Raw genomic sequence first — 144,179 nt, 5'->3', positions numbered from 1 at the left:
AAACCTGAGACTTGAGGAAAGAAAACAGACTCCTCTGGGACTCAGTCATCCTATCTGTGTAATGGGCATAATCACCCTTCCATCCTGCAGTTCCGGGCCTGTCATCTAAGACAGTCGTAATCGAGTGTCCCCAGCACAGACGGGTGGCCCAGAACTGCTTCTTTTCCTTCCAGATTTTTTTTATAACCCAACACTAATCCTTCCACCAAGAAAATGAGCCTCACACACAGTTTTGGTTGTTTTGGGCTTTGGGATTCTTTTGTTTTTTGGTTTTTGGAGGCTTTTTGGGGGAGGTAATCTGGGAAAGTGTTCATTCAAAGGCCAATTCTGAGTACAGACTGTGTGCTTAGCACTGGACCAAAGCAGCTTGGAAGATGATAAAGAAACCTCAGAGATGTCTGCTGCCTTGTCAGAGCTTACAATTTGCTTGAGGATGTAAAAGCGAGTATTTGCCAGTGATGAGTGTTCCATCAAGGCAGCTTTTACTCAGAAGCCCTGGGAACAGAGTCCAGCGCTGCCTACCACCAGCTGTGTCACGTGGCTGATGACAACCGCGCCGTGCCTGGTCCTGTATCTGTAGAGCAGGCATTTTAACACCCACCCTCTTGGATTGTCGTGTGACTTTTAAAAAGCATCCATAATGGCCGGGCATGGTGGCTCAAGCCTGTAATCCCAGCACTTTGGGAGGCCGAGGCGGGCAGATCACGAGGTTAAGAGATCGAGACCATCCTGGCCAAGATGGTGAAACCCCATCTCTACTGAAAATACTATATATATATATATATATATATATATATATACCTAGGAGGCTGAGGCAGGAGAATTGCTTGAACCTGGGAGGTAGAGGTTGCAGTGAGCCGAAATCGCGCCACTGCACTACTCCAGCCTGGTGCCTGGCAACAGAGCGAGACTCGAGACTTTGTCTCAAAAAAAAAAAAAAAAAAAGCATCCGTAAAATGATCTTGGGGAAACATTTAATAATGTGCTGGGCATGGGGGCAAACACACAGCAGACATTTTTTGAAATGTATGACCAAACAATCAGGGAATAATTATGCACCACCGCAGTCAACATACAGTGGAGCCATGCCGGAGGGAAGCGAATGTGAAATTCTGAGAAACCTGGCTGCTGCTGCCCCCTCCTCATGTCTTGATTCTCCTCGGCTTTTCTAGCTGTCCTAGATTCCTCCACGACCAGGAGGCAGGGAGCGTAGTTAGGCTGAGGGAGGTCTTCAGGGAACTAGAGACATTTGGGTCCTAAATCCAGTTTCACAAGTAGCCTGTGGTGTGACCTTGGCTGGTGGCCGACTTTCTCCATCTCTATACTTTCCTTGCCTATAAAACGCCAATAATGACAGTCCCTTCCTCACAGGGTGGTGACAAGGATGAAATCATGTAGGATACATGAGATTGGAATGCAATGGGCGTCCAGAAATGGGAGCTGATTTCATCAGGAGAGCTCCAGTTCCAGCCACATGGTGAGAATGCAGTTCCATTCCTCCTTAGAAATGGGAGATCCCTGGGGTGCTGGGGAGGGGCAGGGAAAAGAGGCAGGGGAGGGAAGGAAGCAAGCCAGATGAGAGATGCTCACACCTGCAGTGTGAAGGAGTCTTGGCATGGGAATCAGCATCACACTAAGAAGAGGAAGAAGAGAAACAAGGTCCGGGAGCATCCCAGAAATCCCTCAGTCCCCAGCAAGCTGGAAAAGACAGTCACTCCAAAGGCACAGTTGCAGTAGCAGCAATGGCACACGGAGCAGCTGGGCACCGCCAAGAGGACAACGCAGGAGAAGCAAGGGGAGCATCAGAGGGTCCTGGAGAAAAGAGCAAAGTCCCAAGAAAAGCGTTTCACAGATCCTGAGCCATTACTCACAGAGAAGTTCAAGGCAGATTATAGATGAGCCATGGTACCCAGCTAAAGTTTGAGTTTTTCCACTTTCAGAGACTGTAACTTCCTAAACCGAGGAAAGCAGTTACAGTTACGATGATAGCTAACATTTCTAAGCACTTTACTTCTGTAAAACACTGACAGCTTTTATCTTATTTAAGGCTCACAGCAATCTTATGGTAGAGGTACAATGTCTGTGCCTATTCCACATATTAGGAACCTGAGGTTTACAGAGGTCAGCTCACTTCCCCAGATAACCAGGAGCAATGGAAGAGCTCAGCAGCTGGTTATGTCCCAGGTTCCCCTCTTTATGTCCAAGAGGGGTGTGTCCCACCTGAAGATCAGTCTTTTGGCCAAAGAAGGGGAAGAAAATGCTGGGGAGAGCAACACCCAATCCACACCCCCAGGGTACCTCTAGATACATGCTGTAATCAAACACTTGCCTTTAGCATCAGCTGCATTCAGTGAAATCCAATCTAAAATTAAGCCTTCTCTAAATCTTTTCTCATTTTGGTTATAGAGTCTTTAAATGCAAAAACCCTTCTAGATGCAGAGTCATTGGCCCTACACTCCCTATGCCTCAGCTCCCAAAGGCATGTTTTACATTTCACATTTTCCCCAGTGCTGCTAAAAGAGCCATTTCTGACCATTGGTAAAGAACTCCCTTTCAACTCAGGAAACCAATTTTTTCTTTCTATCTCTGAGAAAATGGGGTGTGTAATTATAAGAACCTAATTATCAACTCTTTCAAAAGAGTCGGGATGCTTGGGCTATGTTTGTGGTGTTGGACCCAACAGCAGTGAAAACTCTGTTGCACAATATTATAATTATTGTCATCAATCATGCTACCCTCGTGGTACTAAATGGTGACCTTTTTTCTGGAAGGAAAACAAAGTGAACCCCTTTTCTTTTTTATTTTATTTTATTTTTTAAGTTCTGGGGTACATGTGCAGGATGTGCAGGTTTATTACGTAGGTAAACGTATGCCATGACAGTTTGCTGCGCCTATCAACCCATCACCTGGGGATTAAGCCCCGCATGCATTAGCTCTTTTTCCTATGTTTCCTCCCACCCAACAGGCCTCCCCAGTGTGCTGTCCCTCACCCTGTGTCCACGTGTTCTCATTGGTGAACCCCTTGTCAGTGACCGATAAGTCACAGGATGACAGCCAGTCAATTTAGCAGTCTGAGTCATACAGATGAGAGTTCCCAGTTCTGCCTGACTAGCTGTGTATCCTTGGGAAAGTCACTTAACATTTCAGAGTCTCAGTTTTCTCATCTGTAAAATGGGGTTAAAATGATTTCCCTCGCATGGCCATGTGACGTTAGCAAAGTAACGCATGTCAAGGCAAGTACCATGGTGTCTGACACAAAATAAGCACTCACTAAATGGTAGCGATATTCGTGTTTAATGTATTTAGATTATTATTTTATTAAATGAGGATAATGGATTGAGAATGCTCTTAGTAAATTGTAAGCTCCTCTCCTTAGGTTATAACTCATTGTCCAACTAAGAATTTCACTTCTTAGACTTGAGGAAGCCACCTCCCCTTCCCCTTTCCTCCTGGGAGAAGCCCAGATTGTAAAGCTCAGAGACATGAAAAGGCCATCAGCCTGACTTCCTGAGCCTCAGTTTCTCAGCTATGTAACTGGCTGATCTCTACCTCACTGGCTTGTTGTGATTATCAGTTTAGGGATGTAAAATATCCTCTTCTGTGCCCAGCACATAGTTGTTGCTCCACAAATGACAGTTTTCTTCCTTTTGGTGCCTGCTGTATCATGCATTGCTCTCCACCCTACTAGGAGGGAGCATAGCAAGAATCCTCTCCTTGTTGGAGCAGAGGCGAGCTGACCTCTATGAGGTCACTCTGCTGGATAAAGCTGGAATGTAAAAATCCGTCTCTGTCTCCACTCCTGTGCTCTTTCTAATGCTGCACAGACATCTCATTCATTCACTCAATGAAAAATCTACTGAGTGCTTCCCACATGCCAAGCTGTGGGCTGGACTACTGCAATGGTCCAGGCTTGACTTAATGAGGGCCTGACCAAGGCCAGTGGCATCAGAAAAAGCTAAAGAGACAGCTTCTGTCTCTTCTTTCTGTGCCTCCTCTCCCCTCTTCTCTGCTTATTCTCCCTCTCATTTTTCTCCTCTAGGGCTTCACCACCCACCCACACAGCCAGCCACATTCAGATGAAGTTAATAATCAGGTTGTCAGCTTTAAATATAAGTTAGCTCCAGGGGGAGAGAGCCAACCTACTTCCCCCCCAAAAAAAAACTAACAAGAGGAATATTCCAATTGAGTTAATGCATTACCACAATCCATGACACAGTTGTGCAGCACCTATTCATCTGCTGGTTCTTGGAAGAAGTATTTATGAACATCTGTTAGGTGTTAGATTGTTCTTTCTCTGTAAATGACAAGAGACTGAATATGTGAGGCTTGAGAGCTATACATATTCTATTGCAACTACTCAAGACTGCTCTTGTGACATAAACAACATGGAAACAAGTGGGGTGGCTGTGTTCCAGCTGTGTTTTGTGATTTACAAAAACAGAAGGTGGGCTGCAGCTTGCCCACCCCTCTCTAAACTCCAGGACACGAAAGAAAACAGGGCCCAGGCCCTTCCTCATGGAGGCCAGAGTCTGGAAACTAAGGCAGACAAGGAGCATGCACCGGCATCAGAGAAGAAAAAGGCACAATGATAACCACAATTACTAGTTTGTGACATATCAAGCACCTACTCTACACCAGACCCTGTACCTAAGTCGCTTCGTGTATCTTTCCAATAACACTTCGAAGATGATATTCTTTATCATCCTTTACAGATGAGAAAAATCAGAGTGACATGACCTCCCTGAACCAAATGGCAGTGATCAGCGTTCACACAGATTTGAACAGACGTGTCTGACTCCAAAGCTCACGTTCTGAAATGCTGCCTCTCTATGGAGGTGCAAAGGAGGGAGGTCTCAAACCAGGTCCCTTGGCTGGAGCAGGTCACTAACCAAGGTGGTGATTCTTAAACTGGAACTTCAAGCTCTTGAACTTTCCCAGGCAGAAGGGGAGAGGTGAGACAGCTTTCAGAGGCTGGGGAGGGATAGCAGGCAGGGGAGCCCCCCACCCTCAACCTCCCTTCTAGCCCCTTGGACAAAGCTGGTGTTGACAGGAGGAGGCCCTGCTACACTGGGAGAGCCTGAGGGCAGGGCTTGGGTTTTGTCTACTTCATCTCCCTGGTACCCTGGAAAAGGTTCTAGAAAGCCTGCTGAGTTGCTAGCCAGTTGCCCCAACAAAGGACACCGGGGGTGTGCGACTACATGGGGCAGGGCTCTTCAAATCCTTGTCCCCGCCCTGCCCCTCCCACCCTCCTAAGAGCATCTCAGCCTGGACACTCACCCTCACTGGAATCCTCCACTTTTCAGCCCATGCTCCGCTCCCAGCTGCCACCCAGTCTCTTGGTCACTGAGGACCCAGGACAGGGAGCCCGCCACAAACCAGAAAGCCCCGTTCTGCACAGTTCATGGGCAGAGGACATTAGCATTCCTGGGGTCATGTGACCAAGGACAATTCCTCTCCAGGGCACTCCCACTCCAGGAGACAAGTTTTGAGGGAGGCAACAGTCCCTGGGGCCAGTACAACCTCACTAAATAAACAGCTGCCCTGTTGGTTAGCCCAGGCCTGGAGCTGGACCTGGACAACATTGCATGGGGAACTGCAGTCCCTGTGTTGAACCTTCACGCCCATCTGGCTGCTGCCACCATCTCCACTCTGGGACCCACCCTCCTGCCCTGCTCTGGCTCTTAAGACAGAGAACTTGTCACCACCTGACATACTATATTTTTATTTGTTCATCATGTGTTCCTCAAGAAGAACATGAGCTCCACAAGGGAAGAAATTTCATTTTATTCTCTGCTATATTCTTTAAATAGTGCCTGGTACGTGGTAGGTATTCACAAAATATTTGTTGAATGAAGGATGGATGGATGGATGGACGGATGGATGGATGGATGGATGAATGGAGTGTGATGGAGCTGCTTTAAACCCTGACTCCACACCAGATTTACTATGTGACAGTGAGTGAGGCAGTTCACCTCTGAATCACCTCAATTATCAGACTTAGTGGATAATAGCATTTAGCTCCCTCACAGCACTGGAGATAAAAACTTCCCAGCTCATTTTCAGTAGGGTCTTCCACTAATCTGAACAGCTATTGGGCTGATCGGAACTGGCCCTGGGTAGACCAGCCGAGTGCAAGTGTTGCTCACAGCTAAGACCATCCACATAAGGTGTTAGCACCCTTTCCATTGCATGGCAAGTACACAGTAAAATGCATCTGTAACATGATCATGCCCGGCACATATATTATTCAAAGGGTAAAACTGTGTTCACTCATATTATTTGTTGTATGGAACTCTCCCATTCTATATAGCAACATAACTCGTATTTCCATAACAACTTGTGAGGTAGGTGTCGCTAATCCTGTTTTATTCTTTTAAACTTTTATTTTAGCTTTGGGGGTACATGTGAAGGTTTGTCACATAGGTAAACTCATGTCACAAGGGTTTGTTGTATAGATATTTCGTCACCCAGGTATTAAGCCCAGTGCCCAATAGTTCTTTTCTTCTCCTCTCTTTTCTCCTACCCTCCACCCTCAACCTTCAAGTAGACTTCAATCTCTGTTGTTCCCTTCTTTGTATCTATGTCTTGTCATCATTTAGCTACCACTTATAAGTGAGAACATGTCATATTTGTTTTCTCTTCCTGCATTAGTTTCCTGAGGATAACATCCTCCAGCTCCATCCATGTTCCTGCAAAAGACATCATCTCATTCTTTTTCATAGCTGCATAGTATTTCATGGTGTATATATACCACATTTTCTTTATCCAGTCTGTCACTGATGGGCATTTTGGTTGATTTCATGTCTTTTCTATTGTGAATAGTGCTGCAATATACATTTGCATGCAAGTGTCTTTATCACAGAATAATTTGTATTCTTGTGGGTGTTTACCTAGTAATGGGATTGCTGGGTTGAATGGTAGCTCTCCCGTTAGCTCTTTGAGAAATTGCCATACTGCTTTCCACAATGGTGTAATTAATTTACACTGTTCCCATTTTAAAGTTGAGGAAACTGAGACTAAGTGCAATCAAGACACATGGCAAACCACACTTTATTCATTCATTCAACAAATTTTTTGAATGCTTGCCATGTACCAGGCACTGTTCAAAAGGCAAGGGATACAGCAGTGAATAAAGTAAAGTGCCCATTCTCAGGGAGCTGTCATTCCTGTGGAGAGGGACACACCATGAACAAACAAAAATATAAAATGCCAGGAGGTACCCAGAGGCAAATATATCTGGGAAAGACAGGGACTGTGGCCACAGAGGACTTCTCTAAGGAGCCAACAGTAGATGGAAGGAAATAAGGGAGTGAGACCTGTGGTCCAGGCAGTGAAAACAGCACATGCAAAGGTCCTGAGGTGGAGGTGTGTTTGGGTGATGTAGAAGCAACAGTAGTGACAGGAGAAGAGCTCCAGAAGGTCACTGGGATCCAGAGTGTGAAAGGGCCCAAGTGTCCTGTCCAAGGACCTGCTGGCTCAGATGGGCACAGCTGAGAATGAGAGCAGCCCCAGCATCCCCATGCTCATCCCTCCACAGCCCACAGGGTGGGCTTTCCTGAGTGGAGCAACCTCCACAGCAGCCCAAAGCAGAGGAAAGGCAGGGCTCAGTGCCCCACCCTCAGGACTAGAGACCACATCGTCCTTCCCACTGAAGGAGCAGGGGCAAATGCAGAGCTTCTCACCCATACAGGCCACTACAGCCTCAGTATTAGCTGTCACAAAAAGAGGTTAAAGAGGGAAAATACCTTCCTTTAAAAGAAACAACTCACAAAGGAACGTTTATTTCCTGGTAAATCCTAATTGGTAAAAGCACTATCAGGCAATGCTTCCATAAATAAAACATCATATTCATCTTTTGTGAATCCATTCTGATTTCACTCTTTGCCAATACTATGGGTAGATGTGTGTAGAGAGGAAAAAACCATCTAGTTTTACTTATTCTTTTATTTTTTTTAAGTGAGCATAAATAGTAGTTGCGTTTTTGCCCATTAAAAATGTAGTTTTCAGAAATTACTTTAACTAACATCAGAAAAAATAATGCATGGGTCTGATGGAATACGTTATCTTGTATTTCTTTTCACTCCACAATGGCACATTTATGAGCTTCCTAGGAATCAAACATAGTAGCCTTTGATCACATTGTACAGAGTTCCAGCCCACAGCATTGATGCATGTGTAGATTGCTTTCCTGACACAGGTGCCGTGCTGGGGTGGGCAAAGAGATGAGCAGAAGAGGGGTCCAAAGTGGCACACATTCTAAATCGTTGATATTGAGCTTGCTGCCAATCTGTTTCTAGATAAATTTACGGATGTGTCACAAAAATCTGCAAGGCATTTTAAAGAGATAGGAAAAGATTTGTTTCTTTTGACAATATCCAGATACTAGAAATAAGTTTCCTGACCTCGTCTCAAACAATGGGTCCAAAGTCTGTCATTGCCCTTCAGGGCTTCTGGCTGAGGGGCTGTGTGGAAGACAACATGGGCGGTAGGATTTGGTCTATATTCAGAAAGATGAATTTAAAGCACTCATTATCTCAGTTCTTTCTCTCAAGGGGAAAAGGCAGGCTGTAGAGATGCCAGAAACTGTAGCTGTATCTGTTTGCAAGCCTTTTCTCTTGTATATTTATTTGAAGGAAAGATATCCTAAGAGAAGGCTGAGCTAATCACATTGTGTCCTATCTTCATGCCTTTGTCATGCTGATCATTTTGCCTTGGATGCCCTTGCCCACAATTTCTGCAAAAATAAGTACTTTTTCTTTAAGAATGATCTTGGAATTCTGCTTACAGTATGATGAGTTAAGTCCCAGCAGACATCAATCCTCTCAGAAATAACGACTATAAACTATGGACAAAATGTAAACAGCAACTACATTAAAGACTCTAGAGAGTGATTAAAAACAGGCAAATTTTGGAGGGAAGTCAGAATGTTGAAAGGACTGGCATCGGGTGAGTTCCCAGTTTTGCAGCTTTGTCTGAGGGAGGGCTGTACCCTCAGAGTGGTGTAAGGCAGCTGAAGCTCTGAAAGAAAACCCATCATCTTTCTGTGGTAAAAGAGGACAGAGGTTAGTGTGGCCACAGCCCCAAGAAACTGAGGAAGGGACTAAGGATCCAGGAGAGGAAAGATCTAGAGATGAGGAGACCCGGGTTTGGTGTATAAACTTTGTCCAGTTATCTGGCCAGGCCCCTGAACCATGCATGCATGGGACACACTCAAGTAGCCCAAATAAGGATTAAATCCAGACCTGGGAATTGAGCTGCCATCCATTCCAGGCAAACAAGAGCTCATAGTTGGAATCTAGCTAACTGTCTGCTAAAACAAAAATATTAACATTCTTGGGGGGAATAAAACAGAAACCTAGAGTTTCTGTTATATTCCAGAATTTATTATTCCATAATAATCAAAATGTTCAGGATTAAATCAATATAACTCAACATATGAAGAACTAGGAAAATTTGACTCATTTGCAATAGAAAGGAAAAATCAACAATGGTAAACCGCAAGGGAACTCTGATGTTTGAATTATTTTTTAAAATTCTAATTTTTTTCAATGAGGTAAAAAAAAACCAATAAATAAAAAAATAGGGAACACCATCAGAGAAATAGAATATGTGTGTATGTGTGTGTTTACCAAATAGAAAATCAAGTACTGAAAAATAGCATGTCTGAAATCTAAAATACACTTGCTAGATAATGATGAACTTACAGCTTTAGCTTAGAATTCATAAAGCTGGAAAGAGCATTTCTCTCACCTTTATAAAAACCAAAATTTTAGGCAACCTGAAAAAAATAAAAACTTTTTCTTGAGTTTATCACATCCAGACACTGGCCATATTACTTTCAAACTGCTGAAAAGAAAAAGACAATATATATTCTGAGAAAAACCTGAATAACCAAATTAAATGGGCAAACAAAACAAAACAAATGAACAAGAAAAAGACAATATATTTAAGGTAACCAGGGAGGAAACAGATAAGAATAACTCACTGCAGACTTCTCAGCAGAAACTCTGCAATCCAGAAGATAATGGAGTGCTGTTAATAAGAGCTAAAATAAAAATGCTGTCAACACAGAATTTTATACCCAGCAAATATATTTTTCAAAAATGAAAGAGAAATAAGGTTTTTCAGATAAACAAAAGGAGAGGGAACTCACAGCTGGGTGGCTTGCATTACCAAAAATAGTTAGAAGAACTTTATCGGGCAGAAGAAATATGATACCAGACAGAAACTTGGAGCTACGACAAAACAAAGCAAACACTGAAGGTAGAAACAAAGATAAATATAAAATCAGTTTTTCTTATTGTTACCTGCATCAAATGACAACTAACTAGAGCAACAAGAGTAGCAATGTATTGTGTGTTTATAATATGTATAAAAGTAAAATTTATGGCAACAGTAGCACAAAGGATGGGAGAGAAGAATTGGCAGTATACTGTTGTAAGGTCCTGCTACTACAAACAATTTAATATTGAGCAACATAATGTTGGAAATTAGATACTTCTACTCCTTAAATACTATTAAAAGAATTAAAATACAAGCCACAAACTGGAAGAAATTATTTGCAGATCACATATCTGATAAGAAACTTGTATTCAGAATATCTAAACAACTCTCAAAATTCAATGATAATAAAATAAATAATCCAAGAAAAAGCATATAAGAATTTACATAAGGGAAATGCAAATTAAAGCCAAAATGAGATATCACTGCATACCTATTAAAATGAATAACATTAAAAATGTTGTAAACTTACAATAATACTAAATATTGATGTGGATGAGGAACAACTGGAACTCTTATGTATTACTGATAAGAATGTGAAATGGCACAGTCGTTGAAAATAGGTTGGTAGCTTCCTACAAAGTCAAACCTACACTTATCACAGGACTCAGCAAGTTTATTTCCAGGCATTTACCTAAGTGAGATGAAATGTGTGTGTAAATGGTGGTTTTATTGGAAATCAACAAAATCTAGATACAACCCTAAATATTCCTCAACTGGTAAGTGAATGAACAAACTCTGGAACATCCACACAATGATATACTACTCAAAAACTTAAGAAAAGCCTGGGTGCGGTGGTTCACACCTGTAATCCCAGCACTTTGGGAGGCCGAGGTGGGCGGATAATGAGGTCAAGAGATCGAGACCATCCTGGCCATGGTGAAACCCCATCTCTACTGAAAATACAAAAATTAGCCAGGTGTGGTAGCATGCGCCTGTGGTCCCAGCTACTCGGGAGGCTGAGGCAGAAGAATTGCTTGAACCCAGGAAGTGGAGGTTGTAGTGAGCCGTGACTGCGCCACTGTACTCCATCCTGGCGACAAAGCAAGACTCCGTCTCAAAAAAAAAAAAAAAAAAAAAGAAAAGAGCTAACTGTTGATAGATGGTTGAGACTCCACAGCATGAATGAATCTTAAATTCGTAATGCTAACTGAAAGAAGCTAGACTCATAAGGCTATACAGTGCATAATTCCATTTAAACACAAAACCTGTAAGGATAGAAAGCGCATTCACGGTTTTCAGGGGCTGAGAGTGGGACACAGATTGACTACAAGAAGCATGGAGGAATTTGAGGAGTGATTAATGGAACTATTCTATATCTTGATTGTCTGTCTTGATAATCTTAGCAGCATTATTTAGTTATATACATTTGTTAAAATTTGCAGAACCATGTACTACAACAGGTGAATGTTACTCTATGTGTATTATACCTTAAACTTTTTAAAAAAATCAGTATGCTAGTGGAAGATAGCCATACACAATCTGCATAATTTCATTTATATAAAAGTCAAGGAAAGCAAATTATTAAATAGTAATAAAAATCAGATCAACAGCAGCCTGGGACTTTTGTATAGGTGAAGGTAGGGCGTGTAAAGGAGTATGAAGAATCTTTTTGTAATTATGGAAATAATCCTGTATATTGATTGTGACATTGGTTTCATGGCTGTATACTTCTGTCAAAATTGATTGAATTTTACATTTTTTAAATGGATGTAATGTATCAGACATAAATTATAACTCACTAAAGTTTTTTTGTAATCCAGCTCAAATTTTGTGTCTTCTGGAAAGCCCTCCAAGATTCCCCCTGACGTCATGAATCTTTCCTTCTCTGAACTCTATTGGTATATCATAACAGCTTCCTTTTATGGTACTGGCTGTGTGGTTCTGAAACCATTTGTCTCTCTTCCTAAGCCTGTCATGTCTCATTTTTCTCCAACTCTCCCATAGGGCCTGGAATCCATTCATTCAACAAATATGTTATCTGCACTTATTATGGGCTAGTCAATAGCTTTGCCTTCATGAAGATTATAGTAAAGTTGGAAAAAAGAAGAATAATCTCATAAACAAACGAATAAAGGTAAGTTCTCAGAACCTCATTTCTTCCTCTATAAAATGGAGATGATAATAACCATCAGGTTGTTATAAGGTCTACATGGAGCAACAGAACAGTGTCTGACACACAGCAAGCACTCAATAAGCGTTAACTCATATTGTTATTACTGAATGTTAAATTATTAAACTTAATTGTTGCTGTGACAAAATCTGGGGAAAAAGTTAACCTGATTCAATGATAGAAATAATGAGAAAGAACCTACTTTAGAAAGGGTAACCGGGGTGACCTCTCAAAGTGGACACAGAAGCTGGAACCTGAAATAGGAGAAGGCATCAGTCAGATGAAGTGTACTTCCGGCAGGTGGCACAGCCTAGATGAAGTCTCAGACAGAGAATTGAGGGGCCCCTTGGAGGAACTGGAAAGAAGCTGGACAGCTTTATCCCAGAGGAAAGGGGTGAGTGGGGGAGATGAGAGAGAAACAGAGGCCCCTTAACCAACAGTTTATAGGCACTGGCATGGCTTTGGTTAATGTTGGATGGATGGAGGATGGATGGATGGATGGATGGATGGATGAATGGATGGGCAGATGGATGGATGGATGGATGGATGGATGGATGGATGGACATACAAGTGGACGGACACATGGATAGATGGATGGATGATCATGCAGTTCAGAAGCCACACAGATATGGGTGTGAACCCTCTTTGTCTCTTAGCAGCTGTGTGATTTTAGACAAATAGTTTTTCCTAGCACAGTTTCAGCTTCCACATCTGTTAGTAAAATCAGTGTTAATAATAGTGGCAACACCACATGATTGTTGTAAGAATCTAGTAAGATCATGTATAGAGTGTACCACTTAGTAAATAATCTCACTTTTCTCTCTCCTCACCGTATGCATGCATGTGTGTATTTCTCTCCCTCATTCCCGTGTGTGTACACATGTGTATGTGGGTGCACGTGTGTATCTCCCTCCATGCTTGGTGTAACCACCATGGTCAAGAGCTATGCCTCAGCTTGGCCAGACCAGAAATACAACTTGTTGAGGGCCCCTGGAGTTGACTGCGCTCAGAATCTGTCAGACTTGCCAGAGATGGATGCATGAACCAGAAGTCACATTTTGTCATTCCCTGAAACAGAGAGAGGCTGGATCAGTTGGTGAGGGCACTCTTGGGATTCATCAGCAGCTGACTGAAGGCAGAGCAGGGCAGGAAATGGAGTGATTTCAGCAGCAGAGCAAGGGGAGATAGACAAGAAGAATGGTGAATGTGCATTGAGTTCTTCTTATGGAAGAAACATTTGGCATCGATTTTTCTCATTTTATCACCACCACAACTGTAGGAGAATAGTGCCATTTTTATCATCTTTTCCATTACACAGATAAGAAAATTGAGGCTCACAGAGGTTATGTTATACTTCCCCACAAGGTGCTCCTATGGGATGAGGTGTGTGCTGAGATAGTCTTGATGCCCTCAGCATTGGACATAGTCCCTGACTACGAGCAAACTCATCTGATTTCTCTAGGATGACAAATAAATTTGGTCATTTGCTGTATGTGCCTTGACAAATGGTGGGACACATCAGGACACTCAATTCACTCAAGAGCCCCCATTAGTCAATAGTGGAGGGGATTCAAGTCCTGGCAGTCAGGCTCCCAAGCCCACTCTCCATGGTAGGGAAAGCCTGCTGTACACCCACCCTGGGACTGAGCTCTAGCTCTGCCCCTTCCTGTCCTTCTCTCCCATGGCAGGCTGCAGTCAGCCATGACCCTAATTAACCTTCTCACAGATCTGACGGGGAGGATGATTACATCCACTGTACGGGTGCAAAAATGGGAGCGTCCCTCATCCACTCTTCACCTTTGTTAAGCCTTATTCAGACTGTGCCATCTCTGCCTGCCCAGGGCAAGCAAGGGCATTGAGCTGGGGTAGATGGCACTTGGGATGGGGTCTGTTCTGTTTGCAGAACTGAACACTAAAAGGTCTGTTGGAAAACTGCCCTTCCAGAGCCTCAGAGCAGGTTCTGAGCCTTCCTGAGGCCCTTGGTCAATAGTTCTTTCATAGGCTTTGTGATCACTTCCTCAGCCAGCCTTCTAGGCTCAGCTCCAATGTCACCCTTTTGTCCCAGACCAGAAAGAGCTAGTGGTTCTCTCCTCCTCTTACCCACAGCTCCCTTACAGTAGCACCCTCACCCCCCACCACTGTGGAATTACAACTAGCTGTGTGTGCACTGTGTCACATGCTGGAATGAACCTTGTGGGTAGATAGACCTGGAAAGTGGAGGACTGTGCACAGGGCTGGGATTTATGGGGAAACAGAATTAATAGAACTTGTTGATCAGGTGGATGTGGGAAATACACTGGATGAAGGAGGTATGGATACTCCCAGCTCTCAGTTATAAGCAAAGGGGTAAAATGGTGCCATTTGCTGACACGGACGGAGGAAGGCAGCCAGGGCATCTGTGAAGGGGATGACTAAAAATCTCATTGGGGAGGAATCTCACAGGACAGCAATCTTGACATGCAGTTAAAACCTTTGGAGGCTGGGTCTTCCAAGTGCCCCCTTTCTCTCAAGCCACTGACATTTATTTAGATGATGGAAGGATCTAGAAAAACTGGGTCCATTTTTGTATTTCTTTTAGTTCACCAGAAATTTTCAGGTTGACTGAGTTCAACAGGGCTCAGGTTGCTGGAAAATCACCCTCCCTGTCAATTCCATCCGATGTCTAATGAATGTCTCCTTTGGTCGTCGGGGTGAGAGAGAAGAAAGTCAAAATCATCCAGGGTCCTGGGCTAAGAAAAGGGTCAGGAGGCCTGGGTTACGGCCCCAGGGACACTTCCGATGATGGCCTCGGGCGTGGAGATCAATTCTCCAGGCCCACCCTCTGAGATGCCCCAGCTTACCTGGGAACTCTTCCTGCTTCTGTTTCCAGGTCATTTTCTGTGACGCTTGTCCCTCTCTGAGCAGAGCAAAATATCCTCCTCTCCCCTCCTCCGCATCCAGTTCATTCCTCAATTACAACAGCTGCCATATTTAACTACCATCATTCCTGGCTAGTGCCATGAAGTGGAAAGAACTTGAGACTCAGATGATTTCGTGTCCCTATCCCAGGGTCTGACTCTCCATAGGTGTGACTCTGGGAAAGCCGCTTTTCCTCTTTGAGCCTCTATCCCCAATTGTTGTGAGATTTTAAATACAACAAGAAAAAATGCACATAACTTTGTCATCATGACAGGCACATGCTAAGCGCACAATAAATGCTAGAGCCTTGCCCCAAGAAGACAGAGCACTCCGTGGGACAGGGAGCATGCATCTCTGAGGACCCGGACTCTGCAACCAGATTGAAGTGTGTCTGTGTCCTGGCTCTGCCCCTTACCATGTGGGTAAGCTTAAGGCAGATCATTTTATTTCTTTGAGCCTCAGTGTCATATTCTGTAAAATGTTATAATCTGTAAAATGATGGATTTTGTTAGGAAAAATGTGAATTGTATGACAGTATCTGGCACTTACTATTATAAAAGGCTCAAATTGTTGAGCTAAGCCCTTGAAACTTCTGTGAGATCAGGAACTGTTTCAATCTTGCTCACAACTGTATCCTCGGGTCTGCCATGTACAGCTACACAAGTTGTGCACTGCACTATTACAGAGCGTCCCTCATACAGACTTTGATATGAATTGTGCCCCCGGGAGTTTGCAGTGTATCAGCCTTGCCAGCACAGTGCCTGGCATTGTTCCAGGTGCCATAAACAGGACTAATTTCTGCTTTCATAGAGATTATAGTATCATAGAGAGGGAAAAATAATACACAGGAAAATAAATGTTACCAATTAATAAAATAGGGTGATGTGACAGAGAGTGACTAGGAGAGGGATGATCCCCACATAGAGAGTGACATGAGCTGAGGATTGAATGTCAGCCATGCAAAGATGGAGAACATAAAGGACACAAAAGCAATGGGCTTGGGGCAGGTACAAGGGTGGAGAGGGGTGGGCAGAGGGCAATTCATCTCAGGCAGGCAGTATCGAGTAGGAAAAGCACGTCCTTCAAAGTCCTTCGGGAAGCCATGAAGATTTCCATCAGGAGCTGGACGTGATCCAATGTGTGATTTGTAAAGGGGAGAAGGGAGCAAGGGAACAATCAGGACTAATGCCCACACCCTGGCACAGAAGGGCCCACTGAGACCAGGGAGGGGGTGTTGGAGTTGGGAAGAAGTGAAGCTAGTCTGACCATATGTCAGAAGTGGAGGAAGCAGGAAGGCACGGAAGTGTAGGATGTGGAAGAGAAGAGAGAAGGGCTGTCCTCATGTGTGGACAGGGAGTTACCGAGGGAGATGGGAAGGCCGGGAGAGGAAGAGGTTAGGGAGGTTAGGCATCTAAGTGGAGAGGCCTAGTGCTTAACTGGTGCTCAATAAAACCTGTTAGATGAATGAATAAATGAATGAATGAGACTCCAGGTCCTCTGTCATGTGGAGGTAATAAGCCTCACTTTTGTGAAAAGAAAATGAGATTGCAGACATCATGGACGGAGGAAGTTGCTCTGTGGCTGCCCTGGAGAAGGAGAAGTGGTCCCCTCTGCCTGCCCCTGAGCTGTCCCCGAGCGCCCTGCCCTGCCCCAAAGCCTGCTCCCACCCATACTTCACTGCACGTGTCCAGAGCAATCTGACTTCCTTCTCCAAGTGTCTCCTGCCCTTCTCTCTGAGAAGACCTACTGCAGTCCAGGGGTAGCCATAGTCCCTCTCAGCCTAGGGAGACCCTGCCCAGCTCCTTGGTGCAGAGGGTCAGAGTGGCCAGGCTGCTGAGGGTGCAAAGATGAAGGCAGTGATGCCAGTTCCTTGACCTATGAAGGAGCAATGCATTTCGGTTGGGGCTTGGCTTGCGTCCTGCTGAGCGTGGTCGTGGGAGGAGGAGGCTCCTGGTGTCCTGGGCAGAGGCCAGACCCATGCTGGGTAGGGCTACAGCTCACTCTCCTCACTTTTCCCATAACCCCTCTACCCTGTGGTTCCCCACACACCCCTGCACCCACCGTCTCATTTGGTTGGCCTTTTCATTCTCTGACAGGTGTTATCTTCAAACTGAAGGTGCCTGCAAACGCTGTGGAAACTTGAAAATGTCAGGGCTCTTATTTCTGCACAGCTTCATTTTAACTGCCCTTCAGAGAGAACTGGGGCTTCCTAGCAGAGCCATGGCACCAGGTGGACTCGGGCTTGGATCGTGGCATGGTGATCACAAGCTGTGCCACCTTGAGCAAGTCACTTCCCATCTCTGAGCCTCAGGTTTCTCACCTGCAGAACAGGCTGTTTGCATGGTGTAAGTGCTTATTTGGTAACATGCACTAGACCCTCAGCTAAATGCCTGGCCCCGAATAGAGACAGAGAAATATCAATGAGCTTCTTCCTCCCAAATCAGTGTTAGACCAAAGAACCCAGGAAACTCACTTCCCAAATTCTGACATTCACTTTTTAGATGCTTATTTATTCAAAAAGTGCTAAACGTATGAAAAAATGCTCATTATCACTGGTCGCTCATAGGCAGGTGTTGAGCAATGAGAACACATGGACACAGGGAGGGGAGCACTACACACTGGGGACTGTTGGGGGGAAATAGGGGAGGGACAGCGGGGGTTGGGGAATTGGGGAGAGATAGCATGGGGAGAAATGCCAGATAGAGGTGATGGGGAGGAAGGCAGCAAATCACACTGCCACGTGTGTACCTATGCAACAATCTTGCATGTTCTTCACATGTACCCCAAAACCTAAAATGCAATTTAAAAATGATTTTCAGGCCAAAAAGTACTAAATGGCCTCCCCCCTCTCTGTGCCAGGTCCTGGGCCAGGTGTTGGGGTAGATAAAGGGGTGAACAAGACTGGAGCCTCAGCACCTGATAGAAGAGAACCCTGTGAATGGCAGAGCGTGGTGGATGGGGTCCTGGGAGCAGAAAGACCCCACAGTTTCAGGGTAGGAGGGTAAGCTGCAGGGATGAGGGGCATCTGAGCTAAAACCTGAAGGAGGGAGAGGAACTACCAAGGTCAAGGCGAGGAAGTCACCTGCTCTGAGGCAAGAAGATCATGACACTCAGAGAAAAGGATGGAGAAACAGCAAAGAAGGGGTGAGGGCATGGAGAGAGAAGGAGCGTGATGCCCAAGGGCGGGCCATGGCTGGAGTATAACATGATCTGCTTCGTGTTTTCCAAACAAACCCCTGGTTGTGTTGCAGAGAATGTGCTGCTCCAATGTGCTCGACAATGGATCGAGCAGGGAAGAAATCGAAATCGAATTCCTCATCTTTCTGGAGGCCTGGAATCGAACAGGCCTAGGCTTACCTCTCAGCCCTACCACTTCATGTTTAAGTGGACTTGGATAAGCCCCCTTTCCCCTCTAAGTCCTGGGTTTCTTGTCTGTAAAATGGGACGAGTTTACAACATGCATCCTGAGGCTGTTACACAAAATGAAATGATTTAATCCATGCAGTGACGGGCACAGAACAAGCCCTCGGGACGTGGAAGTTGCTATTGTTGCTGCCTTTCTCTCCCCATCACACACATATACGCTCCTTGCCCTAATATACCTGTGGATTTTCATAAGAACCTCTCCAATTTTTCCAGCCCCTTCGAAGTCAACCACTGTCGGCAGCTCTGGGTTGGGGGTGAGCGGAACAGAGGCCTCTCGGGATTCATGCTGTAGCTCAGTTGCCTAGCAACAGCATCAGCATCTGCATCATTGCAGAGCCAGGCTGCATCAGGCACTAGTCAAAACAAAGGCAGAAGAAATGAGTCACAGCTAGGCTCTGGGAACTGATGGGAGCAAAGCCTTGTTTTTGGCAAGAATCAGATACACCCAGAATCTAGCTCTGGAGGGAAGCCCCTCAATTCTAACTTCCTCTGCTTCCCTAGGGGGACCCGCATCCCTCCCAATTCCCTGGGTCTTCGGGTATGAGGAGGAGATGTAGAGTGGATCTAAGTGCGAACTGCATGCTACAGCCCTCTGCATACACTATACATTCATGGTTCTCAGAACAATGTTTATCCCCAACTTACAGTTGAGAAAGATGAGGCTCAGAGGAGATTTGAAGTTCAAGTCCCTCTTTCTTCATAGACCATGCTCAGTTCCCTAGACCACAAGGGTACCAATGCCTTCCCAACCTTCCACATACACACACACAAGCAATGGGACCCCTCACCCTTCACTCCTGAAACTCTGAGTGACTGCACTCCTCAGTGCTCTCTGACAACAGGTGAGCAGAGGACAGCTGATAACCTTAGCCCCTGAGGCCCCTCTCTCATTCACCAGTTTTCCAATAAAAACACGTCTTAAGTTCTAGGTCAGGTGCAGCTCATCCCTGATTCTGGATGCTCAAGGCACACTCAGATGATGCCTGTTTACACCTGAGATGGACCAACAATGGCACATCACTCCTGAGGGTGTAAGTTGGCCTGTCAAGGCAGCAGGAGGACCCTAGGCTTCTGGACCAAGGTGACTTAGATTTGAATGTGAGACTAAGTTCATAACTACAGTGGTTTTAAAATGCATTCTTTAACACTTTCTTCAAAAGTTAAAACTTACTTCTCCTTTTCTGGGGGTGTCTGCTGGACTTGGTGATCCACTTCTAGCAAACAGGATAAATTGGAAATGATGGCATGTGACTCCCAAGACTAGGTCAGAGCTTGGTCTTTGCTTTCTGTCTTGGATCACTCACACTGGGGAAGGAGAGCTGCCATGTCATGAGGATGCTCAAGCAACCCCAAGGAGAGGATCCTGTCGACAGATAGCAAAGCCCTGAGGCCTCTTGCCAGCAGTCATGTGAGTGAGCCATCCTGGGTGTAGGTCTTCAGCTCCACCAAGCTTCCAGATGCCTGCAGCACCTGCCAACCTTCTGATGACAGCCTCATAAGAGCCCCTGGCCCAGAGCCACCCAGCAACCACACTCTCTAATTCCTGACCCCCAGAAACTATAAGATAATAAGTGTTTGTTGTTGTAAGTTGCTAAATTGGGGTTAATTTTAATACACAGCAACAGAGGACTAAACAATATCCTAGAGCATATCACTCGGCCTCACCAGGCCTCCATTTCCTCACCTGTAAAACAGAGCGCATAAGAACATGTGCATACTGGTTTTGAAAAGATTAAAAGAATTAGTCATTAGGAAGCACTTAGCACAGTGCCCAGCACATATTAAACTTTCAAAGAATATCAGCCTTCATTTTGTTTACTATTATTTATTATAAAGGATTTATTGTTTGTTTCCAAAGACTCTCAGTAACACCAAACTCAAGAGGCTGGTCTTCTACCCAAAAAGATGTCCCCAGCTTATTGAATCTTCCCCCAGAAGCCTAGATACTGATACTGTGATCACTGCAAGCCATTGCCATTCTTTCTTTCTCGCTGTTGCCCAGGCTGGAGTGCAGTGGCGTCATCTCGGCTCACTGCAACGTCCACCTCCTGGGTTCCAGCAATTCTCCTGCCTCAGCCTCCTGAGTAGCTAGAATTACCAGCACCCACCACCAAGCCCAGCTAATTTTTGTATTTTTAGTAAACACGGGTTTTCACCATGTTGGCTAGGTTGGTCTCGAACTCCTGACCTCAGGTGATCTACCCGCCTCAGCCCCCCAAAGTGCTGAGATTACAGGTGTGAGACACCATGCCCAGCCCATTACTTCTTTGAGAAAGAATTTTAGCCTAATGAGTGATACTTGCCTCAGTAACAATAACAATACTCGTAACAAAATAGGTAGCTGCTATCACATACCAAGCTCTTCCTCTAAGTGTCTTATATATAAAAATTCTCCCATGTAGAAATATCAGGTCCAGTGACAGATGAGGGAATTGAAGCACAGAGGACAGAGGGCTATGTCGAAGGTCCCGCAGTGAGTAAGCCACAGACCCAGGACCCAAACCTGCTCTGTCTGACCTCAAAGCCACTGCTAAGAGAAACTTCGACAGCGGACCCTATTCTTATCTCCAGCCTCAGGAGCTTCCAGAAAGGCAAGTGTTGGCTGTGGCAGGAACTGAATGCCAGCTCTGAATTCAAAGGTACTGGTTTTTGGAGAGGCCACACTTTCTGAACACCCTCCTGCCTGCACTCCAGGGATTCGGAGCCTTCGGGGGCTTTCAGAAGCCCGTGGCCATGTTTTGCTGTGGGGAGCAATCTCCTCAACCTGCTCTCCATCTGAGGCCCCATTTCCCTGCTGAAGCCTCCAGAGCTGAGCAAGCCCAAAGCCCTGGAGAGAGTGAAGTCACCTCCAGGTCTTCTGGTGCTCCACTCCCTTAGGCATCACAAAGGCCCCTGGCACAAGAAAGTGCTTCCTATGCAGAGCACTGCCATAAACACCCTCCAAAACATGCCTGCCTGTTTGGCCAGTTCCAGCTTCACTTCCCCACCCAGGAACCCCCCTAGAGGGGGCTGTCTGTGCCTAGGGACCAAATAGTGACCCTTCAAATGGTTATCAAAAACTCCATCATCTTTTACAGTGGTGAGTCCTAGGTCTTATTGGTGCAGGGATGATGGAACATGGAGGAAAGGCTCGGGTACCCATGTAAGGCTCAGCACGTGAGATTTTAAAGTTCACACAGCAAACTGTGAGCCAGCTTTCACACAGCTTTGAACTTGGCAAGCAGGCTTGAAGAGCTCTCAATGAGAAAAAGGCAGAGGGCAGGCTTGCTTTCTTGCTAATGTGAAGGAAGTGAAAAATGAAAGGCCTCCATGTACCTAAAAATGCCTTGTTCCCATGATCTTACAGTGAGAAGTCCAGAACCTGAGAAGGGACAGCAGAGCCCCACATCCTCCCCACTGTCCCTCAGTCCTGTCTGTCTCCTTGCAGGGGGACAGGGGGTGCTCAGCCTCTCCTCACCTACCTGCTAGAGCTTACTGCTTCCCAAGACAACCCCCTCTGGAACCTAGATTTGGGAATGAGCACCCTGGGTTAGATATTGGGTTCAGCTGTGTGACCCCAGAAAGCCACTGTGCTCTGTGGGTTCCAGCGGCCCTTTCTACAGACAGTGCCCATGATCTTACAGTGCTGCAGCGACTCAAATACGGCATTGGCTACAAACATACTTTAGATACAGCAAAAGGTAAAGCAGAGAAAGGGAGGGTGAAGGTTATTTTTGTCATAATTACTGTTATTATGAGGATGTCACATGGCACTCATTGTTCCAGAGCTTCCCCTGATGCTGAACCCACATTTGCTCCCCTCTGGCAGCTACTCACCAGGTCTCTCCACCCATAGGATAATTGCAGTACTTGTGGTGAGAAAGATAAGCATCTGTCGGCTTTGTTAAGATGAATCCAATCTGAGAATGGCCATTCTGGAAAACATAAACCCAGGGACACTCACTTATGACCTTTCCACCAGTCACAAGGCTACATGCATCAAAGAGAGGGAAGTACACCCATTAGTCCTCCCCCTTCACCTTTCTGTTGACAAGCATTCTAGTGTCTCCCATGTCAGATGCAGAGAGGCCTCCTCAGACCACCCAAAATGCACCCAGCACACACCCCCAGCAGCCTGTCCCTGCTGATTTCCTTCTTTTCATAGCACTCATCACCAGTAGATAGTTTCTCATTCATCTATTTGTTTCCTGTCTTTACTGTCCTGGTAGAGTGTGAGTCCCTTCCAAGCCGAGACCTTGACTGTCTTGTTCTCCACTGAGTTGCTGATGCCTGCCGGGAGCCTGGCAAAAGAGATCCTGAATACATGCCTGTAGAATTAATTTATAAATAAAGTACAACAGGGCATAGCCTCTGCACCCAGAGAACCTCTGTGTGGTGTGGAACAACTGACAAGCACACAGACAATATGGATTCAGTAAGATTAATGCCACAAGAACAGCTGAATAAGGAAAAATAGAGAGAAAACAAGACAAGGGAAGAACTCTGTTTCAGCAGTGGCCAAGAAGGCTTCCCTCAGGAGAGACTTAAGCTGGGCTTTGAGGGATGAGTAGGAGTTAGCCAGGCGGAGCAGGACGTTGTGCCTGCAAAGAGCCCGGGGATCAAACAAGGAGATGTGTTTGCATTTCGACATATCATTCCTTATGGCTGGAGCATAGGGCTTACCAGGAATCTGCTGAGTGAGGGCTAGCCCTGAAATGCAAGGTCAGGATGTGTGGGCCTCATCTCAAGGGCAGCAGGAAGTTCTGAGAACTTCTGAGCAGGAATGTGCTGAGGTCAAATTTAAGGTTGGGAAGATCACTCTGGGGTAGTGGGGAGGAGAGAGGGAAAGAGAATGCAGGCAGGAGAACAGGGAGGGGTGGGCCAGGAGAGGGATGGAGTGTCTTAAACCAGGGCCTGGGAGGAAGCTAAGGAGATCTAGAAGTGAGGAGGCAGGAATGAGCTTCTGGAGTCAAGGTGAGAATGAAATTAGGAAAAAGAAGACCTAAGAAAAATTTTAATGAAAAACTTGACTGCTTTATGATATTAGCACAGACCTAGATTCCCAAGGAAAGCAGGAGAGGAGGACACAACCACATGTGGATACCTACTATGTGCCAGATGGTTCACATCCACTGCCTCACTCAGTCCATGAGCGGGGTATTCCTACCTCCATTTTACAGATGAAGAAACTGAGGCTCAGAGAGGCTGAAAACTCTATTCACGTTTTCACATGTAGGAAAGGGGAGAGCCAGAAATCAAATCTGGTTCCTTCAGACATCAACACCCAAATTCCTTACGTTATACCACCTACCTCCCAGAAAACTCAAGGGGACAAGTGTCAGAGGAAAGGGAAGAGAGGAACGTGGCAGGGAACAAAGCCATGCTGCCTTGGAGCTCGGCCTCCGTGGAATTCTTCCTTTCCTGTTGCCAAGCTCAGTCTTGTCTAAATGTCAACAGTAAAGAGAACAAGTTGCCCTTTTTTCTTCCATGCTAATTATGTTCACATTAACATTTTTTTAATCCTTCCCCATTCCTGGATTCAGGCACTATTTTCCTTTTTGTTTATGTAAAGTGAGATTGTGGAGGCCTAAACTCTGACCTGCTTTTCTCCCTCTTTTTTGGCACCAATTGTTGGCAAAGTTTGGCATCAAGGGTGAGAATTTCTGAACAGATAGTCTGAGCTCTTAAAAGGGAGGAGGAAGCTGTACACAGCGGCTCAAGCCTATAATCCTGGCAACTCGGAAGACTGAGGTGGGAGGATTGCTTGAGGCCAAGAGTTTGAGACCACCCTGGGCAGCACAGTGAGACCTCACTTCTGAAATAATTTTAAAATTAGCCAGGTGCATTGACACATGGGTTTAATCCCAGCTACTTGGGAGACTAAGGTGGGAAGTTCACTTGAGCCCAGAAGTTCTAAATTACAGTGACCTATGATTGTGCAACTGCACTTCAGCCTGAGCCACAGAGCGAGACCTGTCTCCGAAAAAAAAAAGTGGGGGATGGTGGAGTGGCGAGGGAAGAAAGAGCTCAGATATTAAAACCCAAGAAGTGGCTATTTGTCCAGGCACCTTCTGTGCAAGATTATTGAATCATGACATATCACCATTCCCATTTTACAGATGAGAAAACTAAGAGTCAGAGGTGAAATTATTCACACATGGTCACACTAGTAAGTGAAGACCAAGCCCATCACATTCATCATGAAATACGGGCCACATGGGCTTTTCATGTGGCAGGGCCTATGACCATTGAGCACAACATGGAGACTCAATAAATGTTGGCAAAATGCATGTGTCAGTAGATGGATGAGTGTAATCTTTTTCGCTCTGATGACTTTTTATTTGTATCTTGATTTACAAGTATAGCGCATATCCTAATGGATATTTCATCACAATTTGTTGGCAAGACTGACAGATCGTATTGTAATTGGTACAGAGGTGGAACAGTCCCACCCTGTATCCCAACATTACGCCCGTAAAAACAGGGCCATTCCAACCCTGCAGACCTCAATTGACAAAGGGTGGGTGTCATGAAGGTGGGCTGGCACAGAGCCATCATGGAGAAGATAGGCTGCTCACTCACTAAAGCCGTCTCTCTCTCCAGCGAGGCACGTGGGAAGGCCATTTGCACCCAGCTGGGACCACGTGCCTGGTAAAGGGAATGGCAAGGACAAAGTCCTTGAGGCAGAAATGATCAGGGTAAGCATTTGAGGAGTGATAAGAAGGATGTGGTGTATGAACACAGGGAAATATTATGCAGGTATAAAAAGGAAGGAAATCCTGCCATTTGCAACAATATGGATGAATCTGGAGGGCTCATCTTATTTCACTTACATTAAGTGAAACGTTTCATGAGTGAAATTTATTTCACTCATGTTAAATGGAATAAGCCAGACTCAGAAGGACAAACACTTTATAATTGCGCTTATGTCTGTATTGAAACTAGACAAACTCATAGACGTAGAGAATACCATAGTGGTTGCCAAGAGGTGAGGGGAGTGGAAACGGAGAGTTCTTCAATGGATTAAAAGATTCAGTGATGCAAGATGAACAAGTTCTAGAGACCTGCTGTGGAACGTCGTGCCTCTACTAACAATATGGTATTGGACCCTCCCAAATTTGTTCAGAGGGTGGATCACATGTTAATTTTTCTTACCACAAAACAAGAAAAGCAAACAGAAACAAAGCTACACATGGAAACTTTGGAAGGTGCTATGTCAGTCACCTTGATGGTGGCGATGGTATCACAGGTGTTTGAAGATGTCCAAATTCATGAAATCATACACATTAAATATGTGCAATGCTTTATCAAAAACACCCCAACAAAGCTATTTTTGAAAGGCATATTTTTGTGTTTTGGATCCAAAACAAACTCCTCCTTTTGCTTTTGGGGTGGGATAATCTTTGCAAATTATAACTGGTATTCTGCACCCATGTTACTTTTCCTGCTCTCTGTACTCCCTTACCCCTCCCCCTTGGGACTGTTCCGGAGCTTAAAGCAGAGAAAAGGGAAAAAACATAAATTCTTAGCAGAGGGGTACACACATAAAACACTTAGAAGAAAACATGAAGCTGTACAAATAAGACTCCCCCTCCCTCATAGCTTGCCATCCCTCAAGTCCGGTCAGATTTCTACAGACTTGGAGCAAAAAGTTATCAGAGGAGGATTAAGACACTTCAGGGGAGTCTTAGAGAAAGTGCTTTGATCTCTGCTCCAGACGGCCCCAGGAAGGGACAAAAATCCTCGAGAAGTGTGTGGGATCTCAGGGCAGAGACTTCACAAGAGTACAAGGAGGGTGAACGAAACCACAAAAGCCAGAGCATGGTGTGTCTTGGAAACATGGCCCCGGACAGGCTCACACAGATGTGCTGATGGCCCAGGGCTGCAGAAGCAATGGAACAGCATCCGAGCACGCAGCCAGCACCCAGCAGAGCCTGCACACCTGAGAGGGCAGCCTTGACCCATTCTCTCTGAAGAATCAGCAGGTACTGGGCTGGTCCTTCGAAACCTAAGTATAAGGGAGATGCCCTACTAGTGTTGCTCTTTCTACTTTTATGTTTCTCGCCATCCTCATAGCCTGGACCCAGGCACCACCTCTCCCCTGAATTGCCATGACGCCTCCTAACTTACCCCCACCCTCACCCTGTTACAGTTGTTTCTTCCCGCAGCAGTCAGAGTGATCCCTTCAAAACATAGGTTAGGTCATGACACTCCTCCTCTGCTCAAAATCCCCTAGCAACCCTGGGTCTCACTGAGCCCAAAAGGCCAGTTCCATCTGTGACCTACAAGGCCCTACCAGCCCACCCCTCAGGCCTTGTCTCCCAGTGGTGCCCCCCTTGCTCACTCAGTTCCAGCCAACCCGCCCTCTGGGCTGTCCCTCCAACACATGGAGCTTACACTGGGGCCCTTGCATGTGCCCTGGAGTGCTCCTAGGCCGAGCCGGGACTCACTCCTTCAATCCTTTCAGGTCTTGGCTTAAACGCCACCTTCACACCCTGTCCATCATCACCCCCACTCATTCACTCTCCACACTCTGACCATCCTAGCTCTTATCACCTGACAGATGCGCATTGGATTATTTTCTATCCTCCACCTTCACCCATATTAGAATGTAGCTCCAGGAGCATGATCTTGTCTGTTTCTTTCATATCTGTATCTCCAACACCTAGGACAGCACTTGATGCTTCAGAGGTGATTGATGACTTTTTATTGAATGAACAAATGACCCATGTTGACAGATAACCAAGGGCCAGTGGACTGGAATCTTGAGTCTTGAATAGATGTTACCAAAAACCAGAGGAGCCAGATCCTCAAGGTCTGTATGGTATTTGAGACCTCTAGATCATAGATGTCACCCTAGGAAAAAGTAGGGGAACATTTGATTGTGTCCACCACCCTAACATGGAGGCTGGAAATAGAAGTCGATAGAAAATGAGTATGTTTCTCGCACAGTCTGTGGGCTGGGATCCATAGCAAGTGCTCCTTCCTGGAAGCAGTGCTCCCAGCCAGTTGGCAGTGACCCGTCAACAGTCCTGATGGCCTTGCCCTTGGACTAGCTCACCTGTTTCCCTCCTTCCTGCACACTGGACACAGGGCTGAATCCTTCCTATGTGTTGGCGCCCAGGCTGGGTGGGCACTAGGTTACCATCAATAATAATGATTAGACTTTATTGAGCATTTACAGCTTCAGAAAGTGCACTAAAGACCTTTCTTAGATTATCACCTTTAATCTTCCCGACTACCTCGTAAGATTTGTAAGGCCTGCACTGTTGTTGGCCACACATTACAGATGGTCTCTGATCTAGGAGCACTCCAAGTTCTGTGGGGGAGACAAAGACGTGAATCCGCAATAACCACATGGCAGGAGCGCAAGCAGAAAGGAAGCACCATGCTGCAGGAACACAGATGGAAAGCTGATTAATTAGGGTGGGGTCAACAATTCTACATCCTGCAGTGACCCCAGCCCTCCCAGTTCCTTGCTTTTGGGGGCCTCCAAGCCTGCTGTTCCCTCTCTTGGAGACACTCTGCCCTTGGTTTTTCAAATGGCCAGCTCCTCCCCTTTCATCTCCAAACACCCTCTCACACCTCCACCAAAAGTAAGGCCCCTTCTCCCCATCTCCATTATGTCCTAGGACAATAGTTGGTCCGTTTCCTAATCTTGTTTGTGTGGTTCCCATCTCCTCCATTAGAATGTGAGCTCCCTAGGGGCAGAGACCCTGACTACCTTGTTCATCGCTGTAGCTCCAAAACCCAAATGAGTGATTGACACAACATTGGTGCTCAATAAAGATGTATTGAACAAAGGGCTGCATGAGTGTGTGAGCAAATTAAGTAAATGAAATTACGAGAGGCTCAGTAGGCTTGGAGAAGGCAGGGAGGGAAGAGAAGAACATTCCAGATAGAAGAGAATGCTTAGGCAAAGCTGGAGACAATTTGCCAGAACTCTGCAGAGTGGGAGTAAGGCCCTTCATAGGTATCCTCTACATCACTCCATTCGGGGAACCTCATGGTAAGTATCTCCTAACCCTCCCAGCAAATACGTCTTAGAAGAGTTTTTAAAACACTCTATATTCTCTGTGATGTGTGATGAATGAATGGGAATCATCCCAGCTGAGAAAATGAGTAGCTACATAGGGCTGTGCTGTCTCCAGGCATTACCATCTCAACAAACAGTCTCAGTAACTGGTTAGTTTATTCATTTTTTCAGTAGCCTGTTCACTGGAGGTTCTAATGTCAGGCAGACCTGGTTTGGAACCCCAGCCCTGCTACCATGGGCAAGGTGCTCAGCCCCTTAGCCCTTGTTTCTGTATCTGCAAATGGAGTTAACAATACCTGAATGGTTGCTGTGAGGATTAGGTGAAATGAGGTTTGTGAAGTCTTCTGAATAATGATTGGTACCGAATGAGGGCCTAATAAATAAAAGATGGATGGATGGATGGATGGATGGAAGGATGGTTGGATGGATTGATGGAGAATGGATGATGGATGGAAAATAGATGGAAAGATGAGTAAATGGATGATGAATGGATGGATGGATAGATGATGGTTTGATGGATGATGAATGGATGTATAGATGAATGAATGGAATGATGAATGGATGGATGGACTATGGATTAATAGATGATTAATGGATGATGGATATTGGATGAATGAATGATGATTGGATGGATAATGGATGGATGGATGATGGGTGAATGGATGGATAATAGGTGGATGGATGGATATATGATGAATGAATTGATGGACAGAAGATGTATGGATGGGTAAATAATAAATGAATAGTTATTTTTTATGAGATCTTGGGATTTAGCAAATTTAGGAGAGATGCAAGACAGGGTGCATATCCTCCTCCCCAAGCATCCTGAGAGGTAGTGCTTTTTAAAACCATAGATGTGAACTGAGAGGGAGCCTTACCCTCACACCTGACCTCTTGGCAGAACTAGAGCAGGGGTTTAGAGGGCACAGGGCAGGGATGTCCTGTCCTCACCCCAAAGAGGAAATAGCCAACACAGCCAGAGGGCTGCCTCTGCCCTTGGTTTTTCAAATGGCCAGGGGCAGGAGGCTTGAGGCTGACCCTCAGTTTGTTATACCTTTCCAGATATAGTTTAGCAGCTGAGAGAGTGGGCTCTGGAGCCTAATTGTCTGGGTTTGAAAGTCAACTCTGCTTCTTATTGAGTGTCCTTGAGCAAGTGGCATGACCCCTCACATTCCTTGGTTTCTGAATCTGTAAACTGAGAATAATAATAGCACCTGCCCTATTGGGTTGTTTTACAGATGAGTGAGTTCACACACAGAAAGCATGAGAATGATACCTGGCACATTGTAAATGCCCAAAAGATGTTGGCCAAGAATAAAAATAAAAAGATTTAGCTTTGACTGGGTGCAGTGGCTCACGCCTGTAATCCCAGCACTTTTGGAGGCCGAAGTGGGTGGATCAAATGATCAAGAGATCGAGACCATCCTGGCCAACATGGTGAAACCCCATCTCTACTGAAAAATACAAACATTAGCTGGGCATGGCGATGCATGCCTGTAGTCCCAGCTACTCGGGAGGCTGAAGCAGGAGCATCACTGGAACCCAGGAGGCAGAGGTTGCAATGAGCCGAAATCGCCCCTCTGCCCTCCAGCCTGATGACAGAGTGAGACTCCATCTCAAATAATAATAATAATAATAACAATAAGATGTGACATTATATACCTAGCCCTTACTTAGCATCCACTCTCTTCTAGGTCCTGAATGTGGGAGATAGAAAGATAACCAAGATGTGATTGTGGCCCCCATGTCGCTGTAGTATATTGAGGGAGGCAGCTGGTAAACAGACAGTGACCCCTCACAGGGGTGCCATAACGGGAGAACAATTAACAGGCTGTGAGCATCTACAGCAAGAGCCCTTCCTGGAGGTACAGGTATTGATCCACTTACCACCTATGCAACTTATGACCATTCGACTTTACGACCACAATCGCTAGCCACGACTGCTCCTCGTCTGGCAGCGCAAACGTTGCCCAGCTGGGCGTACAACAGTGCGGACCAGCTTCCGGCAGCACTACCGTCTCCACGCGCATATAGCCTACTCAACTTACGACCAAATTGTGTTACGACCGGTCTGTCGGAACTAATCGTGGTCCTAAGTCGAGCACTAGCTGTAGTGATGTACCTCAAATGGCAAGAGGGCTGAGCCAGGAAGAGGAGAGGGGAAAAGCATTCCGGACAAAGGCAATATATGTGCAACAGCCCAGAGGAAAGAGAGAACTTGGCACAGCCAGGACCTGGGAGGATGAGAAACATGCAGGCAAGTTGGGAAGTGATCATTGATAGGACTTTGCAGCCACACCCTGTGGAGTACAGGAAAAGCAGACAGCAGTTCTCAAGGAGCATACAGCATAGTAAAAGATGGAAACCTAGGTAAGCCATAATAATACCTGGGGGGCAATGGGAGGAGGCTGTGGCTGAGGCACACCCAGCAGCTGGAGGGAACCCTGGGTAAGCATGTGAGAAGAGTTTGGCATGAATTCTGAGAGGACACAATGACTGCAACGGTTTTCTGTCTTCCACCAAGAGGTAGCATCGAATGGCGGCATGGCAGTTAACAGTACTTGTTCTCAATTCAAACTCTGCCTCTTAGCAGCTGTATGACCTTGGCCAAGTCACTAAACCTCTCTGCATTTCTCATGCAATTGCGAAAAATATTTTTAAAACTTTAGCACCCTTAAAGGACTTAAACCAGGCCTAACACAATGCTCTATCTGTTATACGTGATTATCCATCTATTTGGCACACCTGCGTTAAGCTCTCCTGGGTGCCAGACCCAGTTCTGATCACTGGAGGCATCGTAATGACCCAAACAGACAAGATTCTTGCCTTCATGCACCTTATGTCCTAGTGAGGGAAGACAGGCAATGGGCACATAGACAAATAGATGAATATGGTAGATGATATGTTCTAGCAATAAGTGCCACGATAGAAATGGAATAGAGTGGCAGAATGCTGAGGGGCTCAGGAAGAGTGGCCTGGATAATGTGCACAGCAAAGGCCCTTTAGAGGTGACATCTGAACTCATTCCTCGAGGGTGAGGAGAAGCCAGCTGGGGACAGAGAGTTTTGAAGGTTGTTAATGGCAGGCACAGTGACCCTGGGCAGCACATGAAAACTCAGCTCAAGGCCTCCTGCAAGGGAGTCTTCCAAGACCCTCTCTAAGCGGGGAACCCACTTGGAAAACTCAAAGAGGAGAAAGAGGGTAAGGGTGGCTAGAGCAGAGCTCACATAGAAAACAAAGCAGGAGATGATGTTGAAGACAAAAGGTGTTTGAGCTTTATCCCATATGCAGTAGGAGCCATGAGAGGTTCTGCTTTGGAGAGTTCAAGTGGTCAGACACGATGTGTTAGAAAGACCACTCTCCCATAGAGCTGTTCAACTGAGTACTGAATAGGTTTCTAAGGCTGCTGTGTCAGAGCACCACAAACTCGGGGGCTTGAAATGACAAGAACATATTGCCTCACAGCACTAGAGGCCAGAAGTCGGCAATCGAGATGCCTGTAGGGCTGCAGGGAAATCCTTCTGAAACCTGCACGTAAATCCTTCCTGGGCTCTTCCAGCTCCTGGCTACTTGCTGGCAATCTTTGTTGTTCCGTGGCTTGTAGCTGCCACCCTTCAATCCTCGCCCCCCTTCAATCCTCGTCCCCCCATTCTCACATGGAGTTCTCTTCTACATCTGGGCTTCCCATAGCATTTTCCCCTTTTTATAAGGACACCAGCCCTATTGGATTAGGGCCTAATGACTTCATTTTAACTTGATCGGATGTAAAGACCCTCTTTCCAAATAAGATGATATTCATAGGTGCCAGGGACTAGGACCTCAGTAAATCTTTTCTGCCAGGATTAGGGGGATACAGTTCAACCTAAGACATGTGTGTCTAATGTCACAGTTGCTTTTGGCCTAATTTAGCAGGAATCTGTAGGCCAGAAGATAAAGCCTTGTTGCTGGCAGGGAGGAAAAGGTTAAGCCCTATGAGAGCTGCTTTTGACATACACTCAGCACAAGCATTCACCGTGAAGACCTTCTCAAAACGGTACCTAGTGGGATTTGTTGCCTGAATCCAAACAGCTGCCACCTTCCTGCCGATTCTCATGAACCAATGATCTTTTCTATGAAATCCCTGAGACCGTGCTTTCCTAGGTTGCCCCATGGTCCCAAACTGAGGGAGGGGTTTCATGGGATGTGGCACTTCAAGTGTTAAAACTGGGACAGTCCCAGGTAAGCTGAGACAACTGGTCACACTAATTTTTACCTGTGCAGTCTTAGGAATTGCTTTCTTTCTGAGCACTACTTCCTTCCCTTAGAAAGTGAGGCCCAGCCCTGTACGTGCTGCCTGCAGATTGCAAGGCAGGCTCCTTGGGACAGCCCGGCATCTTCCTGATCTGTTTCCCAACTACCTGACCAAAAGCTAATATGGGCATTCAAACACTACTTTTCTCTGAGCTGTATTATGGCAGCACATCTACTACATTTACTTCACACAGTTTAAAAATGGACCGGACAGGTTTACTTAAAACTTTTTATTTAAAGAGGAAAAAGCAAGGGATCCTAATGATGAGGCTCACAGCAATCAGGAGTGGGACATCTTTGGTAAAGAAAGCCACATGAGTGAGCCTGTCTGTTTTAGATCACGGTTGTAGAAAACAGAGGGGTGGGATGGAGCAGAGTGCTGGAATCAATAGGGAAAGAACTCAGAGACCCTATCATTGCACAGACTTATTTTATCAATGAAGCAACAGAAGAACCCAAAGGAGATACACGGAGGTGACTCACCCAAGGCCCCCCAGCTTGTCTGTGGCAGAACTGGAACCCAGGCTTTTAAAAATATATATATATATAGTATTTTATTGCACTTTAGGTTCTGGGATACATGTGCAGAACATGCAGGATTGTTGCATAGATACCTACATGGCAATGTGGTTTGCTGCCTCCATCCCCCCTTCACCTGTGTCTGGCATTTTTCCCCATGTTATCCCTCTGCTATCCCTCCCCTAGTCCCTCCCAACAGACCCCAGTGTGTGATGCTCCCCTCCCTGTGTCCATGTGTTCTCATTGTTCAACACCCACTTATGAGTGAGAACATGCGGTGTTTGATTTTCTGTTCTTGTGTCAGTTTGCTGAGAATGATGGTTTCCAGATTCATCCATGTCCCTACAAAGGACACAAACTCATCGTTTTTTATGGTTGCATAGTATTCCATGGTGTATATGTGCCATATTTTCCCTGTCCAGTCTATCACTGATGAGCATTTGGGTTGGTTCTAGGTCTTTGCTATTGTAAACAGTGCCGCAGTGAACATTCGTGTGCATGTGTCTTTAGGAACCCAGGCTTTTTAGCAGTGAGTTCAGTGACCTGCCCTACCTTTCATCTAATTTTCACTCTCTTCTGCTTGAACCTGTAATGAGACCTTGTGGAGTTCAGTATGACATCTAAAGATGAGTCTTACTCCTCTCTGAGCCTTTGTGTAGGCCAGAGACTGAGGCCAGCCCTCAGCCCTTGCAGTGGCCAACTGCTATGTGAATTGAGAGTTTGGATAATGAAATCTTTGTCGTTGTCATAAGTATTTTCTTCAATAAACTCTGGCATTGTATTATGAAAGCCCTGAAGTATTGATATTCATCACAATTTGGAGTCCACGGGGTATCAAATGCTTTGCACAAATCCCAGTTTATAACTTAGAGATTTAAAAATAAACTGCTGTATTTCAGTTCAACAAATGACAACCTTTTATTCAATCTTGGTCTGCCTGAGTCTGACCTTTGCTGAGATTTAAATATTATTTGCTTTCTTCTTGGGCCCAGAAATTCATTTCATGAAGTCATCGTAGCCATTTTGTAAAGGCTAATTTAGCATGGCAGCATGTGTAATATTAGGGAATCTGGTCAACTGTGTTACCCAAATGTTTATTTGAAGTAAAACATTCACACACTTCATCATGGGCACACCAATAATTTTATCCTGTATGGACAATCAAAAGTGAGCTCATTGTTTTCACACCAAATCTGGTGCTCCCCGTGGGTTCCGTGTCCCGGCAATGCCAGCACAGTCCACATAAGTGTGCAGAAACACAAGAAGTATTCTAGATGCAGCCCTCTCCTTCACCCTCCACATTCAATCCATCACCCGTCCCATCATTTCTGCCTCCTCTCATGTGTCTCTTAAATCTGTTGGAATCACTTTATTTCCAAAGTTAGTTCAAGTCTTACCTTTTTTCTTTTGTTTTGTTTTGTTTTAACAGGTCTCACTCCATCACCCAGGCTGGGTGCAGTGGTGCAATCTTGACTCACTGCAGCCTCCACCTTCTAGGCTCATGCAATCCTCCCACCTCAGGCTCCTGAGTAGCTGGGAGTACAGGCATATTCCACTAGGCTTGGCTAATTTTTTTTGTGTGTGTTTTATAGGTACAGGGTCTCACCATATTGCCCAGGCTAGTCTCAAACTCCTGAACCCAAGCGATCTGCCCACCTCAACCTCCAAAAGTGCTGGGATTACAGAGGTTAGCCACTTATCTTTCTTCACCCAGACTATTCTAGTAGCCTCTAACTGGGTTCTCTGTCCCAGTCCACTCCTGTCTCTGCTGTCTCTGATGTATGCACTACCTAGACTTTTGGTCAGATAGCCTCCAGGTGTCTGCCTAGATGCCCTGTTTCTTTATTCTAAATTTTTCTCCTTTCTGTCTTTGTTTTTTTTTGAGGTGGAGTCTCACACTGGTGCCCATGCTGGAGTGCAGTGACGCATACTCTTGGCTTACTACAACCTCCACCTCCTGGATTCAAGCAATTCTCCTGCCTTAGCCTCCTAAGAAGCAAACTGCATGTCAAGACTGTAAATAGAAAATTAGTGGAATTTGCTATACATACAGGTAATGACAAAAGTAAATATAACTAAAACAATGTAAATATTAGCTAGGTACCATTATACATTGAAGGTGGAGACACAGAGAAATGTACTAAAATAAAGTAGATCTAAATTGAGACTGTCTCTTTAATGTATCAAGACGTATAAAGATTTGAGAGAAGAATAACCTTTTCTTTGTGTGACTCAATATTACTTAATGCTTTTTCCCTAGCCTCCTAAGAGCATCTCCCTGCCTCAGGGGTACCTTTAAAAGCTAGTGTTCTCGTTGGGTGTAGTGGTTCATGCCTGTAATCCCAGCACTTTGGGAGGCCTAGGCGGGCAGATCACAAGGTCAAGAGTTCGAGACCATCCTGGCCAACATGGTGAAACCTCCTCTCCACTAAGAATACAAAAATTAGCTGGGCATGGTGGCAGCTATAGTCTCAGCTGCTGGGAGGGCTATAGTCCCATAGTCCCAGCTACTGGGGAAACTGAGGCAGGAGACGCTCTTGAACCTGGGAGGCGGAGGTTGCAGTGAGCAGTGATCTCTCCACTGTACTCCAGCCTGGAGACAGAGCAAGACTCCATGTCAAAAAAAAAAAAAAAAAAGAAACTAGTGTTCTAACAAGTCCCTGATCTCTTCCCGTGATAGCCTTTTATTTTCCTTCTCTTTGACCTGCCAAAAGGTTTCTGATCACCGCAATCAAAAATATGTCACAATGAAGTGATGTATCTGCAGTTAAATGGACCAAGTTTTCTGATCTATCATGAAGAATCAGGTTGATGGGAAAATAGCCTACACTTCCTCCCACACTCCATTGGCCAGAATTCAGTCATATGACCCCCTCTAGGAAGGTATGGGAAATATAGTCCAAAGCTCAACCACTTCTTTCTGCAATAATTCTCCCCCATAAAAGACATTCATGAATCTTTTGTGAACCATGTCTGCTACACGTTGTCACTAGCAGCTAGCACACATCCTATAGGACATGTTATAGGAGCTCAGGTAAGGGACAAAAGGAAGGAAGAGAGACCAAGGAAGAGAAGGTGTCCTATTCTTTCCCTTCAAGTGGGAACAATTATGCTATTCACCTTGAGTCTTCACTCTTTTAAATGAGCTTGAACTACTTTTTCCATAGACATCGTGATGTTAGCATAACTCAGTAAAAACATAATGGTTTAATGAACAGTCTCACTTTCAATCCCAGCATCTCTATGGCAGTGCATGACATATAGATAATTCCTGAAAGGTCACCTGGAAAATAGATTTGTATAAATTAAGCCCTGTCTTCTGACTATCAAAGTCACATTTCTCTGGGGACATATTTCCAACATGTCATATTGAAGAAATCAGCTAAACATTCTTAAGTATTTGTATGTGTGGATGGGAGATAGGTGTCAAAACAAGTCACAGTATAAAATGCCCTAGGACTAAGAATTACGTCAGTGTTGCATGATTTCCTAAGGCTGCCATAACAAAGTGTCACACGCTGGATGGCTTATACAACAGAAATGGATTGTCTGACAGTTCTGGAGTGTAGAAGTTCATGATCAAGATGTTAATGGGATTGGCTTCGTCTCTTGGCTGAGAAAGAATCTGTTCCATGCGTCTCCTCTAGCCTCTGCCAGTTTGCCAGCTTATAGATCCATCATCCCATCTCTGCCCTCCTGTCTATGTGGTATTCTCCTTATGTGCATGTCTATCTCTGTGTTCGAATCTCCTCCTTTTAGAAGAATGTCAGTCATATTGGATTAGGGCCCATTAACTTTATCGTTTTTATAGTTGCTACCTCCAAATAAGGTCATGTTCAAAGGTACAAGGAGTAAGGCCTTCACAATACGAATTTGGGGAGGATTCAACCCATAACAGTCATTGTCTCAAAATCAAAATGCTCCAAGGACAAACAGTTGGGGCCATGTAAGACAGTAAAGTGTGCAGTGCCAAAGTCAAGCAGCCTCTGTCACGTCTGTCACTGGAGAATAGCAGACATTTGATGGTGTCTCCAACCTTACCTTCCAAGATTTCAAATAACTACTGACCTCTAAAAGGGCAGGCTTTGATCTTGGTGAGATTATCCAAATTGGGTGTCAGAGGTGGACTTTCTGGGTTCTAATCCAGACTTAAGTCTAAACAGTGATGTGAACTTGCACATGTTATTTTAGCCCCCCTGAACCAGTGTTTTCTCATCTGTAACCCAGGGTGATACATACCTCATAAGATTAATAGAAAACCCTGTGAGCAAAATGCCTGATAAGTAGCTCACAGCAGGCATAATGCTAAACTCATAGTGCTATCGAGTGTTGTTTAAGACAGACCAAATACACTAGGCATAGGAGGGGCATACCTCAAAATAATAAAAGCTGTATGTGGCAAACCCACAACCAACATCATGATGGATGGGGAAAAGCTGAAAGCATTCTCTCTGGGAACTAGAACAAAAGAAAGATACCCACTTTCGCCACTTCTATTCAGCATGGTACTGGAAGCCCTAGCCAGCACAATCAAGCAAGAGAAGGAAATAAAAGGCATCCAAATTGGAAAAGAGGAAGTCAAACTATTGCGGTTCACTGATGATATGATCGTATGCCTAGAAAGCCCTGAAGAGTCCTCCTAAAGACTTTCAGATTTGATAAACAAAGTCAGTGAAGCCTTAGATTACAATCAATGCACATAAATTGGTAGCACTTCTATACACCAACAACGACCAAGCTGAGAATCAAATAAAGACTTTAATCCCCTTTCCACAGCTGCAAAAAAAGAAAATAAAATAAGATACCTTGGAGTATACTTAGCCAAGGAGGTGAAAGATCTCTATAAGGAGAACTACAAAACACTGCTGAAAGAAATCATAGATGACACAAACAAAGAGAAATACATCTCAGGCTCTTGGATTGAAGAATCGATATTATGAAAACGACCACGCTACCCAAAGCAATCTACAGATTCAACGCAATTCCTTTCAAAATACCAGCATCATTTTTTTTTACATAATAAGGAGAAACAATCCTAAAATTCATATGGACCCAAAAAAGGCCCAAATAGCCAGAGCAATCCTAAGAAAAAAGAACAAATCTGGAAGCATCACATTACCCAACTTCAAATTATACCACAAGGCTATAGTTACCAAAACAGCATGGTACTGGTATAAAAGTTGGCACATAGACCAATGGAACAGAATAGACAACCCAGAAACAAAGCCAAATACTTACAACCAACCGATCTTTATCAAAGCAAACAAAAGCATAAATTGGGGAAAAGACACTCTATTTAATAAATGGTGCTGGGAAAGCTAGATGATAGCCACACGTGGAAGAATAAAGCTGGATTCCCGAACTCTCACCTTATACAAAATCAGTTCAAGATGGATCAAAGGCTTAAATCTAAGAGCTGAAACCATAAAAATTCTAGAGGATAACCTAGGAAAAACTTTTCTGGACATTAGCCTAAGCAAATAATTTATGACTAAGACCCCAAAAACAAATGCAATAAAAACAAAAATACATAAATGGGACCTAATTAAATTAAAAGGCTTCTATACAGGATAAGAAATATCTGCAGAGTAAACAGTCTACAAAATGGAAGAAAATATGTGCATCTGACAAAGGACTAATATCCAAAATCTACAAGGAACTCAAATCAGCAAGAAAAAAATAATGATCCCATCAAAAAGTGGGCAAATGACATTATCAAAAGGATATATACAAGTGGCCAACAAACATATGGGAAAATGCTCAACATCACTAATGATTAAGGAAATGCAAATTAAAACCACAATGAGATACCATCTTACCCAGCAAGAATAGCCATTATTAAAAAGTCAAAAAACAATAGACGTTGATATGGATGTAGTGAAAAGGGAACACTTATACACTGCTGGTGGGAATGTCAATTAGTAGAAGTTCTATGGAAGTAGTATGGAGATTTCTTAAAGACCTAAAAGTAGATCTACAATTCCCTGCAGCATCCCACTACTGGCTATCTATCCAAAGAAAAATAAGTCATTATATCAAAAAAGACACCCGCACACACATGTTTACTGCAGCATAGTTCACTATTGCAAAGATATGGAACCAACCTCAGTGCCCATCGACCAATGAGTGGATAAAGGAAATGTGAGATATATACACCATGGAATACTACTCAGCCATAGAAACAAAATAATGTCTTTTGCAGTAACTTGGACAACGCTGGAGGCCGTTATTCTAAGTGAAATAATTCAGGAATGGAAAACCAAATACGGTATGTTCTCACTTATAAATGAAAGCCAAGCTGTGGATACACAGAGGCATACAGAGTGGTGTAATGGACTTTGGAGACTCAGAAGGAGGGAGGATGAAAGGAACGTGAGGGATAAAAACCACCTATTGGGTACAATGTAAACTACTTGGGCGATGGGTGCACTGAAATCTCAGGCTTAACCACTACACAACTCATTCAGGTAATCAGAAACCACTTGTACTTTAAAAGCTACTGAAATTTTTCAAATTAGTTTTTTAAAAAATAAGACAGCCCTACTTTAAAAGAATAGTGCTGTGAACAGCCATGCACCTACCACCTACATACTGTTAACATTTGGCTGCCTTTCTTTATCCCATGTCTTTCCATCTATGTGTCCCTTCTATCCATCCATTTCTCCCATGTCATTTTTCTGCATTTCAAAGTAAGTTACAGGCATTGAGCCACTTCCTCTTATACATTTCAGCAGGCATACCATTAGCCAGTGTTATTTGTTTACAGTGCCTTTTATATTTTGGGGCAAAATTTTATACAGTGAAATGCACAAGTCTTTGACAAATGACATCCCTGTAAAACACAAACACCTCTCAAGATACAGAACATTTCCATCACCCTAGAGCCTTCCCAGTTAATACCTCCCACCCGTCCACCCTCAGAGGCAGGCATTGTCCTGATTCCTATCATTCAAGACTAGTTTGGCTGTTACAAAATTTCATGTAAATGGAAGGAGACAGTATGTATTCTTTGGAGTAAGGATTCTTTCACTGAGCAGAATGTTTTTGTGAATCATCCGTCGTATTACGTAGATGGGGCTCGTTCCTTCTGTTGCTGAATAGTATTCCATTATAAGGATGTATCACAGTTCCTTTACCCATCCTCCCACTGATGGAGGGAGGCCTGGGCTTCTTCCACTGTTTTGGCTAGTGTGGAAACACTGTTATGGATATTCTTATACAAGTCTTTGTGCAGACATGTGCTTTTCTATTTCTTGGGAGTGCAAATGCTTGCTTATAGGCTAGGTATATGTTTGGTTCATACATATGTGTACAAACTTTCCAAAACGTTTTTCAAAGTAGCTGTATCATTCTATACTACCACCAACAACTTTCTAAGATTTTTAAAAAGGAAGATCATTCTGGCGCCCTCTGAGGAAGACAGACTTGAAAAAGAAGAGCCCAGCCAGGCTGGTGACTGGCTGGGAAGCTTTTGCAATATTGTGGAAGATAACAGAAGCTTCACAGGTACCTCTGAAGTCACAAAGACATTGTTCATCTTTTTAAAAGGTTGATAACACAGCACGATTATTTTCCCTCTGTGCGCTCCAAAAAATCCCAAACTACTACGAAGATACCAGACAGATTTTAGAGAGAGAAGAGCATTCACAATTTAGATGATAATTTGTTGGGACAAAAAGACCTATAAATGTAGAATATTTTAATATCCACACCACTGTATTGTTTTATTAACTCTAGAAAGGCTTGACCTATTTAATACCAGAGGGGAATCATCTGGGCTGAGAGAGATGAGGCTGTTTTCGTGCTGTTTCTCCGTTCTTTCACCCTGCCCTGTTGCAGGGAACACTGGTCTCCTTAGGAGGCCCCTCTGCAGCATGGATTTGGGCTCAGGAAGCTGAGCCTAAGAGTAGGTCCCAGCCGTCTCAATGAATCTGTGAACCTTTTAGCAAGCTTTCCTCATTCCCCTTTCCAGTTATGTATCTGAAAATCATCAAATGGGTGGAGCAGACCCCTGGGTAGCAAACAAAGACTTAGGTTTGTTTTAGGGAATCAGTTTTCAGATCTTCAGCTTCCAAAAGCCTGGCTTCTAACACAGGACCTCTTGCAATTTCCAAGGTCTGCCTGCCCTTTTTTCTTATGCCACCCCTGCTTCCCAGTCACCCTTCTCCCACTTAGCAAAAGTGAAAACTGCTTCTCAGTATTACGACAGTGCTTTGGCACAGAGGGCAAGGTCTCCAGGCCCCAAAAGAAGGAAAGATTTGAGAATGGACAGCTCCACAACAAAGCAGAACCAGGGAGTGAGGGATACTGAAGTAAGCTGCTAGCAGGGCTCCTGTCTGACTTTATTCAACCATCTATCTCTCTCTGTCTGTATGACTTAGAATGTGGAAAATGGGATGCTTGTCTCAAGGTCGAATGTATTTGAACTGGGAAATGAGGTCAGCTGTTTTCCAGCAGGCAGTTTGATTTGGCTAATGAATTAAATAGACAGCCTTGCCATTTGCACTACATGGCAGACATTTTTTAAAATTGAAAGAGCTAAATGTGCAGATTTGAGGTTTCAAAGAAAGTATATTTAAAGCACATATTTAAATGCAATAAATCACACATTGTATCTTTTACAACTCTTTAAACATGTGATTTTAAAACTTTACATATCATCCTAAAAATGTGTTAAGGGAAAACATAGTTTTTTTTTTTAATTATTGTTGTGTTAGGGGGACTTTGAGTAAAATTTTTTAAGACCATTGCCTGAGCTTATTCCCCTTCATCCAATTGGCTTCTCAAAGCATTTCTTCCAAATAAATACAGTGCTCTTCTCAGGAGGAAATCTGGTGAAATGAATTCTCCCCAGCTCATTGAGTGGGAGGAGGGGTGTGTAATAAAGCTGTCCCTTTGCTTTCAGGAAAGGAAATTCATTTGCAAAGAGTTCGATCAGCCACAATAAAGCTGTCTGATGGGCCTGGATGAAAGATAGGCATTTCAGGGCACCACAGAGTCACATGGTGTGCTTCTCAGCTGTACATATTTTCCAGGCCTCAGCTGAAAGGAGCTTTCTTCCCACAGCTGCAGGAAGAGACTACAGGCCGAAGCCCAAGCAGAAAGTATTGCTTGTTGCTTTTCAACAATGCAGAATCTGAAGCCCCTTTGCCCTCTTCACTTGGAAGGCAGTGCTCTCTCCAATGAGAAGGTGTCTGTCTACACCAGCAGCCGCCCCCTTGTTTACTAAAGGAACACCGCAGAGGATGTATGTGAATTTCAGGTTGCCTTGAGCCCAGCCGGACCAGCTTTCATCTGGGTTGCTGAGAGAAGAGTCAAAGAACCACAAATCAAAAGCACCAGTTCTCACACTGGAAAAAATACAATAATCTCTTTAAAAGACGTTCCTCTGTTTTTTTGTTCCAAATGCAATTAAATGCCAACGACCTTTGCTGATTTCCTGCTCAAATTGCTGATGCTATTTTATCTCACTCTCATGATTACAAAAAAAGGAGTTTGAGAACCACCAGCAAATATGTCAGAAAGAGAGGTTGTTTTCCAGCTCGTCAAGTCCAAACACAGTTTCTCTCCTCTTGTTTTTCTCCTGGCTGGCTAATGGTTGGGTAGCTGTTGTGGGTGAGACTGTCAGCACGATGTCATTATTGTCTGTGGACTGTCCTCTCTATCACCACACTGTGAAACCCCCAGCATTAGAGGCTGTGGTATACTTCCTTAACACGGTTCTCTTCAACCTTTTTGTAACCCTAAGTCCAGCCCCACCAGTGTTCACATGGGAACTTCATAAGGGCAGTGTCAGGCCCTTCCATCTTTTAAGTCCTTACCAGCTGATCCAGGCAACATGGGCACTGCCTGAATGGCTGTGGGACATTTATAAGAATGAAAGGACAGCATTTGGGGCTGTGTTTGGCATCTGTCACTATTGCCTTAAAGGGGGAGGGTCTGCATTTTGGTCATTGCTGGTTTCTCCATTCCTAGAGACCAGAATGGTTCTCTCATTCCTAAATAGCCAGAAATTCATCGTCTGACAGTTCTGGAGGCTGCAAGTATGAAATGAAGGTGTCAGTAGAGTTGTTTCTTCCTGAGGGCTCCAAGGAAGAATCTGTTCCATGCCTTGCCTCCCCAGCTTCTGGTGGTTTCCTGGCAATCTTTGGGGCCCTGGCTTGTAGATGCATCACCCCAATCTTCTGTCTTCGTGTATCTCTCTCTCTGGGTCTAATTTCCCAATGTCATAAGAACATCAGTCAGAATGGATCAGAGCCCTCTGCAGTGGCCTCATTGGAACTTGAGTATCTCTGTCAAGACCCTACCTCCAAATAAATTAACATTTTGAGGAACTGAGGGATGAAGGCTGGAGCGTATTTTTATGGGGGACATAATCAACCCATAACAGACTTAGTCAGCCCTAAGTCATATCACAACTCCATGAGTTTCTAGCAAGGTGACCATGTTTACTCCCATGTCCTCAGGAGGATATGAGGGCCACTTGTTTGTTTTGGTGCCATCAAATGTAAAGGAATATTCTTCCACTACTTCTACTGAATCTTAGAGTTTCAAAAACATCTGGATCCTTTCTCAAGGTATCCACAAGTTTGGTTCTTCCTGAGGGTTGCGAGGAAGCATCTTGGGATTCTTATCCTCATCGTGCAGATGAAGAAAGTGAAGCTGGAAGGGCGATATGACCTGACCCCAGTCTCACAGCCAGACAGCAGTGGAGCTGGGATTCAGACGCAGATCTGTGTGACTCAAGGCCCGGGATTTTCTACAGCATCTTCATTATCTCTTTCAAGAGCTCACTGGTCTAAATTGTGTTGTTTTTTTCCTTTTTAATTAGTTGGACAATTTGCATAGAAGGGAATAAATTACCAACATAGGAAGGCACATCCTCCTAATCAGATGTGTTTATTTAAGCAGCAGGGGGGGAAAGCCAGCCAGTGGAGACGTCAGTGATGCTGTAGTCCTGCAGGAGACTGAGACTGGGAGAGGGCTGCAAGGAGGCTGGAGGAGGGCAGGAGGGACACAAAGGGGCTCTACGCCAGGGTACAGGGGCATGTACCCAGCACTGGGCTGCATATCAGTTCACTACTCCCAGCGTGTAACCTCTCTGAGCCTCAATTTCTTCAATCTATTCAATGAAATAATAATGACACTCAGGTTTCCTCTCTGGAAATCCAAGTGGTTAGTGAAGTCATCATACAATTTAAGAAACACAGGAAATTAAGCAAATTTGAGGGAAATATGACAAAGGTTTTGGGGTACATGTTGAGTCTGAAGTGCCTGAGGATATTCAATTAGAAATAGCCAGCAGGAAGAGGTGTGTATGGGTATGAATCTCAACAGAAAGATCAGAGCTAGAGATAGACGTTTTGGAGTTATTGGCATAGAGATTATTTTTTCATCTATTGATTCAAACATCCATCTAGGAATTCACAGATAAAGAATTGGATGAAAAAAATAGGTTGTGGTAATTATGCAACAGAGGGATAAACAGGATTCAGGGAAACTACAGTGGAGGATCCGACCTAGTTTGAGATCAGGGATGACTTCATGGAAAAAGTGATTCCTGGCCTGAGTCCTGAAGTATGAACTGGAACGTGTTTGATGGATGAGAAAGCTTGGAGGCCAAGACGCTTTCTGGGGAGAGCCAGGTTGAGCATCATGAGCCCAGCCATAGTTATAATCCCAGGGATGCTGTCCAGAGAGAAAATGGGTTTCATTTGTGTATTGGTCAGGGTAATTCCACTGTAACAAATAAACCCCAAAATTTCACTAATAACACTGTAAAACTTACTTTTTACTCAGGCAGCAGCCCAATGTGGGCAGTTCCATGTGGCTCTCCTGCACACAGAGATTCAGGGATCCAGGCTCCTTCTAGCCTGAAGCGTCATTATATCCTAAGGCCTGAGAGGCCTCAGCTTCCAGATATTACAGAGTGGGAAGGGTTGGTGTAAAAGAGAGAATAGAGAAGCACCTACCACTTGCTTAAAAATGACATCCCAGAAGTGACATACATCACTTCCACTCACATGCAAGTGGTGATTCCTAGTATGTCATCAAGCTTGATGCAAGAGGGGCCAAGAAAGAAAATCTCCACTAGTTATGATCTTCCTGATAACAAATCATGACCCCGTTCACAGTGAAATTTCTGTCACCATCAGCATCAAAATGAGTACCAGAGAGAGCACAAAGAGCTGTACAGGGAACGATCACTTGGCTGCAACAGGGCTCAGTGGAAAAGAGTGATGTGACTGATTTGCAGAGCCTGCCATGGTGAAGACAGGAACAGGTATAGTGTGTGTCAAGCATGACGGTTACTCAGATTTGTCTTCAGTGCAGCCCCCGTCGAGTCGTGCATGGGTCCCACGTGGAGTAGGGCAAAGGTAGGGGTGCTGTGGGTAAAACAGAAAGAACAAAGAATCATTTTGGTTAAAACTCTGTTGGACGCTGGAGGCAAAAGCAGTCCTGCAGTGGACCCCTGATAATGGAATGAAGTTCAAAAGAAAAATACCTCCAAGAGCCAAGGTGGAAGGATCTCCTGAGCCTAGGAGCTCAAGGCTGCAATGAATGAACTATAATCATGCTGCTGCATCCCAGCCTGGGTGACAGAACAGGACCCTGTCTCTAAAACAAAATAAACTACATAAAATAAGAATGTCTTCCTCACTTGCTCCACTGGGTCCCTAGGCAGCTGGAAACTGCAAGAACTCCAGGGCATCTGTGGAGCTGTCCATCAGAATCTGAGAACATCTGGGGCATCCATGGGGCTCAGAGGAACAGCCAAGTCCAGCAGGTAAACACCTGCCGGAGCACATGTGACAGTCCCTGGAAGAGTGGGCTGGAAGAGTGGGCTGATGAGTGAGGTCTTTACAAGGGGGTCAGGATCCTGCATGAGCTGATGGGAGTAGTTATCTATAAGGTTTAAGGTATTGTTGTTCATAAGACCTCATTGTTACTCTAAGTGGTGAGGCCTTGGGAAACTCAGTTGAAATATAATACAACACGGCCGGGCGTGGTGGCTCACACCTGTAGTCCCAGCACTTTGGGAGGGCAAGGTGAGCAGATCACCTGAGGCTGGAAGTTCCAGACCAGCTTGACCAACATGGAGAAACCCTGTCTCTACTAAAAATACAAGATTAGCAGGGCGTGGTGGCGCATGCTAATCCCAGCTACTTGTGGGGCATAGGCAGGAGAATCCCTTGAACCTGGGAGGTGGAGATTGCATTGAGCTGAGATCACGCCATTGCACTCTAGCCTGGGCAACAAGAGTGAAACTCCATCTCAAAATAAATAAATAAATAAATAATACAACACACTGCCCTCTCCAAAAATGTTAGCCTTCAGAAAACATGAAGTGGCTTTATGTGAGTCCTTACCATTAAACACAAATGAAGATGCTATACTCTCAAACACAATGTTAGTGACTCAGAAAGTGTCTCTAGCAATGTTAGAAATTCTAAATGCAAAACAAAACAAAACCAGACAAACCATGTATCTGAAGTGACTTCACATGTACACTAGAGACGAATGAACCAGTAAATATAATGTAAATAATAGAGACATTATTTCCCACTGTCAGAGAAGGAAATCATAAGCAAGTAAAGAGGGAATCCTAGAAAAAAAAAATCCTAAGGTTTTGCCTTGGAGTAAGAGGATTAAAACACTCATGTTTGTGTGATTCGGATAGACAGACAGACAGACAGATTGTATACACAGGCTAGTATACATCCATAACTTCCTAGCTCGGTATACTAAGCAAGCATGGAAGCAATGAGACCCCGCAGCAGTGAGCACAGCTCACATCCAGAACTGGGTTTCTAGATGTCATTCCTCTGTCAAAGGAACCGGCGCTCCTTGGGGACACAATAGATTCCAGGACTGAAAGGGGGAAAACACAAGATGAGCCTGGAATATCTTGTGGTGTCAGAAAATTACTAACTGTTAAAAAACAAAAAAGAGATGTGTCAAAAAGAGGCATGAGCTAACCTGAAAGAGCACTCAGTGACAAAATCAGAAACAATTTGAGTAACAAAATAAATATTGTATTGGATTATAATCCAAAGAATAAATAATTTATGAGTCTACACTCATATAAATAAATGATTGAATAAATGTGGAGATGTGACAACTCTTCCTTATAAGGGAATTCCAGTTAATAGACGTATACGAAATGGGGGAAATATAAAGTTACTATTAGAACACTGTAATAGCAATTGCTGCAGATAAGATCCACTGATGAACACTAAAATTAATGTGTGAAAGAAGAAACAATATTTGCACTGTCCTTAAGGAACTTCCCTCAAATTTTTACTAATTCCAAAGAAAAAAATATGTAACTTGTAATAGAGAAACCTGGCAAATACCGCCTAAACCAAGGGGTCAAGGTTAACTTTGCTGGTAGTAAGACATATCAATAGCACATACCCCTGATATGATGCTCTAAGAAGGGCCATTGCCTGTGTGCGATTCTTCCTCCAAAACCCCTATCTTCAGTGTGATCGTGGAAGAACGTCAGGCGAATTTGAGAGATAAGCTGAAAGGTACCTGATCAGCACATCCAAAGTGTCAAGGTGGTGAAAGACTAGATAAGGCAGGAATTGTCGCAAACCTGAAAGGACTGAGGAGACAACCAAATGTAATTCAGGGGCTTGGATCAGATCCTGAAACAGAGAAAGGATTTTAGTGGAAAGACTGGTGAGATTTGAATAAGTCTGTAATCTTGGTGGGAGGGGGGTTGCTTGTTTTTGAATGCATGTAAAGAATTTAATCAAAATGGTTTTGGAAAATATGACAGAGATCTCATGTATCCCTCATAGCAACACTTTATTTTTAATCTTTAAAAATGACATATTTGTGCCCATCAGTAATAGATTGGGTAAAGAGAATGTGATGCAAAAACACCAGGGAATACTATGCAGCCATAAAAAGGAACAAGACCATGTCCTCTACAGGGACATGGATGGAGCTGGAAGCCATTATCCCCAGCAAACTAACACAGCTACAGAAAACCAAACAGTGTGGGTTCTTACTTATAAGTGGGAGCTGCACAACGAAAACCAGAGGACACAGGGAGGGGAGCAACACACACTGGGGCCTGTTGGGGGTGGGGCAGGGGGAGGGAGAGCATCAAGACAAATAGCTAATGTATGCTGGGATTAACACCTAAGTGATGGGTTGATAGGTGCAGCAAATCACCATGACACACGTTTACCTATTAAACAAATCTGCACATCTTGCACATGTATCCCGGAACGTAAAATAAAATGAAAAAATTTTAAAGATGATGTATTTGTGTAACTAAATGTAGCAATTAAAAACTGTGAGTAGACAGGAAGAAAATGGGGCAGCCTGTGGCTTTGTGTTGGGGAACATGCAGTAGATGACATGAGGCCACCCTGGGAGGAAAGGGACAGGGGCCTGGAAGCTTCCTGAGTGTGGACAGGAGGTAATCAATTTCTCTGTTATAGCTACGTCAAGCCCATAACCTTATTTTAACCCATAGCAATTCTATTGGTAGGGGCTATATTTACAAGTAATTTCAATTTACAAATAAGGAAACTGAAGCAGAGAGATTGATCCACAGTAGCTACAAGTTGTTCCTGCTGTAGGTAAATCTTTAAACACTATGTCATAGAATTCTCACAAAATGAGGTAGAGACAGTTCTTATCCCCATTTTAAAATAAGGAAGCTGCAGTGTGAAGAGAGGAAGGGAACTGGCAGAGGAGGAATCACGCCGGGTCCCAGGGCTGCCCGCTCTCCTCCTGGGACCTCCCTGTCCCCATGCCACCGGCCATCCCCCCCCACACCTGGCCCAAACCCAACAAGCAGCTCACCAAGGGCCTGGAATTGAAAAATAAATTACATAAGCTCAGTCCACAGCCTCTAGACACCATTCCCTTAGAAGGAAACAGTGAGGCAGAGACAGAAAAAGAGAGGAGACAACAAGGAGACAGAGGAGTGAGGAGTGTCCAGAGAGGAGCGTGGCCATCTTTGAGGTCAACTTTGACTAATGGAATTCTAGATCTGTGTTTCTAGAAACAGGTCTTTTCTGACAAAAGGGCAGACTCAGAGAAACAGCCTGCTGTGCTAGCCTGAGTCTGATCTATGGGAAACAGCATTGACGTTGCTGTGGAAACCAGTCCTTTCCTCTCCACTCTTCAGGAGTGCTGTTTTTTAAAGAGACGGTATTGTGTGCTTCCTGGAAAAATTACTGGGGATCTATTTCTTCTTCTTCCACATGACTCCCCATTTGAATTAGAACACATTGCAGGAGTTGAGAGAAGATAAATTGACCGATAGCAGCTCTGACAGGTGGTCTTTCAAGTCTCCAGAAAAAAATGTGTATCTCCCTAAATACCTTCTGATCCGTTCGACCACTGGGATTACACTGGGCACCATCACTGCTTCTCCCCAACATGCAGCTGTGGACTGCTCTTTCATCTCGCTCCTCCTCTCCCCCAGCCTGGACTTTGAGCCCAGGGGCAGAGAGTTGAATCTTTGCCTGTGGCACTGGCTTGGGGGAGACACCCCAGCAGCCTTGTGAGCAGAAGCCCTGGGCTTTCCCTCCTCCAAATCTTTACAGTGCTGTTCCCATGACCTGGGAGGTCTCTGTGGTGTCTTTCCTCCACCCTCCCGAATTCTTCCTGTCATAGTGCAACCCATCTTTCAAGGCCCAGTTCCAGGGCCAGGTCCTTCCAGAACCCAGGCTGACACCCACACAGACATGCCCTCCGACCTGCCTCAGAACTTCTTGCCAAAGGCGGGCCCAGCCCAGTCACCCTTTCTGTATAGCCTTTGTCCTGTCTTATCTTGCGGGCTTTCTAGGGAGGTTCCCAATGTTGGTGAGAAGATTAAAAAGCATGCAAAAAACACAAATAGAGCTTGATCTACAAACAGAGGTGCTGTTTTTAGGATCATTGCCTGGCTCCCCAGACCCTCCATTAACCAGCAGGGCTCTGTAGAACCCCATCGTGCTAAATTCAGAGATTTCCCTGACCAAACCACGTTTGGTTAAACTCTTCTAACTGATGCCGCATTCCTTGGATACATTCAGGGGAAGAGTTAGGTATCCTCCTTTATTGCACTAAGGATAGCACTTGGCCCCAGAATCACTCCTAAAACAGAAATATCTGCCCCTCTCTCCTGGCCCTCCCATTCTCCCTGGTTTCTACTCGTATACCCATAGCCTGTTCATTCCTGAGAAGTGATAGCTTCCTTACTTTTTGAGGCACTGGAGTGGCAAATCCACTTATGACAGAGTGTTTTACATGTGTTCATTAAGCCATTAGCTGATTCTGTGTAATTGAAAGCAATGTTGGGTGTTTCTGTGCTAGCTATGTGGATCAGCCAGGTTTTGTGGGTGAGATGCCAGCTCCGATCCCTGTGCTTTTCCCACTCACCATCTCCTAAAGCCAGGCTGGAAACTCCAGGCTGTATGGGAGGGGGTAGGTTTGTCTGAGGCCCTGTGCTCAGCAGCCTGTGCAGCCCCAGCTGGGAGGTTCCGTGTCGTTTCCCTTCTTTCTCCCATCCACCATGCATGTTCAGCCCCAACCCCTAACACAGCAACCCAGAGTTGGGAGCCTCAGCTTCCAACTCTGCCCAAAGTCAATCCTGGTCTCTTCCTCAGACGGCCTGCCACCCACGTTAGAGAAGATGTGTGAGCACAAACGACAGCCTACAAAGCAAGATGCAGAGATGTGTGGTCACCGTGGTACAGCACAGTGCTGAAGACCCTGGTACCAAAAGGTGTGGGCTTCGATCACAGCTCTGCTGCTTACTGACTGCATGACCTCAAGCAAGCTGCTTCACCTCTCTGTTCCTCCAGTTCTTCACCTCCAAATGGGGATGATGATGACGAAGCAGGTGGCAGTGGTGCTGAAGGTGGGAGCACCTACTTCGCAGAACTGGGAGGAGGGCTTATGAACTAAGACACACAGGCATTTAATACTTGGCATGGAGCACAGGGCATTTAAGTGTTGTCTCTTCTTCACAGTCACCGTTGATACTGGTTCTGGCTGAGAATCAGCTCATTCACTCTTATGATACCTGCAACTCGACTTTCTGGAAAATTAACTAGAACCATGAAAGTGTTGCTTGGGGTCTAACATGGAACAGAAGTAGTCTGGGGGTGCAAAGGAGTCCCACAAGCCCCCCACTACTGTGGGACAGCCCTCGTACAGTCTCTTTTTACCCTCTGAGCCTCCGTCTCTTCATCTGTCTAATGGGGTCAATGACCACTACCGGCCAAGGTCAGGCTGAACCCTAAATGAACTAATTTAAAAAGGGGTTTTCAACATCTTCCTCCTCACTTGTGGGTAACCACCAGTTGCATTAAGTCAATGGCATCATCACACCTCTATTTTCACATCCAACTCCATTGCCAGACTTCAGGGCCATGATTCTGTGTCACCCACTGCTGTCTTCCCTATGCCCAGCAGAGCTTGGCCCTAGAAAGTGCCCAGCAGGCATCTACCACATGAAGGACGTTGAGCTGCCAGACAAGCAGCCAAGTGCACCTCTTGTCCTTCCTTAGGACCTGAGCACCATCTCAGACCCCAGATGCCTGAGGATGGAAGTTCCCCTACAGCCCAATTCTAGCCCCAGCCCAACAGCACACTGTAGGGCTCACCCTGCTCTCTGGGACCCCTGCCGCCAGCATCTTCTCCATCAGTGTCACTGAGCAGGAGATAAAGAACGTTGCAAAGGAAGGTCAAGACTCTCAGACACATCTATCTTTATTTGTTTCCTGTCAGAAAATTTCAAGAATTACACCAAAAAATACTTCAGCCTCTGCTACCTACTGACAAAAATACACCACGAAATTATAAAGCGCTCAGCAGTTTGGCTAGGGACAATTTGTTACTCTGCTTTGGATGACAAATGAATTTACAGGTGACTCAGGGTGATGGGAGGTTGGGGGAGAAGGGAGGAAAAATCAGATGAGAGCGTTTGGCAGGATAGTTTGAGCTATGCTAGTCTTATTACCCAGCTGTTGCGTAAGATGATTTCAGCAACATAGCAAGCCACAAAAAAATACCCTTTACCTGGCCTGTCAGAGACTCGTGAGAAAGCAGTACCACATCTCAAATAACCAATTCTCCCAGCTGGTTCTGGACCTGTGGGTCCTGGAGCTGACACCCTGCAGAACTGGGCTTCCTGAAACATTTGTGAGAGGCAGCAGAATGCCTGATATGGTTCCAGGACACTGGGAGGCCTGGTCAAGGCTGGATGCTGCCTCCTCGTCAGGAGCTTCTAGAACTTGGTTGGAAGGTTTGGACAAATGTCCCCTTTTAACACAATGAAGAAGGCAAAAGACAGTCCCATTTTTCAGCTTCCTTTAGAAATGATTTGGCGTTGTGGCGGCCCCAATCTTCAGATCTCTTCCTGGATGTCACTTCAGGCTCCTGGTTGGAATCCTACTGGAGTTGCTATTGTTATCAGCACTTCGGGAAACAACAAACAAACAAAAACTTAAAAGTCGGGTGCCTGTGCTTATCGCTTATGGCCTAGTGTCACATGCCCGTCCTGTGCCTTCCTTCTTGGGGCTGCACCTTCCCTCCCTCCCTCTCCACCCACTGCTGTCTCATCATCATGGGCAGTATCCAGGTGTGGACCTAGAAAATGCAAGAAAAAGACAAAGAAAATCTGCCCACTCCTCAGCGTTTGCTGATGCAGAGCCCACCATCTCAGGGTGAGCCCAGCCATATGGATCTGCCCAGGTCCTAGTATAGAGGCCCAGAAAGTTTGTGCTCATCTTGCAAAATGTACCAGTGGCTGGTACATTTCACTATGGATTGTGTGCGTGGTGGGCTTAGAAATGCCAAAATCACTTCTCTCCAGCTCAGCCATTCCTAATTTCCTGTGTTCCTACCCTGCAGACCACAGGCTAACCAAATAGTCCTGGTCTGTGTCACTCACATATTCTGCACCTTTGGAGCCCCCACTGAAACTACATTTTCTTATCTAAGAAGCCCACGGAGTCTGTGCTCTTCACTGCCCTTTAAAGTCTTCCGATGGAGCCAGTTGAACGCTTTTTGTTCATGTTCTTTGTTTCTTTCCTTTTCTGCTGTTACATTTTCCTAACAAAGAATAAGCAGTGGCTTTAAAAATATCTTACATGGGAACAATCAACACGAAACATGCCTTTGTACATGAGCCTGACTTGGGGACGAATCAACAATACCAAGGAACGAAAAGAAATATCGGTTCAGACAACTCCAGTACACACCATGTTTTTGGTGCATTCCTCCCCCCACCCTGCCCTGCCCCGCCCCCGCCCCCATATCCCAGGAGTACAGTGTTGTCTTAACTGGAGCTTGGCTTAGCCAATGGGGGTCCTCCTCTCCACCCCGCCCCCCCCATTCTGGCTGGGGCAGGCCTCTAATGGCCCTGGGTCTTGGGCGGCTTGGGCTCATGGATGACAGCAGCTGCTGACAGCCACGGCCCGATGGCCCGGGCAGTGCTCTGCTTGGCCACGCTGTAGTGGCTGATGACTGTGTAGAAGCGGCTTCTGGAGTTGGGGTCCTGGGAGGAGTAGTAAGCATCCAGGGAGGCTGGGATACAGCGTTTGTGCTGGGGAAGAAAGAGACACAGTCAGGGGTCGTTCAACAAACTGCTCCCAACCTGCCCAGCAACACAGTCACCCTGACTGGGGCACAGATGCATCCGGCTCTCAGACACAGGGCAGGTGACAGCTCCTGACCTGGGCCTGGCATGTAGCAGCCTTCCCAAAACCAGCACCAGCACAAACACCAAAGCTCCACTTAGAAGAAGCCAGGTGACCTGAACCTGATATTGACACTGATTCAAGCCAGCCTTCTCTGCAGACTGTCAGACTGTAGTGGATGCTGTAGGGACCCCCACAGACCCCCCTCTAGCTGGCTGATTCACCTGTCCACTGGTTGCCTCTTTGGGCCATTGCTCATAGCCAATAACTGTTTATTTCCTCCTTTATTTATTTATTTATTTATTTATTTATTTATTTATTGAGACGGAGTTTTGCTCTTTTTGCCCAGACTGGAGTTCAATGGCACAATCTTGGCTGACTGCAACCTCTGCCTTCTAGGTTCAAGCAATTCTCCTACCTCAGCTTCCCAAGTAGCTGGGATTACAGGCATGTGCTACCATGCCCTGCTATATTTTTTGTTTTTTTGTTTTTTTTTTTAAGAGAGATGGAGTTTCACCATGTTGGTCAGCTGGTCTTGAACTCCAGACCTCAGGTGAGCCACCTGCCTCGGCCTCCCAAAGTGCTGGGATTACAGGCGTAGGCCACCACACCCAGCCTATTTCCTCCATTTTATACTTGCATCTCTCTTCTCTTATATCAAAAGTCATGGTTCGTAGCAACATTAATGTAATGATATATTTGCATTATCCCACAACACATATAGAACAGTCACAAAATAGCACCAATATTACTACTAAGAAGTAATGAACCTGGGGACTACTGTATGAACTTGGAGGTTTCTCTGCAGCTCTGTGTGTCCTTAGAATACACTTCACTGAAGGTATGAGGTCCACATGCTGTCATCTACAGCCAATTGAAAGATTTATTTTCTGGCCGGGCGCGGTGGCTCAAACCTGTAATCCCAGCACTGTGGGATGCCGAGGCCGGTGGATCACGAGGTCAAGAGATTGAGACCATCCTGGTCAACATGGTGAAACCCCGTCTCTACTAAAAATACAAAAAATTAGCTGGGCATGGTGGCGCATGCCTGTAATCCCAGCGACTCAGGAGGCTGGGGCAGGAGAATTGCCTGAACCCGGGAGGCGGAGGTTGAGGTGAGCTGAGATCGCGCCATTACACTCCAGCCTGGGTAACAAGAGCGAAACTCCATCCCAAAAAAAAAAAAAAAAAAAAGAAAGATTTATTTTCTTTGCACGTTTATGTCCTTAACTTGATATAGAGCTAGGTTCTTTAAACAATGAACCTCTTCTTTTTTCTCATTTATTTATTCGTAAATATGTCAAACATTTACATATTTTAAGGACAAATATTTAGGAAGATAGATCCAGAGAAGGCTTGTGTCCATCCCTAGCTCTCCACTCTGTTCCCTCCCTCCCTCCCGAGGAATCATTTTTATTAATTTTTAAAATTTATACTTCCTGAATTTCTTTCAGTAAGCAAAGAGTTTTCACCTCCCATTTTCCCACACACAGGCAGGACCTTCCCTCCGTCATTCACCTTTACTATCTTAGAGAGCGTTCTCTGTCCGTGGCTACAGGCCTTCCTTACTTATTTTCCCAGTTGCAGTGAAGCCCACTGTGTGGATATGTCACAGTTTATTCAACTGTTCCCATTGTTTGACGTCTTCCAGAGCCCCAGCTGCTGACCACTTGGAGTGTAATCCAGGAAGTCAGATCCAAACCCCCTCCGTGAAAGTCTAGGAAGTCAGATTACACTCTCGGTGGCGTGTATTCTAAGGACACACAGAGCTGCAGAGAAACCTCCAAGTTCGTTTGGTAGGCTCCAGGTTCATTACCTCTTAGTAGTAGCAATATCGGTGCTATTTTGTGACTGTTCTATATATGCTGTAGGATAATGCAAATGCATCATTACAAGAACGTTGTTAGCAGCCAAGACTTTTGATATAAGAGAAAAGAGGTGCAAGAATAAAATGGAGGAAATAGATACGATTGGCTGTGCGCAATGACCCAGAGAGGCAACCAGGGGACAGGTGAGTCAGCCAGCTAGAAGCGGTCAGATTGGAGTGCAGTGTGGGAAGTGCAGAACTGAAGGACACATGTTTTCAGGTTGGCACAATTCCCATTTGATATCCCCACATAGAAACATCATCATTGCCATGTCTTGGAAAACCCTTTTAACTAAACACTCTCTGTGTGTAATTCCTCATATGTGAAATGGGAGCCAAAGAAACTATTTCTCGGAGTGGTTGTGCAGCCCAACTGAGATAATGTTTAAGGCAACGTCTAGGAAATGGTCTGATGTGTTAGAGATACAAATGGTAATTATAAATATCAATAGTTATCAGCTCTGTTAGCTCTGAAACAGACTCTGTCTTTATTGGAACTAACATTTGTTGGGAGCTCATTATCTAATAGGCCCTTTGTTAACGGATTTTACTTAAATGCTCTCTTTAAGGCCTCCCAAAAATCCTGGGAGCAGGCATTATCAATCCCCATTTTGCAGGTGAGAAAATGAGGTTCAGAGGGGCAAGGACACTCCCAGAGGTCATGCAGTAGGTTTCGTTCTTGAAGAGAGGGAGTTTAATCAGATCATGGGTCAAAGGGAAGGCCCAGCTGTGAGACTTGGAGACAGAGCTTCAAAGAACCTCAGAAACACCAGCCCTGCCTTCACAGCTCTGGAGGGCCTTCACTGCAAGGGTAAGTAAACAGCCATCGAGCCAGGAAGACCCGTGTCAAGCCGAGGTTTCCCAAGATGGAACAGTCCATGTCAAGAGGTAGTGAGCTTCCTCACTGCTGATGTGCCGTCAAAGCTGAACCTCCTGACCCTGGAAAGCACCAGCCTAGGGGAGGCATTCTACTGCATACTGGAGCCAGTCCCTCATGAAAACTTGGAAACTCCTTGCCAAACACATATTACATTTTAAATAGTCATTAAGGGAGGTTGTCATAACCAGAATTTAAACACCAGTGAAAAGAAGACATTGATCAACCCTCTAACTGAACTTGACAGTGACCTGGGGATACCCAACCACCTCTTACCTTATAGACAAATCCCTCTGGGCAGCTGTGGTCATAGGTGAAGGCTTTGTAAACCACCAGGAACACGATGCAGGCAAGGAAAGCTAGGGCCAGGCTGACAAGGATGGTGACCTGCAGGAACACAAAATTGAGACTCTGCTCACCTTTAGTCCCTGCATGTAGCCTTCAGAACCTGGAACTGGCAGGCAGCATGGTGTGCTAGAAAGGGGGGCAGTCCCAAGGAACTGGCTCTGTTTTGGCTTTTTTGCTAACTTGCAGTCTTAGGCAAATCACCTGTGCTGTCTGGGCCTCAGTTTCCCCCTTCTTCAGGTTAACCTCTGAAGCTCCTTTTTTCTTTTTTTTTTTTTTTTTTGAGATGGAGTCTTGCTCTGTCACCCAGACTGGAATGCAGTGGCGTGATCTCAGCCCACTGCAACCTCTGCCTCCCAGGTTCAAGTGCTTCTCCCTGCTTCAGCCTTCTGAGTAGCTGAAATTACAGGTGCCTGCCACCACACCCGGCTAATTTCTTCATTTTTTAGTAGAGACAGGGTTTCATCATGTTGGTCAGGCTGGTCTTGAACTCCTGACCTCAGGTTATCTGCCCACCTTGGCCTCCCAAAGTGCTGGGATTACAGTCATGAGCCACTGCGCTTGGCCACTCCTTTCTGATTTCAAATATGATTTTCCCCTCATTTTACTTTTCCTGCTAACTATGTGGGCTGTGGGGGGCTGATCATTAAGCCGTCACTTCTAGCGCTTCCTGCTTTCCATCCCCCTTTCCCCCACCACTGTGCATTCCAACCTCAGACACCAACTGCTTCTTTCCCCCTGCCTGGACATCTAATACACACCTTCAACACGTTCCCAAACCAAATTCCCACTCTCCTCCCAACCCAAACCTGCTCTGCCTGCATTCTTCATCTCAGAAAATGTCAACTTCACGTTTACAGTCACTCAGGCCAAACAGCTCAGGCATCCTTGATTCCCTTTTTCTTACACACCACATCCAGTCTACCAGAAGAAACCATCATTTCTGCCTTCAAATACACCCATAATCTGACCACTTCCTACCACCTCAATAATTTCCAACTTGGGTGCAAGCCATCATCATCTCTCACCTGCACCATCTAACAGGCTTCTAACTAGTGACGACTTTCTTGTCCTCTAGGATATATTTGGCACTCAGTAACCAAACAGAGCTTTGTAAAAATCGAAAACAAAGCAGGGGCCAGGTGGAGTGGCTCATGCCTGTAATCCCAGCAATTTGGGAGGCTGAAGAGGACAGATCACTTGAGGTCAGGAGTAAATGACCAGCCTGGCCAACACAGTTAAACCCCATCGCTACTAAAAATACCAAAAAAAACCCCAAAAAAACATAAAACAAAAATAGCCGAAGATGGTGGCGGGCACCTATAATCCCAGCTACTCAAAAGGCTAAGATAGAATAATTGCTTGAACCCAGGAGGTGGAGGCTGCAGTGAGCTGAGATCACGCCACTGCACTCCAGCTTGGGTGACAAAGTGAGACTTCATCTCGATAAATAAATAAATAAATAAAAGCATGGCCCTCTTCTGCTTGAAAGTACGCAGTAGTCTCCAGCTCATTCAGAGCATAAACCCAGTTCTTATCCACTACCTGAAAGCAAATTAAAAAAAAGAATACAACCCAAACAAAGTGGGGTCACCATCAGGATTCATCTGAAAGCAGTAGCTGGCTAACTTCAGAGGCACCTCTAGGCTTGCACTGACCCCATCCCACCACCTATATACAAGGGGGCAGGGAAGCTCCCATGATACTGAGGCATCTAATATTACAAGCAGAATTTCTGTGTGTGTTATTTTTTAAAGCTGATGACCCTTTCAGTCAGTTGGCCTATAAATATGGTAGGATTCTTCTCATGGAGGAAAGGTTCTTTTTGATTCAGAAAAAGAATAAAATTAACTTTGGGAGTGCCCATGCCATCTCTTTCCCACCCCAAGGCATGTTTATAAGGACAGGAGTCTATATTGCTTCAAGACTCTGGAGTTGCTTGTTGGCAGTTTTAAATACCGGATGGGAAGAATTTGAAAAGGAAAAGAGGAAGATGGATATGGGGAGGATTCTGTCCAAATCCCATGGGCAGACACTGTCCTTGAGCAATTCCTCATGAGTGTATGTATGAATTTTTAGGACAATATCGTGTAACGTTCAGTTTTAAGCTACTGTTGACACAGTGTGATGTCCATTCTCTCCATTACCCGGAGCCAGCAGTTGAAGCCTGTCGCATGCTCATCAGCCTCCTGCCCTGGATTGGAGTGAGAACAGTATGGGGAGAGATGATGCAGAGATCCGTCCAATATCACCCAGGCAAGAGGCGGAGCCGAGGTGGAGAAATCAACAGAAGCTGGACTTAAAGTAAGAGATACCCTGAAGACACATAGGCACCCTAGGAACATTCTATCTGAATAGTACAGGAAAGGGGGCCACCCAAGACCACTGCTCACCAATGCTGAGAACCTAGGAACATGTGATCGACATGTGTTTGGGGTAGAGAGATAACGTAATTTAAAATTCCCAGATTTCCCAATAGCCAAAAGGTAGAAACAGCCCAAATTTCCATCCACTAATGAATAAATAAACAAATTGTTGTCTGTCCATGCAGTGGAATGTTATTCAGCCATGAAAGGGAGTGAAGGACCAGCTGCAGATGCAAACAGCCCTTCCAAATATGATGCTGAGCCAAAGAACCCAGATGCCAATGGCCACATGTCATGTGATTCCATCTGATGCGATACCCAGAACAGGGAAAGGCACAGAAACCGGAGGCCACTAGGACTAGGGAGTCTGGGGCAGTGGGGAATGACTGAGAAGGGGCATTGCGTTTCCTTTTGGGGTGATGAACATGTTTTGAAACTGGACAGAGGTGATGGTTGCACAACATTATGAATGCACTAAATGCCACTGAACTGTACACTTTAAAGTCATTAAGTTTATGTTATGTGAGGTTTATCTTAGTTTCTTAAAACAAATTCCCAGAGTTCAGGGAGCAGCCTGGCACCTGCAGCTCTGCACTGGGGGCAGAGAGCCAATTTCCTAAGTGGTGACTCTCTCTGTTAAAGGGACATTAAAATCCTGCTGCCATCCCTTCCCTGAGCGCACCTGGGCCCAGCTAAGAGAGCTGCCTATGAGAGATGGGGACACCTAGTTGCAGGCTCATCCACGACTACAGTGCAGCTACAGAGCTCGTGCATGGGCAGGAGGGAGTTCAGAGCCTCAGCCCCAGCCTGCCATTGCCTCTAGCCTGATGCAGGGTCTGAGAGAGCCCCTAGAAAGGCTCCCATCAGAATGACCATGTGCAAACCCTAACCCTTGCCTAGGCAGAGTCCCAGGCCTCTTGGAAGACTCAGGAGCCGGGCAAGATGTCCCAACACAGGTATGGACGTGCCCAGACAGGCCTGGATGTAGCCGCTGGTCAGCAGCAGGTTAGTAAAGGGCTGCTGGGAGTTGGTGCAGGACCCAGCAAGCCTGCCTGTGGGACAGGTTCCCTTTACAGGGTGGGCTCTTCCACTGCTAACATCCCCTGAGGTAAGAAATCCCGGCAGGGCACGGTGGCTCACGCCTGTAATCCCAGCACGTTGGGAGGCCAAGGCAGGTGGATCATAAGGTCAGGAGATGGAGAACATCTTGGCCAACATGGTGAAACCCCGTCTCTACTAAAAATACAAAAATTAGCCAGGCATGGTGGCGCTCCTGTAGTCCCAGCTACTCTGGAGACTGAGGCAGGAGAACCCAGGAGGTGGAGATTACAGTGAGCTGAGATCGCACCACTGCACTGAAGCCTGGGCAACAGAGTGAGAGTCTGTCCCCCCCAAAAAAGGAAAAGAAAAGAAATCCCAAATAGGAACTGCAGGGGCTGACTCACCGAAACGAAGCGCCACCAAGGCTAGAGAGCATGAGCACAGAGCAGGCCTCCAGCAAGTGTTTTTGGAAAAAGGGAGGGAGGGAGGTCCCTTTTAGGTAGTGGTTTCAAACCCTGCTTCACATTAGAAACAGCTGAGGAGCTAGGAAATGCTGATACCTAGGTTTCCACCACCCTCATGGATTCTAATTCCATGGGTCCAAGACAAGACTCCCCAGGTAATTACAATGTGCAACCAGGAAGAGACCCACTGCTCCAGGAGGACTACCTGTGAGTGGCTCTCAAGAAGCTGCACATGTTAGAAGCCCCTGGGATTCAAACGTTTCAAATGATCCTGGTGCTCTAGCCCCACCTCAAACCAATTACACCAGAATCTCTGGGGGTGTGGTCCAGGCAGGTGGTCCCCACATGCGAGCAGTACTGTGTGCTGACACTTGCCAGGTGTCCTCCGTGACTGTCAGAGTCAGGGGTCTAATGATGACTGGTTGCCACAGGTGCAGCCCAGCCCGTGGGATTCGGCCCAAGCAGGGCCAACTTCCACCAGGCTGCATCACCTGTTCCATGACCCCAGCATTAGGCTGAATGGAGGCTGTTCTAGCTGAAGGAGAGTTTGCCTCCCTGTCCTGAATTTTGGTAAGCTGTGCAACTGAAGGCCAATTATTCCCCGAGTCTGCGGAGGTTAGACAGTACATTGTGGCCAATCAGGCACAGGCTCTCTCTTGAGGCCTCACAGTCTACAGGGGGAGGGAGAGATGGACTGATGGATGCAGACACTTGCAAAACAGAGGCAACACCGTGACTGAGGCCATCAGCACAGGGGGCTTCTGGACCTAACCAGCCTGGGGGTGGGGGCATCACAGACGTCCTCCTGGAGGATGTGACATCAGAAGTGACATCATGGAAGTGCATTAGGATTGGGGGGGAAGAAGGCTGTGAGCAGAGGAAATGGCATCAGCCATGGACAGAACATGGAGAGCACACAGGCTGTTCTGGAGGTATCACAGGCCTTGGCATGGCTGGCCCAAGGGGTGTAAGTGATGGGGAAGCCTAGGGGCCTGGGCAGGGGGTGGAGAACACATTACACTTGGACTTGATCTCAAGGACAACAGGTAGTCAGTGACGGCTCTAAGCAGGGAAGCAACAGGGTCAGAATTATGTTTCAGAGGGATGTCTCTGGGGCAACAGGAGGCAGGTTTGCGGGGGGGAAGGCTGAAGGCAAGGAGGCCAGTGGGAAGTCTGATATAGTACAGCATGCCCCAGGTGCTGAGGTCAGACGGGGCAGTGGGGTGGCGTCAATGGCCTAAGATGGCATCGGAGGTGAGCACAGCACCGTGAGACAAGAGGAGGAAGGGCCAGGTCAGGAGGGCGAGTTCCACATGCAAGCTTTCTGGATTCTGGATCAGAGTTGCAATGGTTGCTGGGGTGGGGCAGGAGCTGGAGAGTCCTGGTTTAGTTCCAGGATGAGATTTCCTACAGGCAGGTTTCAGTTCTGCAAGGCAGCCTGCTGAACCTGGTCTCCCTGTTTCTGGTGGATTGGTGAAATTCAGAGGCCCCATGTGCCCAATCCCTGCAATAAAGCTCCACTGTGCAGGGCCAGCCTAAGAGGACCGGGGAGAGAAACTCCCACTTCCCCGCAAAGCACCTCTGAACATGAAAGCCGGACTCCACATCAATATTTATTGACTCGGTTTATATAACCTCCATCCTCAGGGACGTTCTAAAGCCCTTGGTTTCACCTCTTGAATTTAACAACCTGAGCCTCGCAATAGACAGCTCGCTAGTTCTCCAGCGCTAGACTGGAGGGTTTCCACACCACAGAACCCCCTCTGTTCCCATCTCCCCTCATCCACTCACTCAGCCACTCATCATCCACTCAGTGCAAGCCTATTAAAGGACCTACTGCGAGCCGGATACTGTGCACAGTCATTACCTCAAGGAGCTCACAGAAGGCAAAGAGTCAGACATTCAATGAGCAAATCACCAAACAATCACAAACCAAGCACTGAGTGTGGTCTGAACAGAGCACACGAGGGAGCCCTTTGATGGGACGGTCCTGAAAGTGAGAGGGGACTGGGCTCCAGGCAGCCCCGGGCCAGAGCACTGCAGCATTCCAAGCTTCCCAGAGATCTTACAAGGAAGAGGAGCTCGAGGTTCCAGAGGGCCTGGAAGGAGCAGTCTGGCTGTGACAGAGGGGACAAGGAGGAGAGAGCGCTGAGATGAGGCTGGAAGGACGGCAGGGGCCAGCCCTGTAGGGCTTTGGAGGCCAATATCACCCTTGTCCTGCCCAAGAGAGGAATTCCCCACAGAGGCAGCCCTGGCCCCCCTCAGCCACTCTCCAGCCTCATGTGCCTCTCCCCACTGGCTTACTGTCCCCTCCAGCCCCTGAGAGCTCCTGCAGTTGCTTCTCCAGACCTGCAGCCCCCGTGTACCCTTCCTCAGCAAGGAGAACATCTCCTTGGCATTCAGCTCCAGCCCTGAACCCCCAATCTGTCCCCACTCTGTAGATGGAGCCTGCTTCAGCTCCTCGGTTACCGGAGCACACTGCGTCCCCATCACCCCTCATGCCTCCCAGCCACCTTCTGCTCAGAAGGCCTCAGGCACCAAGTGAGTGGCACCCTTTTCTCTGTGCCCGGCACAGTGGCTCATACGAAGTGGGGACCAGAAACATTTCCTGAACTGCAGTGTTGAGTTGAATTAGGACAAGAGAGAGACAGGCAGACAGACACACACATACAGTCATACACACAGAGACACACACACACACACACAGACACACACACTCACACACAGAGACACACACTCACACACACAGAGACACACACACACACTCACAGAGACACACACACAGAGACACACACACACAGACACACACACAGACACACACAGACACACACACACAGAGACACACACAGACACACACAGAGACACACACACAGACACAAACACAGACACACACACACAGACACACACACACAGACACACACAGACACACACACACACAGAGACACACACAGAGAGAGAAAGGCACACACACACAGACATACACACACGCAGCCTCCCCCAGACATCCACAAGCAGACAGACATGCAACCTGGCCCAAACGCACTAAGCACCTGCGTGTCTCCTCCTGTTCTTTTCCCTCTCCTCAACCCTGCCCACCACCAACCCCAGACCTGTGCCCAACAAAAGCACCTTAACCTTGAGAAGAATGAGGGTTTGGGTTAGCACCCAAGATTCCTCTTTAGGCTTGTGAGATTCGAGAGAGAAGAGACGAAGAACTCAAAATAGAGCACGGAGTTGGTGACTCTGGCAAAGATGTGCTGGGACTACAGTCACAGCGACCGCTGCCCCACGACCCTCACTCCATCTAATCACAGTGGCAGGAGTCATAACAATCCTAGCAGATGCTAAGAGTGACTGGGAATGCAGTGTACACTATCATCACAATCATATGAGGTAGAATTATTATCTCCATCTTGCTGATGGAGAAAGTGAGGCTCTGAGAGGTGAAATGACTTGCCCAAGTTTCGCCAGTTGGTAAAAGGTAAGTCCAGAAAAGGCACCAAGGTGTCTCATGGGCACCTTGACCTCACCACACCCATGACCAGCCTCAGCGTCTGACCCTCATCTGTGGCACTGCCCACCGCACCTGAGGCCTGACTCAGCAGCGAGCCCTGCCTCCACTCCTCCACCAGAGCTGTGCCCAGTCAGACAGCAGCTCCGGCAGCTTCTGCCTCTGACATGGCTTATTTATCTCCCCCTGCCCCCGTCTTCATCATAAGCCCCCTGGGCAGACTACCATCAGCTCTCCCCTGGGTGCAGCAGGCTCCTGGCTGCCCCTGGGCTTCCGGTCCACCCTAGGCTCTCCAACAAGCCATCTTGGTCACGGTCACACTGCCTCCCTGATGAAAGAGCTGCCACCACACCTGCAGGATCAGGGTTCATCTTCTTGGCAGAGCAGACAAGGCCTTTCTGGATTTAACCTCCATTCCCCTTTCAGCCCCAACCCTGGCCCTCCAAGCTCCAGACATCCTAGTTTTCCCCACTCCTGTGATCTTGCAGCTGCTGGTCTCTGCCTAGAATGCCAGCTCCCACTCCCCACCCCGTCAAGTCCTTGCTCACCCTAGACTCAGCTCAATTATCTCCTCCTCCCCGAAGTCTTCCCCAAAAGTCCTCGGGCAATTTTGAGCCGCTACCCTGTCTGATCACAGCTCTTCCAGACACTTCTAGGCCACTGTAATTAACCTCACCTGTCTGCTGCCCCTGTTGGGATGCAGTGCGGGGTAATACAACCCATTTCCGTGTACTGGGCACTGATCATGCCAGGTACTGTTCTTGGCACTGCACATGGATTTGCTCTTGCTAACCCTACAACAGTCTTATGAGGTATGTGCTATTGTATCTTCAATTTTAAGATGAGAAGACTAAGGCACAGAGAGGTTGTATAATTTTCTCAAGGTCACACAGCTCATTAAGTAATCCAGTCAGGCATCTGGTTATATGTAGGATGGCCTGGGCTCTTAGCCTATGCTATGCTCCTCACAAGGCTTGGGCTGAGATACCTATTTATTCACTAAATATTAACTGAGCGCTTATAGTGTGTCAGAGATAACGGCACCCATTGGGCACAGGAAGAGCACAGAGGCGTCCCTGCTCGAGTGAAGCTTGCCTTTAATCTTTTGAGTGAGTTTCCTTTTCTGTCAAAGGGGAATTGTAACAACATCTGCCTCTTGGAGTTCTGAGGGTTACATGGGATAATGCATGTGGGGCCTGATAGTGGGTTGAGTGGTGGCCCCCAAAATATATGCCCACACCAAATCTCCAGAACCTATCAATGTGATCTTATTTGGAAAGGGATCCTCGCAGAGGTAATGCAGTTAAGAATCTTGAGATGAAATCATCCTGGATTATGCAGGTAGGCCCTTAACTCAAGCAGCGCCCTTATGAGAGACATGCAGAGGGAGACAGACCCAGAGAGAGAAAAGAAGCCACATGAAACGGGAGGCGGATTTGAGCGATGCATCCACAAGCCTGGGAACGCCTGCACTCGCCACAAGCCAGAAGAGGCAAGGAGACATTCTTCCCTGGAGACTTCAGAGGAAATATGGCCCTGCCAGCACCTCAGTTGTGAACATCTGACATCCTGAACTGTGAGAGAACACGTTTCTGTTGCATTAAGCCACACAATTTATGGCCATTTGTTTTGGCAGCTCCAGGAAATGAATATAACGTCCTCCCACAGTGCCTGGTGTACGTGCTACAAATGTGGGCTCCTCTGTTCCCCCGTATTGTCTGCCATGCTCCTCATGGACTTCAAAAGCTCCAACCACTCAGAAAAACTGCCATATGAACTGCTCTTGCATATCTTTTCAGCCAATCTCCCCTTGGCGAACTCCTAGTCATGCTTGAAAACCCAACTCCCCATGTCACTTCCTCTGAGAAGCCTTCCTTTGCCTATTTGTGCTTTCACCTACACTTTGTGCATCCATCTACCACTTAGCACTCAGCCCACTGGATCTCCATTGTTCATTGTGTGCATTACATGAACAGGGACCAAATCTTGTTCCCAACTTGCAGCTCATGACCTGGCATGGGATAGGGGAGAGGTTAATTCATTCCCTAGCCCACACCTTATCCTCATTTTTGGTACAAAGCACTGGCTGTAGTGAGTTTTCAGGACCCGTCTTAACTGTTCTATAGCTTGACAGGGTGAGTGAAGGGAAGGGAAGAACCCAGTTGGATGAAATCACTGCATGCAGTCTGATGCTGGAAGAAGTCTTAGTTGACCCTAAAGTGACCTCTTTGTCTACCTGCTGTGCTCCTCGAAGATGAGAAGCTTCTTTGTGACAACTGGGAGAGTTGGGCCCCGCATTCCGGAAAATATTTAGGCAGTTCTCTGCAGTAGCTGTGGTCACAGCGTGACAAGGGTCAATCTGGCTTCTGCTGCTGATAAGCTGTGTGACCTTGGGTAAGATGCCTCATCTCTCTGAGTTCTTCTTTCTTCCTCTGTTAAATGGGGACCAAAAAAAATCAATCCCACCCCACAGAATTGCTGTGAAGATCAAATGAGATGGTGCCTATAAATTGCCTGGTATTTGTCCAGCCTATGGGCTTGCCTGATAATAACAATCACTTATTGACTATTCAATAATTGAACTAAGCATTTTGACAAGCGATCGTTATGTATGATATCCTTTAAACCTCCTGATAGCCCTGGAAGCTGAATTATTACCCCCACTCTACAGCTATAGAAACTGAGGCACAGAGAGGTTTAGTAACTTGTCTGAGGCCACATGGTAACTGAACAAGTACAGCCTGCTTAGAACTCTGGAGTATCTGATTCTAAAGCCCTCAACCCTAACCATACCTTAACTGGCCTTGTGATACATATTTTCCTGTCTTGCAGCTACATTTGCCTGTAATGGTGCAATGAAGCAAATTATCATGTACAATGTGTATTACAAACTTATTCTAGGAAGATACGTCACCACCCAGGTAGAAACCTCAGGAATTAGGAAGACAGTGGAGAACACCAAAAACCCTTCCACTGTCAAGCCAGGACGCTGATCTAGGACCCTCGTTGTGTCAGGAAAGATGAACTTAATTTAACACTCAGGTACTGCCACACCTTGGCACCATAGTGCCCAATAAAGCACTCTTTTTTATGAAGAATGAAAACCCTGGAAACCTCAAAGCAATAGAACCACTCACATCAGGGAAATTAAACTTTGTGAGGAAATAAAAATAGGGCTGCCAAACAGACATTTGTCTTCTGTATGTGGCAGCTGGAACCTCCAGAGACAGAATTAGCCCTCCTGCCACCTTGTTCCTGGCTGACCCCCAAAGATCCTGACAATAGGGCTTGAGCAGAAAGTTCAAGGGGATTGCAACCTCTGTAAATTCTGCCCAGATGACACCCAGGTTTTCCTAGCCCTTCCCCTAGTACCAAGTAATGAATGAAACAGAGCCTTCATAGCCAGAAGGTCTAGACTGAAAGCTCAGATCACCACCTGCTCACTATATGAACCTGGGAAAGTTGGCTTACCCTTTGGAATCCTCAGCTTACTTCTCCGAAAGACAGGTGACGCTGATGGCTGCCTCACACCTGCTGTTGGATGGCAGGGAATGATAGTACCTAAAAGCCCTCAGGATGGGCCTGGCCTATCCTAGTAGATGCCTGGCCTCTCCTGGGAATGCCTTTAGTTAATTAGCATACATGGAATGCATATATGCATTACAATACTTTATGCCCTTGCAACTCCATGGAGTAGGTGCTATCAATGCGCCCATTGTACAATGTTGTATCAGACATAAATGGAAAGACTACACATATGTGAAGGTCAGGGCAATGATTGTAACTCAGACCTGTCTAACTCAGAAGCCCAGCTGGCTAACCATATGTTATGCTGCCTATATGCCTACAATGATATTAGAGTTCATTTTTATTAAAAATATATTGCACCATTATTATAAGTACAGTATTGAAAATCCAAAAGGAAAAACACCTATTATAATACTGCCATCAATTCCCCATAGGTTTTTACAGGCTCGCTTCTTGTTCCCATCCACATGCATTCCAGCACAAATCTTGATTCCTTCTGTTCCATCCCATTTTACACACTGTGGCCCCTCCAACTTTGTATAATCACACGGAGCATCCTCACGCACCAAGTCTGGGCCACCTCAGAATCCAGACTGGCCTTGACCTCACCATCTATACAGTGGTTCTAAATCATTTCACTAATGTACAAAAAACTATCATGAGGTAAAACCAAGATGATTAATGCAAAAGGAAAGAGTGCCATGTAAACGCTAAAGTGACAAATAAATGCTTCTTGCTGTCATTGTTGTTATTTTTATAATTATGTATCATTTATGAATTTGGTTTGGCTATCTCCTCAGCATGAAGCCATTGGGTATTACTCTGTGTTGCCTCGGTATTACACTGTATTACATCTGCGGTCCAAACTCCCCAACCAACTGACAGCCCCTCAAGGGCAGGGCCATACCCTATGTGTCTGAGCTTACCCAGGGCCCGAGGGCCCCACCCTTTAAGGGTTTTGCTGACGATTCACATGAATGGGGCAGAAAAGCACCTTTGACGTGGGTCATTTCCTCTCTGAGCCTTCCTGCCTCTCCCACCCTATCCATTCTCCCTGTTGGCCACCAAAAGTATCTTCTTAAATTACTCTTCTGAACATTGCATGGTGGGGCTGAAAGCCCTCCCCTGACGTCCCATCTCCTGGTACAGCAGGTCTGTGACTTGACTAAGCACCACAGCCATCTAAGGGGACTGGTAAGATGCAGAGTCCTGAGTGCACATAGATTCTGATCCCCTCGTCCTGCCATAACACCTAGAAATCAGCATTTTCCACACAAATCCAGGTGGTTTGAATACAAGTAGCCTGGAGACTGTCATTGGAGCAAGACAACGTTCAAAATCCTTTGTCTGGTTTCTGAATAAAGGAGGGCAAAAAACTCACATCCTTAAATCATCAGCTACTCAGCACTTGACAAGTATCATCTCACTAAGTCCTACCCAGGATTCCATAAAGTGAGGACTGTTGATATTCCTGATTTTCAGATGGCAAAACTGGGGCTTGGAGAAGTCAGGGAAATTGTGGATTAAATAATGGATTATCCAGCCCATTAGTAGGGACTCAAGACCCAGATGCCAGGTTTGTCTGGATCCGAAACACGTGTTCTTTCCTTGGCACTGTGCTATCTCCATCATCTGGACCCTGATTACCTGTCCCACTTCACCAATTGTTCTTGCCCCAGAAACACACACACACACACACACACACACACACACACATACACACACAAGACAGTCTGAGTTCCTGAAATTTCTAGGCTGTCTGCTACCGGCATGCCTTCCACAGCTTCCCACTTGGAGGGTGCCCCACACACACACCAGGAAGCCTTACCAGACTTCCCCCATGAGCAAGGCCCCACCAGGGCTCCCAAAGCCATCATTTCCAGCTGTGGCCACACATCACATGTGCTATCACGGCCTCGTGACACATCAGCCTGTCCCAGCAGTCCATGAGCTCTTCAAGAGTAGGGCCTGTGCCTCAGTGGTCACCTGCCCAGCTCTTGGCCAAAGGGCACACAGGTGAACTCGGAAGAATTCACATCTATTTGCTCCAGCCAACCTCAAGAGACAAGCACCAGAGCAGGGCCAGACCATCCCCCTCAGCCTAGAGGGCCATCGGTGCAGATGCGGGCTCCAGTCAGAGGCGCACTGCTGTCTTGCTGCATCTCTGCCAACCCTCTGCCTAGACACAGCCTGCATTACCATCTCCATGGAGACATGAGCCCGGCAGCCCAAATAGCTTGTTTCATTAAGTTACTTTCATTCCTCAATCCCTTTCTTGGCAGAAAAGTTGATGAAAAAAAAAAAAAAGAAGAAGAAGAAAAAGGAAGAAGAAAAGAAAGAATCAGATCAGCAAAGTTGGTTTGGAAAATTAAAAATCATCTGCAAATTTCAATGTGTGGCACTGCTAGACATGCCAGCGGGGGTTCCCCTGCCAGATTAGCCACGCCATGTCTCCCTGTCATTCCTGCAGGGATAAGAATAATGCCTGTCGATACCACAGTCCAGCATGCCCAGCAGTATCTCCTCTGGGCATAAGTCAGCCACATTGGGGAAGATGGCATTTCTGTCCCTGTGCTCAATTTGCCACCTCGTCCATGAGGAGGAAGGAATCTCTACCCTGTCTTCACCTCCCCACCCTGCTGCCCTAAACAAATACACACAGACACACAGACACTCTCTACCTGGGAGGAGTCTCGGGGGCGTTTTCACAGAAAACAGTTCACGTAGCCAGCCTGAGACTCATACCCTTGGAAAGGTTCACATGCAAGACTGACCCCTAGGCTAGTGTCAGGGAAGTTGGATTTTAAGAGTGTTCCCACCATTCCCAGAACTGAAAAGAGCGGCTGACCCTGCCTAACCTGTACTTACAATATGGCTTGTGTTGAACACCTGGAGTCTGAAACATGGGTGGGTGCTAAGCAAAGGGTGCCTATGTGAACAGCCCCCAGTGAAAACCCTGGACAGAGTCTCTAACAAGCTTCCCTGGCGAACATTCACATGCACCTCTGAAATAGCTGTGGGAATGAAGCACATCCTGCATGGGAGAGGATTCTTGGAAGGTTGTGCCTGGATTCCCCTCGACGTTGCTTCATGCTCTTTTTTTAATTTTCTTTTGCTGATTTTGTATCCTTTTGCTATAAGAGATCACAGCCATGCATACAGCCATATGCTGAGTGCTGTGAGTCCTCCTGGCAAGTCATCGAACCTGGGGATGGTCTTGGAGACCATCAACACAGCTGCCCCTGTGCTCAATGTGCAGGCAGAAGGAGACATTCTGCATCTTATTTTTCAGAGTCTGACATGCAACAAGCTATGCTTTGCCAGGGACCCTGTGCCTTAAAGGCAGGCAGGCACCAGGTTCCAGCCCTTTGCCTTTCTCTTCCTGCCTCCCACAGCCCAGGCCCCACTAACATCTCTTCCTGGCTGGGTGTGGTGACTCATGCCTGTAATCCCAGCACTTTGGGAAGCCGAGGTAGGAGTATCACTTGAGGCCAAGAGTTCAAGACCAGCCTGGGCAACATAGGGAAATCCCATTTCTACAAAAAAAGTAAAATGAAATAAAAAGTAGCTGGGGGTGATGGCGCACACCTGTAGTCCCAGCGAGAGTATCACTTGAGCCCAGGGAGTTTGAGGCTCCAGTGAATCGTGCACTCCAGCCTGGGGAAGAAATCAAGCAAGAGCCGTCTCAGACACACAAACAAAAAAATCCCCACAATCCCTTCTTTCCCTTCTTTCCTCATGAGTCAGGACGAGGGTAAGAGTCTTATTCTTCCTGCACAGAGGAGTCTGGAGGATCTATTTTGGGCAAGGCTCCTTTGCACAGGAAGAATAAGACCCTCTTCCTCTCCTCCCCTGTGGCATCCTGACCTCAGCTATCTTTTGTGAGCCTGACACTAGACATCCGAACAAACACACCCTCTCCTATCTTTCTCCTTGTGGGTTTCCCTCTGGTGATGGTTGGTGTGCACTTTGGACTGCCCCCTTGCACTACAGGATGAGACGCCTCCCTAGGGCGAGGGTGGGCACAACAGGACAGGAAGCTGCAGATGCATTGAGGGTCCTGTCCTGAGTCTCAGCCTCAGCTGTGCTTACCAGAGGTGCTGCCCCTCAGGGTTAGGGATGCTTCCCAGGTGAATACAGCAGCTCTTTGTCTGCCATTTGGGGCTTGTCCTTATAGACAGACCTCCTTGTCAGTGAGCCTTAGAAGGCAAGAGTGGTGGGATTCCGGCACCCAAAGCCGCTTTCTGATCCCTGTCAGTATCAGTCTGCAGAAGGGAATAATGGCTTACTCCACATCCACTCAGCTCCTTCAAGGGGCTCGCCAATTTCACCTTTAAATAATACCTAGAAGCTAACACTGCCTTCAAAGCCCACATGTTCCCAGGTCAGGAAGTATGTTTCACTGCGACTTCACTTTTAGATCAATCTGTTCTGTCCTGATAAAGAGAAAAACCAGGTCTTGACCGCAGCTTTGGCCTGAAGCCAGAAACACCCATGCTTAGATTCCCACCCATCACTTTCTGGGTCTCATTACATTTTCTGGGCTCAGCTGTCTCATCTGGAAATGAGACTCCTAATAGGCACCTTGAAGCACTGATGTAAGGAGGAAATGAAATCATTGTGTGGAAATACCAAGCCCAGCACCTGGCGTACAGCAGGCGCCCAGAGACCAAGGATCTGGGAGAAGGAACATGTCTTAGGATCTAAAGCCTTGTTCTCTCTCCCTGTCCCATAGTTCCCATGTTTCAAATGGGTTATTTTCATGCCAAACAGACTGCATTTATTCAATATGAATGACTTCATGCTCCTATTTTGGATTTATCAGACTCACGCACATACCTGAGAAAAGTAGAGAACCGGAGTGACCATGTTGTTTCTGTCGGTCTACTTCTCCTAATCAGAAGAAAAGGAATCGTTTCCAGGGCATGTTGTGAAACACTGGGTCTTTGTTACTGGCCAGAGCTGGTCCAGAGAGCCAGCGTAGCCCCTGGGGGCAAACACACTCTCCCCCTGCAGTTTCTCCCCGTACCACCACCTGTGCGACTTTGAACAAGTTTTGTGACATCTCTAAGCCTCAGTTTCTTCATTCATAAAATGGGAATTATAATGCTCTGTCACACCCCAAAATGCTGAAAGGTGGAATGAGATCATGGAGCTCACCTATCTGGCTTTGGTCTGAAACAGTGCGTGTTCGGTAAATGACACCTAAGTCAATATATCAGAACAATTTCTATAAAGATACTCTCTTGGATAGAAACGACAACCCTAAAATGGCAAGACAGGTTTGGGAGGTGACATGTGTGGAGGGCCTGCTTACTGCCCATTGTTCTGTCTAATCCCTCAATTGGGGTCAATCCCTAAAGAAGGAGTTGGCTTTGTCGGTGGGCTGCACTCTCATATCCAAAATGATTTCATTGGAAAGACTTAAGATGCGTATTAGAATTTGTTAAACATGATATAGTTATTTTAACTTCATTTCTTATCAACAATTGTTTTTTGAGACAGGCTGGAGTGCAGCAGGGCAATCTCAGCCCACTGCAGCCTCAACCTCACAGGCTCCAGCGATCCTCCCACCTCAGCTTCCCAAGTAGCTTGCACTACAGGCATGCACCACTATGCCCAGCTGTTTTTTTATTTTATTTTTCATTTTTTTTGTAGAGATGAAGCCTCGCTGTGTTTCCCAGGCTGGCCTCAAACTCCTGGCTTCAAGTAACCCCCCTACCGCAGCCTCCCAACATGCTGGGATTACAAGCATAGCCACCATGCTCAGCCTCATTTCTTCCTAATATTTTTTAAGCCAACTCTATAAGGTAGATCCTGTCATTTTTCCTGTTTTATACATGAAGAAAATCAAACCCAGAGTAGGTAAGTCACCTGCCTAAGGAAACTCAATTAATGAATGGAGTAGCCAGGATTTGAATTCAGGTGTGACCCTCAAAGGCCATGTGTACCTGCTACTCACTCCACAGCCTCTAGAGTGGCTATATGATTGTTGCAGCATGAAACACACAAGTTCTCTCCATTGTTACACCAAAAAGATTGCATTATCTTAATGTTTGGTCAGCTCCCCATGGAAGCCCCCAAAAACCCATTAAAGAAGAGCATTCTCTAGGGCCCCAGTGAATCTCACTAAGTAAATTGCCTTTTGAAAGAAAAAGGAAAATGAAACATCTGTGGCCTCAAACTTTATATGAGCAATAATTCAGGAGTCTCTTTCAGAACCCAGAGAGGAAAGCTCCTCATGGGAAGAAGGAGTGTAGAAGTGTGATTCCTGGGTGTAGAGCCAGACACTCATTAATAGTTGTGGAATCCTTGAAAGAGAAAAAGCACAGTTTGAACTGAAACATTCCAGAGCAATAACTCATTTCCCAAATTCATGTGCTGTGGCATAATCATCAGGAAGAAGAGCGAGGGTCCGAGGGCCCTGCTAATGTAGGAGATAAATTTCTGGGCTCCCAAAATGTTTTTCATTTTAAAAGTTGAAGTCATCATTCAACATGGGCCAGAGAATATTAAGACCTTTGACATTGAACCTCTTAAGGGATGGAGAAGTTGAGGCCTTAATTCACAAGGTTGTGCCTTTATGAGGCAACAAAGCGAAAGTAAGTGTGCCCTAGATGGAAACCTGTTTACCTGGATCTCACCCTGTCAAGATGGAAGGAGCCAACCTGGCCTGGTGACCTTCTCTGTGCAAGCAGGAAACAAGCACGTACCACCAATGAGTGAGAGGGCTGGCGTGGCACGATCACGACCTGGAGGGAATCTTCCCCGTTAACAGGAGCAGCAGCTGCCCAGCTCCAGACAATCATTGTCAAGGGTGGGAATGGGATTCTAAAATGGCTGATCTGATTTTTCAAGAAAGGTAGAGATCATGAAATTACGTGAAATTTCCCAGTTTTTAAATTGAGGATGGTGCTTTCATTACTTTCTTTGGGTACTTGCATTAAGCCTTTCAACAACCCTGTCTGGTTAAGCTTTTTATTTGTCTTGAGACAGAGTCTCGCTGTGTCACCAGGCGCCAGGCTGGAGTGCAGTGGTGGGATCTCGGCTCACTGCAACCTCCGCCTCCCGGGTTCAAGCAATTCTCCTGCCTCAGCCTCCCAAGTAGCTGGGACTATAGGCATGTGCCACCACACCCAGCTAATTTTTGTATTTTAGTACAGACAGGGTTTCACTGTGTTGGCCAGGCTGGTCTTGATCTCTTGACCTTGTGATCCGCCCACCTCGGCCTCCCAAAGTGCTGGGATTACAGATGTGAGCCGCCGCACCCAGCCCTGGTTGGGCTTTTTATCCCTGTGTTAAGAGTAAATAAGTTTCCAGAAAGTGATTGGCCCAGGGTCAGTTAGCCAGAAATCACCCCAATCTCTTCAACAAGGCCCAGGGTCAGGCCAGGAGTGTGACTTGTCTAGGGCTGAGCCGGAAGCTGGCTCCCAGCTGGCGCCGTGGGCTCCTGTGGCCACTTTACAGGCTAGGGCAGGTGGTTAAATGGGCCAGAGACACGTGTCCACAAAACATCTCCAAATACATACAGGCCACTACCTACCACAATGGAGGAATTTGGGAGGATAGAGGAGAAGAAGCTAGTACTCATTGAGCATTCCTATAAGCTGGGAGCTGGGCTTTGCTTTAGTGTAAGTCCAAAATAACAACAACGGTTTGAGGAAGATGTCATTAATCCCCATCTGACTTGGCAAGGTGAGGGGACTTCCTAGGCTCCCACAGCCAGGCCAGGTCGAGCCTCTTCTTTCTGACATTTGCTCAATACATCTAGGCCTTCCTCTGGCCTGGGTTGTGGAGCTTTCATCCGCGAAAGCGTCAATCCCCAGCATCTGGGAAAAATGATCCAAACAAGAAAACCCTCACAAGTCTCACCAGGGTCATTTTGTACAAAGTGAAACTCAGGAAATTAAGTTGTCACACAGCCTTGCTATTTCCACAGGCAATGATTGTAGCTCCAAATTTGTCCTAAAATGCAGGCAAATGGGCTTGGAACAGTGAGGTCATGAAGTTTACTTACAGCTGCCACGATGATCGTTTTAATTTGCTATTAAGGAAATGAAGGGCTAGCAAGCGTTCAGGATACAAATGATATAGCAGTTTCATCGTGGCTGTTCAGAGCCTGGGATGCAGGCGTCTAAGATGAAGCAGTGTAAGGTGGGAGAAGGAGTACAGGCCCTACCATCAGACTAGGATTTAATCTCTGCTTCACAACTTCCTGGCTGTGTTACCTTCAGTACACGATGCAACCTCTCTGAGCCTCCGTCTCCTTGTCTGCCTCTCTTTATCTAAATCATAACACCCACCTACTAGGTACACTGGGTGGACTTCCAAAAATGCTGGATGTAAAGCTCCTATAAATGTTGGAATTACTGTCATTATTATTTAAATGCACACCTACAGAGTCACCAATAGAGCCAACCATTTGACTTCCTGCCACTAAAATAGCCAGATGCCTGGCTGGACTGCTTAATTTCCTCAAGATCGTCTGGTAAATCACAGCCTTAATTAACTTTCCCATGGTTTGATCGGGGCAGAAATCAGACTCTTGCATTTCATCCACTCTTCCTGGCTCCAAAAAATGGACGTGCACATCATTATGCACCATTCTGACTATACAAAGACAGGAAAATTATTCAGTAGACACAGGAGTGCACGCACAGCCAGCCTGCAAGGCCACAGAAACAACGCCACAGAGCATTAGAGCAAGAGCCTGGAACCTAATGAAATTATCTTCCCTCAGTGGAGCTGCCGGTAGCAGCTGCAATTTGGGTCCCATGTTTGTGTGCTCAATCAACCGTAACCCCCGCAGCCCTGGCAGGATGAGCGGGGCCTCATGACCCAGGGGGAGGCATCAGCAAGGTGTCTTTCTTTATGCAAAGCTCTTCTTTGAGGGGCTACAGACAAACCATATAGCTGGAGGTAAGGTTCAGATCTGGGCTACTTCCTGGACACAGAAAATAAAGCAAGACGGGGGATGCAGAGAGTGTGGAATGCTCTTCGATACAGGCTCCGTGGAGGAAGCTCGCATCAACCCAGCTGAGAAAGCCTGTTTGACATTCACTTGTAGCAGATCTGAGATTTAACTGAACTACTTGTTCCTTGAGGCCCGAGGCCTTCGGGGACTCATCTTGGTAACCCCTACATCTGGCCAGGGCTTGGCTGCAGTAGGTGCTCAATAAAGCTATGCTAAGTAAATAAATGCCACATAACTTGTTTCACTCGTCTTACCTTTATTATATTTCCGTCTTTTTCCAGAAATGACTTCAGGCAACTCCTGGGCTCCACGTTGAGTGATCACACTGTGCCCAATTCTCCCCTGAGCACTTTACTTGGTTTCTCCACAACACTACTTTGTGATAGGTATAATTATTGTAATCTGCATTTTATAGATGAGGAAAATAGTAATGGAAGAAACGGAAGGAAAAAGGATGGCCATAAGTTAGAGGCAGGTGGGGTAACAGTATCCCTACTTACAGCAAGTGGGCAAGACATTAGCTCAAGGCTTTCCAGAAACCTGACCAATGATAGGAAACTCTGTGTCCGTCATAACGTTCACAGATTCCAGAAGATAAAAACAAACTGATTGCTCAGAAGACACACAAATGGCCCCTATCTAACCCATGTGGCCTTGTACAGGTCACCTCTCTTTCATTCTCCGTTCTGTCTTCAGTACAAAGGGAGTGATTACAATAATGACCCCATCACAGGGCAGTTATGCAAGTCAAGGAAGTAGACAAATGCAGCAGGCACTGTGCCTAGAACCCAGAAGATTCTGGATCAATGTTCGTTCTCCTGTCTTTTTTGTGGCCTTTTGTTCTCCCTCCACTTATTGAAGGCAGCATCTTGGAGTGTGGGTGTTTAACTCTAAAATCATCAGCAACCAAGCAGCTGCCCGACTAGCTCAATACTACTAAAAAGAAGAAAGGAGATGTGCAAGGAAGCTTTGCAAACACTCCAGCTCCTGAATTTCATGAGCAGTGGGCAGCTGAATGGTGAGTTCTCGCTGGAGCTCAGCTTGAAATGCACGTAAGACTGAAAGGGGCCTCCAGCACAGTCCACCTCTTGCCACCCTGTTATAGTGCTGTGCCCTGAGACATTCAGGAAAGTCACGCTGTTCCGTCTTCTCCTGCAGCCAAGAAACACAATTGATTTTCCTGGCCTCATTTCTGTTATAAAGAACAATTTACCCCAGGGATCCCCAGAGAACTAAAATGGAGAAAATCTTATTCATATTTTACCATGTAAGCCAAAGTCTAATTGTTCACTGGACAATAGATACAAGCTGAACACCTAGCCCTTTGCTGGCCCTGGGCCAGGCACATGGGATACATGGATGACACATACGTGGTGTCTGCTCTTAGGAGAGACTCACAGAAGGCAAGGTGAGAAGTGATGTGATAGAGATGGCACTGGGGAGTGGGGCTCCTGGGCCAGCCTGGAAGGAGAGAGTAAAAGGGGGATCCAGGTGGAAAGAAGAGCCTGCACCAAGGTGTGGACATTGGGGTGGCACATGACAGGGAAAGACAAGTCTTGAATGGTAAGCAGAGGAAGCCTAAGGAAGGAGCATAAGGTTTAGACTGAACAGTTTACTGGGGGAACTAGAGACCTCGTGGGTCTTTAACATCCGGCATTCATGGACATGGTCCATTGGTGTTTTTAAAATTACTTTGAGCTTGGATGGAAACTGAATTGGAAGGAGTGGATCTGGGGAGTAGGAAGACCAGTCAGGGGCTCTAAAAATAATCTAGGCCTGAACAAGTATCCCATACCCCATAGTACTTCATAGCCCAGTACTCAGCTAGGTATTTTGGGAGATACCAAAACAAGGAGGTAAATGTCGATTTTCCGGGTGCCAAATGTGTTTTGATGCTTTACATATAGTATCTAAGTATGACAAAATAAGATCAGTGTCTCCTTCTTACAGGTAAAAGACCCAAACTCATGGAAGAGGAGAGAGTCACACAGGGAGCCAGTGGCAGAGCCACGCCCCCACAGAACAATGTGCTCTATTCTGCAGACCAGCAGCAGAGATGGAAGCCAGACTCAGACGTAAGAAGGGAAGATGATGTGTTGGCTCAGTGTGTGCAGCCTGGAGTGAGCTACTATACCCTAGTTCCAAGGATGACTAATTTAAGCCTATAGGGTAATCTGCAAATACTGCTCCATTAATATTCAATGATAAATGATACTGCTCTAAAACCAAATTCACATAAATGGAAGCTTCAGCTTTATGTCAGCACCCTGGGAACATTAAATTGTAGGCCACATCTTGTACTTCCATGAATCACCCACACCGTCTACCCCAACACTCAGGACATGGAAGCTATTCTGTAAACACTTATTGACTGAATGGGGTCACTCTGAGATAAATTGCTGAAGGGAGTTACAATTAAGAGAACGGCAATGGGTAAATTTCTAAACAGAATCTTTAAAAGCTTTAGAGAGGTGGCCGGGCACAAATGAAATTTATTTGTGTATTAATTCTTCATATAATTACTGAAAACTACCCATGTTTTTCCAAATGCTAAGATAATTTTGTGGGTTAATTCTGTTTTTAAAAAATACATAAATAAACAGATTATTTCTCTACTCTCAAATTTTCCAGAACATGGAGAAAGAAAAATGCATGTACATTCTTTTCACAGAGGCAGAATGACATGAATACCAGACCTAACTGAAGACAGTAGAAAAAGTAAAACTCAACACAACCTCACAATATTAATAAAGCAAAAATTTTAAATACAGGCCAGGTGCGGTGGCTCACACCTGTAATCCCAGCACTTTGGGAGGCCGAGGCTGGTGGATCACCTGAGGTTGGGAGTTCAAGACCAGCCTGACCAATATGGAGAAACCCCATCTCTACTAAAAATATAAAATTAGCCGGGCATGGTGGTGCATGCCTGTAATCCCAGCTACTCAGGAGGCTGAGGCAGGAGAATAGCTTGAACCCAGGAGTTGGAGGTTGCAGTGAGCCAAGATCACACCATTGCACTCTAGCCTGGGCAACAAGAGCAAAACTCAGTCTCAAAAAGAAAAAAAAAAAAAAAATTAAATACAGTAATGTATTAGCAAACAGAACTCCATGGTACACCACGATCAAATGAGAACATGTAAGAATGGCTTAATATCTGAAAATATATTAGTATAATTTACCATAATGCTGAGTCAAAAAAGTCAAACCATATCGCCATGTCCATAAATGCGGAAAGGGCATTTGGGGGGAAGAAAACCATCAAAATGTAAATGCTAAAACACTAGACATAGCAAATCCGAAAGCACTGACCACTGCAATTAAATAGAAAATGACATCAGAAATCTAAAAATTGCCAAGAGGAAATAACATAAGAAAACTAAATAACAGAAAAAGAGAAGCAATATTAGAATTAGGGCAGATGAAACAATTGTATATTCTTTGTAAATGCAAAGAATCAAAATTTTAAACAAATTATTAGAAACAATAAGACAAGTTGGTAGCTGCCTAGTGGCGAATAAATATACAAAATTCAAAAGCATTTTTATTGAGTAAAAATAATACCTAGTTAGAAAAAATAATGAAGATTCCTTTTACAATAGCAACAACAACAACAATAAAGATAAAATACTTTAGAATAAGTTTAACAAGAATTGCAAAAATGATCTTAAAGCTCAACGGAAAGTGATGAAAGTCTTCAACAAATGCAATCTTGTTTCTGGATAGACGATCTCAATATTTTAGGCCGGGTGTAGTGGCTCACGCCCGTAATCCTAGCACCTTGGGATGCCAAGGCGGGCAGATCACCTGAGGTCAGGAGTTTAAGACCAGCCTGGCCAACATGGCGAAACCTCATTTGTATGACAAAATACAAAAATTAGCCAGGCGTGGTGGTGTGTGCACCTGTAATCCCAGCTACTTGGGAGGCTGAGGCACAAGAATCACTTGAACCCAGGAGGTGGAGGTTGCAGTGAGCTGAGATCGCACCACTGCACTCCAGCCTGGGTGACAGAAGAAGGCTCTCTCTCAAAAATAAAAAAAAGAAAGAAAATCTCAATATTGCAAAGATGCAGTATCTCCTCAAATTGAAATTCATAAATTTATGTAACCCAAGTAAAAAGTAACAGTAGCAAAATATAAACATATATATGGTTATATATAATAAGGTTATTTACACATAGAGTTATATATAATATTATATATAACATATATTTATATGTATATATATTTATTTTATATACATATTTTATATGCATATTTACCTGCAAAAGCAAAACGCAAGAATGGGTGAGGAGTTTCTAAAGAGTGAAAGGAATGAGAGAAGAGTAATTTACACAGATATAAAGACGTATAACAAAGCTGTAATTGAAAGAATTTGGTATATAATAACAAAAAACTGTCAGATCGATAGAAGGAAAGAGAACAGAAGTAGACTGAAACCCATATGGAAATGCGGTACCTTTTTTAAAAGGTTGCATATCAAGTCAGAGAAGGAAAGGATTCATAAATGATCTTAGAACACCTGACAAACTGCCATTCAAAAAGAGATAAACTTGGATTCCCAGCTCACTCTTTACACAGAGACAAATTCCAGATGAATCAAAATTGTAACCTATAAAACACAATCATAAAAGCACCAGAAGAAAACATAAATTTAGGTTGGGAGAAAAGCTTAATTTTTAGAGTCAAATATATCAGTATTTTCCCTCGTGCCTTCTAGAGTCCATGATTAATTTGAGTTAAAGCACAAGTTAGAAATCTTGTAGAATGAAAAAAGCAGTTATACCATAAACGAAACCAAAAGGCAAAGGAAGACTGAGGAAATACCAAACAAGGGAGAAAAACTAAATCTGTGGCTTTGGGAGGTAGCCACGCAAATCAGGAGGAATGAACAAATGATCCAACCAGGTAAGAATGTTTCCAGAAAGGAACCAAAGATCAAACAGGCAATAAGAACGTGAAAAGAAGCTCAGACTCACTGATAATGAAAGACATGCACGGCCGAGCATGGTGGCACCTGTCTGTAATACCAGCACTTTTGGAGTCTGAGGTGGGAGAATCACCTGAGTTCAGGAGTTCAAGATCAGCCTGGCCAATATGGTGAAACCTTGTCTCTACTAAAAATACAAAAATTGGCCAGACATGGTGGCATGTACCTGTTAATCCCAGCTGCTCAGGAAGCGGAGACAGGAACTGCTTGAGCCCAGCAGGCAGAGGTTGCAGTGAGCTGAGATCGAACCACTGCACTCCAGCCTGGATGACAGAACAAGACTCCATCTCAAAAAAAAAAAAAAAAAAAAGAGAGAGAGAAAGATATACAGACTTCAAGATGGGGGGCCATTTTCTACCTAACAGATGGGTAGGACTTAGAGTTGGTTAAAACCTGGTGCTGGCACATGGGGAGGAGTAGCTCACTCTTAGGCACTGTGGAGGAAGTATATATAGACTAGTGGACGTATTTGGAAGGCAATTTGGAAAAACCTATTAATTAAAATGGAAGCTGTACCTACCCTCTGTCAAGTTTTTTAAGATTGAAGACTCTCACGCCCTCCACGTACACTTGCAGAAACATATGAAAGGGATGTGTGTACGCATGTGTGTATGTGCGTGTGTATTAGTCCATTTGGACGATGGTATCACAAAATACCATAGACTGGGTAGTTTAGAAACAACACACATTTATCTCTCACAGTTCTGAAAGTTGAGAGACCTCAGATGAAGGCACCAGGAGATTTGGTATCTGGGACGGGCCCACTTTCTGTAACATAGATGGTGCCTCTATCTGTGCCCTCCCATGGTGGAAGGGTAGATCAAGCTTCTTGGGGCCTCTGTCATAAGGGCACTAAGCCCATTCATGAGAGCTCCACCCCAATGACCTAATCACTTTCCAAAGGCCCCACCTCCTAATACCTAATGTCAAGTTGGGGTTAGCATTTCAGCATAGGAATTTCGGGGAGAACATAAACATTCAAACTGTAGTAGTGTGTGTAGTTCACTGGAAGGAAGTTCACTGCAGCATGATTTCAGCAGCAGAAGGCTGGAAGCTAGAACAATCATGGACTAATTGAGAAAGATGATGAAACATCCTCTGTCTACAGTCATTAACAAGAACAAAAAGGATCTCAATGTGCTGATGTGGAAAGATCTCTGAGATATTAAGAGAAAAAATCAAGGTACAAGAGAATGTGTATAAAATGGTTACATTTGAGAAGATGAAGAAGGAAATCAAGTGTGTGTGTGTGTGTGTGTGTGTGTGTGTACTATACATATAAGACCTGTAGGCTGGGCACGGTGGCTCACGCCTGTAATCCCAGCACTGTGGGAGGCCGAGGCAGGCGGCTCATGGGGGTCAAGGGATCAAGACCAACGTGACCAACATGGGTGAAACCCCATCTCTACTAAAAAAATACAAAAATTAGCTGGGTGTGGTGGTTCATGCCCATAATCCCAGCTATTTGGCAGGCTGAAGCAGGAGAATCGCTTGAACCTGGGAGGCGGAGGTTGCAGTGAGCCAAGATCGCACCATTGCACTCCAGCCTGCTGACAGAGCTAGACTCCGACTCAGATAAAAAAAAAAAAAAAAAGACCTTTAGGAAATGACCCTGGATGAGAATGTAAGAACATAAGAAGCTACTCCTGGACTAACATACTGTCTGCAATGATGGAAATGTTCTCTAAATTTGAGCTGTCTAACACAGCAGTCACTAGGCTCACATGACTACTAAGTACTTGAAATGAGGCTAGTGCGGCTGAGAAATTAAATTTTAAATTGTATTTTGTTTTGATCCATTTAAATGTATCTAGCCACAGGTGGCTAGGAGCTTCCAATATGAAGAGCACAGACATAGACAACAGATATTTTTTGTGAGAATTATGAGGGAAGGAAAGGGAGACTTGAATTTCTCAGTGAAATGCCTTTCTGTGCTGTTGGAATGTTGTACATTTGTATATTATGCTTATTTTAAAACAAAGGTTACTGACCACCTGCTGTATTCAAAGCCCCAGAATGTATAAGCATAAGGAGCTATACACCTGAATCATGGCGGTTTCTGTCCTCACGAGCCCAGGCTTTCATAGGACCAGAAAGACGCAGGTTAAGAAATAACTGCATGAAGGAGGGGAAGATGACCAACTCTGCCCATTGAGTAAGGCCCCAGCAGAGGAAATGGTCAGTCCTATCTGAAAATGGGGAAGAGAGGCAAAGTTACCAGGAAAGGCAACATCCGGAGGTAATGTTCCAGCCAGCTTTATGAGATGAATAGGCGGCTACCAGACTGTGGGGAGAGAAGAGCATTTGGTGCAGAAAGAACAGCTAAGCGGAGGAGTAGAGATTAAATCAGATCCAGTGTGTTGAGAATTCCACAGGTAATTCAGCTTGGTGGGAGGAGACTGAAGAGATGAGCGAGAGACAGTCTTCGAAGACCAAGTATAGCAAGGAAAGGAGTTCAGATTTTACCCTAACGGCCAAGAAAAGCCCCAGAATGGTTTGAAGCAGGAGAAGGAAGTGATCGCCTGTGAGTTTCAGAAGAGACACACGCTGACTATGGCTTGACATGTCAAAGCCGAAGACAGGAGCTGGAAATGAGAAGGTCAGTTGAAATGTCTGCAAGATTTGTTTTTATCCTCCTCTACACAAAAATAATAAAGCTATTTATAGACCTAGAATTGTATTGAGTGCATTTTGCTTTGTGCACCAAACAATCATATTGGGTCTGTTTAGAGTCGTGCAGCGCCATACTTCCTGTGGCCATCTCATTCTTTACTAAGCTTCCTTCAACCTTGAGAAGTCTTTTTGTCTTTACCTTTTCTAATTTTTCTAAGGCTTCAAATCTCTGGGAGATTGCCAGGATAAGAAACTGAAATACCGAACAAATCTGACTTATCTTGGTGGCGTGACTGTGGTGTCATTTCTGGTTCTAGGCCTAGCCAACATGCTGGTAAATTCTAGAGCAAGACTTCTCGGCATCTGGGGCTGGACGATGCTTTGTTGTAAGGAGCTGTCCTACGCATCACAGGATGTTTAGCTGCACCCCTGGCATCTACCCACTGGATGCCAATAGCACCCCTACCTCCAGTTGTGATAACCAAAAATGTCTCCAGATATTGCCAAGTGTCCCCTGAGAAACAAAATTACCTCTGATTGAGAATGATTGTTCCAGGGCCCTTGGGGATGATCTCACCCAATTTCCTCATTTTACAGATGGGCAAACTGAGGCCCAAAGATTGAGACCAGAAGCGAGGTTTCCTGACTCAGTTAAAAGATTCTTTAAGAAAGTAGAATTTTTTTTTCATAGTCTCAGAGAAATGCAATATAGAAAGAAACTGGAGCAGTTTCCATTCAAGTCAGTTTCATTTAGTTAAATAGTCATTAATATGAAGCTTTTTTCTCTCTCTTCTTCATCTCTCTTTTTCCCCTGTCTCATGTCTTATACATGATTCAGCCTAGAATTTCTGTTTAGCATCCTGGTTTTCAAGCCACAAATGCTACCCAAATTAATGACAATAGTTTTTCAAACACTGTGAAAACACCTACCCTCTCTACTTTTAGCATTTTCATGTTTCATTTGCTCCCAGTGAAAGAAGTTAAGGGGGGGTATGTCCAATATATATCAGGGGCTACTACATGCCAGGCACTGTGCTGGCCACATCACAAGCACCATCGTCACAATGGTTCTCTGAAGTGGTAGGCACTGGCATCCCCATTTTGCAAAAGTACAAACTGAGGCTGATGGAGGTGAGGTGACTTGCCAGTGAGTTATAGAACTAACATTCAAACCAGGTCTGTCAGATTGCAAAGTAAAACTGGGTCCAGGTTGTGGAGAATTAGAATGACTTAATGATGATCACCCAAGTGAGGGCTGAAACCCCTTAAAGAACCAAATTCCCTCCCAGTAGCTTGGATCACAGGGCTGAGTGCTCAGCATCTCCAGGAGGAAGCAAAGCCTACATGGCAGTTGCTATAACAACTCATTTTCTTATAATTATAGAACCTGGGGGCAACATGAAAAGCTGCACATACAGTCACTTTATTGAGGCCTTCTTCTAACAGTTCCAGGAGCTTAAACATCTTCAACTTTTTAAAAATCACATTTAATATAATCATGCATTGCAGGAGCAGAGGCCCAGAGAGTGGAGAAGGAAGTCAGGAGATGAACCCTCCTGACTTGTGACTGGGATTGTGGAGCAGGTGGCATGACAGACCCTGAGGAAAACGGTGTCTCTTTTTTGGGAAATTGTCACTTCTCTTTTTCCCTTTTGGAAAATGCATTTCAGGACTTGGCCAAACAGCGTATTCAAAGAGAAAAAATAAGACAAGAGAGCCAAAGGAAAATTAACCTAACACTTAGCAAATAACAGGAATCTGCAGCAGAATTTTAGTATTCTTGCAACCACATTTCAGTTTAGCTTAATTTAGGCAATTCCCCAAATGTGCAGGGTTTCCCAATTTGGAAGATAGTATAGATAAAAGAATACACATGTATGCATGCACATACATACACGTAACCACATGTCGGTGCACATACCCCTCTGGGTCAGAAAAGCCTGACTCTGCCCCCTTATTGGCTGTGTGACCCTGAGTAGCTTAATTAATCATGCTGATCCCAGCTTTCTCATCTGTATATTAAAAATAAGCCTATTTCATGAGCTGTAATAAAGATAAGATGGGAAATGACTGACAGGCTACCTGGCACATAATAGAAGTTTAATAAAATAAATGTTATTATTTATTATTGCAAATAATTATTTTTTAAATGTTGTTTTACTTTCTGTGAGCATCTGCCTTTTATTACTCCAACCAAGGATCTGAGAAACCTTTAGGAAGCCCTCTCTTCAGTGGCACCTTCAGCAATCCAGCTGGGTAGCAGAACTCTAGGAAAGCCAGTGTGTCACGTCATCAGTAAGGCACAGAACGAGAAGGAAATGTTGTAATGCTGGGATCCCAGGACTTCCAGGTGTGAAAGTGACTTGGGGAGTCCAGAACTGGTTCCAGGGGAGATTAGCTCTGAGTGGGGTCTCCAGGCAGAAAACATGGACAGCATTGGAGGCAGAGGACACTGTGTGGGCACTGCCAGAGGTGTGAAAAGGCATGGCAGTTTTGCAGTGCAATGAGAGCCCCAGAATACTGAAGGTAGTGGCAGAGGGACAGGAACCAGCAGCAAGGCCCACCTTTGAAAGAGCCTACGGTGCCGTGCTAAGGACATCACACTGCAGCCCCTAGGAAGGAGGGAGACATCACAGATTTCTCAAGCAGGAGAGTGATCTGATGATCTAACCTGGTTTTGCTCATAGTGCGTGAAGGGGTGGGACAGAGATGGAAAGCTGGAAGCTGGCACAGTGGGAAGGGTAAGCCAGGAGGAGCAACTGAGCCAGGGCACTGTCCCCTGGGATGGAGGAGCACAGGTACTAGGCATAGCTTCCCACTGGAGACCCAAGCTAGGTGGCAGCATCCATCTAGCAAGAGACCCCACTCCCAGAAATGAAACTACCATGCAGCAACAAGAGGAAGCTCATGTTTATCGAGCCATCATGGAACAACTGTGTTAATTTACATTGCCTCACGGTAGGCCTATGATGGAGCCATCAGCCACCCATCTTGCAGATTGAGAAACACAGGTTCAGAGAGCTGAAATGACATGTTCTAGTTCACAAACCCATGGAATCAAACCCCTAACCCATGTATTTCCTCCATATTGCCTTTCACACAGAGGTGTGCTGAGAAACCATCTCTTGAGGGTAGAGGAGGAGATCTGTAGCATTTGCGGATTTCGGTGTAAATACTCCCACCATGATTGATTTCAAGCTTCCAACAGTTTCACAACTGGCTTGCAAACTTGGAAGAATCAGCTCTCAGGAGTGGGTGTGAGTTGCTCCAGCCCACCCCTGCAGGAGTCCCATGGGAAACAACAGTGCTCGCTACACCCTAGGAGTCTTCTTCTACACTAAGTTTATTAACAAGTGACTCTCTTTATTGCAGCAATTACTTACCAATGTTTGTTTGGATCAATGAAAATGTAAAGCCGGTAATAAAAGCCCATCCTTTTGCTGTGGGGTGGTCACTGAATCGCCCTGTCTCTCATCAAACCCTATGCACACTCCTCCTAAGGCAGCACCATGCATGTTTCCTCTCCTAGAGGAATGTTTCGTTAAAAAAAAAATTAAGCCACAATTGCTTTGCAACTATCAATTAATAGCAGCATATATTTTTGAAGGTCACTCTAGCAGAACACTTATAAAGCTGGGAGAAAGCACCCAGACAAAAACATAGACCAGCATCTTCAGTCTGATTTTCAATAAAACCCTGGCCAGAAGTGAAATAATAAACATGAAACACTCTGGCAGCCTTTCTCCACCAAGTCTTCATGTGCAAATTCTCTCCATCCAAATAATGACTCTGCTCCTAACCCAGCAGGCAGTGTTTTTAATAACTTGCCTAAAAATGTTCCTGTAAGTGAAAAAGAAAGAGAGAGAGAGAGAGAAAGAGCAATAAAAAGCAAGACAACAGATAATAAAGTAAAATCTCTTATCTACATTTGCTGCTGTCAGCAAATATTAGAATCCCATGAAATGGAGGCCCTGGAGTTTTGATGAAAAATTGGTAGGGGCAAATGGTGAAGCTAGAAACGTGGTCTCACCTCCTTAGAAATATGGCATCAGAAAGAGAGTTATGAGGATGTGTTATCAGCAAGAGTTCAGAAAAGAGTTCTGATTTTAAATAAAGATATCGGAAACAAGACAGGCAGAGCTGTTGGTGTGATCAACATGGAGTTTCTTGGTCAGCCATGAGGAATTTTTTTTATCTGCTCATTCACCTCCTTATTCATTCATTCATTCATTCATTCATTTGAGACAGGGTCTCACTCTGTCACCCAGGTTGGAGTGCAGTGGCGCCATCACGGCTCACTGCAGCCTCAACCTCCCAGGCTCAGATGATCCTTCTGCCTCAGCCTCCTGAGCAGCTGAGACCACAGGCATGTGCCACCACATCCAGCTAATTTTTTTTTTTGTAATTTTTATAGAGATGGGGTTTTGCTATGTTGCCCAGACTGGTCTCAAACTCCTGGGCTCAAGCAATCCTCTCACCTCGGCCACTTAAAGCGACAGGATGACAGGTATGAGCCACCATGCCTGGCCTTATTCATTTATTAAAGGCATTTTTTTGGTGCTTCACCTGGCCAGATGCTGGCTGGCTTCTTAGGTACAGAGAAAAAGACACCATTCCTGCCTCAAAGAGCAGGAACGGTCCAGTCAGTGGGAGACCCAGTAGGTAAGTCGCTGATGCCAACTCTGTTTAATTAGTACTAGAATGGAGGGTCCTATAGGAAGTGCAGGAACCTAAAGGAGGAAAGAAAGGCTTTGCATGGCACTGCAGGCAAAACTGCACAGGCCCGGGCCATGTCTATTGGGTGGTGAGGGATGAATAGGGAGATGGCCTCATGGCAGGCAGGAAAGGCAATCCAGCTAGAAGGGAAGACATGGACAAAGTCAGAGAGGCATCAAACGGACAGGATCATGAGGAAAGGGGCAGTATTTCCAGGAGGTGGAGGCATCTATGGGAGAAGCAGGTGAGCAATGAAGGCACAGGAACGCCATTGTGGGGCATGTGTTTTTAAAGAGGATGAGAAAGGACTGGAGGGGGCTGAGGAAAGGGGCCAGAGACCACAGAGAGTGCTGGGACAGGCGGTGATGTGGGTTGAACCAGAGTGTTGGAGTAAGAACAGGGAAGAAAGGACAGTGACTAGAGACTTCCAGGGGGACAGTGGCCTGGCTCTGTGGCTGCTAGATGTGGTGGCTAGCACTGAGGAGGCTGGTTTCTGTGTTTCTCCCTACCTCTTCCCGTGCCAGTGTTGGAGGGAATGTGAGCAGTGCTGAGGCTTGAGACAGGCTGCCAAGGTCCCCATTTCTTGGCCCTATATTATGAAAGGAAAGGAGAAGGAGCCACTGGCAGGTAAGTGAGCTCAGCACATCCCCAGGGAGCCATTCCTGTGTAGCCGGGGATGCCATCCTATGTAGCCGGGGATGCCCTTCCACTCAGCGGCAGCCTCCTTTGAGTAGCCTTGCCTGACCCTGTCTACACAGGCAGGCAGCCCAGCTGCACAGCCTCCAGGGTGTGGACCTCAGATGGCTCACTCCAACTCTCTGAGCCTGGGTTCATCACGTGCAAATAGAGTAATAATCCCACCAGCCTGGCGCACTGGGACCATTCAGCAGGGTAGCACACACAAAGCACCAGTCACAGGCAGGGCCCCAGAGTGGAATGGATTGGTGAACGGATGAAACAACAAAAAATCCACATGTTCTAATGTTAGCCTGAAATTTCAACTGGGGTTTTATTTTTGTTTTGCTTGTTGCTGTTTGTTTTAATAATAGCCCACTGACACTGATTCTTTAAAAATGACTGGCCCTCTCATTTTCAGTTCCTGGTCCCACCTCATTTTCATGAGAGAATGGTGAGCTCTGGTCCCTTTGGGCTAAGGCACCTCTCCCTCTGCAGCTTCTCTCCACTGGATGTGCTCTGTGTCTGGTCCGCAGGCATTCTCAGGATCCTTCCCCAAGTGCCTGCATGCCCTCCACTCCGAGCTGGCCCTGTCCAGAGCCTAATGAGGCAGATTCTCTGAATGCTGGATCAGGATGTGGGGTCAGGGATGCTCCTGAGATCATCCCAAGAGATGGGCCCCACAATGCAATGCACCCAAAGCCTACTCCATGCCAGGCCTGTGCTGGGAACTGGGAACACAGAGATGCACCAGTCACCTCCCTGCCCTCCAGGGATCAGAGGGGTCTGCAGGTGCAGTATCAGCCAGGCAGAGGACAATGGGAAAGGAGGCCTCCATGTGACCGTGCAGACCCCAGAGGAGGGCCCAAATCCAGCTAAGAGGATCAGCAAGGGATCCTGGAGTTGCTGACTCCAGAAAAAGTATAACTGAAAAGCTGCACAGATATGTTTCTTGTCTAATCCACACACTTGCAAGCTCCTTCAGGGCAGGGGTTTTGTTTTATCCAACTTTGTATCTCCCAGCTACAAGTATTGAGCCCAGCCTGGAACCAATATTAATAACGACAAAGAAGAAAAGGGAGGGAGACAAAGAAGGCAGGCAGGCCACAGCTTGGCCAGGACAATGGCAGGGTGACATCAAGTTGTGGCAGAGAGAATGGGATACAGAGCCATCGAACTGGGTTCGCATTTTATTCTAACACTTCCTGGCTAAGCGACCTTGGGGAAGTCACCTCACTTCTCTGAGCATCAGTTTCCTCATCTGTAAAAAGTACCTACTTCCCAAGATTGTTGTTAGGCTGAAAAGTAGATGTCAAGGCATATTTAAGATATTATTATTATTCATCTTATAACTGAAGTACTAAAAAATAGCCTACAAAAAAAAATGGACATGCTGGGTGCAGTGGGTCACACCTGTAATCCCAGCACTTTGGGAGGCCAAGGCAGGAGGATTGTTTGAGGCCAGGAATTCAAGACCAGTTTGGGCAACAAAGTTAGACCCTATTTCTAGCAAAAAAGCAAAACTTTTTAAATTAGCTGAGCATGGTGGCATGTGCCTGCAGTCCCAGCTGTTCGGGAGGCTAAGGTGGGAGGATCACTTGAGCCTCGGAAGTCAAGGCTGCAGTGAGCCATGATCATACCACTGCACTCCAGCCTTGGTGACAGAGTGAGACCCTGTCTAAAAAAATAAAATAAAATGACCTGCCCTTACCAACAAGCAAACACGTGCCTCCAGGAATCATTGTGAAAACCCAGAGACCGCTCATGAATCCTGACACTGAGCCGGCTACCCCTTGAAATGTTCCTCCAGGTTCTCCCAGCACATTTCCAGGGAGAAAAGCCTGCAAAGAGAGGCCCAGATCCCAACCAACAGCCAAAATCCAGCTAATTAGACAGGAAGCTAAGAACACAAGAGGAAATAAAAAGACATGAATAGGAAGGAAATAAAATGATCATTTATTAAACCCCTAGAGTGCACCAAAGACTTAGACTATTCACTGTGATTGTCTGGTTTTATTAATGAAAAAATTGGGAGCACGGAAGTGAAGAGATTTTTCCCAAGGTTATGTAGCTAAGGTATGGCAAAGCCAATATCTAAGATGCCCAGGTGAGCCTAGCCTCAAGCCCAAGTGTCTCCCTGGAGGACAGTTGTGCATCACCACAGCTTAGCACCAATGAGTTCCAAACCCAGGCTCAGCTCCAACTCATGGACTAACCTAGAAACAACCAGGCCTGGCAGCATGGCATAAGTACCTTCTATAGCGCCAGTACCCTCCACAGCACCAGCACCTTCCATAGCACAGCAACCTTCAGAGCACCAGTGGCCTTTAGAGCACCAGCACTCTCCTTGGCACCAGCTCCCGCCATAGCACCAGGATCACCATGATGCAATCACCCTCCACAGCACCAGGATCACCATAACACCAGCACTCTCCACAGTACCAGGGTCACCATGACACCAGCATCCTCCATAACACCAGGATCACTGTGATGCCAGTACCCTCCGCAGCACCAAGATCACCATGATACCAGCACTCTCCATAGCACCAACACCTTCCACAGCACCAGCACCCTCCATAGCACCAGGATCACCATGATACCAACACTCTTCTTAGCAACAGGATCACCAAGACACCAGCACCCTCCACAGCACCAGCGCTTTCCACAGCACAAGGATCCCCATGAGACCAGCACCTTCCATAGCACCAGGATCACCATGGCACCGGCAACCTCCATAGCACCAGCACCTTCCACAGCACCAGGATCACCATAACACTAGCACCCCCAACATGGCACCAACACCTTCCACAGCACCAGCACCTTCCATAGCAAAATCAATTTTAGAGAACTGTTCCCTCTCAGATTAAGAAAGAAGGAGGGTTTTTTTTTTCTCTGCATGTTCCCATTTTCTCACATAACTCTGATGAAAATCTTTCAAGTCTGTGGCTCTTTCCAATGGCTACAGGGCCTCCTTAGTTTCAGAAATGACAAAAATTCCAGACAATTCTTTCAGTTCATCTTTCTCTATTCATCTCTCCCCACCCTACTCCTTTCTTTTCTCTCTTACAGTATAATTACTATAAACTGCTTTCTCCAGGTTAATTTTGAAATTCAAATCACAAGCTGTCCCAGTTCCATGAAGGGACTGGAATGAGAACGGGTGCACCTTTGCAGTTCCTAAGGTTCCCTCAGCCCCAGGAATTATAATTGCAGGGCAACCCCCTGACTGTGTAACAGCACCAAGCTCTCTAACTGTAAATTCCCTGACGCCAGCCCTGGTTCTCCAGTGGAAATCTCCATCCTGATCCCCAAGCCTGTTAGTTCCAAGGGTAGCCAGACCACCTATCTTCCCCCTCCCCGCCCATGGCCTCCAGGCACCTCATATCAGAGCATCTCCCCAGCTCCCTACCTCCACAGCAGGTAGACAAGCCGAACACCAAGGAGTCCCCCAGTGCCCTTCCTCCAGCCAGGAGCAAGTCCTGTAAATTCCACCTCCATAACAGCCCCCCTGGATCCTGAGTTCCAGCGAGCTGACTCAGCTCAGACCCTCGGACTCTTCTTAATTACTTCCACGCCTCCTCCCTAGACTCCCTGTGTCCACCCCTGCACCTGCAGGTGCATCCTTCAAGGGGCTTAGAGAGAGCTCTCTTTAACAAAGCGAAAAACCAGGCTAATTAATGCTTGCAGCTTTATATAAGCATAAGAGAATCTGTTCCATTCCTTCCATTTTGTTCCAAGTGCAGGTCCACCTCTGCCCACACCTGACAGTCAGGGCTGCCCCTGAACCACAAAGCCCTTCTTTTCTGACCCCCAGGACTCATTGACTCAAACTGCGTGGCGGTGGAGAACCTCTACAGACCCTGGTCCCTGACCCAGCTGACTCATTGCTGACTTAGCTGACTCATTCCTGTTCTACCCAGCAGTTACCTACTGTAGGCATCACGGCTGAGCAGAGAGGCCACCAGGCCCTGGCTGTGCACACTGGCTCTGCCACTTGCTGGTGGGTAAGCATGTTATGTCACCTCTCCAAGCCATAGGGGATTATATCAATCTCTCATTTAGATATGATAAAATAGCCACATCACCAAAAGTTGTCAAAGAAGACAAAAAATAACCATGGCCCTACCTCACTGCTAAGAACACAGCCATAGACAGCATTTTAATATTAATACATTTATTTCCATGTTGTTGTTCCTCTGTGTTTGTAGTTTTTCATAGCTCCAATCCTAGAAAGCACACAATTTTAATCTCTGCTTTACTCAACATTCTCTATTTAAGTATTTGCCCAATTTATTGCACTTCATAGCCATCATTTCAAATGACTGCTGGATAAAGGATAATTTCATTTAAAACTCTTAACACACTATTTGTTTGTTTTAAGCACACTTAAAAATAATTCTCATTTTTGTCTGATTATTGAAATAATTAAGTGCATGTTGCATAACATTTAGAAAGCATAGAAAAGAATTAGACGAAGTTATCTCATAAATGTATAATTCAGAGACAACTACTCTCTGAGGAAAAAAAGGTGATTCTAAAACTGTAAAGTAGTTCATCCTATGGATGTGTTCTCATTTATAAAATCACAAGAAACTTGTTGAAAGTCGAGTTTCTAATACTGTGATTTTATAGATAGTACTGCAGTAAACATTCTTATTTGTGAATCTTGGAATATTGTGACCACTTGCCAGGAAGACAGGTCAACTTGACCCCGTGGCCTGGTGCACCAAGATACCCCAGGCCTCTCCTGCAAGCCGTGTTCATTCATGCAGGTACCTGCTTATTCCTGCAAGTACTTATATGCAGCTAGGTCTTGGTCCACTTTCACTGGGCCTGTGCTGTGTGGCCGACACTGAAAGTACAATAAACAGTAAGACCAGCCCCTGCTCTCCGAGAGGAGGGTGGCATCTAAGGAAGTTCCACATTCCAGGGGATGCACACAGAGGGACCACACTCCTCCCCTGGGCCACATACTCAGCTGCTTCAGTATTGATTTAGCAGGAGGAAAGCTAGTCAAAGATAGAAATAAACCTGTATGTTTCTCCCTGCATATACTTCAATTCCCAGATAACCAACCAAGAGTCACATTCACTTTCAAAGCTCCCAGTCACAGTTGACACAAAAAGGCTACTATTAACTGTGCACTTATCCTATACAGATCCGAGTGCTTTGCATGTACTTTGTACTTCATCTTCACAGCAACCCTACTATTGTCTTGATTTGATAAGTGAGATTTGGTGACTTGCTTGTGGCCACACAGCTCAAATAAGGTGGAACCGAGGCTCAAGCCCAGCCAGGCTGCGGCATTGTCCATCCACAGGACCATGTGTTCTACTGCCCCCAGGGTTGATTTTTGCCTCCTAAATATTTCAGGTCTGCCTGCATCTCTCCACCCACTCGTCACTCTTATCTGATCCGCTACCGTTTTTTTGTGTTTTTTCACTTGACTGCAGTAGCCTAATAGTGCCCCACATTCCCTCTCATCCGCTACGCTCCATTAGCCATGTACAGCCAGCATGCTTTCCAAAACCCAAATTCAATCATGTCCCTTCTCTTCCTAAAGTCCTTCAGAGGCTTCCTGTTGCTTTTAGTATTAAACCCTAAATGTCTTCATACAGCCTTTCGATGCCTGAAACTGTCTGCCCTCCATCCACATCTTTTGCCTCATCTGTGTCTGCTCTCCACGCCCTCCTAGAGCCTGGCCTCACCATCCTTATTTCTATTCAGCGTTGGGGCTAGCCTCAGGGCCTTTGCATAAGCTGCACTCTCCTCACCTCCCAGCACCTTTGTACCTGCTTCATACCCATTTCCCCACCCACCTCAGCTCCTGAGTGGCTTCCTCAGGGCATTCCCTGGGGCTCCTCTTTCACCCTCACAGAGCACACATAGTTGCTCCTTCATGCAATTCATCATAGCTGCAACATATCCCAGTGCTCCTCAAGCCCCCTCCACCAAGAAATGGGAAGTCAACCATTAGGGTTTCACCACGAAAAAGCCAGGTTTTCTTCCCCTTTCCCCCTTTCTCCATATTTGTTGCAACAACAGACTAAAATTTGAGTTACTTACTGCATTTAGATCTTGCGATGGAAAAGCAGGAGGAAGGGAACAGGAGAAAGGAGAAGGAATAAAAGAGGCATTTATCAGTTATGAGATTTATCAGAACATTCCGGAGTACACGAGAGTATGATAGACCTCAGAGGCAGAGTTCTTATTAGATTAAACTCAGTGACCCAGACTGTATGGCTTCAAGAAATCCTCCAGAAATAGCCTGCGCCATTTCCCCAACCACAGCAGTGCTTGCTCTAAGCACGAGTGTGCTGAGCTGGCTGGAGCCAGCCCCACCTTTACTCCTTCTATTACACTACCAAGAAACTGACCGTAAATTCAGCGATTTTCGGCACCCGGAACTTCCCTTTGTTCTTCTGTTCCGGCTGATACTCCGTTCTTGTCTTCACAATCACCTGAAAGATTCAACCAGTGTGTTAGCGTGTATGGAGACTTAAAACATTTTCCTTCCCTTTTTTTAGTAACCAGAATTTATTACACGTGACATAAAGATCAAAAAAATAAAGAACCCCCTTCAAACACACATAACAGAAAATTCCAATTACTCATAATACTTCCCCATTCCAACAGGGACAATCCTAGGTAACAATTTTGATTACACCTTTTTAGATATTTTTGTAGGCTTATGTATGTATATATTGTTACATATTTACTATTTATGAAAATACGTATTTTATAAGACGAATTCATACTTTATAGTTTAAAACTTGTTTTTATCATACAACACCATATTTGTCTCCAACTTTCCAATGTAAACAAATACATGATTTTATTTTGCCTTTCGGTATAGTATAACATTTCACTGCATGTATTTACTACAACTGATCCAATAAATCTATAACTGTTATACATTTAAGTTGCTTCCACAGTTTGGTTATATAAACAAGTTATGGGATTGTTTGTAACTCAAAGGATAAATGGAGGGGATGGATACCCCATTCTCCATGATGTGCTTATTTCACATTGCATGCCTGTATCAAAATATCTCATGTACCTCAAAAATACATACACCTTCCATGTACCCACAACAATTAAATAAATATATCAATAAGTTAAAATAAAATAGAAAGTTATGATGAAGATTCTGTTTCTAAATCTTTGCACACACCCTTAGATCCAATTTGATTTGGGGACTTGTGAGAAGAAAAATATAAGGTTCTATTGAATCTGTTGTATCATCTTATTTTCTAGAATCTGAATACTTTTGCAGAGGTGGTTAACATCCTATCAAGATATGCTGTCAACCTGACAAGACATTTATGTAACTCCATCCCACTGTGCAGGCAAAGTGAAAGAAAAGAAGCCTGACAGATAATCAATAACTACTGCCAAGTGCTGCAGTGCCATGAGGAACATAGAAGCTGTCTACGCCTCAGTGTCTCACCTGTAAAATAGGGACAATAATCCTAATCACATCCCTATTTTATAAGGTTGCTTTGAGAATTAAGTGAGCTGATAATGAGCAATATTTTTGAACCATTTATTATGTGCCGGAACTAGATCAATCACTTCATATGCCTTAGCTACCTAGCACTATGATTTCCATTCTCCTAACAAGGAAACTCAAGCTCAGAGATGCTAAGTCACTTGTCCAGGATCACACAGCCAAAATGAAGCAATCTTCTCTCCATGATCGCTTCTACTTACCATTATAGCTTAAATTAACAGAATTTTCACTGAAAACGCCCACCAACTTTCCCTGGAGACAATAGCCAAGTGTATTAACTAGAGCAAGAATTCTTCTATGAAGAATGCCCTTTAACATATGTGAGGCATGCCATGGACTCAATGTAGCTCAAAAAGAAGGGATGGGGATGGCGCTACCATACATCGAACACCTACCAGGTGGCACCTAAACCCAGCTCACCTATGGCTGGGCCCCTGGCCATCAGCACCCCACCCTCTCTGACCGCTAGAGCCCATTTCCAGATGGAAATTCTGCTGCTGTATCCCACTCTCTTTGCAGTCTGTCTCTCCAAACAACAAAAAGAGAGCCCCTGGCTTCCTTAAACAGGGAAGCGATACAGCCAAATATGAATGAGAGCTTATGGGGGAGGGGGACAGAAGGATGCTCTGTTATTTTATTTTCCTCCTACCCTCTAGGCCAAAGAATAGGAAAACAGAAGTTCTTGTACCACAGATAAGAAAAATAATTCTCATACTTTGTGCACTTACTATATAGCAGGTATTGAGCATTTGGCATGCTTTATCTCACTTAATTCTGCACGATGAAGCAGATACCAATAATGGCAATATTGTAGGGAGAGTACAAGTGTGGGCTGGGTTCAAATCCTGGCTCCACCACTTACTAGCTGGTGACCTTGGGTGAGTTGGTGAAGCCTTCCATGTCTTGGTTTTCTTATTTATAAAATGGGGAAATCACCATGACCACCTCATTGGATTGCTGAGAGGCACAAATGAGTTGATGTAAGTTAGACATTCAGAACGTTAATCCAATAACATCTGGGTACTATCACATTATCTTCCATAGATGTCTGAGGCAGCTGTAGAATGGAGCACTGCACCTGTCAGCCTGCAGGGTCACCCTACCCAGCCTATCAAGAGCAACACAAGGAGGTCTCAAGAACAAGGCCGTTTGAGAATGCCCCCAACTGATCTGCCTAAAAAAAAAAGAGTTTTGGAAGATGAATAGAAGTTTCCTGGGTGGACGAGACAAGGAAAGACAGTCTCTGCAAAATGAACCACGGAGCCAAAGAAACAAAAGTGTGAAACAGCATGTGATCTACAAGGACCGGCTTTACTGGCATGTGAACTGCAATGGGAATGTGAGAGTCAGAAGCTAATGTAAACAAAAAAGCAAATGCTAAAGCTCCTAAGTAATTTACAGCATTCTAGGATAGAACTAATGAAAGAACATATATACAGGTAGTTTGTGAACTGAAAGTATATTCTACAAATTCCAGTTATTAGAAATATTTCAGATATCACTAGATCAACTGTCAGATTATGAAGTGGTACAGAAAATTTAGATGTCTGATTATTTCTCTGAATCCACAGTTTTAGAAATATTCACAAACTTGAATTTACAATTTTAATTTTATCTCCCCATGCGTGTGTGTATATATATGTGTATAATATATACATATAACATATCTATTAATATATATAATACACATATTTCCTGGTCAGCCTGAGCCACAAGCCTTGGGGTAATAATTGCTTTTTGTGGTAGGCAGCATTGTAATTTGGCTCCAAAGTGTCCTCCCCCATGGTGTTCATGTGCTGTATAATTTCCTACCTTAGAATGTGGGCTGAACCTGTGGTTATGATGGGCTAGTCCCTCCTATGATTACATTATGCTTTGTAAAACACCAGGGTAACATAGTGGAAAGAGATTCTCCACTGACCTTGAAAAATTAAACCAACATGGTGAAAGAGAGCCATGCAGCTAGTACCTGAGGGCAACCCTTAACCAACAGCGAAAACCAGGACCTCAGTCCTCCAACCACAAGGAAGTGAAATCTGCTAATAGCCTAAATGAGCTTGAAAGAGGATCCCAGGTGTCAGTGGAAACGCAGCCTGGCCAACACCTTGATTTCAGGCTCATGAGACTCTGAGCAGAGAACCCAGCTAGCCTATGGCTCAACCTCTGACCTATAAAAACTGTGAGATACTTTGTGGTTTTTAAGCCACTTAATTTTTGGTAATTTGTCACACAGTGATAGAAAACTAGTCCATCTTCCCACATTGCCAAGTCTATCTCAGTCACCTCTTGGCTTGATCCTTTCCTTTCTAGATCCACAGTCCTCAGACTGGTCTTGACCATCTTCACATCAAATGTCAGAAGCAAACTCAGAGACTAGTAAAATTTTAAAAAATATATTAAGAAGTACTTGCTTCTTAGTCTTTCCCTCTTCCTATTTTTATAAACATCCTTCCCAGAGCTTTGGAAAAGCTCAAAACCATTTCTATTCTGTGTAAACTTAAAAGATCCTACATTCTAGCCAACATGTTAAGGCAGGAGACAGAACTAAAAAATACTACTGTCAGAACAAGACCATGGATAATCATTACAGGCAATATCATTCTTATTCTCATAGTAATAAATATTTTGAGGTTGCTTCTCTAAAATCCATCTCCTTCTTCAACCAAAAGCTCTATGATATACCCTTCAGGAACCCACCCTGCCTCACTTTGTGGAAGCCATGTGGTTTCGTGGAATTGATCCCTTCCTTAGTGACAGCAATGGGCCCTAGTGAAGTTGAGCCAATTAGGGCATACCATCCTATTGATCACACAATTTGATTGGCTCAGGCATGGGCATGTTACCCAGTTTGGACCAAAGAGCTATGAGGTAGTATTGACTAGTGTCTTGATGAAAGAAGCCTTGTAGGTCTTCATGAGAGTGACTCTTCCTCTGGATGGTGTGGTGAAGACTTGAGTCCTGGAATTGTTGCCACCTTGATGGGAACCAGGAGAGGAACAAAGGCAGCACAAAAAGAAGGACAGAGTCACGAGGAACCCAGAGAAATGGAGCTGGGTCCAGATGACATACTACCCCGGGGTTGCAACTTGCCTGAAGTTAGACCTACTCTGGGCTCCACAGTTATGGGAGCAAATATATACTCTTTGGGCCTTAATCCAATTTTGGCTGGGTTTTCTGTTACTTGAAACTAAAAGCTTTCTATCTGATACACATGTCTTCCAAGAAAACCCAAGAAAATGAACTGGAAAGCAATCAGAATTTAGTAAGGTAGCCAAATACTAAATAAGCAAACCAAAATCAACAGATTTCCTAGGTGTCAGCAAAAAGTCCATTCAAAAACATAATGGGTCCACCAAAACATACCAGAACGTTCATAGCAGCTTTGTTCCTGATAGCCTCAAACTGGGAAGATCTCAAATGTGCACTAATGGGAGAATGGATAAATTGTGGTTTACTCATAAAATGGAATGCCTCACAGCTATACTGTATATGCATTGATGAATTTCATAGACATTACATTGAACAAAATAATCAGACACCAAGAGGTTTTTATATGTTGTATGATGTCATTTACATCAGCTTCAAGTATAATAATTTATATGTATAATATATTTATCATAAAAAATATACCATTCACCATTTGCAGTCATGGGCTTAGAGGGTGCTGAAGTTAGGCAGAGTCGGGGCCAGAGCCCTTTCTTCAAATTCATGTCCTGCTTTGCTCTGAACCTCTATGAAATGCTACTTAGGATCTGAGTGACTTTCTAATGGCCCATCGATGATAGACTGGACAGGGAAAATGTGGCACATATACACCATGGAATATTATGCAGCCATCAAAAACGATGAGTTTGGGTCCTTTGTAGGGACATGGATGAACCTGGAAACCATCATTCTCAGCAAACTGACAGAAGAGCAGAAGATCAAACACTGCATGTTCTCACTCATAGGCACGTGTTGAACAATGAGAACACATGGACACAGGGAGGGGAGCACTACACACTGGGGTCAGTTGGGGGGAAATAGGGGAGGGACAGTGGGGGGAGGGGAGTTGGGGAGAGATAGCAAGGGGAGAGATGCCAGATGTAGGTGATGGGGAGGAAGGCAGCAAATCACACTGCCACGTGTGTACCTATGCAAAAATCTTGCATGTTCTTCACATGTACCCCAGACCTAAAATGCAATAAAATATATAAATGGAAAAAAAAATAAAAAGAAAACAGTTCCTTTAGCTTCAGGGCCTCACTTCTCAAACCAAAAAGCTCAAACACAGGCCAGAGACAGACAGGTACCTGACACCATGTGAGTCCTCAGTCACCTGCTTTTTCTTTAGCTAAGCCACATTTTCTCCAAAAGCAACTCAGGCTGCTACCAATATTTTATCCTCACCCCGAGGAAGTGTTAGCTCTTTGGAATTCCATCTCCATTTCAAAAGGTCTCGGCCTATTTGCCAGGAACAAATGGACAGTGCTCTGCCTTCATCTTCTTCGACTTCTCAGTCATTTTTGACAGGCTTGTTCTCTCCCTCCTCCTTGGAAGGTTCTCCTCCCTTGGGACCATGGCAGCCTCTCTCTTGGTTGTCTTGCTGGCTCACCTGTCAGCCCGCTTCAGTCTCCTCTCCAGGCTCCTCCTCTTTCTCCTGACCTCTCAGTGTTGGGATTTCTCAAAGCCAGCTCACGACCACTATTCTTTCCATCTACAAGCCCCCTCTGCACGTTCTCACTCCCATCACTTCCAAGTTTATTGGTTTTTGTTTGTTTGGTTGGTTGGTTGGCTGGTTGTTGCCTTTTTTTTTTTTTTTTTTTTTTTGAGACAGAGTCTCGCTCTGTTGCCCGAGCCGGAGTGCAGTGACATGATCTCAGCTCACTGCAACTTCTGCCTCCCAGGTTCAAGCAATTCTCCTGTCTCAGCCTCCTGAGTAGCTGGGACTCCAGGCACCTGCCACCACACGTGGCTAATCAAGTTGTTTATCCTCATGACTTCCAAATTTATACTTCCACTCAGATGTCACTTAACACTCAGATGATCCTCTACTGGACATTCTCCTTTAGATCGACACAAGAAAGTTACCATGATTGCACCAAAGCTCTTGGGTTTTGACCCTCCTGCCCCAGCCACCTCACCCTCAACATCATCATGCCACGTAATCCCCAACTTAGAAGACAATAGCAGCATTATCCAAAACACTGTTTATGTCAAATCAAATACAGGGATCTCTCATGATTCTTCTTTTCCCTTTAGTCTCAAAATTCATTCCATTATTCCACCCATTCCAGCTCCAGCTTTCTCAAAAATTTCCCTTGAATCAACCCACCCATCCAGTTGCACAGCCTCTACCCCAGTCCAGGACATCATCATCTCTCTTTGGACCTTTACCCTGGCCAGCTTTCTTGTTTGCAAAGCCAGGAGAAAGATCCCTCTAGATCGAGAGACGATACCACCAAACCTTCAGAAGACACCTGGGAGGCCAAGACCTGAGGCAACTACAGAGAGGAAGTTTTAAGTGGCCTGGGAACAGGTCAGGTGAGTTGAGTGGGTAACAGGGAAGAAGCTGGAGAGGCACACAGAGGCTCTGAAAGCCATGCTAGTTTGAAGATTAATGTGAGGGCAGAGAAAAGCTGAGGAATGATCATAAATGAGAAAATGCCCCTGCAGGTATGCAGGTCAGGCACAGGAGAGGCCTCTGACCACAGTGAAGGTACACTGCATGGGGACTGGAAGAGAGCAGGGAAAATACAGCCCTACAGAATTACTGCAACCAGCCAGCTAGAGGACTTTCATAAAGCTTGGTGTTTTGTTCCTATGGAGTAAAGCCAGAAACCTTTCCTTTCTATAAACAATATAGTCACAGTTACTTTTTTTAGTATTCTGAAGGGGAAAGCAGAAGAAATGTTAGCCAATAGTTATTAATTGTACCTTAGAGGAATCAGCTTGCATAGGCATAGAGAGCAAGACAGGAGAAAAATAAATTTGCAAAGAAAGCCTCTCTTCTAGACATTCTTCTTTTTCCCACAGTTAAAAGAAGCAAAACAGAGACCTGAGCACCTTGTCTATCAACAGAAATGAGAGAAGAAAAGTGGAGAAGGGAGAGGCAAAATTGCTTTTACTCTTTTTATTCTTAAAAGTGGGCTTTCATAGATATTCGGAAAAATAAAACTCCAGGTTTTCAAACACGATTGTGGATTTGGGCAAAGCAATAACTTTGTTTTCTTTTCATATTTACACATTGGATTCCCATGGTCCTGTCAGCTGCTAGTATGAAGAACATAATTTAACATACTTGGCATTGTGAAAATGGGATAAATTATTCATCCCTAAAAGACCCCTTGTCTGGATATAATACCCATTTCACTGGCAAGGCCAGATAATACATGGTGGCTTAGACGCTGCAAAGTACAGATCATAAAAATTTAAAATACTACTTCCCAGGATTATCAATAATGAAGAGGTTCCCACATGGAGAGGTCCCAGGATTGGCAGGAACAATAAATAAAAGTGCAGAAGTGCTGACAAGGAGCAAGATTGTATTTTTATGAGCTGGACTTTCACAGTCCAAAAATAGATCTAAGCTGTATCCATCAGCTCATCCCTGGAGCAAAGAGACAGGTTCAGAGCCAGGACAATGAACGGCTGGCACTGAGTCCCTACTATGAGCCAGGCATGGTGCCGGGTGCCCTGCTGATGTGGACTCATTCAATTCTCATAATTCTCCTGACAACATTCTCTCCAACCCTCAGTTCTCTCCTTCAAAATCATTATTAATAATAATATTCCCATTTTTCAGATGAGAAAATTTAGCCTCCGATAGACCACTCGCTTGCCTGTGATCAAACGATCGGCCTCGGGTTGAGCTGGATTCAAACTCAAGAATATCATACTTTTTCCTATTGATCATGGCTTTTGTTTTTTTGTAAAGGTACCCACCACATGCCTGGCACTGTGCCAAACACTTTACATCCTATATGTCAGCCAATCTTCTCAATCACTCTATGAGGTAAAGGTAATTATTCCCATTTTACAGATAAGAAGCCTGAGTCCAAGAGAGCAGAAACGACTTCACAACCTCACATGGCCACTAGGAGGCAGAGCCCAGGCTTGAACCTAAGCTCAGATCCAAGTGCCACCTAACCCTTGAACACTGATCCTGGGGAACCAGGACATAATTAGGGAGGCCATAAAAACTGTGGAATGAATGAGTGAACAAATAAATCCTATTTCTAAAGAGAGAAGGCAAACTTGCCTAAAGGGGCCTGCATCCTTAGCGGGAAACTTCCCCCATTTGCACCTCTCGCTGCTCACTCCACGCTCCCTCTTTGGGTCCGAGTTTTTTCCTCGGGCCCTTGAAGTTTGGTATTGGACCCAGAACACAGGGCAAAATGTCAGTGCTCAAAAGACTTTAGTGGCAGTATTGTCCAACCCCATCAACTCACAAATGGGGAATCTGAGGCACAGAGAGGGAAAGGGATTTGCCACAGGTCACACAGTAAGACACAAAAGCAGGTCTCTAGTATGAATGCCAACTCCCAGTTCAGAGCTCTTGCCATGGAATAAACGTTGTTTTTCTTGCTGGACCTTTGCTTTCTCCGTATAAAAGTTGGCCTCAAGTGAACTACCTGGCCCAACAAATCTGTAACTCCCCATTTCTACAGCAATGTACAACATGGAGCAAGACGAGGTATTCTCCATGAGTTTCTCTATAAGGGACTTCTAGCTCCTTCTGCTCTGAACAGAGGCAAGCCGCCTGGGCTGGAATCATTACAGTGGTGCTCGTAGCTCTGCCACCTGAGTCTTCCACAGTCCAGAGGCCCAGGCCATGTCACTGCTCATCTCTCCTTGCTGCCTGGGGTGGTCCCTGTGACCTCCAGAAACAAGGAACCTGAGTCTAGGACTAAACAGATAATGTTAAGAACTACAGCAATAATAATTACACTGTAGCATTAAGCATCTACTATGTGCTGGGCACTATGATAAATATCTACTATGTATTTTCCTCATTTTGTCTTTACAACAATCCTTGGAGGAAGATATTAGTGTCATGAGGAAACAGAGGGTCAGAGTGGTTAATAAACTTGCCCAGGGTCACACTGCAAGTAGGTGGAGTTAGGATTTGAATTCAAACTGTGCTGTTGTGACACCTCCCTGTACAGACAGGGACAGTGGCTTCACAGCGATCTCCCTGTGTGTGAAAGTGAACAAGTTACATCCACTCCCTGAGACCATTCACCAGCCATGAAATGGGAGTGATTTTTATAAAAATTCTGAGGCCAGGTGCAGTGGCTCACATCTGCAATCCCAGCACTTTGGGAGGCCAAGGCAGGAGGTTCGCGTGAGGCCAGGAGTTTGAGACTAGTCTGGGCAAGAAGGCCCTGTCTCTATAAAAAGTTTTAAAAATCAGCCTGGGTGTGGCAGCATGTGCCTATAGTCCCAGCTACTTAGGAGATTGAGGCAGGAGGATTGCTTGAGCCCAGGAATTTGAGGCTGCAGGGAGCGATATAGGATCACACCACTACACTCAAGCTTCAGGATGACAGAGAAAGACCCTGTCTCTAAAAATAAATGAATAAAATGTGATGCATTCTTATCCTGGACACGGAAAATGTGGCACATATACACCATGGAATATTACGCAGCCATCAAAAACGATGAGCTCGTGTCCTTTGTAGGGACATGGATGAACCTGGAAGACATCATTCTCAGCAAACTGACACAGGAGCAGAAAATCAAACATCACATGTTCTCACTCATAGGCGGGTGTTGAACAATGGGAACACATGGACACAGAGAGGGGAGCACTACACACTGGGGTCTGTTGGAGGGAAATAGGGGAGGGACAGTGGGGGGTGGGGAGTTGTAGGGGGATGGCATGGAGAGAAATGCCAGATATAGCTGAGGGGGAGAAGGCAGCAAATCACACTGCCATGTGTGTACCTATGCAACAATTTTGCATGTTCTTCACATGTACCCCAAAACCTAAAATGTAATAAAAAAAATTCTTCAAATGGAACTCACCCACCCCCACCAATCCCCATTTCCCAAACATTTTACAGTTTCTTGTGTGTCATCCCAAAACTGTCTTACAAATTTCAAAAATAAAACATGCTCACACTATGCGTGTTTCCCCACATGGGATCACTCCACACCACTCTCTTTAAAGCTGTTTGGATGGAGCAGTGTGTCTGCTGCATCTTTCCATGCTGGTGTGTGCAGATTAACCTCATTCTCAAAACCTCTGCTTAGGATTCCGCCTGCGTACGCCACAGCTCAGTTAACCAGGCCCTTCTCAGGGAAAAGTCCAAGTTGCTCTCAGTTCTTTTCAATATATCGTGGCCTTTACATACTTGAAAAATATACCCAGAGGGTAATTTCCTACCAGTGAAAAGCATACCAGTCAAATGGCATCCACGGTTTACATTTTACAGACAATGTCAAAATACCCTCTGAAAAACACTGCATCACATTACATAACCAACAAGAGCAAATTGAGGACAAGTTTGCCACCCGTGTTGTCAACACGAGGAAATATCCATTTTTTGTGCCAATCTGATAGGTTTAAAAGTCTAGTTTGTTTAAATTATGTTTTCAAATTATAAGGTATTTTCGTTATGTTTATTGATTATTACCTATTTGCTGGATCTACCTAGTCAGAGATGTTGTCCCAATTTGGGATGATTTATAATTCATCTCTTGAGATTCTCTGAAGAACCAGGAGGCTCTAGAGCCTGGAGCCTGCAGGGATATGCATTTCTGCTGCTCCCTGGGGAAAGGCTATGCTTCTGTCCTGTGACTTGGGGAGAAAAAGAAACGCGGAAAGCCCAGAGAGAGGCCCAGAAGGCACACAGTCCTCAGGGACAGCCCTAGGTCCCCCTTTCAGGCCTCCCTGGCAGAGCATCATCAGGCCCCACACCTCCCCACACCCACCTGTGAAACCCTATCCTTCTCAGCATGCTCCACTTCTGCAGTCTCCTTCAAAACCTGCCGTCTTCAAGAGGCATATTCTGGATGCCCAGTGAAAGAAAGAAAACTATATCTGCGTGCCCCTTCAGTATGCCTTGCACTGAGCTGGGCCCATTAGACAATTGTCACACTGTTTCCCTCACCAGCACCCTCTTAGGCAGATATTATTGCCTGTTTTAGGGATGAACAAATTCAAAGCCCAGAGACGCTAAGCAATGTGCCTAAAGCTACACAGTAAGTAAATAGCTTAGCTGAGATTTGAACCCAGGTCTCTAGGACTATAAAATGCATGTGGCCTGCCATGCAAAATTTGAAGCATGCCATACACTAGTCATTGGTTTCTAAATATCTGTGTTCCTCTCCTCCCACAAGCAGGTAAGTGACCTCCTCCAAGATGCATAAAGACTTAATAATCAATAGAAAGAAAAGGAGCGTTTGCCCAGAGCACAGCAGCAGACTTGGTGATTACAGTTCACCTGGGGCTCTCCCAAGGTGGGTTGTGCCTGCCTGTGGTTTGCTTTCTGCAGACCTGCCACTCATTAGCTGGCATTCCCTGCACACCTGCATGCAGATCTTGGCTGCACTGTTCTCCTTTGGTGTATCCTAGGACTGCCTTCCACCTGTCTGAGCCTGTTTCTGCACCTGTAAAATGCAGATCATGGTAGCACGTCACAGGGGTTGTGGGGACACCTGGGGTATTGTGGCTACTTAAGGCAGCAAGGCCCCAAAGGCCTGTCCTGAAATTTGATGTCTGCAGACTAATGTTCCAGCTTCTCAAGAGCTCGCTCCCATGACCAGGGGAAAGCCACCTAGATTTGAGTCTATTTCCTCAGCTACCAAGTAGAGAAACTGAGCCCAGTTTTAAGTTAGGCAAAAGAGAAGAGATCAGCCAGTAATTTCCACTGCCCACTGCATGCCAGGCCTAAGTCTCCCGAGATGACACAGCCTCAGGTCTAGCTAAGGCCTCAGGTCTAGGGGGCAAATGGAGCAAAGAAAGCAAATTCTCCTTCTAAGCAACCTGGCACCATCTCTAAATACCACCAGCCTCCCCACCTCACTGCCACTGCCCCACTACACTCTTCTCCCTGAACGTGGCAGTGGCCTTCTAGCTGGTGTCAGGCCTCCCATTATTTTCTTCTACTCCCATATTGGGGTGCTTCCGGAAACCCAGCCACCTCTGTTTTGGCAGACACTAATCTTGTGCTGCGTGGAGGACTTATTGGGAAGAAAGAGGTAATGGAGGTCAGAAGACCAGGCATGAGACTGAGCCTGTCCCTTGTCCCTAGGGTGGCTCACAGCAATGAGGCCAATCTTCCAAAAATTGAAGCATGACTCTCGTGCTTTAAATCACTTAAAAAAAAAAAAAAAACTCCAGGCCTCACGTGAACAGGTGCCCGCCCTGCCTCATGTCTTAAGTACCTCCCTATCATTTGACATCTCCAGCCAATGTGGCCCCCTCCTCTACCCTCCTCAGGGCTCAGCCAGGCCTGCTGCCTGAAACCCTGTTATTATAATCAGGTCCCCTATACGTCTCATTTCTCCTCTCATTACAACACCTTGTTCTTTCCTTAATAGCCCTTCTCACAATTTGCATCTATATGCTTTTATTTGTACAATGGATTGTTCAAAGTCTCTATTCCCCATTGGACTGGAAGCTCCATGAAAGCAGTGGCCAATGCTGTCTTTTCATGGCTGTGTATCTATGGCCTAGCACAGTGACTGGCTCACAGATGGTACCCTACACAATTTGCTGGATGGATGGATGGGTGATGAACAGATGGACAGATGGATGGATGGATGGGGAGATGAATAATGAATGAATGAAGGAATAGCTTCTGGTGTGATAAATACAACTACAGCTATACTTATGGGTGGTCGAGGAAGGCGTTCAGGAGAGCTGCTTTCTGAACTGGATTTAGAAAGATGAACATTGACATCATACAAGCAAAGGAGCCAGAAGAGCATTCTGGGAAGAAGGCATGGCATGTTCATAGAGGAGGAGGCATGGAACATCCTGGGGAGTGTGTGAGACTCCAGGGCAGGGTTTTCCAACCTTGGTGCTGTTGACATTTGGGGCAGGATAATTCTTCCCAGAAGCAGGAGTGGGGTGTCCTGTACACTGTAGTGTATTTAGCAGCATTCCTGGCCTCCCCCCATAAAATGCCAGTAGAATCCTCCCTCTGGTTGTAACAATGAAAAATATCTTCAGATATTGCTAACTGTCCCCAAGGGAGAGAAAACTGCCTGAAGTACCGCTACTCCAGGAAGGTCTGGCACACTGACATTCCAGGCACAATGTGGGAGTGAAAGGCTTGGAGGCCAGCAGGCCAGATAGGGTGAAGGAGCTGGAGTGGTAAGGTTAGGATTCAGGGAAGAGATATTGTGGGGTGAGGGGATGCAGAGGGTTTCCATGGGAGAAGGACCCAGGCACAGCCCTGGGAAGGCTTGGGGGCAGTGTGGAGGACTAAGGCTTATGAAAGGGAGGGGCAGGAGGCCACTTAGGAGACTGGTGCTCCTCCCAGAGGCAGACACCAGTCTCTCCAGCACCAGGCAGGGAGAGAGCACTGGGGGTTCTGGTGTTCTATTTGGGGGACCAGTCCAGTTCCCTTCCAGGTCCAGGAGCCTGCCAGGGGGAGGGCTCATGGGGCAGGTGCAGCCACAGATGAGGGAGCCTATAGTTTGAGGAAGTACTCTCCAAAAATAGGAGACTTCTTATTGAAGGCAGGGCAATGCAGAAAAAAAAGTTGGGACATCAAGTACACTGAGGTTCCAACCCCAGCCCTTCCACTCTTCTGCAAAGTTTGGGCAGGTCATTATACTGATCTGAGCCTCATTTTCCTCATCAGTGAAATAGGTGCACTGAAACCCACCTCAAATGGCTGCTAGGAAGATTAACTGAAATAACATGAATGTCCTGCATAGTCCCCACCCCTAGCTCGGAGCAAGTCTTCAGACAAGTTCCATGAGAGGACTTTACCTAGCCTCCAGAAGGTGTTCTCTTGATACTCAAATTTCATACTGCTAAAGGAGACTCAGAAGACTGATTTTCAGTATTATAAGCACACTCTGTATTTTACATTTTCAAAAAGGAAAGCCATGATCTGACATTGGGGTCAAATATCCTTCTTTCTGATAACCATCTTAGCTTCAAATACTCACCATCTGACTGGAGCCTAATCAAAGGGCTTACAACTGTGTCAGGGCTAAATCTGCCTCCTCTACAAAAGTCCTGTGAGGTGAGTCCCCAAATTAGCATCTCCATTCTACACACTAGAAAACTGAGGCTGAGGCAGCTCAAGAAACTACCCTCCAAGTTCTTAGCGAAAGCAGGCTGGTAAGAGTTGAGATTCGAACCCACTGAAAGAGGTGGCTTCAGAGTCATTGCTGGTGACAAGGATGCTATTCTAAGCATTTAGAAGACCTTCAGTTTCTTAAATAAAAATTACTTTTAACACATCTGTTCACAGGGGGAAAAAATTTACTCTTGTAAAGATTCAAAAAATCTAAATATTAGCACAGAAAACTGATAATACAATTCCCCAGTCAGAGAAGACAGAGACCTAAGAGATGAGAGTGGAGCGTACTGCAGGTCAGTGGCTGAGTTCAAGCCACAGACCACACCTGGGGACTCCCAGGCTGGCTGACTCCTCATTCCTGCTGAGGAGGAAGGTCCTAGAACGGCACTGCCTGGGCTCTACATCCAGGATGCTTTCCCAGCTATTTTCTGTGGGGAGCTACTTTACCACCCTGTGTCTGAGTTTCTGTAAAATTCGAACCAAAGTAGTGACTCCCTCACTGGGGCCTATTAACTCCTGAGAATAAGAAATAAAATTGCATGCATGTGTGAGAGTGTGTGTGTGCACGTACAGCTTAGCATCAAGAATTTAGGAAGCACCTGAAAAATGGCGATGTTGTTCTCTTATAGTTTTTTTTTTAACCAAGCACTTTACATATGACCATTTTGAAGTAGGTATGATCCTCCCCATATCACAAAATGGGAAACTGAGGCCACCCAGGTGAAAGACTGTGTGGTGACAATCAGAGGGAGTCTGCAGTGTGCCCCTGTGAGGATGTGTCACACTGGGCTCCCCGGATCTTCCAGGATGATTGGTTTCCCCTTACACACATGCAGGCCCACTGTTAAAGAAAATGCATCATCCTTCAGGCTTTGGGACAGCTTCTGGTACACCTGGCTGGATGCTCAGTGGTTATCAGACCTGCATTTTCTCTCAAGGAAAGAATAAAGCCCTGGGAGGTGGATGGGAGAGTAAGGGAGGACAGAGACCATGATAATCTCTAGATGAACTGCAGGAATATAGAAGGCTAGGGGAGAGATGACCTCAACACAGTCCCTTTTCTTTGCACACCTCTTAGGGACATGCAGATCTGCAAGGCTATAGCTGCTGGCCTCAAAAAGCCCCAAGAAAATATCCCTCTCTTCTCCTACCCAACTTCTACTTATAGCTGGGTTCGAACTCCAGTATTCCCACTTACTCATTCTGTGAGCTTGGATAACTCACCAAATTTTCATCTATAAATGTAAATGAATAATCCATGGCTCCCAGAGGTAATGCATACCTAAAACTGATCCTCCACTTTGGCTGCACACAGGAATCACCTGGGAGATTTCATTCATATAAATGCCTGGGTCTCACTCTCAGAGGCTCTGATACAATTGTTCTGGGGTGTGGCCTAGAAAGCAGGAGTTTCAAAAGCTCCCCAGGTGATTCTATCATGCAGTTCAACACCAAGAAGCTCTGATATACATGTATCAGGTACTCTATTTATATTGCCCCTTCTCATCTCTTTAGTGTTAGTTGCCTGTTCAGAATTTATCTTTAAAGGACTTATCAGTTCCTCAGGATGGCTCTTAAGAATTTTCTCTGTCTGCCACCGCACCCCTACACGTTCTTATATTGACAATCTCTGCACTTTCAAAACAAATGATTCAACCTCTGGCCAATCAGCAGCCCCTTTATCTAGCTTTGGCTCCTTTTCTGTTGATTGGTTGAAGCCAGTTGGTTAAGACACACAATGCCCTCCTACAGATGCCAATGGGAAATCAAACAGATGGAATGATCCATTGTTCGCTCTTCAGCCAGGGAACTCTATCATTGGCCTCCAAGTCTCTCCCTTACTGTGTACAAAAGCTCACATCACAAAACCCCAAGTTGTCCCAGGTGGACCTTAAATGATACTATTTCTCCCTTCTGTGTCCATGTGTCCATAACCCCCACTCCACCGTTGTATGAATGCCCACCTCCATTCTTCATGGACTACTCCCATGTCAGGAGATGTGCCATCAGCCAGTCACTCATTTCCAGCCACGCCTCCCCCAAAGACACTCTCCTGCAGTCATGCTGCTCCCCGAAAGCTCTCCATGCTTTGCACATGTGTGCCCTTTGCCTTAAAAATGCCTTCCCTTCCCCGCTCCATGGTCTGCCAGAAAGGTTTTTTACTCACCTTTAAAAGCCCAATTCAAATGCTTTCCTCTGCAGTTTGCCTAACCTGTCCTCTCAGTCCCATTCCCAAACCCTCTCCGCCCCAACAGAATTTAGTTGTTTCCACCTGCGCACTCTCACAATCTTTGTAATCCTCGCGTACAGCATGTAACAGGATGAATAGACTAATTTGTCATACTGGAAAAGGATTTTGTAATTTTGTCTTTTTATAACCAACTCCTAGTATAGGGACAGGGCCTTAGCAGATACAAACTGAATGCTTGTTGGAGTGAATCCAATCCTCTGTCCTCAAATCTAGACCTGTCAATTTCTGAAACGCCTTCCCAAAATAATCAAGATGAATTTTCTGTCACCATCTAGAAGCTTATTAGTATTCATCAGCTGTAAGAAAACTTTAACAAGGAAAGATTAATTTGCTTGCCCATTTATGCAGATATGAAGAAAAAAATGAATAAACACTTACCATAAATCTGAAATAACATAAGAGATGTCTTGGCTCTGGAAGGAATAACTACATTTTACAAGAAATGGGGCACATTTGGCAGATAATGGAATGAAAGGGTTTGTGAGGTGGAATTTTTTGCTGCTTTATTTCCTGAGATGGGGGGAACCTGGGGGCTGATGAGAGCAAGAGCACCTGCTTTACCTTTTCTGGAGCAGGCAGCTGTAAGTGATTAACCTCCAAGGGAGTGATGAGAGGGACGGTCTGGAAGCCATCCTCAACTGAAGGCGGCTTGGTTCCCTTCTCGCTGGGGTTACTGTTCAGCTTCACCATCCTTACGCCTTTCTTCCCAGACCTAAGGCAAGCAGTGGGATTCTGGTTACAGCAGGAGGTGAGGCAGAAAGAGAGGGCTGACGACAGAGAAAATAGCACTGTCCTCAACAGCTCCATTCAAGTGGCTCACAATCTAGTGATCAGTCATTGATCTTCCACTAGATTTCCTTACAAGATTCCCATTGTCCAATAAAACTTCTTTAATCATCAAAATATGCCACCTGCCCACAGGGTTCAACAGCCCTGAAATTTAAGGAATTCAAGAAAAATCCTAAACCTACACACAAAAAAATATATGTGTAAAGCAAATACCCAAGACACTAAAGCTGAAGTGTTCACACAATGCCAGTAAAAAGATTATTTTTAGTACAAAATGAAGTCCTATTATCCCATCTCCCCACCCCCTCCTGCAGTATGATAAATTTCACCTCACCACTCTGGTTGCTGTTTTATTATGCTGGTTTTCCATCAGCAATACCCTAAAACACAATAAATACATTCAATGTCTCTATGTGTACCCTGCTACATCATATATGGATTGTACATGTGGTGCAATTTCCTAAAACAAAACAAAACAAAACAAAACAAAAAGGCTAGCTTGAACCTGATCCTGTTATTCAGCCATGGAATGCCTCCATTTCCTCAATAGCGAAGGGCCATTTTTTTTTTTTTTTGGTTCCATGGAAAGTTAGCAGCCCCCATATTGCAAGATTGCCAACTAAACAAACAAATTACATTTATTCATCTCCAGATCTCTTGGAAGTCAAATGGTGCTCCCCTCCCACCCCCAGAAGCTCAACACAACTGAATTTCTTCTCTCAATCCTGCTGATGGAACGTTATTAGACAAAACAGCGTTGTTGTGGGAGTGAAAGGGGTTGGAAGATATTGGGGAGTGGTTATAACAAAAACAAATGCCTACTTACTGTGCTGCACTCTTGGGGGTCAGAGCAGATTCAAGCCAATTTGAAGAGGAGGAGGACGGCCAGGAGTCCTCCCTCCTCAGCCCGAGCTTGTGGTGCTGAAAGGACAGCGCCTCGCGTGTGTCTGGATCGGCGCTTCTGAGAGCAGGCGTGAGCGAGCGGGGAAGAGCTCCTGGCAGCTGCCTGCCTGCTTGCTCGCTCGCGCCCCCTCCTACTGGGGAACGCGCTCCCACACCATCTGTCATCTGGCACCACCTGCTGTTTCCTATGCATGGCCACAACCATTGCATGGGACAAAATGGTTTTAAGAAAGTGGGAGGGATTCTGGCCACATCAAAAAAATATATATTTGCACCATATAACAAGGAATCCTTGAGCCTTTGGAAGAACCGGAAAAACAGGTACATTCATTTGGAGAAGGGATTGCCTCCTAAGACCTTCCAGAACAATATCATAAAACAGAATGGTTCAAGATTTCTACTGTGCACTGACCCTGTGGTCAGGACAGAAGGGAAACATATTTATTGTGTATCTTTCATGCAGTGGGCACTTTTCCTCTTTCAGACTATTTCCCTCATTTGCAAAACGGAGTTTCTAATAGTACCTACATGATGGGGTTAGTACAAAGTATGAAATGGGATAGCATAGGGAATGCATTTAGTACAGAGCAGGGACTATGGCAAGCACCATATTCACATAAGCTACTATGTTCATCATTGCACTGTGATCTTACAGGTCAGCCAAAGTAACCAGAGCTGGGACTTCAACCCTGATCCATGACCGCCAAAATTTGTATCCAACCCAGGACATTATATGGCTTCCAAGTTGGTGTCTGGAATCAGAGAGGGCAAAGTCCTAGTGTCTGCTCTACCAAATTCTGGTTGTAAGGATTCTGGACATTTTGCATTCATTCTTTAAATCTCCATTTCCTTATCTCTGGTATAAGAATAATAATATCTCTCTTGCAGAGTAATTGTGAATATGAGAAGAGATTGTGCTCAAGGAAACCCCTTATTACTTAGGGACAAGGTTCTGAATGGCTGAATTATTTTATCCCTGGGGATTGCTCACAAACTCTCTTCAAATCCTCTGAGGTCAAGGCTGTTGCCACTGTTTTCACTAAGCTGTGGCTCAAGTCACTGGTGGTTGTTTATTCCCCAGCTGCAATGCTGTTTATGATGCACTTCATGAGGTCCAGCTGTCTTGGCATTTGTAATAGGGTCCCCTTTTGCTTTCAAAAGTATTCTAGTTTATGTGATAAATAGTTAGGTCACCCTAGTTAGTGCCCACGTGCTGAGCATACATTCTACTAGATAAAAGGCCAGGAGAAAACTTATGTATTATATATATTGTTCAGTAATGAAACGTGTGTGTGTGTGTGTGTGTGTGTGTGTGTGTGTGTGTGTGTGTAGACAAAGAGAGAGAGAGAGATTTTCTAAGATAACAAAGGCTAACACATCTGAGCTGCACAGGGCTATTTTAATAGAGTATGCAGATATATTATATGGGAGTGTCCCAATAAATGTTAGCCCTCAACTCCCTTCTTTCCTAGGACCTAGATGATTTTCAGGTGCAATCATTGTCTAAGGACAACAGGACAACACAATGTGGACAACTACATGGAGTCAGTTGTGAACGCTTGTGTTTAATCCTATTATTGCTGCCTCCAGAGGAAAAAGAAATTCCTTTTGACATGCCTCGTGATTGATTCACACATAGAAATCACACTTTTAATAATTCCAAGACAAGATTCTGCATAGCAAAGGAAATAATTAACAAACTAAAGAGAAAACCTACAAAATGGAAGAAAATATCTGCAAACTATCCATCTGACCAGGGGTTAATATCTGGAATATATAAGAAACCCAAACAACTCAAAAGCCCCAAAAAATATGATTTAAAAATTGGCAAAAGACCTGAATAGACATTTCTCTAAAGAAGACATATACATATATGAAAAAGTGCTCAATGTCCCTAATTGTCAGAGAAATGCAAATCAAAACTACAGTGAGATATCACCTCGCCCCATTACAATGGCTATCATAAAAAGACAAAGATAGCAAATGCTATCAAAAACATGGAGAAAGGGGAAATATTATACGCTGTTACTGTGAATGTAAATTAGTATAGCCATTATGAAGAACATTGTGGGAGTTCCTCTAAAAATTAAAAATAGAACCACCATATGATAACAGCAATTCCACTACTGGATGTTTATCGAAAGGAAAGGAAATCAGTATGTCAGAGATATTTGTACTGCCATGATTATAACAGCACTATTCACAATTACCAAGATATGTACTCAACCCAAGTGTGCATCCAACAAATAAATGGATAAAGAAAATGTTATATATATACACACATACATATATATTTATATAAAGAAAATGTTATATATATACACACATACATATATATTTATATAAAGAAAATGTTATATATATACACACATACATATATATTTGTATAAAGAAAACGTTATATATATATTTATATTTATATAAAGAAAATGTTTTATATATATATATGTACACACACACACATACACAAAGGAATACTATTCAGCCACAAAAAAAAATTGTCATTTGTGGCTGCATGGATGAAGCTGGACATTCTTAAAATGAAATAAGCCAGGCACAGAAGGACAAATAATTCATGATCTCACTAACGTGAAATCTTTAAAAAAAAAAAAAAAAGTTATTCTCATAGAAGTATAGAGTAGAATGGTGCTTATCAGTGGCTGGAGATAGTAGGGAGCAGCAAATAAGGGGGAGAGATTGGTCCAGAGGTACAAAGTTACAGTTAGGCAGGAGAAGTAAGTTCTGGTGCTACATTGTGCAGTAGGGTAACTATGGTTAACAATATTGTATGGTATATTTTAAAAGAGCTAAAAGAATTTTGAATGTTCTCATACAAAGAGATGATAAATAAATGAGATGGACGTACGAAATATCCTGATTTGGTCACTACAGAAGGTATACATATATCAACGAGGCAGTGGCTCATGCCTGTAATCCCAACACTTTGGGAGGCCAAGGCGGGCAGATCACTTGAGGTCAGAAATTTGAAACCATCCTGGTCAACATGGTGAAACCCTCTCTCTACTAAAAATACAAAAATTAGGCTTGGTGACAAGTGCCTGTAATCCCAGCTACTCTGCAGGCTGAGGCAGGAGAATCACTTGAACCTGGGAAGCAGAGATTGCAGTGAGCAGAGATCGTGCCACTGCACTCCAGCCTGGGTGACTGAGCAAGACTCCATCTCAAAAAAAAAAAGAATGTATACATATCAAAACATCACACTGTCCCCCATACATATGCATAATTATTATGTGTTAACTAAAAGCAAAATCTAAAAAAATAATTTCAAGCCTGAGGTATTGAGTTTAGTAAGGTCCAAGAGAAGAGTCTGTCTCAAGGTAGTGGGAAATCCAGGTTTCCTGATATGTGAAGCCAGGAGAGAAACTGCAGGAAGAACCAGGGGGCTGGAGTGATATGGGAAATTTTCTCCTGGTTGGCAAGGTCCTATTTTTTCTTCTTCCAGCTATTTTGAAATATATGATAGATTGTTATAAATTATAGTTACACTACTGTGAGAGGTTCTTAATATAATAGGCTATTATAGTATTATAATAGACTATTTTTCTGCTATGTAATGAGATATATATATATATTTTTTTGAGATGGAGTTTCACTCTTGTTGCCCAGGCTGGAGTGCAATGGCACGAACTTGGCTCACTGCAAGCTCTGCCTCCTGGGCTCAAGCAATTCTCCTGTCTCAGCCTCCCGAGTAGTTGGGAATACAGGCACCCATCACCATGCTTAGCTAATTTTTTGTATTTTTAGTAGAGACAGGGTTTCCTTATGTTGGTCAGGCTGGTCTTGAACTACTGCCCTCAGTTGATCTGCCTGCCTGGGCCTCCCAAAGTGCTGGAATTACAGGCGTGAGCCACCATGCCCAGCCTGATCTTTTTTTTTTTTAAGAGAGAGCGTCTTGCTCTGTCATCCCACTGGAGTACAATAATCACTGCAGCTTCGAACTCCTGGCCTCAAGTGATCCTCCTGCCTTGGCTTCCCAACTCAATGGGATTATAGGTATGAGCCACCTATTCCTGGCCTGGAGTTCCTTAAAATATGCTTGTAGTTGAAAACAAAAATTATAACATCTTCTGAGGTATTCAGTGTATGTAGAGTAATATATAAGACAACTGCAACATAAAGAATTGAGGCTAAAGGGACCAATATGGTGGGAATGTTTCTATATTCTACTTGAAGTGGCAAAAGTATTTATTCCAACTAAACTATGAAAAGTTAAATTTGTATATTGTAATCTCTAGGGCAACCAAAAACATACAAAGAGATATAGTAGAAATGCAATAGATCAAATGAGATACAAAAAAGTTCTAAAAGAAGGCAGAAAAGGAAAAGGAGAGGAATAAAAAAAAATTAGGGAGCAGAAGAAAACAAATGATGAAATAGTAGACTTCAAACATATCAATGATTACATTAAATGTAAATGGGCTAAACAAACTAATTACAACGTTTGTCAAAATGGAGAAAAAACATGAACCAAATATATGCTGCCAACAAGAAATTCACTTCAAATATAAAAATATAAGTAGATTAAAAGTAAAAGCATGAACTCTGGGTGTTCAGCTCACAGGAAAACAAGAGGCAGCCTTCTTCTGTCATGCCACGTCTGATTTCACCTAACACCAGCCACCCCTTCCATGCCATCTAGGTTTAAGCACACCAAGATCAAAGATGTATACCTGAGGTACACTGGTGGGGAAGTCAGTGTCATCCCTGCCTTGACCCCTAAAATCAATTCCCTGGATTTGTCTCCAAATAAATGTTGGTGATGACATTGCTGAGAAAGCTAGTGACTGGAAGACCCTACGGATTACAGTTAAATGAATCATTCAGGACATGCAGGCTCAGATTGAGGTAGTACATTCTGCCTCTGCGCTATCATCAAAGTTCTCCAAGAATCACTCCGAGACACAAAGCAGCAAAACAAAAATAGTAAACAGGGTGAAAATATCATTTTTGTTGCAATTGTCAGCATTTCTCAATGCAGCACTGATATTTAGCTAGAGAACTCTCCAGAACCCTTAAAGAGCTCCTGGAGACTGTCCACTTGGTGGACTGCACTACTGATGGCCACCACCCTCGTGATATCATAGATGACATCAACAATGGCATGGTGGAATGTCCAACTACTTAAGAACTACAAAGGAAAATATTTAAATGAAGGTTCATTTGACAACCAAAAACATAGTAAAAGGATGAAACAAGATACACCAAGGTAACACTGACAAAAAGAAAGCTGGAGTAGCTCTATGAATATCAAATAAACTATCCAGAGCAAAGAAGAGAGAGATAAAGAGGGAGATTACACACATGATAAAAGGGTCAATTCACCAAGAAGACATAACAATTCTAAATGCAGATGAACCTAATAACAGAGCTTCAAAACACATGAACCAAAACCTGACAGAACTAAAAGGAGAAATAGACAAAACCACAATTATAGTTGGAAACCTCAGTGCTTCTCTCTCTTTAATTGACTGACAGAGCAAACAGAAAATTCAGGCGTATTAACATTTTGGACTGGAAGATTATGGCGAGGGTTGTGGGATAAGGCTATTCTTTGTATTGTAGAATACTTAGCAGCATCCCTGGCTTCTACCAGATGCCAGCAACATCCCCTCTATTGAGAGCCACTGCTATAGAAGAACAGAATATCATCAATTAACTGAATCTAACTGGCATTTATAGAATAATCCACCCAATAACAGGAGAATAAACATTCATTTTTAGTCCACATTGAACACATGCCAAGATAGATATCCTGAGTTATAAAACAAATCTGAAAAAAAATTAAAAATTGAGGTAATACAAAAAGCTGTTCTCTGACTCTAATGGAATTAGACCAAAAATCAATGACAGAATAGCAACAGGAAAGTCTCTAAACAGAAGTTAAACAACATTCTTTGAAATAATACATATATCAAAAAGAAAGTCTTAAGAAAAATGAGAAAATATTTTGAACTGAACAAAAAAGAAAATGCAAGATATCAAATTTGGGGAGTGCAGCTTCAGTAGTAATAAGAGAAAATTTTGCAGCATTAAATGTGTATATTATAAAAGAAGAAAGTTTTCAAATAAATAACACTTTACCCAGAAATAAGAAGAGCAAAATAAACCCAAAGCAAACAGAAGGAAAGAGATAACAAACAGCAGACATCAATATAATTGAAAACAGAAAAACAATGATGCAAATCAATGAAAACAAAAGCTGGTTCTTTAAAAAGATTAGTAAATTTTTTGTAAAGTGTCTGTTCATATCCTTTGCCCACTTTTGAATGGGCTTGTTAGTTTTTTTCTTGTAAATCTATTTTAGTTCTTTGTAAATTCTGGATATCAGCCCTTTGTCAGATGGGTAAACTGCAAAAATTTTTTCCCATTCTGTTGGTTGCCGATTCACTCTAATGGCTGTTTCTTTTGCTGTGCAGAAGCTGTGGAGTTTGATTAGGTCCCATTTGTCTATTTTGGCTTTTGTTTTCAATGCTTTTGGTGTTTTGGTCATGAAGTCATTGCCTATGCCTATGTCCTGAATCATTTTGCCTAGATTTCCTTCTAGGGTTTTTATGGTGTTAGGTCTTATGTTTAAGTCTTTAATCCATCTGGAGTTAATTTTAGTGTAAGGTGTCAGGAAGGGGTCCAGTTTCTGCTTTCTGTACATGGCTAGCCAGCTTTCCCAACACCATTTATTGAACAGGCAATCCTTTCCCCATTGCTTGTTTTTGTCTGGTTTGTCAAAGATCAGATGGTTGTAGATATGTTGCGTTGCCTCTGAGACCTCTGTTCTGTTCCATTGGTCTATATGTCTGTTTTGGTAACAGTACCATGCTGTTTTGATTACTGTAGCGTTGTAGTACAAAAGAAGACATACATGAGGCCAACAAACATATGAAAAAATGCTCATCATCACTGGTCATCAGAGAAATGCAAATCAAAACAACATTGAGATACTATCTCACGCCAGTTAGAATGGTGATCATTAAAAAAACTGGAGACAACAGATGCTGGAGAGGATGTGGAGAAATAGGAACACTTTTACATTGTTGGTGGGAGTCTAAATTAGTTCAACCATTGTGGAAGACAGTGTGGCGATTCCTCAAGGACCTAGAAATAGAAATTCCATTTGACCCAGCAATCCCATTACTGGGTATATATCCAAAGGATTACAAATCATTCTACTATAAGGACACGTGAACACGAATGTCCATTGCAGCACTGTTTACAATAGCAAAGACCTGGAACCAACTCAAATGCCCATCAATGATAGACTGGACAGGGAAAATATGGCATATGTACACCATGGAATATTATGCAGCCATCAAAAACGATGAGTTTGTGTCCTTTGTAGGGATATGGATGAACCTGGAAACCATCATTCTCAGCAAACTGACAGAAGAGCAAAAGATCAAACACCGCATGTTCTCACTCATAGGAGGGTATTGAACAACGAGAACACATGGACACAGGGAGGGGGGTACTACACACCGGGGTCAGTTGGGGGGAAATAGGGGAGGGATGGTGGGGGGTGAGGAGCTGGGGAAAGATAGCAAGGGGAGGGATGCCAGATATAGGTGATGGGGAGGAAGACAGCAAATCACACTCCCACATGTGTACCTATGCAACAATGTTGCATGTTCTTCACATGTACCCCAAAACCTAAAATGCAATAAAATAAATAAATGGGAAAAAATAATGTAGGCAACTTTCTCTTAGGTCAGCCATTTCATCACCTATGAGGATTAGCACTGTAACACATGTTTGTGCTTAAATACCCCTTAAAAGGTTTTGAAAACGTACCTTTAAGATATTTATTATTTTAATTAATAAATTAACAAAGTTTAAGTATTTACAGTGAACTTATTAATTCATGTATTGAAAATATCAACCCTTATTAATAAATCTGTTATAATCATGATTGAACGTATTTTATTTATAATACTCTCACAACTTTCTATGTAAAAACATATACAAATTTTAAAAATATATTTCCTTGATGAGAGAAAAAGAAATTAGTAACTGTGATACACCTCTGGAAAAACTGACAAAGAGAAAAGGCAGAACACACAAATTATTAATATCATGAATGAAAGAGGAGCTAACACTACAAAGCATGAAGATATTAAAAGGATAATAAGAGACTACTACAAACAATTCTATGTACATAAATTTGATAAAGCAGATTACATGGGCCAATTTTTCAAAAACCATAAACTAGTAAAACTTACTGAAGATGAAATGATAATCTGAACGATAATCCTAACTATTAAGGGAATTGAATTTGTCATAAAAATCTTCCCCCAAAAATGAATCTTCAAACCAGACAGTTTCACTCTTGGAACAAATATTGAAAAAAAAAATAATACACAATCTCTTCTAGAAAATAGAAGAATTGATAAACAGCTCCCAATTTATTCTATGAGGCCAGCATGACTCTCACACCAAAACCAAAGACAGTACAAGACAAGAAAAATACAGGCCAATATACCTTATGAATATAGGTACAAAACTTTTCAACAAAATATTAGAAAATCAAATCCACCAATAGATAAAAAGAATAGTGCACCATGGGCTTTGTCCTAGGAGTAAAATTGATGAAGAAAAAACATTTAATACAATTTATGTCCATTCACAATAAAGTCTCTCAGCAAAGTTGGAACAACAGGAAACTTAGCTTGATAAAGGGCGTCTTAAAAATAAAATAAAACTTGGCCAAGCATAATGGCTTATATCTGTAATTCCAGCACTTTGAGAGGATCACTTGAGGCCAAGAGTTTGAAACCAGTCTGAGCAACATAGTAAGACCACATCTCTACAAAAAAATTAAAAATTAGCATTATGTTATACTTAACGGTAAAAAACAAAATGGCTTCCTCCTAATAATCAAAAGAAAGCAACAATCTCACCACTCTTACTTAGAAGTATACTAGCAAGTGCAATAAAGCACGAAAAATTAATAAGAGGCACACAGACTAGAAAGGAAGGAATACAACTATCCTTATTTGTAGAGAACATAATTGCTTGCATTAAAAAAAAAAAACAAGGGATCTATTTATAAATACCTTCAACCAATTTAATATTCGGGTTTAGTATCATGAATAAATTGATGTGCACAAATTAATCAATCGTATTTCTATTTACCAGCAATGAATAATTAGAAATCAAAATGTTTTTTACAATACCATTTATAATAGTTCCCAAAAATAAAAAAAATCTTGGTATAAATCTAGTGAAATACAGGATCTGTATTGTGAAAATTACAAGATGTTTATGAAATATCTTAAAGGCGTAAGTAATTAAAGAATACCAAGTTCACTAATTGGACATTGAACATAATAATGCTGTCAAGTCCATAAAAAATTGATCTGTGGGTCAATTTTCAATTCTAACCCCTGGCAGAAATTTTAGTAATAAACAAGATTATTCCAAATATTTATAGAAAGGCAGAATAACTAGAATAACCAAAACAATTGATTTTTGTTTGTTTGTTGAGACGGAATCTTGCTCTGTCACCCAATGCTCTGATGCTCAATCTCAGCTCACTGCAACCTCTGCCTCCCAGGTTCAAGCGATTCTCCTGCTTCAGCCTCTTGAGTAACTGGGATTATAGGCACCCACCAGCATGCCTGGCTAATTTTTTTGTATTTTTCGTAGAGACAGAGTTTCACCACGTTGAACAGAGTTCACCATCTTGAACAGAGTTCGAGACCTGGTCAGGCAGGCCTTGAACTCCTGACCTCATGATCCAACTGCCTCGGCCTCCCAAAGTGCTGGGATTACAGCCATGAGCCACCATGCCTGGTCATGATTGTTTTCAAAAAGTAAATAGAATTGAAAGAATTTTTTATCAACATCCCTTGAAAAAAAAATAAATAAACTTGAAAGAATCATACTACCCAATTTTAAGACTTACTGTAAAGATATAGTATTTTATACAGTACTGTAATGGCAATGGGATAGACATATAGATTAATGGAAGAGATGAGAGAGCAAAAAAATAGGTCCACAAAAGTACAGCCAATGAATTTTTTATAATAACACAAATGCAATTCAATAAAGAAAAGATGGTCTTTTTAAAATGATGTTGAATAATGAGTTTTGACCTAAACCCCATATCTTATATAAATATAGACTACATATCTAAAAGTGAAATATGAAACTGTAAAATGTTTAGAATAAACCATGGGAAAAAATATTTCACGTCTTAGGATTAGGCAAATAGTTCACACACTTGACACCAAAAGCACAATCTATAAAAGATAAGATTAATACATTTGGGTTCATTAAACTTTAAGATTTTTGCTTTGCTAAAGACACTGTTAAGAAAAAATAAAAAGATAAGCTATAAACTTGGAGAAAATATTTGCAAATGTACCTGACAACAGACTTGTATTCAGTATACATAAAGAACTCTCATAATTTGACAATTAAAAAAAAACAATTAAAAAGTGGGCAAAAATCTTGGATGGATACCTCATCAAAGCATATGAATAGATAGCAAATAAGAACATTAAAGGATGTTCAAAATCATTAGCCATTACAGTCCTGGAGATCACATAATTAATTTAATCAGCCTTTGTGTGAATGAATCTATTAGATTATTTCCCAAGAGCCCATTTTCACAGGGAAGGAAATGGAGCATGATTAAATGGAAGAAAAAATTTTTTAAAAAAGGAAGGGTGGGCAGAGCCAAGATGGCTGACTAGTAGTAGTCGGAGGCTCCCAGTGAGAAGAAGCAAAACAACATGAGAATCCTACACTGGCAACCGAGGTATTCGTGTTCTATTACTGGGACTGAATAGGTGGTTGGCATGACCCACGAGAGCAATGAAAAGCAAGGTCGTGCATTGGCCCACCTGAGAGCCACACAGGGCAAGGGGAGTCCTCATCCCAGGCAAGGGAGGTGGTGACTGAGCATGTTTCTCAGCATGGGAAATGTGCTTATTCCACAGATCTGTGCAACCCTCAAAGCAGAAGATACCACTTGAGAGTCCATGCCACCAGCACCTTGGGTTCCAACCACAGAGCCACACAGATTCTCAACAACCACTTGGCTGGAATCTGCCTAAGACTACCAAGCTCCCTGGGGGAGGGTTGGCAGCCATTACTGCAGCTCCTAGCTGCCTAAGATACTGAACACCCAGGGTTGGGAGTAAGGGCAGCAGCTATCAATATAGTTCCAGTGATTTTTTCCTGCTGGAGTCAGGGAGACTGAACAGCTTGGTCCCAAGAGATATTCCCCACAGCACAGCACACTGGTTGTGCTGTTGCAGAATCATGGCCAGACTGCCTCTTTAGGCTGGACCCTGACACATCCCTCCTCACTGGGTGGGGCCTCCCTGCAGGAACTCCAGCAACTCTAGCCAGGGTCTTAGGGACAGAGCTCTGATCTCCCTGGGCCTGAGCCTCTAGAAGGAGGGATGGCCATGGTCTCCATGGACTAGCAGACTTAGTCTTTCCTCCTGTTAGTTCTGAGTGGGTTTCCCCGCTAATGCAGTACAATCCCTCCACCAAGGGATAGCAAAAGTAGTTTATTAAGTGTGTCCTGGTTCCCATGCTCCTCAATTGGGTGAGACCCCCACAACAGATGTTGCCAGACACCCTATACAGAAGCATTCATACTGGTATCAGGTTGGTGCCCTTTGAGGTCAGACATTCCAGAGCAAGGGCAAGTACACATCTTTGCTGTTCTCTAGCCTCCTTGGGTGACAGCTCCAGGTGTGGGGGTTACCCAGATGAATAGGGTCTGAAGTGAACCCCTGGCAAACTGCAGCAGCCCTACAGAAGAAGGACCTGACTATTGAAAGAAAAACAAAAAAGCAGAAAACAACAACAACAGCATCAACAAAAAGCATCCCCACAAAAACTTCATCCAAAAATAAGCAGCTTCAAAAACTGAAACTAGACAAACTCATGAAGATGAGAAAGAATCAACAAAAAAAAAAAAAAAACACTGAAAACTCAAAAGTCCAGAGTGCTTCTCCTCCGTATGATTGCAGCACCTCTCCAGCAAGGGCACAGAACTGGATAGAGGATGAGATGGATGAATTGACAGAAGTAAGCTTCAAAAGGTGGGTAATAACTAAACATCACTGAGGTAAAGGAGCATGTTTTAACCCAATGCAAAGAAGCTAAAACTCATGATAAAATGTTACAGGGGGTGCTAACTAGAATAGCCAGTTCAGAGAGGAACATAAATGACCTGATGGAGCTGAAAAACATAGCACAAGAACTTTGTGAAGCATACACAAATATCAATAGCCAAATCCATCAAGTGGAAGAAGGAATGTGAGATATTGAAGACTATCTTGCTGAATTAAGGCAGGCAGACAAGATTAGAGAAAAAAAGAATAGAAAGAAATGAAGAAAACCTCTGAGAACTATGGGACTATTTAAAAAGACTGAACCTGTGACTGATTGGGTACCTGAAAGAGACGGGAAGAGTGAAATCAAATTGGAAAACATGCTTCACGATATCATCCAGGAAAATGTCCCCAACCTAGCAAGACAGGCCAACATTCAAATTCAGGAAATACAGAGAACCGCAGTAAGATACTCCATGAGAAGATCAACCCCAAGATACGTAATCATCAGATTCTCTGAGGTTGAAATGAAGGAAAAAATGCTAAGGGCAGCCAGAGAGAAAGGTCAGGTCACCTACGAAAGGAAGCCCATCAGACTAACAAGAGCAGACTTCTCAGAAGAAACCCTACCAGCCAGAAGAGAGTGGGGGCCAATATTCAACATTCTTAAAGAAAAAAATTTTCAACTCAGAATTTTATATCTAGCCAAACTAAGCTTCAGAAGCGAAGGAGAAATAAAATCCTTTTTAGACAAGCAAATTCTGAGGGTATTCATCAACACTAGGCCTGTCTTGCAAGAGCTCCTGAAGGAAGCTCTAAATATGCTAAGGAAAAAAATGATACCTGCCACTGCAAAAACACACTGAAATACAAAGACCAATGACACAGTGAAAAAACTGCATCAACTAGTGTGCAAAATAACTAGCTAGCATCACGATGACAGAATCAAATTCACACATAACAATATTAACCTTAAATTTAAATGGGCTAAATACCCCAATTAAAAGACACAGATTGGCGAAAAAAAAAAAAAAAAAACTGGATAAAGAGTCAAGACCCATCAGTGTGCTGTAGTCAAGAGACTCATCTCATGTGCAAAGACACACATAGGCTTAAAATAAAGGAATGGAGAAAAAATTTATGAAGCAAATGGAAAGCAGAAAAAAGCAGAGGTTGCAATCTAGTTTCTGAACAAACAGACCTTAAACAACAAAGATCAAAAAACACAATGAGGGGGATTACATAATGGTAAAGGGATCAATCCAACAAGAAAAGCTAACTATCCTAAATATATGCACCCAATTCAGGAGCACCCATATGTATAAAACAAGTTCTTAGAAACCTATAAAGAGACTTAGACTCCCACACAATAATAGTGGGAGACTTTAACACCCCACCGTCACTATTAGACAGATCATTGAGACAGAAAATTAGCAAGGATATTCAGGACTTGAACTCAGTTCTTGATCAAGTGGACCTAATAGATATCTGCAGAACCCTCCACCCCAAAACAACAGAATATACTTTATTCTCAGTGCCACATGGCACTTACTCTAAAATTGATCACATAATTGGAAGTAAAACACTCCTCAGCAAATGTAAAAGAACTGAAATAATAACAGTCTCTCAGACCACAGTGCAATCAAATTAGAACTCAAGATTAAGAAACTTACTCAAAACCACACAACTACATAGATATTGAACAACCTGCTCCTGAATGACTCCTGGGTAAATAATGAAATCAAGAAGTTCTTTGAAGCCAATGAGAACAAAGAGACAATGTACCAAACTCTCTGGGATGCAGCTAAAGCAGTGTTAAGAAGGAAATTTATAGCACTAAATGCCCACAGCAGAAAGTTAGGAAGATCTCAAATTGACACCCTAACAGCACAACTAAAAGAACTAGAAAAGCAAAAGCAAACAAATTCAAAAGCTAGCAGAAGACAAGAAATAACTATGATCTGAGTGGAAGTGAAGGAGATAGAGACACAAAAAATTCCTTCAAAAATCAATGAATCCAGGAGCTTGTTTTTAAAAAAAAAAAATTATTAAAATAGATAGACTGATAACTAGACTAATAAGAAAAGAGAGAAGAATGAAATAGACACAATAAAAAATGATAAAGGGAGTATCACCATTGACCCTACAGATGCACAAACAACCATCAGAGAATACTATGTACGCCTCTATGCAAATAAACTAGAATATCTAGAAGGAATGGATAAATTCCTGGACACATAGATCCTCCTGATACTAAACCAGGAAGAATTTGAATCCTTGAATAGACCAATAACAAATTGTGAAATTTAGGCAGTAATAAACAGCCTACTATCCAAAAGAAAGCCCAAGACCAGACAGATTCACAGCTGAATTCTACCAGAGGTACAAAGAGGAGCTGGTACCATTCCTTCTGAAACTATTCCAAACAATTGAAAAGGAGGAACTTCTCCCTAACTCATTTTATGAGGCCAGAATCATCCTGATACCAAAACCTGTCAGAGACACAACAACAACAAAACAAGGAAACTTCAGGCCACTATCCCTGATGAACATCAATGCAAAAATTCTCAACATAATACTGGCAAACTGAATCCAGCAGCACATCAAAAAGCTTATCCACCACAATCAAGTTGGCTTCATCCCTGGGATGCAAGGCTGGTTCAACATACACAAATCAATAAGTGTAATTCATCACGTAAACAGAACTAATGACAAAAAAACATGATTATCTCAATAGAAGCAGAAAAGGCCTTAGATAAAATTCAACATTCCTTCATGTTAAAAACTCTCAATAAACTAGGCACTGGTGGAACATATCTCAAAATAATAAGAGGCATGTATGACACACCCATATCCAATATCCTACTGAATGGGCAAAAGCTGAAAGCATTTCCTTTGAAATCTGGCACAAGATGAGGATGTCCTCTCTCACCACTCCTATTCAACATAGTATTGGAAGTTCTGGCCAGGGCAATCAGACAAGTGAAAGAAATAAAGCATGCTCAAATAGGAAGTCAACTTCTCTCTGTTTGCAGAACACATGACCCTATATCTAGAGAACCCCATCATCTCAGCACAAAAGCTCCTTAAGCTGATAAACAACTTCAGCAAGTCTCAGAGTACAAAATCAATGTGCAAAAATCACAAGCATTCCTATACACCAATAGTAGACAAGCAGAGAGCCAAATCATGAATGAACTTCCAACCACAGTTGCTACAAACAGAATAAAACACCTAGGAATACAACTAACAAGGGATGTGAAGGACCTCTTCAAGGAGAACTACAAACCACTGCTCAAGGAAATAAGAGAGAACACAAACAAATGAAAAAACATTCCATCCACATGACTCGGAAGAATCATTATTGTGAAAATGGCCATACTGCCCAAAGTAATTTATAGATTCAATGCTATTCCCATCAAAATACCATTGACATTCTTTACAGAATTAGAAAAACTACTTTAAAATTAATATGGAATCAAAAAAGAGCCTGTACAGCCAAGACAATGCTAAGCAAAAAGAAGAAATCTGGAGGCATAATGCTACTTGACTTCAAGCTATACTACAAGGCCCAGTAACCAAAACAGCATGGTACTGGTACCAACACTGACATATAGACCAATGGAACAGAATGGATATCTCAGAAATAAGACCACACATCTATAACCATCTGATCTTTGACAAACCTGACAAAAACAAGCAATGAAGAAAGGATTCCCTATTTTAATAAATGGTGCTGGGAAAACTGGCTAGCCATTTACAGAAAATTGAAATTTGACTCCTTCCTTACACCTTTTACAAAAATTAACTCAAGATAGATTAAAGACTTAAGACTTAAATGTAAAACTCAAAACCATAAAAATCCTAGTAGAAAATCCAAGCAGTACCATTCAGGAGATAGTCATGGGCAAAAGTTTTATGATCAAGTGACCAAAATCAATTGCAACAAAAGCAAATATTGACAAATGATATCTACTTAAACTAAAGAGTTTCTGCTCAGCAAAAGAAACTATCATCAGAGCAAACAGGCAACTTACAGAATACGAGAAAATTTTTGCAGTCTACCTATCTGACAAAGGTCTAATAAACAGAATTTACAAGGAACTTAAACAAATTTACAAAAATAAATAAATAAAAATTCCATTGAAAAGTAGGCAAAGAACATCAACAGACATTTCTCAGAATGGCAATTATTAAAAAATTAAGAAACAACAGATGCTGGCAAGGCTGTGGAGAAATGAGAATGCTTTTACACTGTTGGTGAGAATATAAATAAGTTCAAACATGGTGGAAAACAGTGTGGTGATTCCTCAAGAATCTAGAACCAGAAATACCATTTGACCCAGCAATCCCATTACTGGATATACACCCAAAGCAATATAAATCATTCTGTTATAAAGATACATGCACACTTATGTTTACTGCAGCACTATTCACAATAGCAAAGACATGGAATCAACCCAAATGCCCATCAATGATAGACTGGATAAAGAAAATGTGGTACATATACAGCATGGAATACTATGCAGCTATAAAAAGGAATGAGATCACGTCCTTTGCAGGGACATGGATGAAGCTAGAGGCCATCATCTTCAGCAAACTAACATAGGAACAGAAAACCAAACAATGCATGTTCTCATCATAAGTGGAAGCTGAACAATGAGAACACGTGGACACAAGGAGGGGAACAACACACACTGGGACCTGTTGGGTGGGAGAGAGCATTAGAAGAAAAAGCTAATGTATGTGGGGCTTAATACCTAGGTGACGGGTTGATAGGTGCAGCAAACCACCATGGCACATGTTTACCTATGTAACAAACCTGCATGTTCTGCACATATATCCTGAAACTTAAAGTAAAATTAAAAAGAAAAAAAGATAATTTAACTTTGCCCTAATTAACTCCTTGCTTGGGTGATGAGTGCACTAAATCTCAGAAACTACTGCTAAAGAATTTATCCATGTAACCAAACAAGACCTATTCCCAAAAAAACCTATTAAAATGATAATTTTTAAAGATTTTAAACTAAAAAAAAAAAGGAAGGAAGGAATACTTTGAAAGTAAACCTCATCTGCTTCCCAACTTTGTTAAAGGGGGCAATAATGTAGAGTAGGAAAAGCATGGATGATGACATTGACATGGGGTTTTAAATCCACCTTCTATATGGGTCCAGGTCTTGAAGAACTCATGATCCTCTAAAAGAGATAGACACACTAACAGACTGATAATTACATAGGCCTTCCTATGCCCCAGGCATTGTGATAGTTTTTAAACAGGTAGAGGGTTGCCTGCAGTCAGCACAGCCACAGGGGACAAGAGGCTCTAATACACATGTTGTGCCACAGCTATGTCTGGTGTCAGATTGTTTGCCAGTCTCTTAAGAAAGCCAGATGCCTGGCCTGGACTCTGGGGTGTGCTCCAAGGGACACCTTCACACAAACTCTGTACTTCTGAAATCAATACATATATTTTTCTAGTACTAAGTTAAATGCATCAAATTATAAAACACTTTTCCTAATATTTTCTCATGGAGACTCCCAGGGCTTGTAATATCTTTAGAATGTATTTTTCCATTTTCTGTAAGACTAAAAGTAATATAAACTCTAAAAAAAAATCCACCAAAAAGTCTCTGCAAAAAGTAGAAGATAAAGAGGACTCTGATGAAGAAGGTGATTGTAAGGAGATGAGTGCGCAGGAAGAGGAGCTTGAGGATGAGCCTACTATGATCAAGATTATTAAGACCCGGAAAAAGTAGTGTAGTCTTTTCGGTTCAATATTTTCCCGAGCACAAACCTAGATGTTGGGAGCAACAATGTGGAAGATGGATTCTACAAAGATGAACTCAGGCTGAATGGGGGAAAATTGCGGAAGAAAAGCAAAATGGCCAAAGCAGAAGACACATCGGATCTTCTCATTGGAGAGGATAAAGAAGCAGGAACAGAGACAGTGATACAGATTCTCCTGGAAAAAAAAAAAAAAAAAAAGATGTTTGAAGACAAGGCTGAAAGTGAAAAATACAGAACAGTGTTACCTGATGGCAAACAAACTTAAAGTTGCCTAAGTAGAGTATGTCTAAACAGATGGATTGCTTTTTAGTGAAAAATAAAAAGATTGTGTTAAGTATTGTGCCTTAATCTTCATAACAAACCTCTGAAGTGACGATCATAACACTCAACATTTACTGAGTACTTGCTACGTGCCAAGCACTAGTCTAACCATGTGTCATGTCTAATACCATTTAATTATCATGATTACCTTGTAAGATAGGTACTGTTAGTATCCTTGTCTCACAAACGAGAAAATCAAGCATCGGAGAAGTGACTTCCCAATGTTAAATAATTAGGAAGCCACAACACTGGACATCAAATTTTCCTGAATCTTGACACTGCCATAACCACTATGATAAAGGGAGCCACAGGCTGCAGTAAGAGTGCAGAGGAAGAGTGCTTTACCTAGTCCTAGCCTAAGAACAAAAAAAACGTTTCCTTCAGGGAAGTCTTAGCTGAGACCTGAGAACAAATAGGAGTCAGAAAGGCAAAGAAGATAAAGGCATGTGCAAAGACCTGGAGAGTTCCCATGAATCCTGAGTAGTTTTGGTCTGATTGGAGAATAAGAGAAAAAATCAAGACAGGAGACCAGAGGTCAGGTCAGGAAAAGTTTTCCTGTGTGTTGTATTCATCAGAATTCTTGCAGTTTCAAGAAACAAGTTTGTGGAACTACACTAGAGAGAATCAGAAATGTACTGGTTCAAGTAGCCCAACTATTGAAACCACAAAGTTAGAAAGTTAGATTGATCTCTTTCTCTCTCTCTCTCTCTCTCCCCCCCCCCTTTTTCTCACTCCCCTAGTTTTTTGTTGGCTTTATTTTCTCAGATCATCTTCATCCACAAGACAGAAATTAACACTAATGTCACCTTCAGAATTGTCTTTCATAGTGGCCACAGAGATTCTTTTCTCTGAAATATAATGTTTAATTTCCAAACATTTGGGGATTATTCTAGATATGCCTCTTGTTGTTAATAAATAACTTACTGAACTGTGATCAGAGAATTGTAAAATTCTTAAAAAATTTCAAAGGAATTATACCTTATACCTAAGGTATAATTCCTTTGAAATTTTTTAAGACTGACTTTATGGTTCTGACCATAAAGACAGACCATAATGATTTTTATGGTTCAGCATATGACTAATTTTGCCAAATGTTTCACATAGACTTTAAAAGAATGTACATGCTTTTATTTGGGGATGCAAAGGTGAATAAAGGTCAATGTGGTCAAATTTGTCTATCATACTGCTCAAATATTCTGCTCACTAACAGATTTTTGTCTGTTTGTTCTGTTAGTAACTACAGTAAATGTGTTAAAATCTCCCACTATAAACTACTTTATCTTTTATTTATGTTAGCTTTTGCTTTGTATACTCGAGACTACGTAATTAAGCAGGTACAAATTTAGATTTCTGGTGGATGAACCCTTTCTGACATGAAGAAATGTCCGTCTATTTCTACAACTGTTATTGTCTTAAAGTCTATCTTATCTGGTATGAATACAGCTGTGTCAGCTTTCTTTTGGTTCATATTTGTGTGGTAAATAGTTTTTCATCCTTTAACTTCATCTTTTATCTCTCTGCATCCCTATGTGTGAGATCTTGCAAACAAAATAAAATTGAACTTTATCCAGTCTGAAAATCTTTATCTTTTGACTGAATTATGTGGTCCATTTACGTTATATAATTATCAATATATTTGGCTTTAATCTACCATTTTATTTTCTACTTGTTTCATCTGTATTTCTTTCTTTCTTTTTACCTTCTTTTGGATTAAATATCTTTGTTACATTTTTACCATGTTTGCTCTTACTCATTTCTTTTTTATTACTTCAGCCATTACTCTAGAGATTATAATGCACATATTTGATTTACTATATTCTAATGTAAATTAATATTTATTTCTCAAATAAGACAAGGCCTTAGAACAATTTAGCTACATTCACACTCTCCTACCTTTGTGCTCTTATTGCTATAAATTTTAATTGTACATACATATAATAAAACCCACCATATCCTATTATAATAAAGTGTTAATAATATTAATATATATTTATCTAAATGTTTATCCTTTGCATTACTCTGTATTTCTCTTTACATTGCCGGGCTTTTATCTAGGATTGTTATTCCGCCTAAAGAATAGCTCTTGGTGCGGCACGGTGGCTCACTCCTGTAATCTCAGTACTTTGGGAGGCCCAGTTAGGCAGATCACTTGAGATCAGGAGTCAGAGACCAGCCTGGCCAACATGGCAGAACCCCATCTCTACAAAAAATACAAAAATTAGCCAGGTATGGTGATGCACACCTATAATCCCAGCTACTAGGGAGGCTGAGGCAGGAGAATCACTTGAACTTGAGAGATGGAGGTTGCAGTGAGCCAAGATTACACCACTGTGCTCCAATCTGGGTGACAAAACAAGACTGTCTCAAAAAAAACAGCTCTTAGTATTTACTTTATTGTGGCTTCATTCACAACAAACTCTCCATTTTTGTCTGGCATTGTCCTCTATTGTTAAATGATACTTTTGGTGGATATAAAATCTTAGGTTGATAGTTTATTTTCTTCTTCAGGACCTTAAAGGTACATTTCAGTTTTTTTTTCTCTTAAAAAATCAACTATCCATCTTATTGTTACTCCTTTGAAGATAATGTTTGTTTTTACTCTGGGTCCCTTTATTATTTTCTCTTGGCTTTCATTTTCAGTAGTTTTGTTATGTACCAAAGTGTAGTTTTATCTGAATTCATCTAGATTAGAGTTCATAGTACTTCTTGAATCACTGGTTTGATGTCTTTTGCCAGGTTTGAAAACTTATCTTTCTTTCTTCAGATAAGAAGATCATTCTTCACATCATTCTGATTCTTCAGATCATTTATTGCCCTCATTTTCTTTCTCCTCTTTTCCTGGGATGCTAATTACGTATACATCAGGTCTTGTCCCAGTGTGTCTTATGGCATTTTCTGTATTGTCCATTTTTTCCCTCTCCATGCTTTAATCTAGATCTTTTCTTTTGACCTGTTTTCCACTGAACTAATCTGCTTATCTGTCTAATGTTTACAATAAGTTTTTTCTGTGTACTTTGTCCAATTTAGTGTTAAATCACCTATTAAGGTCTTGATTTTTGTTATTTTTTTAAATATCTAGATATTCTTTATAGTTCTCTTTATAGATTTCAGGACTTCGATGAAATTTAGCAGTCTTGTCATCTATTTTCTTGATGATATTATTCACAAATATTTCAAAGTTCAGGTTTGATATTTCTTGTATCTAGATCACACATGGATCTGAGTCTATCTTTTTTCTTCTCCCTTATATTTTAGTAATTTGACTCTGACATACCTTTTAATTTTTTTTAACATTTTACATTGTGTAGGAAAAAAATTATAAAGGCTCTAGATACTGTTAGCTTCCTACAAAGAAAACCTGCTTTTATTCTGGTAGGTAGGGGCATATTCACCTAGCTCCAATGAGGGAATGAGATAACTAGAGACCCCCGGTTTGAGTTTTTATAAGGCCTGATCTATTTTTAGTTTGAACAGCCCCTCCAGGGTCTCAAATGAAAGCCTAGGGCATTTACCAGGACATGTCCCCCGTGGCAGACCTTGGCCTCCAGTTGCCTCTCTGTGGTGCCATGAGACTTCAGAAGTTCTGCTTAAGTTTCTTAGCTTCTTCACACACACCTTCTATGTGGGTCATCAGTTTCATGTACAGATTAGAAATTGGAAAACATCTTGAGGCGGAACATGTTAGAGAAGGTTAGGCTCATTCTCAGCAGTCCCCTTTTATCTGGGATCTTCTCCCTTCCCATCCTGGATAACCTGGTAGCACCGAACCCCACTGTACATCTTCCTGATCCCAGAAAACAGCTGAAAGTTCTGGGTCACCACTTTCTAGGCCTGCTGAGAATCAGCAGTGTGAGGGGAGAAAATAGTGGAGAATTTGAGGCTTACCGCCAATCTCTCCAGAATCTTAGCTCCTGAGGTCAATGCTGCATTATTCCCTTTCCTTCAAACAGCTGCTTTGTTTCTTCTTTCTGTTTGTAATTAACATATTTTATATTTTGGAGAAATTTTAAGTTTACAGAAAAATTGAATGGAAACTACAGCTTCCATATACCCTCTCTTCTGCCATCACCACCTCATTTCCCCTACAAACACACAGTTTATCCTATTATTAACATCTGGTATTAGTGTGGTACATGTTTTACAATTGATGACACCATTTTTATACACTTTCATTAACCAAAGTCCATAGTTTACATTAGGACTCACTTTGGATTGTGCATTCTACAAATTTTGGCAAACGTATATATGATGTATCCACAGTTACACTATCATACAGAATAGTTCCACTGCCCTAAAAATCCCATGTGCTCCACCTTTTCCTCCCTCTCTCCTTCTGAATCCTTGGCAACTACTGATTATAAATATGCCTTTTTCAAGAATGTCATATAATTGGAATCAAACAGTGTGTCACCTTTTCAGATGAGTTATTTTGTTTAGTAGTATGCATTTGAGGTTTCTCCAGGTCTTTTCATGACTTGGTAACTCCTTTATTTTTACCACTGAATACTATTTCATTGTCTGGATGCACCACATTTTGTTTATCCATTCATCTCTTGAAGACATCATGGTTGCCTCCAAATTTGGGGAATTATGAATAAAGCTGCTTTAAATATTTGTGTGCTGGTTTTTATGTAAAAATAATTTTTCAACTCATTTGGGTAAGTCCCAGGGAGGACAATTACTGGACTGCATGGTAAGAGTATAGTTTTGTAAGAGACTGCCAAACTGTCTTCTGAAGTGTTCATATCATTTTGTATGCCCACCAGCCATGAACGAGACTTTCTGTTGCCCCACATCAGTTTCAGTGTTTTAGGTTTTAGTCATTCTAATGAGCTTAGCAGTAGCTTATTGTTTCAAACACCTGTTTTTGATTTTGACCAAAATTTTAGTTGTTTTCAGCAGAAGTATTGCTAAGACAAGGTTCTCCACCTCAACAAAGAAGAATGTGAGATTTGCTCTCTCCAGTCCTAAGTTCAAAACCTCTGAGGAAAGGCTCTGATGGGCCCAATTAGAGTCCAGTGCCCACATCTGACAAGGGAAATGAGACTTGCAAGATGACAACTTGTAAGTCTCCAACCACATGATTGAATTGGGCAAAGGCATTTATTGGAAGGAAGAAAGCATTTCCAAAAAGCAGAAAGGAGTTCTGACAACTACAAACAACAGATATCTGTCACAGCACCATGCTGAAGGGTGCAAACTTCCTCAACTTTACCCTTAGCTTAATAATAATACATCCATAAGGCAATGCACTGGCACTGACGTGGAGGAAACACAGAAATAATTGTTCATTTGAGCATTATCTCATATTGCCAGATGGCTTTCACGATAAATAACTTATAAAGAATATTTTTAAATCATCCATGTTTTTACTATAGTATATGCATTGTTTTCTCTTAAATTTTTAAATTGATATTGCTTCCGTGAGTTTGTAAGCATCTTCCTTAATAATTGTGAGTATAGTATGGAAATTAAGGACACAGTCTCGGAAGCCAGACTGTCGGCATCAAATTCCAGCTCTGCCACTTGCTAGGTTTATGACCTTGGGGCAGTTATTTAACTTCTCTGTGCCTCAATTTCCCTACTGAAAAGTAAAGATACTACTAATACTTACCATATTGGGTCATTATAAGGATTAGATGAGTTCGGATCTATAAAGTGCTTAAAACAATACATGTATGTGCAAAACAAATATTTACTCATTATTCTATCATTATGTAATTTTTTAAAGAAACAGTCTTACATTGATTGGTGGTGTTGTTTTCATTTTCTAATATACTAATTTATACTTTTAAAAAATTATTTTATACTGTCTAGTTTCCTTAAGTTTATTTTTGTCTTTTGAACTTCCTAGGACAAATATCTAGTTTATTGAATTGCCTTCTTCCTATTTAATCATGAAATAAGTTAATGCTATTACTTTTTACTTTATCTCTGATGATTATTGTTTGTTCATTATAATTTTTAACGTATACCTGAAGACTTACTTCCCTTGACTCACAACTTGTTCAGTAAGACAGTTTTGGTTTGTTTTAATTTCCAAATGCTTGGTTTCCATTGTGGCTATAATGTATATCTTTTGTAACTAGTTTTTTGGTTTTATTAGGTGTAGTCCAAAATCGTGATGTTTTCTGCTTTGGGGAATGTATTGCATTTTCTCAATAGCCTAACAAATGAACTATTTCTGTTAAAATTCTCTGGACATAAGAAGCCATAGTCTTCATAAACACAGATTTGTATACATGGCTACTACATCTTGTCTATTGGTTATGCCATTTATATCTTCTCTGCTCCTATTTATTTATTTTTGAGATGAAGTCTCACTCTATATCCAGGCTGGAGTGCAGTGGCACGATCTCTGCTCACTGCAACCTCTGCCTCCCAGGTTCAAGTGATTCTCCTGCCTTAGCCTCCCGAGTAGCTGGGACTACAAGTGCCCACCACCACGCCCAGTTAATTTTTTTTGTATTTCAGTAGAGACAGGGTTTCACCATGTTGGCCAGGATGGTCTTGATCTCTTGACCTCATGATCCACCCACCTCAGCCTCCTAAAGTGCTGGGATTACAAGTGTGAGCCACTGTGCTGGGCCCATTTATTTTTTTACTTGCTAAATTTGTCAAGAAATGAGAGGGGTGTTTCTATTGTACATTATTGTTATTAAGTTTCTCCTTGCATTAAAGCTATGATATTTGGTACATTGTTTTCTGATGTCACATCTTCTTTGAATTTTACTTTTATAAGTGTAAAATGATCTATTAATCCTATTTAGCAATTCATGCTTTGAATTCTTCTTTATCTAAAATACAATTGCAAGCCCGTCTTTCTATGGTTTCTATTTGCTCTTCCCAGCCTGTTATACTTGGACTTGTTTCTTCCCTAGGTCATTGTACATTACAGGTAACATTTTCAATATAAGAATTTAATCCCTAAAAATTAACTATTAGCCAAGCATGGTGGCACTGTCTATAGCCCCAGCTACTCAGGAGGCTAAGGCAGGAGGACAGTTTGGGTCCCCAAGAGTGTAAATCCAGCCTAGGCAAAATAGCAAGACCAGGTCTCTTAAAAATACATTTTTAAAAAGTAGTTCTTAGGACGACATGCATTGTCATGTACTAGCATAAATTTTTCTGATTCTTTGCTATTTTCTTCATTTCCTTCACTGTTTTCTACACAAACATTTTTCTCCCAGTAATTTGGAAGGTGGACATAATTTGTTAAAATTACATCTTTATTGTTCAACACCCGCCTATGAGTGAACTGGGGTCAGTTGGGGGGAAATAGGGGAGGGACGGTGGGGGGTGGGAAGCTGGGGAGAGATAGCAAGGGGAGAAATGCCAGATGTAGGTGATGGGGAGGAAGGCAGCAAATCACACTGCCACGTGTGTTCCTATGCAACTATTTTGCATGTTCTTCACATGTACCCCAAAATGTAAAATGCAATAAAATAAATAAATGGGAAAAAAAAATTACATCTTTAGTTATTTCTTAATAAATCAAAAACATTTGAAACAACACTTATCTCTTAGCCTTGGAAACAGAACACACTTTTGATCTTCCTCCATGTAAAATGAGATCATCAGCACATAAGATCCTTCTCTCTCTCCTTTTCCTGCTTCCACCCTTCCACCTTTCCTCCCTTCCACCTTTGTCAGTCAAACCTTAGATTAACCCAAGTCTTTATTTTCACTGATACATACTTCTCCTTATTTTATTTCCATTTCCTGAGACACTTTCATCATAATTGGAAGTAGGAGAAAAATTGATATAATGTGAGTTTCTCTTTCCAGAAGGCCTCAAATGATGCTTTATCTGAAAATAATTATTTTACATACATAGGTTTCAAAGGATTTGTGATGTTATGTGATGGGTTTTTATTACATCCTTCATGTAGTGTTCTGTTTCCATGTATAAGCAGGCCGCCAATGAAAGAAGTGATAAAAGCACTTTAAATGTCTCATTTTAAATCCTGTTGTCAGTTTAAGAATGTGATTCAAAATTTAATGGTCTGATAAGAATTAAGGTTTTTAGAAATCTGTTCTAAGAATCTCGCAGACGCAAGCACAAAAGAAAGCTATGCTCAGACTATTACTAGGAGCTCTATATTTAAATTTCAAATAATCACAGTCAGAAAGCTCTGAAAAGCATGAGATTCTCTTTCTTCTTATAAAAGGAAGGAGACATTGCCTACTTTTGATTTCAACAGAAAAAGGACAATAGAGAGTCAGAAAGGAAGTGACAGAAAGGCCAGTCAAAATTTCTCCTCCAGCTGGCTAGAAACAGATGAAGACGAAAGGAGACAAGCCCTAGGGGCGACACCTGGACATCAACTTAATGCAGGCAGGATGACTTACAAAGAACCCTTCCAGCTGAGGTCCAGGAATCCATTTAGAAAGAAGTAAGGGCTTTTTGAAAGTTTTTGAATTTTGCCTAGAAATTAATGCCTTTAAAGATCATTCCTAGAGACTATTTTCCTGTTAAAAGATCCATTCATCTGTCTCTTCCAACAAAACCCTTCCTTGTCTGTGTTGTAAAATAAACCACAGTCGAATGGAAAGTTCTCAGTTGCAGGACAGGTTCCCCAAAAAGCCAGCTCTGGGAAGCTCTGGATATATGACATGTATTGGGGGTGGTCCCAGGATGAAGAAGGGAAGAAAAGGAAGCAGGACTGGTCAGAGGAACATGGTGGGCCTCAATGAAGTCCTCAACTGACCCCACAAGTAGCTATGAAGCTGGGATAGCCCTTCCGATAGCTTCCCCAAGTTGAGATGCAGATGGGCCCACTTTCCCAAGAAGGCATGACCCTGGGCAACGTGGCTGTCTTCAGCTAAGGCCAATTCCCAGACAGGGTTAATAGCTAAGGGTTGTCAGCTAGCAGCCGAGGGACAAAAGTCTCTCAGTCCCAAAGGGAGATCTGTCTGGGCTGCTCAGTACCCACTGCAGTCTCTGTCTTGGCTGTTCTCATTCCACACTCTCACTCAGCACTCACTGCAAATACCATCACTATACAGATAGCTCCTAAATGTAAACTTCAGTACAGAGATTTTTTTAGGACTCCAGACCCATATACACAGCTATTTCCTTGATATTTTCACTTGATGGTTCAAGACGCCCGAATCTCAGCATGTCCAAAACTGAATTCATGATCTCTGTTACGAACTAAATGTATGTGTACTCCTGAAATTCATATGTTGAAATCTAACCTCCAAAGTGATGATATTAGAAGGTTAGGGTCTCATGAATGGAATTAGTGTCCTTATAAAAGAGACTTCAGAGAGCTGTCTACCTCTTTTCCCCTCATGTGATAAGGAGAAAGCAGCCATCTGGAGCCTAGAAGAGGGAGTGCACCAGGACCTGGCCACACTGGCACCCTGGTCTCTGACTTCTAACCTCCAGAGCTGTGAAAAATACATTTATGCTGTTTATCAGCCATCCAATCTATGATACTGGGTGAAAGTGGCCAGAACAGACTAAGCCTCCACCCTCCAATCCTCTGCTCCTCCTGCCATGCCTCCTTCAGGAATCTGTCCCGTCATCCACCCATCCACTGCTCCAATCAGAAACCTGAGAAAAAATCTTCCTCCCACATCCAATCACCAAGTCCTGGCAAATCTCCCTCCCAGATATCACTCAAATCAGTCCACTCCTGTCTCCACAACTCCACCCTACTCTGGTCCGTCTCCGTCTCCCTATCTAACCATGCTTTCTTTCCCACCAATGCTAAAGCCCACACAGTCTGTAAGACCACTGTCTCAAATCTAAATTCAGCCCACAAAGCACTTTATGACTTGTCTTCTTCCTGTTCCTCTCTTCCCCATGAGACTGCACTCCAGCTTCCCTGGCCTCCCAAACAACCACTCCCTCCCAGCCCAGAGAATCTCCCATGATGCTTCCTCTCATGTTCCCTCTTCAAGGAGTGCTCTTATCGCTCCCTTAATTAATTCCTTGGATTCTTCAGAGCCATTTAAATATTACATCCTCAGAGAAGCCCCCCTGAGGTCCTGGACTCTATCCAATTCCAGTACCCTGTTCACTGTTACATCCTCAGAGAAGCCCCCCTGAGGCCCTGGACTCTATCCAATTCCAGTAAGTACCCTGTTCACTGTTGAAATACCCATGATACATAAAACTACATAATTAGTTGTGTAATTGTGACTTGATGAGAATGAGGATTGAGTTTTTGCAATTTAAATATCAACAAACAGGGATGGATGGGTAAATCTTGATTCATTGTATATGATGAAATACTATGCAGTCTTTAAAAATGATGGCATAGAATATGGAATAACCTGGGAAATGTTTATGACATAATTTCAAGTAAAAAGAGGAATAAAAATTGTATAGACATTATCATCTCAACCTTGAGAAAACATAAAGATTAAAGAATATAAAACTGTTCATTGGATTTTTTTTCTGAATGATGTTATGGGTGATGTCCATTATTTTTAAAATACTTTCTTGTTCATGTCCCCCAAATACATGCTTTTTTTTTCGAGACAGAGTCTCTCTCTTTCACCCAGGCAATGATGTGACCTTGGCTCACTGCAACCTTCGTCTCCAGGGTTCAGGTGATTCTCCCACCTCAGCCTCCCAAGTATATGGGACTATAGATGTGTGCCACCACATCCAGCTAATTTTTTTGTATTTTTAGTAGAGATAGGGTTTCACCATGTTGCTCAGCTGGTCTCGAGCTTCTGACCTCAGTGATCCACGCACTTCAGCCTACCAAAGTGCTGGGATTACAGGCATGAATCACCATGCCAGCTGTCATTTATTTTTAAATCAATGGGAAAAACATTAATAATTTTCTGCCAGAAAAAAAATCCACTGAGTTCTAGAAAATATAAATTATTTTTTTAGAACAGTAAGCTTATTGCATGCTAGTAAGCCAACATGATAAAACCAAGTATTTGAGTATAAGTTTATTGGGTCTTATGAAAGAGCACATGGAAAATTCCTTTTATGGGCCTGAAACTCTCTGATATACCAGAGAGGATTTGTAGAGTGCAAATACCTATTGCTCTGAAACCAAGTGCAACTGGGACATGTCTGAGACATGGGACAACTGGGAGATGTCTGGTCCCCCTTCCCAAAAGATGGACCAGACATCTCCAC

General features: G+C 43.8%; 1 protein-coding gene and 1 pseudogene across 1 annotated transcript; one reads left to right on the top strand and one right to left on the bottom strand.

Annotated features, from left to right (window-relative positions):
• Positions 1-52,246: 52,246 nt before the first annotated feature.
• On the bottom strand, positions 52,247-115,029 carry NSG2 (neuronal vesicle trafficking associated 2). Its single transcript, XM_032260384.1, has 5 exons — positions 114,796-115,029; positions 113,742-113,892; positions 96,544-96,627; positions 57,223-57,333; positions 52,247-54,108 (listed from the first exon to the last, which is right to left on the bottom strand). Exons 2-5 carry the CDS (start codon positions 113,868-113,870, stop codon positions 53,917-53,919), a joined length of 516 nt encoding a protein of 171 aa, XP_032116275.1. The 5' UTR covers positions 113,871-113,892; positions 114,796-115,029; the 3' UTR covers positions 52,247-53,916.
• Positions 115,030-132,306: 17,277 nt separating this feature from the next.
• LOC116538144 lies at positions 132,307-133,010 on the top strand (annotated as a pseudogene).
• The last annotated feature ends 11,169 nt before the right edge of the window (positions 133,011-144,179 follow it).

This window comes from Sapajus apella, unplaced genomic scaffold (assembly GCF_009761245.1).
Source record: "Sapajus apella isolate SASKATOON/1434 unplaced genomic scaffold, GSC_monkey_1.0 scaffold117, whole genome shotgun sequence".
Classification (NCBI taxonomy): Eukaryota; Metazoa; Chordata; class Mammalia; order Primates; family Cebidae; genus Sapajus; species Sapajus apella.
Note: the sequence above shows the minus strand (reverse complement) of the source record. Positions and strands in the feature narration are given on the sequence as shown.

Coding starts and splice junctions, on each gene's coding strand:
- NSG2 (XM_032260384.1), bottom strand. CDS start 113,870: ATGGTGAAGCTGAACAGTAACCCCAGCGAGAAGGGAACCAAGCCGCCT. Junction 57,334..96,543: donor CGAAAATCGCTGAATTTACG/GTCAGTTTCTTG, acceptor GTGTTCCTGCAG/GTCACCATCCTTGTCAGCCT. Junction 54,109..57,222: donor CAGAGGGATTTGTCTATAAG/GTAAGAGGTGGT, acceptor TTTCTTCCCCAG/CACAAACGCTGTATCCCAGC.